The 144179-nt window shown below is 42.6% G+C and overlaps 3 protein-coding genes and 2 non-coding genes across 5 annotated transcripts; 2 read left to right on the top strand and 3 right to left on the bottom strand.

The window, feature by feature from the left end:
* Positions 1–5025: 5025 nt before the first annotated feature.
* CTSL (cathepsin L) lies at positions 5026–9878 on the top strand. The gene is made up of 8 exons (XM_065947065.1): positions 5026–5117; positions 5585–5720; positions 6216–6338; positions 6431–6577; positions 6762–6986; positions 7897–8059; positions 8966–9083; positions 9554–9878. The coding sequence occupies exons 2-8, from the start codon at positions 5595–5597 to the stop codon at positions 9651–9653; spliced, it is 1002 nt and encodes a 333-aa protein (XP_065803137.1). The 5' UTR covers positions 5026–5117; positions 5585–5594; the 3' UTR covers positions 9654–9878.
* Positions 9879–22892: 13014 nt separating this feature from the next.
* On the bottom strand, positions 22893–66784 carry FBP2 (fructose-bisphosphatase 2). Its single transcript, XM_065946687.1, has 7 exons — positions 66510–66784; positions 61363–61525; positions 59323–59415; positions 40622–40762; positions 33583–33720; positions 26611–26730; positions 22893–23305 (listed from the first exon to the last, which is right to left on the bottom strand). The coding sequence occupies exons 1-7, from the start codon at positions 66677–66679 to the stop codon at positions 23111–23113; spliced, it is 1020 nt and encodes a 339-aa protein (XP_065802759.1). The 5' UTR covers positions 66680–66784; the 3' UTR covers positions 22893–23110.
* Positions 58053–58124, bottom strand: TRNAC-ACA (transfer RNA cysteine (anticodon ACA)). Its single transcript has one exon. It is a non-coding gene; the product is annotated as a tRNA-Cys (tRNA).
* Positions 66785–80020: 13236 nt separating the features above from the next.
* FBP1 (fructose-bisphosphatase 1) lies at positions 80021–107447 on the bottom strand. The gene is made up of 7 exons (XM_065947413.1): positions 107113–107447; positions 96126–96288; positions 93093–93185; positions 86322–86462; positions 83197–83334; positions 82053–82172; positions 80021–80459 (listed from the first exon to the last, which is right to left on the bottom strand). Exons 1-7 carry the CDS (start codon positions 107280–107282, stop codon positions 80268–80270), a joined length of 1017 nt encoding a protein of 338 aa, XP_065803485.1. The 5' UTR covers positions 107283–107447; the 3' UTR covers positions 80021–80267.
* A 17789-nt stretch (positions 107448–125236) lies between these two features.
* On the top strand, positions 125237–125424 carry LOC136143946 (U2 spliceosomal RNA). The gene has a single exon (XR_010658443.1). It is a non-coding gene; the product is annotated as a U2 spliceosomal RNA (small nuclear RNA).
* Positions 125425–144179: the final 18755 nt, after the last annotated feature.

The raw sequence follows: 144179 nt of genomic DNA on the forward strand, positions 1-144179 counted from the left end.
CCCGCGCGATGGGGCGCTCTTCTTTTCGCGTCTTTGGATTGACATGCCCTCACGCCTCAAAGATGGATTTTCCTGCTACTATCTAATTAAATAAGAGCTGTAACACTGAGCACTAACACTGGTTTATTTAAGAACTATAACACAGTCTGTTCTCCGAGAGCTGTGACCCACCAAGGGGCTTTAATGTCCGTCACTCCAAATTTTTGTTGTGATGAGACAAAGAACCGAGGAGCATACACTCGCGTGACAATTCTAATAGTCAAACAACACAAGAACCAGGCAATGTTCTGAGCTTCTGACAAATGCTCCTTCATTGACTCTTCCCAACAACGCTGTGACTATGATTCTCCAATCTGAAGGTGCAACGGAACCACCTGGGGTCAGACTACAGACCTCTATCTGCTAGTGTCTGAGTCACTGGATCTAGCATGGGGTTCCAGAATTTGCTCTTCTAGTAAGTTCCCAAGTGATGTAGATGTTTCGGGTAAGGGGACCCATGTGGAGAATGACTGCCCCAAGGGATGGGTGCTACTGCATGCCCCATTTTACAGATGGAGATGGTCTTTGCAGTGGGGTATACAAAATCAAGGATGGTGCCAGATTCCTCTCTAAAGTGAGGAAATAAATGTGCTTCAGGCCGGCAGAGCTTAGAAAAGGAAGCTGAACTTTGGAGACTTTGCTTTTGTCCCACACCCGCAGCCCCCATCAGTCACTCGGCAAATTGGACTCTGGTTGCCAGAGAGCATGAGGAAAATGTGAGATAAGGAACCGTAGCTCCCCAGGGCCAGGCTCTGGAATTTAGCGCCGATGCTGGCTTACCTGGTGTCATGTGAAAGGAGGAAAAGACAGGTAAGCCATGCAGAAGGCATGCTGCCTGAAATGGGTTGAACTTCTTCCCACCCCAGTCAGCTTCCAGGAGGGTGTTTTGCCTTGAACAGGTTACACCTGAGAAAACTGTTATAATTTTATGCTCAAGCTATACCAAGCAAAGGACAGAGAGCACAAGGGCAGAGCTTAACTAATTCTTGTTGACTGATTTAACGAATTGGCTCACTGTTTAATCCTACAGGAAAAGCAATGTTAGAGTAGCTCAGAAAAGTAACTTGTTTCATAAATGGCTTCACATGAATATCAACAGTCTGTGATTATAAACAGTTCTTGTCCGTAAAATTATAAGTGATAATAAATTGTTGTTGTTGCTGTTTTTTAGTTGCTAAGTCATGTCAGACTCTTTTGTGACCCCATGGACTGTAGCCCGCCAGGCTCCTCTGTACGTGGGATTTCCCAGGCAAGAATACTGGGGGGGTTGCCATTTCCTTCTCCAAGGGATCTTTCCAGCTCAGGCACTGAACCTGCGTCTCCTGTATTGGGAGGTGGATTCTTTACCACTGAGCCAACAGGGAAGTCCAAGTGATAATAAACCACTTTACCAATGGACAGTTGCCTGGATAATGTTTCTGAAGAGTAATTCTTGGCTCATTAAATTTAATCAACTTGGAGTGGGTTGTTATATTGGGGATAGTTGTTAAGTGGCCTCAGGGTTTTGAATACTACCATACAAGATTTTTTCATCACCCTAGGATTTAAAATTTTCAGACACAGGGTAAAGAATCATATCCTGTTTCCCCAGCAAGCAAAAGAAATCTAGACAGATGCACACAAAAATATGTTCTCAGAGATACTGCATTTTAAGTAGGAATCTACCAACTGCATTTTATCAAAGGCAGAGCAAAGAATTGATCACTTAGCTAAAATATGACTATTTTAATAATTAGCACTTAACTAAGTCCATCTAGTCAAGGCTATGGTTTTTCCAGTAGTCATGTATGGATGTGAGAATTGGACTATAAAGAGGGTTGAGTGAAAAAGAACTGATGCTTTTAACTGTGGTGTTGGAGAAGACTCTTGAGAGTCCCTTGGACAGCAAGGAGATCCAACCAGTCCATCCTAAAGGAGATCAGTCCCGGGTGTTCATTGGAAGGACAGATGTTGAAGCTGAAACTCCAATACTTTCGGCCACCTGATGCGAAGAACTGACTCCTTTGAAAAGACCCTGATGCTGGGAAAGATTGAAGGCAGGAGGAGATGGGGACGACAGAGGATGAGATGGTCGGATGGCATCACCAACTCAATGGACATGAGTTTGGGTAAACTCCGGGAGTTGGTGTTGGACAAGGAGGCCTGGCGTGCTGCAGCTCATGGAGTCACAGTCGCAAAGAGTTGGACACGACTGAGCGACCGAACTGAACTGAAGTTATTTGGCAAAGAAATGGCAAAGAGTAGGAATAAGAACAAAATGGTTAGCGCCTTTCTGTAAAACATTACTTAACAGATTTTGTATAAATAAATAGATGTTACAGTTTCTTGCTTAAATAACCTTCTCCCATATTTCTCTGGCATTTAGATATTTCTTAGCCTAATTTTAGATTTGGGGCACATTTGGAATTTTAAAAAGTGCAGCTTTCTCCAGGGCATTTATATCACATTCCAAGAAACAAAGGAGCTGCCATTCCTTGGAGCAGCCTCCAGGAAGGCTAGGCAGGCAGTCTTTAGGCTGCCCCAGGTATAGACGTCATGCAGTGGTAGGGTTTTTCCACTCTGTGACCCAAGGGCAAATGTAAAACCCATATATTACACGATGCACTTAGATTTCTTAAATGAATGACTGTAGAACTCCATGGTATATTTTTAAAAAATTTTAACCTCCAGTCATTTCCAATACTTTGTAACCACCTAAGACCTTTGGCCTCTAGCTATGTCTGAGAGAGGAAAGCTTCTATTTCCTCAAAGATCTTAAAACTTTAAAAGAATTGATTTTTCTAAATTGTATGGGGTTGCCAGGACCATTCAATAGGGAGAGGATAGTCTTAAACAGATAATGCTGAGAAAGTCAGGTATCCACATGCAAAAGAATAAATTGGACCCTTAACTATACCATATGCAAAGTTAACACAAAATGGATAAAGACCCAAACATAAGAACTAAAACTACAAAACTTTAGATGAAAACACAAGTAAAGAGCCTCATGATACTGGGCTTAGTAATATTTTTTTTTTATATGATACCAAAAGAATAAGCAACCAAAGAAAAAATAGATAAACTGGATTTCATCAAAATTTAAAACTTTGGTGCACCAAAGGACAGTACTGATTTTATGAAAAGGCAACTCACAGAATTTAAGAAAATATCTGCAAATCACTATCAGATTGGAACCTGTGCAATTCTGGTAAAATGATGCAGACACGGTGGAAAACAGAGAAAACAATTAAACATAGAATTACCATATCCAGCAATTCCACTTCTGGGTAGATCCCCTAAAAAACTGAAAACAGAAACATGAACATTTGTACAACAACACTGACAGTAGCGTCATTTAACATAGTCAAATCTGGAAATAACCCATATAGTCATCAGGGGATGCCTGGAGAGACAAAACATTTGTCCAAGGGTATTCTAGTCACCTTCAGAAAAAAAAGAAATTCTGACACACACTACAACATGAATAAACCTCTAAGACATTATTTTAAGTGAAATAAGCGTCAGATGACAAATATTACATGATTCCATAGTGGTTGCCAAAGGCTTCTGGGGTGGGGGCTGGGCAGCGTGCAGGGAGAAATGCGGTGTTATCAGAGTTTCTGTTTTGGAAGATGAAAATGTTCCAAAGATGGGTGATGGTTATGGTTGCACAACAATGTGAATGTACTTAATGTCACAGAACTGTACACTTAAATAAACATTTATATGTTATGTAGATATCAACATAGTAAAATTACATGTCTGATTGTGCTTCTAAAATGCTTATCAATTTAATCTTAAGTACAAATTAGTTTAGAAGTCCAGTGAATCATGACTACATTTTAATTTAAACGATTCAAAATATGCTCAGAAGAAAAGTAATGTGGGACCGGACGTGAGGCTAATGATCATTTTTTTCTAAAAGGGATTTTCTATAATGAATATGTTTTTATGTAGTAAAGGACAAACATGCACAAAGTTTTGACTTGTATTCCCTAAGTTCTTAGTTATGTAAATTTGTATTTAACATATAAACCTATTTTCCTCCATTTAAAACATTTCGCTGTCATTTAAATCCTGACAGTCAATGTAAATTAAAGTAGAAATCACTGAAGTAAAAGTCACAATTCTTAAATCTCCAGAAAAGGACCTTTTCTTAAATCTTAAATTTCTTTCCTTAAATCTTAAATTTCTTAAATCTCGAGAAAAGGACCTAGATACTAAGGAAGAAGAGCGGGAAAGTAAAACCAGTTACTGTCTGCCATTTTCCCTTTTTTCTTAATTAAACTAAAATTTTCTGTAAACAACTCGTTTCTGTTGGTTTTGAGGAAAACTTGAGAGACAAGAAGAACCCCTAAATGGGGAAGACAGAAGAAGGGTATTACAAAATACCACCTCTTCTCTGGAGACCCTCCCAGCCCTTTGCCTTCCTGGGATTTGGGCAGTGACCAGGGCGCCAGGGTCTGCGAGGAACTGCGATTCCGCTCCTCAAACCCATTTTGTACCCCGCTTAATCCTGGAGGTCGGCATGCGGGCTTTGCATTCCTCCAGCCTGCCCCATCTTCGCTGCGGAATAAGCGGGAGCCCCTGGACGAGACAGTTCTCAGTCCTCCCGAAGACTTTCACCAAGAACTCTAGGATTAGGACTTAAATTTCAAACAAAACAAAACAAAACAAAACCCTAGGGAAGGAGGCACAGGGTTGCGCTATAAAAATCCACTTGGGACCCCCCTGCAAGCCTCTTTTCGTAAACCACCGACCAAGCGCACGAATTAGAGATAATTAGTTGATTTGGGTCCCCAGGGAGGCGCCGGCCGCCCTTCTCAGTTCTGCCCAGTGGCCCCCAGCTCGCTGCCGTGGGGTCCGCTGAGGCTGGCATCTGGACAATTTGGGACCAGCCTTGTCACGCGCCGGGAGTCCCAGCACAGGCCCCGCCTATAAGAAGCTCAGCCAATCGCGGGGCGTGCTAGCGGGGGGGCGGGGCCTGCCGAGCGCAGTCCGGGAACCTTAAATAGGAGGTCTTGGTGCCCACAACTCAACTTAAGAAGCCCCGGGATCTGGAGTCGCCGCCTGCACCTCTGCGGCAGCCCTCGCCACAGGTGAGCGCCACGGGCTGGGACACGGCGCGGTGGGGTCACCCCGGCTAGCAGCGCGACGGCAGCCTTGGGAGTTGAGGGCTTGAGGAGGGGTTCCAGGAGGCGCCGGTCTGACAAGGCAGTATGACCCCCGCTAAATGGACTGCAGAGCGTTTGTCCGCACCGCGTCTACATACTCTGTCAGCGGAGGGATTTCGCTGGGCCCGCCCCGGGTTGGGCCCGCCTGCAGCGCGGGCGGGTGGCTCGTCCTGGCCGCCGTTTGAGTCCCAGAAGAGCCTGACCCTGTCCCGCGCGGAAACTGGGGTCTCAGAGCTCTTTTTCTCCACCCACATCCATAGACTTCCCCTACTGTCCTTGTATAAATACTTGGGAATATAAATGTTTTTACTCCACCATAGTGGCTCAGGAAAAAAAGATGGCCTTTTAGAAAGATTGGTTTAATCAGATACTCATTTCTTCTCTCTTCCTAGGTTTTTGAACATGAATCCTTCACTCCTCCTGACAGCCCTTTGCTTGGGAATAGCTTCAGCTGCTCCAGAATTTGACCACCGTTTAAATACACAATGGGAATTGTGGAAGGCAGTACACAGGAGACTGTATGACTTGGTTGGTAACATCTGAAACTGTCCATCTGAAATTTTGCAGAGAATGGTCCATGCTGTTGGGAGTTTGTAGCAGAAGGTAGTCTCTTGAGGCTGGCTCCTATCAGGGCAGTAACTTCATGGCACCTGTTACTGAGTACACTATGGGCATCTGCCCTGTCATGTGGGCGCTGGAGAACAGCTCCCAAGAGTATAGAGCCATCTCTGGCCATGGTCTCCCTTCCTCTTTATATACAAATTCACTTGGTGACGGTGTGTGCTGTTGCTTCCAACTCTGTGACCAGGCTTCTCTGTCCATGGGATTCTCCAGGCAAGAATACTGGAGTGGGTTGCCATACCCTCTTCCAGGGGATCTTCCTGATGCAGGGATTGAATCTGTGTTTCTTGCATCTTCTACCTTGGCACGGGAGTTCTTTACCACTTAACACCACCTGGTGAAGCCCTTGGTGAGTTGGATTTAAATAGAAAAAGGGAGTATAGGTTACCTGTTTGCCTCTAGAATGAAGAAGGATGGAGGAAAGCGGTGTGGAAGAAAAATATGAAAATGATTGAGCTGCATAATCAGGAATACAGCCAAGGGAAATATAGCTTCAGCATGGCCATGAATGCCTTTGGTGACATGGTGAGTGTGGCATGAATTTTTTGTGCCTTCTCCTTAACAGTTTAGCAAAATAAGCTCTTGCTTTTCAACATTCTATTTCCTTTTCCTTGAAGACCAATGAAGAATTCAGGCAGGTGATGAATGGCTTTCAAAGGCAGAAGAACAAGAAGGGGAAAGTGTCCCAAGAAACTATCTTTGCTTCGATTCCCCCGTCCGTGGATTGGAGAGAGAAAGGCTATGTAACTCCTGTGAAGAATCAGGTATGATGGTATTCAGCAGATCTCTCTCCAAGAGTAAAGCCAAATAGGAGTTGTCATCCTTGCTCTGATACACTGTGCAACAATATGCAATTCACTAGGTTTTAAAAGCATTTCCAAATATATGGGCTACTGTCAAAGTCTTGCTATTTGTTTTGTAAATTATGCTTTTAAATTTTGTTTTCAGGGTAAGTGTGGTTCTTGTTGGGCTTTTAGTACCACGGGTGCCCTCGAAGGACAGATGTTCCGAAAAACTGGCAAACTTGTTTCACTGAGTGAGCAGAACCTGGTGGACTGCTCTCAGCCTGAAGGCAATCACGGTTGTCAAGGTGGCCTCACAGATAATGCCTTCCAGTATGTTTTGGACGCTGGAGGCCTGGACTCAGAGGAATCCTACCCATACGCTGGATTGGTAAGAGGAGCTCCTTGTTATCAAAGTTGAACAAAGGGGAAAACAGATATCATGTTTAGAATCCACATTTTAGATTGTAGAATCTTTATCTGCAGACTGTCAGAACGGTCATTAAAATAGTTAGCTTTGCACAGTTCTCTGTTTAGCTACGTACCATGTGTTCATGCTGTCACTTCAATCATATCCAACTCTGTGCAACCTTCTGGACTGTAGCCCACCAGGCTTCTCTGTCCATGGAATTCTCCAGGCAAGATTACTGAAGTAGGTTGCCATGTCCTCCTCCAGAGGATCTTCCTGACCCAGGAATCGAACCCGCACCTTTTATGTCACCTGTATTGGCAGTCAGATTCTTTACCACTAGTGCCACTTGGGAAGCCCAGAGAGTTATCATAAAGCTGTTAATATTTCTGTGGTACGTGGAAATATACATTTGTTGTTGTTGTTTAGTCACTCAGTCGTATCTGACTCTTTTGCAACCCCATAGACTGTAGCCTGCCAGGCTCGTTTGTCTGTGGGATTTACTGGGCAAGATTACTGGAGTGGGTTGCCATTTCCTCCTCCAGGGGATCTTCCCGACCCAGGGATCAAACCCCCGTCTCCGTGTCTCCTGCCTTGTAGAAGTAAAGGTGGATTATTTACTGCTGAGGCACCAGGGAAATATACATATCATCCTCTATAAGTACAAATTTCTCCTGAGTAAAAGTTTCTTATGGGCAGGTAGATTGAGAGTGTCTGATTGAATAGACACAAGCTAATTTTTCCATTTCAAAACAGCCAATAGCATTTCATTTCCTGGGATGCTTTGTAACAAACTTGACTTGGAAATCATTAAGCTGCAGATTGTCTTGAACTCATGTACCCCAGGAGGAGGATGGTATTAATCAAGTCTTTTCCTCATTACCTTTGAAAGGTTGGCACCTGCCATTACAATCCCAACAATTCTGCTGCTAATGTAACTGGTTTCGTGGACCTCCCTAAGCAGGAGAAGGCTCTCATGAAGGCAGTGGCAACTTTGGGCCCCATCTCTGTTGCTATAGATGCAGGCAATCCATCTTTCCAGTTCTATAAGTCAGGTAAGTATTTGTCTATGTTGAAATTTAGGCAGAAAAAATGGAAAATCACCATGACAAACAGCAAAACTGACTCTTTGGTATGTAGAATTCAATGTAAAATTTGAAGGTGTATAGATTTAATATAGTTGTTAATATTAGTATTTGTGCCTGATGTGTCCATTTGACACGACTTGAACCATATCCCCATGATTTTAAGCATATATTCATATATATATAATATATTCATAAATATATTTAAATGGCTACTTAATTTGATTCATATAGCTTAGTTCACTTTTTTCCAGTTGTGTGTGCTCAGTTGTGTCCATAACTCTTTGCAGCCCCATGGACTGTAGTCCACCAGGCTTCTCTGCCTGTAGAATTTTCCAGGCAAGAATGCTGGAGTGGGTTGCCATTTCCTACTCAAGGGGATCTTCCCAAGCCAGGGATTGAACCCACGTCTCGTGAGTCTCCTGCATTGGCAGGCGGATTCTTTACCACTAGCACCACCTGGAAAGCCCTATTTATGACTGTAGCCACCCAGAGTTTCAACTGTTAGAACTTTGAAATTTTCCAAAGAATTTTGCTACTGTAATTAAAACTAGAAAGAACTTGGCTGAAGTAATTTTGTGTTGTGTGCTATTTCCCTAGACTGAATGCCCTGAAAGTAAAATGATAAGATTTTACAGAGTGTTCTTTTATGTCTCTGAACATGCTGTTTACAAAAGAGAGTATGCTGTTTGTATATCTGCTAAGTGTTAGATGAGGGCCTGGATCCCTGACCTAGAATGAAAAAAAAAGAATCTTGTTTTTAAATCTTATCTAGATTTATATCATTTAGCTGAATTTTGAGATTTCTCCTTGCCCTAATTAATAGAGTAGATCACTTGGAGGTCTTCATCCCAACACTGTATTTTATCTTCCCAGGCATTTATTATGAGCCAAAATGCAGCAATGAATCCGTGGATCATGCTGTTCTGGTAGTTGGCTATGGCTTTGAAGGAGCACACTCAGATGACAATAAATATTGGCTTGTCAAAAACAGGTATAAAATGTCCCAAATACTTATATTTGAGGTTGAAAAGGGGAGTCCTTTTTGGAATCAGCATTTGAATTCAGGTCCTCAAATCCTTAAGTACACTTCTGAAGTCTTATGCCACTTAGGGTGATCACAGACATATTAATGTTTGATTATAACATTAAGATACTGTCTGAAATTGCCTAAGGTATTGATGTAGTTTTGGTATCATCTGATTTCTAAATCCAAACATTTTTTTTTAATTCTAAAACACATCTGGCCCCAAGAGTTTCTTTTTCACATCTCTAATTTTATAGTTCTGTGAAAGTTTTGGGGATAGAAATTATTTGTACATTTAGAACTCAACCATGAACAAGAACAACTGCATTTCTTGCTTCTTTCTGAATCTGTCTTGACCTCTGGTGCACTGTTTAAGTATTAATAAATATAAATGTGTTTGATTCTTTGTATAAAATGAAAACCTTCTCTTCTTTCAGCTGGGGTGAACCTTGGGGCATGAATGGCTACATAAAGATGGCCAAAGACCGGAACAACCACTGTGGAATCGCCACCATGGCCAGCTATCCTACTGTCTAAATCTCAAAGGCTGGATTAAGAACAATATCCAGAGGAAGGATATTCTCTTAAAACTGACCAAACTTTATTGTGTGGGAATGAAAGACTTGAATCATTGAAAATCCAAGTTGTGATCTGAATTTTATCACCTCTTTACTCTGGTGAAATGTTGCCACTTCTTTCACTACTGTTGTAAATATGTTTGTATGATCAACTTGCCTAATGAATTTTGAACTTTCATGTTTTAAAAGGATGTACAAAGTTTTACCTTTTAAAATAAAACTTTATTTCAGAATAGAGGTGGTGCTTCTTTCTGTTTTTAATACATTAAATTTTTGTAGAGTAAAAAACATAATTGGGCTCTTAAGACATAACTGATTATTTGTTGTTGTTGTTTTAGTTGCTAAGCCATGTCTGACTCTTTTGTGACCCCGTGGACTATAGCCCACAAGGCTCCACTGTCCATGGAATTCCCCAGGCAAGAATACCAGAGTGGGTTGCCATTTCCTTTTCCAGGGGATCTTCCCAGTCCAGGGATCAAACCCACGTCTTCTACATTGCAGGTGGGTTCTTTACCTCTGAGCCACTGGGGAAGCCCCTAACTGAATGTGCCAGTGGTCTATTAGGAGAATGGCTGTGTGGCCTTTTGGTTCTTATAGTTACAAATATGCAGATCTTATGTTAGTTGCCCATTGACTGTGTCTGACATCCCTTGGCTAGAGCAAAATTTGACAATCTAAAGGACAAGGGTAAGTCGTCTTGTACAAGAGTTGTTAAAAAATCAAAACAAAGCTAGCTTGGATTCTCTTTTGAGCCTCCTAGATTACTGAATGTGTCTCACACTCCGGCCACCTATTTATCCCCCAGGCACTGTTGTGGCTCTCCTAGGAGCCTCGAGTCTCACTTGCTGTGACCACCACCAGCTGGGACGACGGGCTCACCACTTCCAGGAAGGAAGCCACATGGGGCCTCTTACCTACAAAATCCCGAGGGGATGTTTGTCTATTACCACCTCCAGAATGAAGTCAGGAGGTGTTCCAGGTGGACCGTGGGCCTCAGGACCCCACCAAAAGGGGAGTGGGTAGCACCAGGATCTTCCCCTTCACCTGGCTTGGCTGATTCTGGGACACATGACCACCAGATCCTTGGGGCGGGGAACGCGGTAATGGATGGGGTGGGGATGGGGTGGGGCGGGGGGAGGGGCGAGGGGGCGGAGTCCCAAGTGGCGGAAGAGGATGCAGAGAGGGGCATGGAAGGGGCGGCTCAGAAAGCCACCCACGACGAGTCATCTTTCTGATGACTCAGAAAGCCCAGCAGAACAGGGAGCTGGGGGACAGATGTGGGCAGCCCACTGGGGCCCACGAGAGCTGGGAGTGGTACCGACGGCTTCGCGAAGGTGGCCGGCAGGGTGGAGACAAGTGGTGCTACAGTGGGGTCCTCTGAGACCAGGCGGGAAGGGGATGAAGAATTGAGGAACTAGGGAGAAGGGAGGGAGGGATAAGGAAGGGGGAGGGGCAGGGGGAAGCAGGGCGTGGCCTGCTGCGCAGGCGTGCTAGGGCACTGCCCTGGGGAAAGATGGTAAATTGTTTTCATAAGGAAATAATTCACATTTTAGAAAAGTGAACACACACGCATATGATTTCCAATCGAGAAAAGGGCCTTAGAGATCATGATCGTTTGATCCACGATGTTATAGGATATAACTCTGAAAATCAATGTCCCAGAGTCTTATTTCTGGTGCAACTTGCCGGACTTCTAGTGATGACAACGTGGCTACCTTGCAACAGACCCAAAGCATTGCCAAGAATGTTTGTCTTCACATCCATAAGCAATGAAGGACAAGCACCCACTTTTGAGACTGGGCTTCAAAAGTAGTCTGGTGGCCTCAGAGGTGGACAATAGGCAAATATCAGAAGTGATGTCTGAAGCCTAATTTACACCTAGGTCCCTAATTCCTGAATTTGATTTTAAAAAGAAAAACTCCCTACATTCTGCAGGCTAAGGAAACACATAGTACTTACTGTCTTTGGGTTTAAAATTCTCATATTCCTACTCAGGGAAATAAAAAGCAAGTGGAAGTATTCAGTTACTAGAATGCCATAATTCCTTATGAGGACATGAAGTGGAGCACAATTGGGGTCTCAGCCCAAAAAACTTCCAGCAGCCTCTGGTCAAGTCCATCTGCAATGGACTGTGTGTCATGCTGGAGCCTCAGAGCGGCCACAGCTGCTTATATTTCCAACTTCCTGACCCAAAATGACAGATGTGTTTGGAGTAAAAGTCTGTGTGTTTTGAGATAGCACAACCCAGTGTAGCCACGGGAAAATTTGGGAGGCTTCCAATCTGAGCTCCTTTGACTGGTTGGGACCAGATTGAGACAGAATGATAGCATCTTCTGTGTCCTGGTGATGCTGTGGAAGAGACATTCCCAACCCTGAGGAGGAGATGGTGCTATTCGAGGGAGCTGGTTGAAACACCAGAAGGGAGAGAAACCTGATGTGGACCCAGAGGATCCAGTCAATGTTATTGTTGTTGTGTTGTTTAGAGACTTAAGTCATGTCCGACTCTTGCAACCCCCCGGACTGTAGCCCACCAGGCTCTTCTGTCCATGGGATTCTCCGGACAAGAATACTGGAGTGGGTTGCCATTTCCTTCTCCAGGGGATCTTCTCAACCCAGGTATCAAACCTGGGTCTCCTGCAATTCAGGCAGATTCTTTACCACTGAGCCACCAAGGATGCCTGAGTCAATCAATAATAACACAGGATAAAAGGGTGGGTGTCTGAGCATAGAATTCCCAGGTCAGAACCCTTAGAAAAGAGAAATGACATTTAGAGAAAGTGGAAAGTGATTAGATTAAGCTGCGGGAGATGGGGCTTTTTAGGTTTTTAGGACACACACAGGTTTTTAGGATACAGGGGAACCAGTGGGGCATGCAGTGAAAAGACTATTCTGATTATTTATTACTGTAAAAACAAACTATAAGGAAACATAGCAGTTTGGGGGAAAAAAAAAAAACTACCTTTCCAACTTCCTGACTGAGCTTAACTACACTGTTTTCCATTGGAAATCTTTCATGCATCCAGGAATCACGAGCAGTTCTGACAGGCTGACATCCAAGCAGGTTCACTCACATGGACATCCTAGATGCTGTTGCAGTCTGGGCATTCAGCCCTGGCTGCCAACCAGATACCTACATGGACCTCCCCATGACTTGAACTCCCATGGCATGAAGGCTGGCTCGGAGAGGAACATCCCGAAAGAACAGGCCAGAATGCCTAACGAAGAACTGCAAGGCTTCTTTTGACCTGATCTTAGTCCCAAGTGCAACCTCTGCTGCTTCACTGTATTCAGAACATGTTGCCCAGCTTCCAGGAGAAGGGGTTAACAGTCCACCTCCTGGTGGGGCAAGGCAAGGTCACTTAGTAGAAGAGCATGTGGGATGGAAGATGTGGTTGTGGCCATCTTTGGAAAAGGCAATCTGCCACCTTCAATCTCTGAAAGTCCACTGGAAAGGACTCCTTAGTGTCTGTCACCTCGCTTCACTATGACAAGCTCGTTCATACTGCTTTCATGTAATCTTGGAAGTACAACCCAAGACTCTAAGAAAATGCCTAGCTGCTGATATGAATGAAAATGCGAAGACCTCTCAGATGTCAAATGATTAAACAGATATTAGAATCTTCTGGAACTTTCAAAGACATTTATATTTATGTAAACTGTGAAAAGTTTGAAAAAGTATCTGTCATAAAAGCTTTTGAAAATAAGCCAATTGACATAAATCAAATAAGGCTGAAAACAAATTTTGATTTTAGACAAATGTTGCCATATCAGTAAACCAATGATGTTGCAGCCATCAACCCCTCAGCCACTTAAAGCTGCCACCAACTGTGAACCTGAGGGGATTCGGGATGGAGAAAAACGGGATACCAGACCTAAATAATTAAGGTGCAAATCAAAGAAATGATTGCAGTGAATCCAGATTTTGGCATCTCCCTAAACATAGAAAAGCACTAAGTAATTAACAGACTTCCCTCATGGCTCAGAGGGTAAAGAATCTGCCTGCAATTTGAGAGACCTGGGTTCGATCCCCAGGTTGGGAAGATCCCCTGGAGGAGGGGCATGGCAACCCACTCCAGTAGTCTTGCCTGGAGAATTCCCATGGTCAGAGGAGCCTGGTGGGCTACAGTCCATGGGGTCTCAAAGAATGAGGTGCAACTGATTGACTAAGCACACAAAGTAATTAACAGTTATCTTTTGATGTTCTGACTGTATGTTAGTCACTCAGTCGTGTCCAACTCTTTGCGACCCCATGGACTGTAGCCCGCTAGGCTCCTCTGTCCATGGAATTTTCCAGGCAAGGATACTGGAGTGGGTTGCCATTTCCTTCTCCAGGGGATCTTCCTGACCCAGGGATCAAACCTGGGTCTCCTGCCTTGCAGGCAGTTGCTTTACTGTTTGATCTACTAGGAAAGCTACCTGGGGTATTTTTTAATTTGTTTTGTTTTGTTTTTTGCAAAAACTCCTATATATCCTGGCTCCTCCCTTACCTCCTCAGAACAGTCCTTCAGAGTTATCTGAGAGGCTGTCTCTCCTGCTTAAATCTGTAGATGAAAGTAAAAGTGAAGTCGCCCAGTCATGTCCAACTCTTTGCAACCCCTTGGACCCAGCCTACCAGGCTCCTCAGTCCATGGAATTTTCCAGGCAAGAGTACTGGAGTGGGTTGTCATTTCCTTCTCCAGGGGATCTTCCCAACCCAGGGATCGAACCCTGGTCTCCCGCACTGCAGACAGACGCTTCACCATCTGAGCCACCAGGGAAGCCCCTAAGTAAAGCATAATTCCCAACTTTTAGGTTGTGCTTTTTTTTTTTCTTCTTCTTCAGTTGACACAATAATCTGGTCTGAAACATAAACTTACCATCAGAAGCTGAAAAGTCAACTGAGGATTCCTCCCTAGAGCCCTCATGGGGATATAGCCCTGCAGACACTTTGGTTTGGAATTCTGGCCTCCGGGAGTGAGAGAGTGAATTCCTGTGACTTTAAACCATAGTGTGTGGTGTATGTCAGCCCCGGGAAACGACCGCCCTGGCCGGCACAGCTCGCCTGTTCTCTCCTCCGCAGCCCAGACAGCCCACGAGGACTCATTGGCTCAGGACCACCCAAGATGAGTCAGACCGGCTGAACACAGAGGGGTAACATCAGGAATCCCTCAGCTCATAGTGTTCTCAGCCTTTCCTCACAATTCTTCAAATGGTACCGTCCATAAGGCAATAGTTGGCTAAGAAAGGAGAAGCTGAAGAAACCCTACATGACTTCGCAGTGGATTTAAAGATCAGCAAGTGGAAAAAACGGCACAAGAAGTTTGGGTATCTTTTCCCTTCCTCACAAGTCCTCTCTCATCTAAATCAAGCACTGGTCAGTGTTTCAAACCAGAGATAGTCGATACCTCATAGAAAGACATTCTCACACATTAAAATGCACTGAAAACAAGCTTTGCTTCCTTCTCTTTGTATTTAACTTGAGAATTAAAGTTGTTAACTTGAAATTTAATGTCTTCTTTACTCACTGGCACCACTTTTACTTGATGACATCAAATGTTTCCTGTTTTTCTCTGTGAGGGAGGAAAGATGATAAGATATGAAGGAAACATGGGAGTTGATGCAACAAGACTTAATATTAACAATATACATGCTGCTAAAAAAAGTAGTCGTGACACAAAATGGCCTAACTCATGCTGGAGAATACTTTTATGGTCTTTTTTGACACTGAATTCCTGCCCTCTAGTAATAGGAGTCTTTCTCTGACTCCTGGGTTGACTTTTGCTTTCCTTTGGTAGGAGGTAGTCCAGACTTGCACTTACTGGCCCACCACCCTCACTCTCCCTGGATGTCTTGGGAGCCTTTTGTCACATGACTTTTATCACAGACTGTCATACTGTCCTGAGTGTCATTCTAACTTCCAAGAAGAAAGTTTCCTGGAGATGAGCTGCGTTTCCAAACAAAAAACCCTTGTGTGCCTGAGAAACTCTTTTGTTAAGGAATGGGCCAGAGAACATGGTCTCAGGTGGAGTTAACTATTCACCTGGTGAGAACCAGAATTTACCTTTTACCTACTCACTTTTCTAGCTATTTATTTACCAGTAAATCAAAACTACAGCGAGGTATCACCTCACACCAGTCAGAATGGTCATCATTAAAAGTCTACAAATAACAATTGCTAGAGAGGGTGTGGGAAAAAAGGAACCCTTTTACACTGTTGGAGGGAATGGAATTTGGTACAGCTACTATGGAGAATAGTACGGAAGCGCCTCAAAAAACTAAATACAGAGTTACCATATGATCCAAAAATCCCATTCCTAGGCATACATATGTACAAAAGTATAATTCTGCCCTTACCCAGAACTAAAATTAAAATAACCCCTGATAGTACTGTTCTCCCCGCCCCTGATTTATTTTTCCCATAGCGTTTACCACCATCTATTACACTTACATTTTATTTGTTAGTTTTGTTTACTGTGTCTCTTCCACACATCAGCATTCAGTCTATTCAGAGATCCACACAGAGACAAGGGGTTCTGTTTTGTTCACCTCTCTATCCTCAGCGCTGAAGACAAGACCTGGCACAGAGTAGGCAAACAATACAATCTGCTATCCCGACAAATGAATAACCGATGTACTCACATTATATGAATACATTCTCAGAGTTTCCAAAGTCTAGCAGTGAAGATAATGCAAAGGTCCCTTTTGAAACTATACCCCCTTAAATATTCCCCTTCCTCAGGGGAACAACCACAATTATAATTCAGGGATGTGAATAGTCCTTTTGCTTTGTCTTTACCCAAACACACGTGGAGTTTTGTTTTTCACTGTTTTTGTTTCTTCTTCTTTTTTTTTTAAAGGTGTAAATGTGTCTTGTCCATCATAAAACAAGCAAGCAAACCTCCTCTTAGCCCCAGGTTACTGCTGCAGTTACTACATTATATTCTTTTTCCTGTTTCCAGCTGAATCTCTTGAACAGCTTGTTTAAACTTGCTATACTCCACTTCCTCACCTTTTATTAACTTAAGTCCATCCCTAAAGTCCAGACCCTCCCAAATGACCTCATTTACTCTAGTTACTACAGGTACCACCTGAAATTTTTGATGACTTTCAGTCCCTCTCCTGAGCTCAAAACACCCCATATACCCAACTGCCTATAAGATGTCCTAACTCAGCTAACCCACAGAAACTTCAGACTCCAATGTACAGAGCTGAATTTTCCCTGGGACAGGTCATCTGCAAGTGCTCCCTGGTTTTGTATATGGCACAAACATCCATTTTATTCATTCCCTCCCTCTCCTTTTCTCTGACATACATAATCAACCCCTGATACCTCAACCCTCATGAATATTTCTCAAACACCTATGCTTTCGCCATACTTACGGCTTTTTTGCTTGTCACGGTCACATTACCATCAACTTTCATGGAGATGATGACATTGACTTTCTTAATGGTGGTGACCTAACAAACCTCTCGTTTGACTACTCCGAATCCATTTTCTATAGTATAAGTTGTGGTTCATTTGTCCAGTCACGTCTGATTCTTTGCTACCAAATGGGCTGTAGCATGCCAGACCTCCCTGTGCCTCACCATCTCCCAAAGTTTGCCCAAGTTCATGTCTATTACATCAGTGATGCCATCCAGTCATCCCATCCTCTGATGCCCTTTTCTCCTTCTGCCCTCAATCTTTCCCAACATCAGGGAATTTTCCAATGAGTCAGCTGTTCATATCATATGACCAAAATACTGGAGCTTCAGCTTCAGCATCAGTCCTTCCAGTGACTATTCAGGGTTGATTTTCCTTAAGATTGACTAGTTTGATCTCCTTGCTGTCCAAGAGACTCTCAGGAGTCTTCACTAGCACCACAGTTCAAAGGCATCAAAGTGCTTTGCCTTCTTTATGATCCAGCTCTCACAACCGTATGTGGCCACTGGGAAGACTATAGCCTTGACTATATGGACCTTTGTTAACAGAGTAATGTCTCTGCTTTTCAACACACCATCTAAGTTTGTCATCTCTTTCCTTCCAGGTAACAATCATCCTCTGATTTCATGGCTACAGTCACTGTCCACAGTGATTTTAGAGCCCAAGAAGAGGAAATCTGTTGCTAATTCCACCTTTTCCTCCTCTATTTGCCATGAAATAACAGGACTGGATGCCATGGTCTTAGTTTTTTTAATATTTTAGTTTTAAGCCGGCTCTTTCACTCTCCTCCTTCACCCTCATCAAGAGGCTCTTTAGTTCCTCTTCACTTTCTGCCATTAGAGTGGTATCATCCACATATCTGAGGTTGTTGATGTTTTTCCCACCTATCTTGATAGTGTAAGTAATATTTGCTAAAATGCATATTGATTATGTTCCTCCATTGCTTAAAACTCATCAATGGCTCCCCATTGCCCTCAGGACGAATTCCAAACTCCTTAACCAACTCAGAACACCCCATATGAGTTAGGCCTTGCTTACCTCTGCAGTCTCACCTCTCACTCCCCCTCCTCACATTCTACTCCCAACTGAATTACCAGCTGTGCCCCCAGTAAATCATACTCTGAGTGAGTGAGTGAGTGACATCGCTCAGTCGTTTCCGACTCTTTGTGACCCCATGGACCGTAGCCTACCAGGCTTCTCTGTCCATGGGATTTTACAGGCAAGAATACTGGAGTGGGTTGCCATTTCCTTCTCCAGGAGATCTTCCCGACCCAGGGATTGAACCCGGGTCTCCCACATTGCAGGCAGATGCTTAGCAAATCATACTCTACCCATTCTCAAATCTTTGCCCATAGGTTCTGTCACCTGCTCGTGCATATCCCTCTCACTTGCCTTCTCCACTAACTTTCTCCTGACTAGTTTCTGGCCTCACTTTCAAGTCTCAGTTTAAATGTCATTTCCACTGGAAAGCCTTGCCTGACTCCTCACTTTCAGAACGGCAGCTCCTTTAAATGGCTCCAGAGCAAACACACGGTACTTTATTCCTAGAGCCCTCATCACAGTGAGTGGCAATTAAACACATGTCTCACCCACCAGGCCTGAGCTCTTTGAGGGCAGGGACTTTGTCTACTTCACAACTAAATCACTAGCATGGGTTCATGGTGTGTGTGTGTGTCCATTTCCCCATCAGTTGTGTTTCTCTGGAGAACCCTGACTGAAATACAGACCCACCTTATAGACCCACCTTCCCTCTCCCACCTTTCCTCCATATCTTTCTCATTTGTATTCTCTTCCTTACCAAAGAAAAAAAGTGAATAGGTTTCATTTCACGAATGTGAAGCCAGAGAGTAAAGAACATGTTAATTCGATTCAGGTTAAAAGGAAACAAAAGGTCAAAGCGTGCTAGCAGACATATTTTCTTTCTGCATTTATCTATTTTAACATTAAGAATGCCTTTGTATAAATCTATTTAATATATTTATATCCAGTGGGTTTGTAAGTCCCAACTTATGTAAACTACTACATAGCAAATCTGTTATCTCTCTGCATGTGGACATTTAAATTGTTCTCATCCTGAGTATTTTGTTTGTTTTATTTTATTGCTTGTTCATTTTTGCTGGTCAACTAGGTCTATATGAAGTTCACAAAGGCTAAGTATACTAGCAACTATAGTTTGGAATAAATCTACAAGTATTAAAAGTCAGCACATAGCTCAGATTGCTCAACAGAGGAAGCAATTGTAATTCAGTATTCCATATTAACCTAGAAAAAAATAGAGTATGAATTTCTGTGAATATGGTAAAAAAAAAATTATTATCATCCTTTTGCTATCACAAATAATACTTAAATTTTAAAAGACTAATATAGGCTTTTGTAGATACCAAAATGGGACTATTGGGCGAGGGGGGCTTTCCAATTAGAAAGAACTTTCAGGGCTTACCTGGTGGCTCAGTGCTAAAGAATCTGCTTTGCCATGCAGGAGACATGGGTTTGATTCCCGATTTGGGAAGATTCCACCTGCTGTGGGGCTACTAAGCCTGTGCACTACAACTATTGAGCCTATTGCTCTAGAGCCCAGGAGCTGCAACTATTGAGCCCATGAGCCACAACTACTGAAGCCTGAGTGCCCTAGCCTCTGTGCTCCACAATAAGAAGCTACTGCAGTGAGAAGCCAGTGCACTGCAACAAAGAGTAGCGCCACCCCCCACCCCGACTCCCACTCACAACTAGAGACAGCCCACACAGCAACAAAGACCCAGCACAGTCAAAAATACAGTCAATAAACAAACATTAAAGAAAAAAAAGAACTGTCAAATTGCCCTCCCAGAAGAAGAGACTATCTGTCTCACCAGTGAGGAAAGGGGATCATTTCTCAGCCTTGTTAGCAATGTAATATTTGCAATCTTCATTGTTCCTTGTAAATCAAAATCACTGCAGATGGTGACTGCAGCCATGAAATTAAAAGACACTTACTCCTTGGAAGGAAAGTTATGACCAACCTAGACAGCATATTAAAAAGCAGAGACATTATTTTGCCAACAAAGGTCCGTCTAGTCAAGGCTATGGTTTTTCCAGTGGTCATGTATGGATGTAAGAGTTGGACTGTGAAGAAAGTTGAGCACAGAAGAATTGATGCTTTTGAACTGTGGTGTTGGAGAAGACTCTTGAGAGTCCCTTGGACTGCAAGGAGATCCAACCAGTCCATCCTAAAGGAGATCAGTCCTGGGTGTTCATTGGAAGGTCTGATGTTGAAGCTGAAACTCCAATCACTTTAGCCACCTGATGTGAAGAGCTGACTCATTTGAAAAGACCCTGATGCTGGGAAAGATTGAGGGCAGGAGGCGAAGGGGATGACAGAGGATGAGATGGTTGGATGGCATCACTGACTCAATGGACATGGGTTTGGGTGAACTCCGGGAGTTGGTGATGGACAGGGAGGCCTGGCGTGCTGTGGTTCATGGGGTCACAAAGTATCGGACACGACTGAGCAACTGAACTGAACTGAACTGAATCTGATGTTATTTTACTTATATTTCCCTGATCATCAGGGAGTCTAACCACCTTTTCACATGTGTATTGACTATTTGCGTTTACTCTTCTGCAAATTGCAGTTTTTTATCGTTAGTTTATTTCTCTAGGATAGCTTCTTTTTTCTCTCAATATGTATGATTCTTGGTGTTCATTTTTTGTTATATATTATAAATATTTTCTCCTAAGCTATCAATTGTCTTTTTAAATTCGTGTTGTATTGTTTTTATTTTGATGTAATCACATCAGTCTTTCCTTTATATCTTGGGCTTTGTGTCTTTTGGTCCTGTTTAAGGTCATAAATATATGCTTTATCTTTTTGCAATGCCTTTACAGATGCCTTTTTATGTTTAATTTTTGAATCCATCTGCAACACGTTTGCGGATCCAGGTTGTGGGTTTTTTCCCCCTTCAAATGATGAGCTAATTATTCAAACACCAGTCATTTCTTTACCCACTGATTTGAAACAGCATGTTTTCTTTTTATTTTTAAAGAGCACCTATTAAAATGTCTTTTCTCCTTTTGATGTGTTAATGGGTCTGCTCCCTCGAAGTTCATCTGTACAAATTACAAAGGAAACCAGTGAATGGCCCCACTTTCCTCAAGTGGGGCCACACCTGGAGAGTGTATTTTGGAGGCTGCTGGAAAATGGGAAGAACAACTGGGCTTCTCCTGAATTGGACACAAGCGTCTAAACTGTGAAGGTATTCAGGAGGGAATGAGAAACCAAGAGAAAAGGGATTCTCAGCTCACTTAGGCCAGAAGGCACAACCTCTTTCTGATGGTCTTTTCTGACACTGGCCACCCAGGCACCACTGACTGATACCCTCAAATCTTTGATATGTAGTCACTAAGAATTGAATGAGAGTCCCATGCTCTTTGCTAGATTCCTGTTTTTAGATTTGATGAGCAGGGACCAACAGTCTCAGCTTAAAGAAGGATAGTGAATGAATCTTTCCCTGAGCACCTACCATATTCATCAGAGCAATACAAATCATGATTGAAGGTGCTATCATTCAGCTTTGCTTCCAGAAAAACTTTCCTCCTGGCTGTGAGGTCTTGAAATCATGTGTTATAAATGCACCATATCAATTTATTCCTAAGAAGCGAAGACTTCAGTTTGAATCGTTCAGATATGTTTCAAATGAACTGTATAATAAAGCATTAACAGTCCATTGCTTATCATCAGAATTTTTCCTAGAGAAAGAAAATTTCTGTTTTGTGGGGGGAGATGAAAACTTTTTGATTATGCTTAAATTTTACTGCTTCTCTTACTGCTGCCAAGCAGAGGTGGACTGAGGAACACTGTTGAGTCCTGAATTATATCCAAATATCCAAATTGAAATCCACCTCTGGGCTGTATGAACCACCTTGTCCAAAGCGAAAGTGAAGGAATGTTTCCTCCCATGGTTTCTCCAAGCCCCCACTTCCCCATCACTGCCTTTTGCCTTAATCTGATGCATTCTTTAATGGGTTTTCTAATATTGAATCATTCTTGAATTTTGGAGTTAAGCCTGACTTTGTCCTGATGTATCTTTGATTTATATTTCTGGATTTGTTTGTGAATATTTCACTAGGCATTTTGGGCCTCCAGGTCTATATACATATATAGCAACTCTTGGAAAAGTAAACAGATTTCTGATGCATAGCGACCCATTCCAATCATAACACAGTTTGGACAAATGAAGTCATTAACCAACGTACTCTGGTTAGGATCTAGAATGGATTAAAGTATTTCCCCAAAAAATTAAAAAGGAAAAGTCACAAGGCTGAGAAAACTAGGTATTAATTTTTAAATATTAACTCCAGTTAGTATGTGACTTTGTCAACAGGTGACCACATTTTTCCATTCAAGAAGTTATTGGTCATCCAAATCATTGCTCCTAAAAATAAGTTGGATTTGTCCTGATATATCTTTGTTTGCTTGATCCAAAATTTTATAGTTTAATAGCCATGAGATTTATAACTCAAAGCCTATCCACAATAAGACAAAAACTTTTAAGAAATTAAGTCAGCCATTTAAATATCTATAATGGATATATTTATATACACTAAATATATATAAGTATATATAGTAAATATATGTATCTACTTTATAAGAAAGGAAATTAATCACTATAGGATTAAGACATTAGGTTCAAATTTTCAGCCAAGACAAATTCTTAACTGACCTCTGTACTTTCTGCCCACAAGGGATAGCTGCTGATTACTTGGGCTAATAAATAACAACCCTATTTACCACTGTCCATGACGGAAGACAAATCACAGTTGTTCTTTTCACGTGTGACTTTTATTTTCAGCCCTTTACACTGAGCACAGACTCGCCTCTGGCTTCTAGACCTGTCGTGAGCAGTGGGCTGTTGCTCTTCTGCACATGATTCGGTGGATTTACCTTCTGTTTCTCATCACCAGCATTCACTCACTTATTCATCTAGGGTCCCTAACAAAGCACATACAAAGAGAAGAGGGCTTGTGGGTCAGACTCACTACCTGCCTGCCTGATTTTTCTGTACACAGGTGAGATATTCCTGTACATCTTCCGGGGACCCTAGAATGAGGGGGACTCGTTGGTGAATGGCTTCAGGCTTCACGTCCAGCACGGGTTGGGTGCCTGTGGTCGCCAGGCCCCCCGCCTGCTCGATGATGTAGGCCACGGGATTGCACTCATACAGGAGCCGGAGCTGAGGAGAAACAGAGTCAGGTGGACAAGTGTTCCAAGTTGCCAAGATCCCCAAACCATGCGCCTGAAGCTCCAGGAGGAATTCCAACTGCTGAACCTCTGTCTCAATAGTGCGAGTACATTTGCACATCTCAGGGGAGCCGGCTGCCAGAGACCCACACTCTCCACAAGGCTGGGTGCCCCAGCTGATGCTGACCACATATGCCTCTGGGGACACCTCCGATCGATAGGTACCTGTCTCCTAACCTTTGTGCTTATGAGAGACTTGGGAGTATGAGATCTTAGTATTCACTTCTCACTGGTTCGTCAATGCGGCAAAGTGATTCTGAGTCCTGGTTAGGAGCCTCTATATGCCAGACCTTAAGGCCAACAGAGTCAAGCTTGGATGGGATCGGAGGGTCCCGTAGAGAGTGCTGGGTGGTCTCTCAGGATAACCCCAGTGTCCAGGATCATGGGGAGGAACAGCTCAAGTGTCAACTTGGCTGAAGAGTTTGCTGGTGTTTAGATGACCGTTTCTTTTGACCCCTTAGACTGAGTCGCCTAGTCTCTTATTGCTTGCTCTCCCACAGCATCCTGTATATCCCCTTTCGTGATAATCCTGACTCTGAGGTTTGTTTAACATCTGCCTTACTCCTTACTCCCTTGAGGGCAGGGGAGGCATCTCTTAAGATTGGTCTTTGTGGCATCTTCATTCCTAGTACTGCCTGACATGTAGGCAGTGTCTAAAGAAGGCTGCACAAGGGCTCCCAGGGGAGGGCAGAAATGGGGAGAAATCAGCTATATCATTTTTTGCCAAGCTGGGTACATGAATCCAGTGCCTGTTCTGAGAAAGAAATGTCCTTCTAAAAGGTACTGTGGGGCGACTAGGTGTCAATCCTGTGTCCAGTTAGTATGTGGTGAATTGCATTGAAATGGGCTGATTGAATGTCCTTTCTGGGTCTTTGTCTGTCATTATGTTTTGACTTCTTCCTCATCCCCTGACCCCCAGCAGACACACACACACACACACACACACACACACACACACACACACACACACACACGTCACTCAGATTCAGGTGACGTTCTTGCTGCATGCTCTGACTCTATATCACACTATCCTCTCCTTCCTTCCCTCGTAGGTATGAAATCTGTAACTTAAACTTCCTTTTCTGTAATCAGCTTTCAATGAGATTGATCCAGCTCTGCACGACTTCTTCCCACTCTTTTCTTCATAGTTACATCCTGTGCTGATTTTTAGATTATTGTTATTTCAAAGAGAGGAACAAACCATTTCCAATCTGAATTGGAGAGCTAGGCACTGGCAGAAAGTAAGTTAAAACTGTAGGGGATATTTATTTCCATTTTGGGGATACAGAATAGGATGCTTTTATTTGTACCATGTTAATTCAGATACTATAAACAAAAACATAGATAGATAGATAAGGACATGGATACTTACATAAAACTTACCTTGGAACCAAGTTTTGTTCTGACCTTAAGATATTGTTGTAGTAAACTCATTTTAATAAACTCATCTTAACACACAGTGTCCAGATCTTCATGCTGCCTTTACCTACAGGCCATGTGATCTACTTTCTTCCCCACAATTAAAATCTACATTTCTCTACAGAGACAATAGGAGGAGAAGCAGTCACACCCCACCACCCACCCACTCACAGAAACATGGTCACAGAGACCATGAGAGCTAAAACATGGAGATCAGAAATCAGTGGTACCTAGAGCCTGTTATAGAGACTGAAGTAAGTCAGAAAGAGAGAAACGAATATCACATATTAGCACATATATATGGAACCTAGAAAACTGGTACTGAAGAACCTATTTGCAGGGCAGGAATAGAGACGCAGACACAGAGAACAGACTTGTGGACACGGCAGGGGAAGGAGAGGGTGGGATGAATTGAGAGAGTAGCATTGAAACATATATATCGCCATATGTAAAACAGATAATGGTGTTTCTGCGTAACACAGAAAGCTCAAGCCAGTGCTATGTTGGGATGGAATGGGGTGGGGAGTGGGAGGGAGATCCAAGAGGGAGGGGATATATGTATACTTATGACTGATTCACGTTGTCATATGGCAGAAACCAACACAACACTCTAAAGCAATTATCCTCCAAATAAAATTTAAAAAAAGAAATCAACGGTACTTTGAATATGATACTGTGAATGTAGATCTATATATGCAGTTATATATCTTATGGAAATATTTTTGTAATTATATGTAGATATTTTCTGACTAATTTTAAATCATCTTAATATTAATGCTAAGTCACTTCAGATAGCTAGTAGTAATTAGTCTTAATGTTCTCCTTGTTAGAACTGAGTAGATGGCAAATGTGGTTCTTCTTAAGAATTTCCACATCTTCTACCTGATCGCATGTAATACTCCTTAACACTGTTCTGCTCACTAGATTTATCTGTCCAACAAGCTAATATACAAGAGGTAAACTGTCACAGGAAGAGAAATGCTTGATACACCAACCGGCATGTTAAAAATCTTCTCTCTGGTTTCACTTGCTGTGTTAGACTTTATCATGGCTTTGAATCTGGCATTCCAATAATTCAGATTGGATCACCGACACTGAGAGACACATATACGTGTGGCTAGTTGTTAGCGTGTCAGAGAATATGCAGACATTTATTTGAATTTGTCTTCTTACCTATGATTCTGTGACTGGCTAAAAATCAGACACCTTTCCATAGCAGGGTCTATTCAAGATAGACGCATTGGATCATAGGACTCCCACTTGATAACACAAGTATTTTAGGTTTGGTTTCACAAAGTTGCAGTGAGATCTTCCCAGAGCTACCTTTACAGGTAGTTCAGAAATTCTTAGCCTGAACTTCTGGGAACTCTCTAGGAAATTCTTGGGTCGACCTCAGGTTATTGTGAACCCCTTGACAATATATATAACGTGTATGTTTACGTGTAATAGGTTTCATGTAAGTTTCATGAAAGTTTCATTAAGCTGTTAAAAGGATCTATGATCCAAAATCAGCTGGTAATGAAGCAAAAAGACAGACACAGCATGTGGAAAGTGGGGGATGAACACAGCTGATTCACAGCGAATTGAGAAGCGTGAGAGCTGCAGAAGTGAAGGCCAGTGACAGTCACCAACAACTTCAGCCTCCTCCTTCTCCAGACCTTCTACCACAACCTTAGACCTCTATTAATGGGATATATACTTCGTTTCTCCTCCACCTGCCCACTCACAGACAGATGGTAGCCAAAAGTAGGCATGATGAGAAAGGGAATTGTGACCGGCTCCCTGAGCAGATTCAGCCAGTGGACAGAGGAGAGTTACCTTGCCCTTCGGACTTTTCTGGTTCGCTGGGTACAGGAAGATCCCTCCATAGACAAGGGTGCGGTGCACATCAGCCACCATGGAGCCCACGTACCTGGCCCCATAGGGAGCACTGCCGTCCTGGAGGATGGAGAGGGGAGAGGCAAGATGCAGTGGGTTTAGCAATCAGTCAGCATTTGCTTCAGGAGACACATCCAGTGCGTGTGAGCTCTGCATTCCAGGTCCTCTTTCCTCTACCCACTAGCTTGGGAATTGAAATTATTATGTAGCTGACCATTCCATTCATTAGGAGTCCCCAAACTTCAACTAGTAATTGGACTCATTAAATGTTGGACTGCTTAAACTGAGAGACCATATGTGTCCTAAGACAGAAGCCAATGAGAAAAAAAAAAAAAAAAAAAAAACACTGAAAAAAGAAGTAAAGACAAACACCAACTGTTGGGCTCCTCTTTGAATCTTCTCCTTGGCCCTCACAGTTCAGAACACCTTTTGGCTTCTTGAAAACCAGATTCCCTTGAACCATGACAACTTTTACACTTAGTGCAGGCAGCGTTTACCCACTGGTAAAATTATTTTAAATACCTTTAGAAAGCATTCAAAGAAATAAAACAGCTTCCGTGTAAATGTCAATTTCATTAGTCTTGTAATGAAAAGAAAATCTGCTCTGAAAGAAATAAGTCAAAGTTCACGAGTTCCTTTAAGTAAGGGCATATCAGTAAGGCATCTGATGAAAGGGCTCCTTTGGGCAGGTTTGCTTTTCCCTCACTCAGTGACCCATGTGAGATTTCTGTGTCTAATCTAATAATTCTCTAACAGTACAAGGAAACACCAAAAATTTTCAGAGCAAATATCCAATGCTTTGTGTGGCATCAGCCACTATAATATGCACTGATTTTATAAGCATTTATATGCCAAACCCCTCCATCAGTGTGTGACACCCTTGGGGAAAAGACTGTCTGCTTGATCTTGGCATCATTCCCTGAGTTCAGCCTGGTGTGGGGCAAAAAGTAGCTGCTGGGGAAATACTTTCTGAAGTGCATATACATGAGATGTCTTGAAAGCACTATTCAGGTTGCATGTTAAAAATTACATGGAAGATTTTGCCTTCTCCATTTTATTTACATAATGATATTAAGTATACAAAACATCTTCAGATGCCAATTAAGAGACTTCTCAATAGGTAAAAGAATGCAGGTCTGAATTGGAGATGAAGAAAATGGACTAACTTGAGTAGCTCAGAGGGTAAAGAATCTGCCTGCAATTCAGGAGACCCAGGTTCAATCCCTGGGTTGGAAAGATCCCCTGGAGAAGGAAATGGAAACTCACTCCAGTATTCTTCCCTGGAGAATCCCCATAGACAGCAGAACCTGGCAGGCTACAGTCCATGGGGTCGCAAAGAGTCAGACACAACTGAGTGACTTCTTTCACTTTTTGAGGAATATTAAGGAAATAGTAAATAGGTAACGCCCAGTAAATGATTAGTCATGGGCATGAGGAAGAGGTAATTCTCTGGATTCCCAAAACTTTGTTGGGAATGAATATGATGGTAGAGGCAGTATAGGTCCAGGGAAGAAAACCAGAAAGTAGTAAACTTGGAAGATGGTGTGTGTGTGTGTGTGTGTGTGTGTGTGTAGAGTGGTGGGGGGTAGGGAATAGGAGGGTCAGAGTTGGATGCGTGGAGTTCTCAGTGTCTGGAGGAGCAAGCAGATCTGAATCCTATCAGAAGAGACTGGATAAGATCACCCTGGGGGGACAAGTGTGAGCCGAAAGGTTTGTTGGGAATAGAGTCCTATATGTACCAAGACCAAAGTATAGGCAGAGGTATGGGAACTAATAAAAGAAGAAGATGGTTAGGAAGATGGATGGAAAACCAGACACAAGGCTAAAGAAGATGAGTTTCATGAAGGATGGGGTTGCTGTTGTTGTTTAGCCACCAAATTGTGTCCAACTCTTTTGCAATCCCATGGACTATAGCCTGCCAGGCTCCTCTGTCCATGGGATTTCCCAGGCAAGAATACTGGAGTGGTTGCCATTTCTTTCTCTTGGGGATCTTCCAGACCCAGGGATTGAACCTGTTTCTCCTGCATTAACAGATAGATTCTTTACCACTGAGCCACCAGAGAAGCTGGGAAGGGAAGAGTAAACGACCCTAAATGCCATGGAGAGGTCAAGTAACATAAGGTGGAAACATAACACTGGATTTTGTAAAAGAGGATTACAAAGGGCTGATATTGGAGCAAAGAGGGTTAAAGAGGGAATGAAAGGAAAAATGAAAACTTTCTTTCCACTTCTGGGTATTTATCCAAAAGAATTGGAAACAGAATCTCAAAGAGATATCTGCATATCCATGTTCACTGAAGCATTATTCACAGTAGCCAAGAAGTGGAAGCAGCCTAAGTGGCCACTGATGGATGGATGGATAAGGAAAATGTGGTGTATACACACAGTAGGATATTATTTGGACTTTGAAAAAAAAAATCTTGTCACTTGCTCAACTAATATCAAGCAGGGCCCTTTGGGGTACCTGGGCACAAAGACTTTCTGTGTCCCGCATTTCTTTGATTATAGGAAGCAGCCTTCATTTAGCCTTCATAACTTTCCCTGAGTTACAAGGGGCGGATTCAAGCAACTGTTAATCAGAAAAGGGAGGGGATGGGAGATCAAGGAGAAACAGTCAAGAGCAGCCTTGGGACAAGGTCCTGTTTCCCCCATCAAAGGATACACACAACAATATCTTTGAACTATTTTGCAGATACTGAAACCCCCTCCAGGTGGGAGAAGATAACAGTTAATTACGGTATGCCGCCCACAAGCACGCAGACCCCAGACCAGTTGGACCTGAAGGTTGATGATGCTGATTCCAACTCAGCTCACCACCAACCCATCAGAAGAATGTCCACAAGTTGATCATGTCCTCTTTGGACAATTGCTACAAAATTTCTCACTATCTTCCCCAAGAGGGGACACATGATTTTGAGGGTATGAGCCTTCTGTGTCCCCCTTTGCTGGAAAGGCAATAAAAATATTCTTTTCTACGTCACCCCAAATTCTGTCTCCAAGGTTCAAGTCGGCACCAGTGTACAGAGAAGCTGAGCTTTCAGCATCACAACACGGGTGAAACTTGAGGACATTGTGCTAAGTGAAATAAGCCAGTCAAAAAAAGGCAAATACAACATTATTTCACTTATATGAGGTATCTAAAGTAGTCAAATATATAGAAACACAAAGTAGGATATGGTTACTAGGGATGGGAGTGGGGGGGGAGGAGAAAATGGTGAATTATTGTTCAATGGCTATAGAATTTCAGTTTTGCAAGATGAAAACTATTCTAAAGCTCTGTTGCACAACAGAAGGCCTAGATTTTAATCTTGGCTTTCTCAGTTAAAGGTCACCTTAGACAAGTTACTGAATAGGGAAGAACAACTCTGATTCCATACTGCCTCTGTTTTTTGTTGTTGTTGCTGTTTGTTTTTACTTCAACCTTTGTATTTTATTGCTTTTACCACAAGAATGCTGCCTCTAGGGGATTTTCCTGGTGGTCCAGTGGTTAAAAACTTGCCTTGCAATGCAGGGGACACAGGTTCAATCCCTGGTCAGGAAACTAAGATCCCACATGCAGAGGTACAATCAAGCCTGCACACCACAACTAGAGAGTCCATGCACCACAACTAAAGATCCCATTTAATGCAATGAAGACCCTGAGTGCTGCAACTAATACCCAATGCAGTTAAGTGAATAATTAACAAAGAACATATTTGTGATTGATGGACATTAAAAAAAAAATGTTGCCTCTAACTTGAAATATACAGGATAGCCCATTCTCATGGCTGTGACCTTTAGAAGTAATCCTTGGGTTGGGAAGATTCCCTGGAGAACGGAATGGCAACCTACTCCAGTATTCTTGCCTGGAGAACTCCATGAACAGAGGAGCTTCAGGGGGCTATAGCTCATGGGGTTGCAAAGAGTCAGACACCACTGAGCAGCTAACACACAGAGAGAGAAATAAAAAGTTGCAAAACAGAGAATAACATTTGTCTCCTTGGAGGTTTACAGGAACATCACATCCTGACCTACCTGGGCAACTGCAAGGACAAAGGATCCTGACACCAAAAAGTTTGCGACAACCAACCACATCCTCTCCCTTTTTAATGTAAAAGAGGCCTGAATTCTAACTCAGGCAAGATGGTTCTTTGGGACACTAGTCCGCTATCTTCTTGGTCTGCTGACTTTCCTAATAAAGTTCCTATTCCTTGCCCCAACAACTCGTTTCTTGATTTATTGGCTTGTCATGTGGCAAGCAGTAAGAGCTCGCACTCCTTAACATTACTTGACTGTTTTGGGCCTCAGTTCCCTTATTTGTAAAATGAGGGTTGTGGTATTAATACTTATCTTGTAATCTGTTGGAGAATTGAATGTGTTAGTACATGATAAGCACTTGGAACAGACACAGTACACACTAGCTATGATTATCATGGCTAACAGGAGAAACTGCCACTGGTAAGAGACAGAAATAGCAAAGAAGGACTGCTCTTTCCACAATGGTGGATGGTGTAGAAAAGTGCTGGTCCACTTCCCATCTCCTTGGGATGCAAGAGCAGCCAAAACACAAAGACCCTGCCAGAAAGCAATGGCCTCTGGAAGAATGAGGAGTGGAAGGGACACTGCCTGCGCACCCTGGAGATAGGCTTCCCAGGGCAAAACTACAGGACAGCAAAGGGACTTCAAAACAGAATAGTCTATTTTCTTTCCTTTTTTAAGTGTAAGAGTAAACACTTCTTATTTAAACACTTATTATTTAAAATAAGGAAGAAGAAATCACAACATATTACACATCTTTAAAAGCTGACTCTTACTATACTAAACAACATAAAATCCAGAAAAAGAATATAGTATTTTTATTAATTAACTACTTGATATGCTTTTTCCCCTTCAATTTTCTTGGTTGTATATTCTTTGACTGCCTCTGCAAATGACAATGGTTTTTGTAATAATTTCTAAAAAGAGTTATAATGATCTCTTTTCAGTGACATGTTGCACATATTCATACATCAGAGAAAGTCAAGAGCTCCATAATATTAACTTCTAGAAACCACTATTAACAAGATGGCACATTTTGAAGACATTTTATGCATACACACATCCATATATACATATGTGTGTGCAGAAATACATTCACATGTATTTAATGGTGTAATCCATTTTGTTGACTGCCTATCTTGTGGACATGTCTCACTACCAATATATAAAGCAGGACTTAAATTTCTAATAGATGAATATCTGTGTGGCACAACACTTTACTAGAATATTGTGAATGCCCCAACCAACCCTTCCTATTGGATACTTCAGTTGTTCCTTCGTTGTTGTTATAAAACAATGCTGCAGTGACATATCCTTGTTCATTTATCTCTGTTTTTATTTGATCAATTGGTTTTTTAGGATCAGTTTCTGGGGAAAATTTAGGATTAACTGAGTCCAAAGATATGAATATTTAATATTGGAAATCATACTGTCAGATTGCCCCACCCAGAAAGGTTGGGAGGTGAGGGGGGGCATTTAAGTTTCCTTTAATGTTTGTAAGAGTACTTATTTTCCCACACCACTGAGCACTATACATCTGTTGAATCTGTGCAAATCTCAAATGTGGAAATGATGTTGTGTTTTAATTTGCATTTCTTTTTTATTAGCATCTTCCAATTTGTTAACTGGACATTCCTGCTTCTCTCATGACTTGCATGAGTGTGCCCTTTGACTGGTTTTCTGTTTGGGTGTTCATCCTTGGATTTGGGTCCTCCTGTAGTCAGACTCTTCACCTGTGGTTGGTCAAACACGGATGACTCCTTTGTTTCTCAGTTTGAAACTTCTCCTTCAAAAGGATTTATGGTTTTGTTTTTTGTTTAGTGTGTGTGTGTGTGTGTGTGTGCCTAAGAGTTTGGTTTTCCAGTGGTAAAATAAGTATCTTCCTTTATGGGTTCTAGAAGAGGTATGTTTTACCTTAGAATGGGAACCATCGTGAAATTATCGCCAAGACTGGGAAGTTGTAAATAAATAATTTTGACTTTATCAACTTCACAATCCATATCCTATTACTTCTGCCCTTAAGACACCTAAGGGGCTTCCCTGGTGGCTCAGACGATAAAGCGGATGGGTTTGTGTGTGATGACAAAGGAGAGATGCTGGAAACCGCACTTCTAAGATTTTTGCTTCAAGAACAAACAAGAGAGAAAGAAGAAAACTCTCTAAAGCTTCAGTCTGAGGCAGCAGAGGTATGTCCAGCACCCTGCTGACCGAGTGCTCTGGACTCCATGGAATCCTGAGCACTTTCTGCCTAGAGCTTGTGAAGCGCTTCCAGGGACAGCCAGGCTGGCACCTCACACCACTGTCCTTCCAGTCCCTTCCAGTGTGGGTCAGACTTCACACTCTTGACCTGGAAACACTGTGACTCCCTCCCACATTTGTCTTAATAGGGCTTTTTGTATGGCAGGCATACTTATTGGATTGTTTGGGCTGTATTAATAGCCACATGAAGTCCAGGACTCGGTGTTCACCCTTAGAGCCAAAGACCTTTCTAAAACTTGGAGTAAACACCATGTCCTGATGTTAGATCACGTGAAAGGGACCTTCACTTAAATATAACCGAGTGACCAGAATCTATACACATGGCAACTCGGCAAAAGATGAGAGATGCTCTGGCCTAAAACTCTGGATTTTGAAAAATTGGTCTCTGCCTTCTTCATATACAATTTCTCCTGATAAACTAACCTAGAGAGTAATACCTTTAGTAGGTAAATCTTAGCTATCAAAGAAAGATATTGATTGCTAATGAAGAAAGTCAGAGTCCGCCATGCTCACACTGGCCAAAGCCACAAACAGGGGCAACAGCCTCTTTCAGCCAGCCCCCCACAGCCATTTCCCAAACAGGAACCCACTGAGACAGTCTTCTCCCTGCTTCTGCTTCAGGCTTTCTTCACTCACCTCAGGAAACTTCTTTTTCTGCACATATTCTGTGGTGGCAGCATCAAAATACTTGGCATAGCCCTCATTGAGGCTATAAATCTTTCCTTTCTTTTTAATCTTGACATCTTTTTCCACCAAGACAAATTCACCAAGAGCCTAGAAAGGTGAAGGGAAATACCAGGAAGAAGAGAGAGATCAGGAAACAGAAGTCAATAGCACACACTCCAATAAGCAGAGAACAATAACTGAGGTGGACCTGCTGGAAGGACCCAGGGGGAAGCGAGGTCCTCCTGTAGCCTGTCCAGCGATGTTTTTATGAGACTTACAAAGAACAGGGACAATCTGGAGCCTGCACAGGTAGCACAAGCTGTAATATAACAAAAAATAAAATAATTCAAAGGAATAAGAAGGAAGGTTTCCCTTGTAACTCTCACTGTAGCTAGACTACTCATTTGTAAAGAACCTAGCTGTATTTATCCCCTCAAGTTCTCATCCCCAGTTAATCCTTAAAGTTTTCAGGAAGATTTGGGCCATCAACAATGAGAGGAAGAAGTTACACAGATGGGATTTGTCATGAAAGTGGGGATGTAATTAGACCGATAGTTTGTGGTCCAGTTATTTTATCTTAATGACTCAATCTTGGAAGCCATTCAAATCTCCTTGCATCCCTAGGGACTTCCCTGGTGGTCCAGTGATTAAGACTCATGTTTCCAATGCAGGGGGCGTAGGTTTGATCCCTGGTGGGGATCCTGAAAGCTGCACTTCACAGCAAAAAAAAACACAAAAAAAGCAAAGTTCCTTGTACCCCAAGTATTCTTATACAGGGTAAAGAGGAAATCCCTTCAATCAGAAACTGTATTCACTTGGCATGAAGAATCGTTGATAAAATTTATTTTCATCCTCAGAATTACTAATAAAAGTGCCCCGTCTCCCTATAGCCACCTGGTCCCTTTCTGCAGGGCATCCCTCAGGTATCTCTTTACCTGAGAGCTGGTGCTCTCATCTCTAGGGCGGCAATTAGCTAGCTGCAAATTCACTTTGAAAGGTTAGATGTCTCACTAAGTCACTAGGAAGGAAATCAAGACTTGGAAATCTAATCAGTTCTGATTAAACTTTGAAGACTGAGGAAGGAAAAATCCCCTAAGATGACAGCTCACAGCTAGAAAATTCCTAATGAACATTGACAACACTCTGACAAAGAGATAAGGCTACGCTGACCATGTCTGAAATAAGACAATGACAAGGATACTCAACCGCAAAAATAAGCAAACATGCTTCTCTTCTGTGAAATGTGGGTACTAACTACTCTTTTACCAATGAATCTTCACCCTCACTTTAACCTTCCCACCTCCTAGATAAAAATTGAGATACAAAATCATTAATTATATCCACATCTAGACAATACCCAATCCAGAATTGACCCTCTCTTTTTCAAACCTTCCTTAGAATCATCAAGCAAAAGCCGATGTTCTATATATAATAAGACCATGCCAACCTCCTCTCTCATCTGAATGAGATGGTTGAATGGCATCACCAACTCGATGGACATGAGTTTGAGCAAGCTCTGGGAGTTGGTGATGGACAGGGGGCTTGGCATGCTGCAGTCCATGAGGTCACAAAGAGTTGGACACAACTGAGCAACTGAAATGAACAGAACACCCTGTCAGCACAAGGCCTCACGATTCTTCTAGAATGCCTTCTCCCAAGCTTAGTAAACCCAGCTTCTTAGGGAAGTTCTTGACAGTTCTGAATCTTGAACTTTAATAACCTGCTCTAGACATTTGTTGCTTTGGAGTAGCCCAGCGTGGAGTTTCACTTTTTAAAAGCACCTGAACTTCCTTTGAATAATCAACTCTTCCTATTGGATGCCAGTCTAGAAAGACTCTAACCTGGACCTCCCCTAGCCCAAGGTCAAGTACCTGACTTAGTTTGGCAAAATAATTACTCCTCCCTGGCATTTGAAACCTGAGTGAGAGATACAGCATCATGGGTGGTGTCCAAACCAGGGGCAGTGCTGTGGGACTGGTCCTGGGAATCCTGTCTCTTAGACCTGCCCATCTCTAACCTGGGGCCTCAGCTTTCCCGTTGATGCAATAACACCCTCAACTTAGTTAAGCCAAGATCCTTGACTCTTTTAGTTCAGTCACTCAGTCGTGTCTGACGCTTTGCGACCCCATGGACTGCAGCACGCCAGGTTTCCCTGTCCATCACCATCTCCCGGAGTCTGCTTAAACTCATGTCCATTGAGTCGGTGATGCCATCCAACCATCTCATCCTCTGTTATCCTCTTCTCTTCCTGCCATCAGTCTTTCTCAGCATCAGGGTCTTTTCTAATGAGTTGGCTCTTCATATCAGGTGGCCAAAGTATTGGAGTTTCAGCTTCAGCATCAGCCCTTCCAATGAATATTCAGAGTTGATTTCCTTTAGGATTGACTGGTTTGATCTCTTTGCCGTCCAAGGGACTCTCAAGGGTATTCTCCAGCACCACAAAGATCAAGACAGATACACAACTGTTGTCTAAATAATGTCTTCACATGTTTATCCACCCCAGGGCTGGGAATGTGGACACTCAGGCCCCTGGCGAGTTGTTCTCTATTGTAGGATGAAGATGGTTGTGGAGTCTTACTCCAACCTGGAAAATATATACCTTTGTTCTGACTGTGATCACTAGCACCCACCGTGTATACAAATGGCCTTCCACAACTTGGACAAGAGGGCACCTGATGATCAGGCACCATATCCCGGCCATTCGGAAATTTTATCTGTCATATGTAAACAAATACCTCTCATTGTGGCTTAGACCACAGTTGAGGGTTTGGTTAAGTGAGGTAATCCCTCTGTACCTGAACAAAATTTGTGCTTTGACAAAATCAAATTACCAGCCCTGCAGACTCACAGATTAGGGGGGCTCTGGTTGCCCCATCAAGCAACTCTGTCTTGTGAGGCCCTGCCTGAATAACATGCAGGCCACCCTCCACGGTTTTCTACTTGTAACAAGTGCCATATGCTGTTTCAACCTCTCAGACAGGTCCTAAGCTTCATACAGAGGGTCTTTGTTCAAGTGTCCTTTGTGGGTTTTCAGGTTAATAAAGAGAGTTCAGCAGAGAGCGTGGGACAATTGATACAGGAGGGAAGGGGACAGGGCACAGTCTTTAAAAGAATGACATAATACGAGGACACAAAATAAACTGACTAGAACCAAATAGGTCCAAGATGGCAGACAGAGTCGACATTCACAGACCTTGAGCCTCAGTGCACATTAGCAAACTATATGATACACCCACAGGCACCATGACCAGAGCTGTGTGCTCTCTCATGCATCAGCATGCAAACTCCTGACAGACAGTTCCTGTTTGACCAGTGTGTTATCTCCCTCCACTGCCTAGAGTGGTATCTGAGGACTCACTGGATGCTCAATCAGTTCAGTTGTTCAGTCGTGTCCAACTCTTTGTGACCCCACAGACTGCAGCATATCAGGCCTCCCTGTCCATCATCAACTCCTGGAGTCCACTCAAACTCATGTCCATTGAGTCAGTGATGCCATCCAACCATCTCATCCTCTGTTGTCCCCTTCTCCTCTCGCTTTCAATCTTTCCTAACATCAGGGTCTCTTCCAATGACTTCGGTCTTCACATGAGGTGGTCAAAGTATTGGAGTTTCAGCTTCAGCATCAGTCCTTCCAATGAACACTCAAGACTGATCTCCTTTAGGATGGACTGGTTGGATCTTCTTGCAGTCCAAGAGACTCTCAAGAGTCTTCTCCAACACCACAGTTCAAAAGTATCAATTCTTCAGTGCTCAGCTTTCTTTATAGTCCAACTCTCACATCCATACATGACTACTGGAAGAACCATAGGTTTGACTAGATGGACCTTTGTTGGCAAAGTAATGACTCTGCTTTTTAACATGCTGTCTAGTTTGGTCATAACTTTTCTTCCAAGGAGTAAGCATCTTTTAATTTCATGGCCGCAGTCAGCATCTGCAATGATTTTGGAGCCCCCCAAAATAAAGTCAGCCACTGTTTCCACTGTTTCCCCATCTATTTGCCATGAAGTGATGTGACCAGATGCCATGATCTTTTTCTGAATGTTGAATTTTAAGCCAACTTTTTCACTCTCCTCTTTCACTTTCATCAAGAGGCTCTTTAGTTCCTCTTCACTTTCTGCCATAAGGGTGGTGTCATCTGCATATCTGAGGTTATTGATATTTCTCCCAGCAATCTTGATTCCAGCTTGTGCTTCTTCCAGCCCAGTGTTTCTCATGATGTACTCTGCATATAAGTTAAATAAGCAGGGTGACAATACACAGCCTTGACATTCTCCTTTTCCTATTTGGAACCAGTCTGTTGTTCCATGTCCAGTTCTAACTGTTCCTTCCTGGCCTACATACAGGTTTCTCAAGAGGCAGGTCAGGTGGTCTGGTCTTTCCATCTCTTTCAGAATTCTCCACAGTTTATTGTGATCCACACAGTCAAAGGCTTTGACATAGTCAATAAAGCAAAAATAGATGTTTTTCTAGAACTCTATAGCTTTTTCAATGATCCAGAGGGTGTTGGCAATTGGATCTCTGGTTCCTCTGCCTTTCCTAAAATCCGCTTGAACATCTGGAAGTTCTCAATAAACACCTGTAATTTCAAATTAAATTGAAATACTGTACACCTGCTTTTGATTCATGGAATACTGGAAACTTTGAAATGGGCTTTGACCAAAATTATCTGAGTTTTCACAAGACCTGATTATATTTGTCAAAGGCGTTCACAAGTGATAGGTAAAGTCTCCAGCATTTAAAAGAGAAATTCTTTAAGTTACACATATTGTCAAAAATTTCTCCTGAACATGTTTTTTTTTTAGATTTTACATGTTTATTAAAATTAATCTTTCATTCTTTCATCAAGAGGCTCTTTAGTTCTTCTTCACTTTCTGCCATAAGGATGGTGCCATCTTCATATCTGAGGTTATTGATATTTCTCCCAGAAATCTTAATTCCAACTTGTGCTTCATCCAGCCAAGCATTTCTCATGCTGTACTCTGCATATAAGTTAAATAAGCAGTGTGAACTAGAGAGCCTCTTAATGAAAGTGAAAGAGGAGAGTGAAACAGCTGGTTTAAAACTCAACATTCAGAAAACTAAGATCATGGCATCCGGTCCTATCACTTCATGGCAAATAGATGAGGAAACAATGGAAACAGTGAGATTTTACTTTGGGGGGCTCCAAAATCACTGCAGATGCTGACTGCAGCCATGAAATTAAAAGATGCTTGCTCATTGGAAGAAACGCTATGACCAACCTAGACAGCATATTAAAAAGCAGAGACATTCCTTTGCCAACAAAGGTCCATCTAGTCAAAACTATGGTTTTTCCAGTAGTCACGTATGGATATGAGAGTTGGACTATAAAGAAAGCTGAGCACCTAAGAATTGATACTTTTGAACTGTGATGTTGGAGAAGACTCTTAAGAGTCCCTTGGTCTGCAAGGAGATCCAACCAGTTCATCCTAAAGGAAAATCAGCCCTGAATATTCATTGGAAGGACTGATACTGAAGTTGTACTCCAATACTTTGGCTACCTGATGTGAAGACCTGACTCATTGGAAAAGACCCTGATGCTGGGAAAGATTGAAGGCAGGAAGAGAAGGGGACAACAGAGAATGAGATAGTTGGATAGCATCACCAACTATCACCAACTATATGGACATGAGTTTGAGTAACCTCTAGGAGTTGTTGATGGATAGGGAGGCCTGGCATGCTGCAGTCCATGGGTCAAAAAGAGTCAGACATGACTGAGAGACTGAACTGAACTGAACTGAATCTTTCATTATAGCTGCTGCTGCTAAGTCACTTCAGTCGTGTCCAATTCTATGCGACCCCATAGACGGCAGCCCACCAGGCTCCCCCGTCCCTGGGATTCTCCAGGCAAGAATATTGGAGTGGGTTGCCATTTCATTCTAGAGGCCCCCCAAAATCATTTATTCTCAGAATAGATACCTTGCTTCTGTGAAATGATGAATTAGCTTGATCATAGCATTACAAAAGAGTTTCATAGTTAGCAAGTAAAAGTATGTGTAGTAAATTTATTTATTGTTTTTAGTATTTTCCATTGACATGAAAAATTTTAAGAACAGTTGATCTCCTGAACATTTTTAGTGTATATTTGCCATGAGGGCTCAATCTTTGTTTTTGAACTCTGTGTCTTTATTCAATTACTTCTTCCAATCAGCACTGTGTTATATTTTTCATTTACCCAGAGGTTGTGCTTCTTCCTCTTCTGCTATTGCTATTTTATCATTGTGGAAAGTGTGGAGAATAACACAGTTTATGATAAAACAGCTTTCTACCAGTGACTCCTCCTTTTGGGAAGAACATATATATTAGGGGACATCCTCCAAACTGGTGTCCAATAGGGTACCAGTAGTCCAGTAGTCACGTGTAGTTATTTAAATTAATTAAAATGAAATAAAATGTAAAAACCCAGTTTCTCAGTCACACTAACTCACTGCAAATGTTTAGTGCTCACAAAAGGCTAGTGGCCACCATACCAGACAGCATAGATTACAGAGCATAACCATTATCACAGAAAATTCTATCAGATGGTGCTACTGTAAAGAATCCATGTTTGGGACTTCCTTGGTGGTTCAGAGGTTAAGATTCTACCTTTCCAATGTAGGGTCACCAGTTGGATCCATGGTCAGGGAACTAAGACCCTGCATGTTGCACAAAGTGGCCAAAAACAAACAAACAAATAAAAAGAATCTGTTTCTGTATGGAAATTGGCAGCATTGAGATTCTTAACTCATTATAGTTCCACAAACCACAGAAGCTGAATATATCTTTTTGATAATAAATTCCTTACAAACAGGACCTAAGTGATGCATTTGACCATGTAGAATCCCTCAAGTACCCTCCCATGAACAGAGATCTTAATGTTTTTAGATGATGCTGTTGGTCCCCCAAACCAGACTCTCTGGCCCCCAAAGCAAGTATTAGGAATAACCAGTAAATGATCCCAGGGGACAGGAATGAAAGCACAAAGGCTCATATTTCATCACCAGGTACCTACTGGGTCCAGCATGAAGAGGTCCACTCCTTGCCCCGTGGAAAGAGCCACTAGGGTTGCACTTCCGTAGAGCGCATAGCCAGCAGCCACAATGTTGCGACCTGGCTGCAGGGCATCCTTTTCAGAAGGCTCATCCTCTGAGGTCTGCAAAAAAGAGAAAGAGGAACATTACTATCTCTGGAGAGAGCCCTTTGCCAGAGGCAGCATCACCAACTCGAAGGACATGAGTTTGAGCAAGCTCTGGGAGCTGGTGATGGACAGGGGTGCTTGGTGTGCTGCAGTCCACGGGGCTGCAAAGAGTCAGGCACAACTGAGCGACTGAACTGAACTGAACTGCACATCAGATCTGCTTGAACCATGGAAGGAAGTGCGGTTCCCAGATTTCCAAGCTGCAGTAAAGCTAGCTGGAGAAAACGAGTTGCCATGTTATTGATTGGGTCTAGCTGAGCCATTGCAAAGGCCATTCTTGGACTTCTCCATTTCCTGAACATAGCTGTCTCTATCCTGCCAAGAACAGCATGCCAAGGTGCTAAGATCACAACCTCTCTTAAAAATCATAAGCCATGATCCTTAATGATTACAATGACCAAGGTCATTGAGCTCTGATTTTGTGCAGTATCTCATTTTACATACAGAACAGCACTCCGAGATAGGTATCTTTATGGTCTTCATCATCCAGATGAAAAACTCAGAGCCTGAGTGATTAGATAATTCACCCAACATCAAGCAGAACTGAAATCAACCCAGGCAGCTGCCCCTTCAAGGCCCTGCCCCTGCCTGTTCACACCCCCAGGGCCCAAGTCTACAAATCTGGATATTTTCATGAGGAAGTCTCTCTTGTTAGCTAACAGTGATAACAGTGTGCATGGAAGTGGGAATTCAGCGAGACAAGATGAGGCAGGCATCCAAGGAAGAAGCAGCAGAGGTTCTTGATGGAAGGAGAGAGCTGCAGATGAGACTGGATTTCACAACCTGCTTTTCCAAGGATCCCTTGAAGGACTTGTCCTCCCCTACTTTCTTATGCTCAAAAAATCAAGGAATCAAATCTTATGAATTTGAAAAAAAGGAGAGTGAACTTCCTGCCTTCACTGTAAGGAGCTGACTGGATGGCGGAAGGAGAGGCAGGAACATGGCCACTGGGCTCGCTCAGTTCTTTTTCCACCGTCGTCTAAGATTCTGACTACACTGCATACACTTTGGAAGCAGTGGGGGAGGGGGGAACGTTTGCAGGAACACTAGGGCTCTGGTTCTACACCTTAACACCATTATGGATGGCAAATGTGAGAGGAGCTTTGAAGGAAAAGTGAATGGGCAGATCTGAATGAACTATTTTCAGAGCAACAGATCCAGCTAGCTTCAGCTTCACACACTGAGCAAATAAGTATGACATATGTGACAAGCTGAGGCTCCAAACTTGCTTCCCAAAGATCACCATACCCAGAGACTGCGGCGCTTCCTATGCAAGGATTAAATGAAAAATTGTTGGTCTTACTGCTTCTGTCATTCTATTTTCTCCCATCTGTTTACTAGAGTAGCTGCCACAGATATTCAGCTAGAGGCTGTGTTCTCTCTAGACACCAGTGAGTTTTGGCTAAAATGTTATGGGAAACACTGATTGAAACCACCCATTGGTCAGGCATGATAGTAACCTCTTGCATGAGTTATTTAAGCCAGGAAGTCCTGATAAGGAACACAGAACTAACAAGCCACCACCAACTGGAAGAGTTGGGAAAAGGTCAAAAGGAGATACCACATGTCCTGTCACCCTCTCAAAATCTTCCTTGATGGAATCCACCTTGGCTGAGCAATGTGTGCACCAGTAGGAAGGACCCAAAGTCAGAATGATTGGCCCAAGATGACCAGGAAATTAATCCCATCCCCATAAAACCCAAGACTGAGATTGGGAGCCACGTGGCAGTCCTGGGTTCCCTCACTCTCTTGCTCATAACCGGGGCAGCCCTTCCCAAGAAAGTCTCTTGCTCTGTCAGCACTTGTGTCTCCTCAGACAATTCACTTCTGAGTGTTAGACGAGAACCCACTCTTGGGTCCTGCAAGGGATCTCCCTTCCTGCAACAAAAAGACAGGTCCAGAAATACTACATAGAGATTTCCTCCTGAGCAGAAAATTCCAGAGAACTGGAAACTGATGGAAGTGAAAGATGACACATTTAAAGTTAGGAAGACCGATTTGGTGATTATGTTCATAGGAAAGAGAATGATATTGACCTTGAATATTATACACACATTGGAAGCATGTCCATTATGATGAGTAACTCTTGAAAAAAAATTTTTTTTGGAGGGGGCCAAGTCATATGCCAGCAAATTTGGAAAACTCAGCAGTGGCCACAGGACTGGAAAAGGTCAGTTTTCATTCCAATCCCTAAGAAAGGCAGTCCCAAAGAATGCTCAAACTACCGCACAATTGCACTCATCTCACACGCTAGTAAAGTAATGCTCAAAATTCTCCAAGCCAGGCTTCAGGAATACGTGAACTGAGAACTTCCAGATGTTCAAGGTGGTTTTAGAAAAGGCAGAGGAACCAGAGATCAAATTGCCAATATCCACTGGATTATCGAAAAAGCAAAAGAGTTCCAGAAAAACATCTATTTCTGCTTTATTGACTATGCCAAAGCCTTCGACTGTGTGGATCACAATAAACTGTGGAAAATTCTGAAAGAGATAGGAATACCAGACCACCTGGCCTGCCTCTTGAGAAACCTGTAAGCAGGTCAGGAAGCAACAGTTAGAACTGGACATGGAACAACTGACTGGTTCCAAATAGGAAAAGGAGTACGTCAAGGCTGTATATTGTCACCCTGCTTATTTAACTTATATGCAGAGTACATCATGAGAAACGCTGGGCTGGATGAAGCACTAGCTGGAATCAAGATTGCTGGGAGAAATATCAATAACTTCAGATATGCAGATGACACCACCCTTATGGCAGAGAGTGAAGAGGAACTGAAAAGCCTCTTGATGAAAGTGAAAGAAGAGAGTGAAAAAGTTGGTTTAAAGCTTAACATTCAGAAAACTAAGATCATGGCATCTGGTCACATCACCTCATGGGAAACAGATGGGGAGACAGTGGAAACAGTGTCAGACTTTACTTTTTTGGGCTCCAAAATCACCATCCCTGCAGATGGTGACTGCAGGGATGAAATTAAAAGACGCTTACTTCTTGGAAGGAAAGTTATGATCAACCTAGATAGCTTATTAAAAAGCAGAGACATTACTTTGCCAACAAAGGTCCATCTGTTCAAGGCTATAGTTTTTCCAGTGGTCATGTATGGATGTGAGAGTTGGACTGTGAAGAAAGCTGAGCACCGAAGAATTGATGCTTTTGAACTGTGGTGTTGGAGAAGACTCTTGAGAGTCCCTTGGACTGCAAGGAGGTCCAACCAATCCATCCTAAAGGAGATCAGTCCTGGGTGTACATTGGACGGACTGATGCTGAAGCTCAAACTCCAATACTTTGGCCACCTCATGCGAAGAGTTGACTCATTGGAAAAGACCCTGATGCTGGGAGGGATTGGGGGCAGGAGGAGAAGGGGACGACAGAGGAGGAGATGGCTGGATGGCATCACCGATTCGATGGGCATGAGTTTGAGTAAACTCCAGGAGTTGGTGATGGACAGGGAGGCCTGGCATGCTGCAATTCATGGAGTCGCAAAGAGTCAGACACGACTGAGCGACTGAACTGAACTGAACTGAACTGAAGCCCTGTGACTTGTGGGATCTTAGTTCGCCAACCAGGGATTTTAATCTCGGCCCTCAGGAATGAAATCATGGAGCCCTAACTACTGGACCATCAGGAAGCTCCTGAAAAAAAATTTCAAGGTAAAAAAATAAGTTGTAATTATATGAGATTTTATATCTTTTAAAGTACTGTCAGGGAGAAAGAAATTTTCCTCTACCCTTTTAAGTTCTTCAGGTTCTTCTAAGAATTAGATTGATATGAGGCAAATTAACAGAATTAAAAAAAAAAGGTTTAGTAATATGTTTACATGGGAGAGACCCAGGAAAATTGTAACTCGCCAAAATGTCTAAAGCCCTCATCATCAGCTAAAGACAAAAGAGGATGTTGGAGGTAGTGGCTTGGGACTTCAAAGGTGAGGAAGGCAATTCACATGGATATGGAAAAGCAAATGTTTGGTAAATAAATGTTCCCTGGACCCTGCAGATACAGAGTGCAATTCTAACAAACAGACTCTGCTAAGTTCCTGCCAGTCTACAAGCCTAGTTTCATAATATAATATTGATGGTACTACCTCCCTTCTGGAAACAAGGTCTCACTATCCACATTGTTTTAGGCAACTGGGGGGTAGACTAAAGGTTCTTCCTGAGTCTTTTGGGCCTTAAAAATAATCAGCTTAAATGAATTTTCATGCCATGGAGACAATTTTTGGGGTGGAATTTTGCTTCCCTATGGCACAGCACTTTCACATTATGTTTTATGAAACAATGAAGAGGCTCTATAAAATTTTTTTGAAAGAGGATTTTTCAAAGAGAACTTTTATCTTCTTCTGAAAGAGGAGAGATGGAGGTCAGAAAGGTACACAGCATCTCGAAACCAGCCAGTGATAAAGCTGGGGCTTGACCCAAGTCTCTTGGTGGGAAGCCAGCAATCTTTTCAACATCACATGGAATATGGGGCCAAGTTTGCTGTCTACTAATAAAATCACAATGACTTTTCTTTTTTTGGCCATGCTGTGCAGCTTCTGATTGAACCCCCACGCTTGGCAGTGAAAGCACAGAGTCCTAACCACTGGACTATCAGGGATTCCCCTAAAGCCTTTATCTTTACACCAAATTTTATCCTTCTTTAAAGATGCCATATTCCTTTTAATATTTTTGTTATTTTCATATTTCCTCAGGACTACAAAAACCATTAATTAAAAAATTAAAACAGTATATTCCCTTTAATATTTTTCCTTACTTTCACAATCCTGCATTCTTTCTAATACTCTTTTTTTCTTGCAGCTAGATACATTTCATCCAACTTGCACATGTACTCAATAAATTCACTTTACTTTCAGATTCCTAGGCCACATACAGATTCTGAGAACCAGGCTCTAGAGAAATGATTCTCAATGTGGCCAAGCAGCAGCATTATCACCTGGGATCTTTGAAATGCAAATTCTTGAACCTCACCCCAGGCCTACAGAATCAGAAACCCTGGGCCCCCAGAATCAACCTTCCACACTAAAGTGTGAGGCTACTGCTCTACAGCATGATCTCTTAAGGACTTTCAGCAAAGTAGAAGTCAAATGCAGAATTGGATTTTTTATTAAAAATCTTTAGTCTTCCCCATTGAAGTTTCTGAAATATCTTCATTTAGTCATCAGAAGGATTACATTTTCTGTGTATGAAACCAGAGATCTATTCTCTGATTTCTCCCAAACTAGAGCCTATTCTTTCTCGGAGCTGTGATCCTGCAGCCTCCACTTGGCAGCACACCTTGTCCTTGGTCCTCTAGACTCTGCACTGGGGCTTGAAAAAACCACTCCTCCCCCTTTGGCTCCTCTGGCTTTCAATTACAAATAGACTTCACTGGCCTTCAGTTCAGTTCAGTCTCTCAGTCAGGTCCAACTCCTTGTGACCCCATGGACTGCAGCACACCAAGCCTCCCTGTCTGTCACCAACTCTCAGAGCTTGCTCAAACTCATGTCCATCAAGTCAGTGATGCCATCCAACCATCTCATCCTCTGTTGTCCCCTTCTCCTGGCTTCAACCTTTCCCACCATCAGGGTCTTTTCCAATGAATCAGTTCTTCACATTAGGTGGCCAAAGTATTTGAGTACAGCTTCAGCATCAGTCCTTCCAATGAATATTCAGGACTAATCTCCTCTAGGATCGACTGGTTGGATCTCCTTGCAGTCCAAGGGACACTCAAGGGTGTTCTCCAACACCACAGTTCAAAAGCATCAATTCTTTGGTGCTCAGCTTTCTTTATAGTCCAACTCTCACATCCATACACGACTACTGGAAAAACCATAGCTTTGACTAGATGGACCTTTGTTGGCAAAGTAAAGTCTCTGCTTTTTAATATGCCATCTAGGTTGGTCATAGTTTTTCTTCCAGTGAGAAAGTATCTTTTAATTTCATGACTGCAGTCACCATCCTCAGTGATTTTGGAGCCCCCCAAAGTAAAATCTCATACTGTTTCCATTGTTTCCCCATCTATTTGCCATGAAGGGATGGGACCTGATACCATGATCTTAGTTTTCTGAAAGTTGAGTTTTAAGTCAACTTTTTCCTCTCCTCTTTCATTTTCATCAAGGGCTCTTTAGTTCACTGGCCTTAGAAAAATTTAAATAATACCTTCTATACCCAGGGCTTCCCTCCAGATATTGCCCCATCTCTGTCTTCATCTAGGTTCTGGAATGGAGAACATCTGCCTACACTAGTTAACTCCCTTCTCCTGTCCTCACTGCAGTCTGCAACTAAATTGGGCATACCTCTTCCTCTTACCAGTCTTCCTCTTACTCCGCCTCTTGGTAGCACTGGATCCAGTAGCTGCTGTCTCATTCATAAGATGTCTCTCTCCTGAGCTTCTGTCCACTTCCCTCTTTTCTGAATTTCTTTCTAAGACTCTCCATATGCCTTCTCTTTGCTTTTGCCAACTCCCCTTCTTCTGACCTTTTAAACATCAGTGCTGCTCCTGGTTCTTCCTAGCACTCAGAATATCCAGCCAAAACATCTAAAGAACTTTCTTCATTGCCACCTTGTGGAATGTGGTGACTCCAACTGGCCCACTCTATGCTCCAGAAATCTGTTTGGGGCTACAGCATTCTGATGAATATCCACATAGAAGTTATGGGGTGACCATCTTTCCTCTGCCACTGGCTAAAGAACAAAAGAAAACTGGGAAGGTGAGATGAGAGACATCAAGGGAAAAAGTTCTCCTGGCCTGACCTTCTCTGGTCCAGTCCCTCTCTGAAGCTTTGGGGTTTCTTGACTCATCCCTGACATTTATAACAGAGTCCTAACTAATAAAGCTCTCTTCTCTTTATATTCTACACAATTCTTGGCCATCTCACCTGCAGCCAAAATTCTAAGCCCCACAAAGATGCTGCCTCCCAGACCTACAGCTCCATCTCCCCTGAGAGCCCAGCCTTGGCGCCACCTGCCCACCAGACATTCCTGCTCAGGCATTCCACAGATGTCTCAACCTTAACACGTCTGAGATGAACTTATCTGCCCCTTCTCACTCACCCTTCCCCAAATCCCTGATCTTCTCCCACTGCTCCCCATCTTGACAAACGGTTCCTGGAGCAACTTGAGTGTCACCCTCCCCACCATCTCCTGACCCTCCTCCTCACCCTCATCCATAGCCTTTCAATCATTCAGTCCAGTCAGTCCTGCTAGCTCTCTCCCCAGGACCATGCCTTCCTCTCTATCCACCCCCACCACTACTTGGTCTGAACAAACCACCACCTTCTGCCTGGTCCCGTGACTTCATCCTCACCCTGCCCTCACCTATGGCCTTTTTCTTCTCGAAACACTTCACTGACTTCCCACTACCTTGGGGTCCAATATTCCTTTTACCAGGTCTTCTAAGACCTGGCCCCTGCTGGCTGACCAGCCTTGTCCAACACCATCCTCTCCCCCTCTAAACCCAGGCCCTGGCTCACCAAGCTTACTTTCTCTTCTAGAACATTCCATCCTGCCTGTGAGCTCCAGAACTCTGCCTGTGCATTTGTTCCTAGTCAGAATGGCTCTCTCCTTTCTCCCATACCCTTTGCCTGAGGAACTCATAGTCAGCCTTCAAGTCTCAGGTAAAACATCAGCTTCCCCACAGAAGCCTTCCCAGAGTTCAAGGTTTGGTCTTCTGGGTACTCAGTGCTTTTCCTCTGACGCTCCCAATATAACTCAGCGTGATTGATGTCCGGCTTCCTAAATAGACTGTAAGCTCCATGCTGGCAGTGCTGACTGTCTTGTTTACATCTGCTTTCCCACCTCAGTGCAATCCGGCCCGTGGTTGTTGCATTCAGTTCATACACACAAAAACATATGCAAATTTATTCACACTCGTATATACTTTTTCACCAGTATGCTGAATAGTCTATTGTATGGACACCCCAAATTTAATCAATCACTGTCACTTAAAGTTTAGGTTTTTCCTAAATTTAAAAAACATTTTTGGACTCCCTGGTGATCCAGTGGTTAAGAGTCTGCCTGCCAATCCTGGGGACACAGGTTGCATGGGAAGATTCCACCAGGCGACTTAAACCCATGTATCACAATTACTGAGCCCACATTTTAGAGCCGGCAAGCCGCAACTACTGAAGCCTGCCTACCCTAGACCCCATGCGCTGCAACATGAGAAGCCACAACAACAAGAAGCCTGCACACTGCAACTGGAGAGTAGCTCCCTCTTGCAGCAACTAGACAAAGCCTTCACACAACAATGAAGACCCAGCACAACCAAAAATAAAATATATTTTTTAAAAATTTCTTTTAAGTTTTTACTTAAAAATAATCATAGATCCACAGGAGGTTGCACAGGTAATACAGAGAGATCTTGTGTACATTTCACCCAATCTCCTCAAATAGTTACATTTTATATATTTTATGATAGTACAATATTAAAACCAGGAACTGACGTTGGTATTAAGTGCACGTATAGCTCTATGGCATTTTAACATGAGTAGATTATGTGCACACCACAACATAAAGATACAGCACTTAATTTGCATTTTCTAATTTGCATTTTCCTAACAACCAGTCCATCCTGAAGGAGATAAGTCCTGAGTGTTCATTGGAAGGACTGATGCTGAAGCTGAAACTCCAATACTTTGGCCACCTCATGCGAAGAGTTGAGTCATTGGAAAAGACCCTGATGCTGGGAGGGATTGGGGGTAGGAGGAGAAGGGGACGACAGAGGATGAGATGGCTGGATGGCATCACCGACTCTATGGGCAGGAGTCTGAGTAAACTCCAGGAGTTTGTGATGGACAGGGAGGCCTGGCGTGCTGCGATTCATGGGGTCGCAAAGAGTCAGACACGACTGAGCGACTGAACTGGACTGAGCTGAATGACATGATGTTGGACATTTTTCACGTGCTTATTTGCCAAAAAACTTACCTTACCTGTTCTTTGACATGTCTCTTCACATTCCACGTTCTAAGTGAATTGTCTGGCATTTTTACAGTCGAGTTTTGAAAGTTCTTTTATATTCTAGGTATGAGTCCTTTGTTAGGCATGTGGTTTACAAATAATCTCTACAGGTTTTATACTCATCCCCTTAAAAGAGCTCTTTGCAAAGCAAAAGTTTTTAATTTTAATGAAATCCAACTATCATTTTTAAAAATTTTATGGATGATTTTGGAATTAGGTCTAAGAACTTAAGCCCTAATTCCTAGAGATTTTTATCTTATGTTTTACTATAATTTTTTTAAAGTTTTATGTTTAGCGAGTTCCCTAGTGGCTTAGTGGTTAGGATTCCAGGCTTTCACTGTAACGGCCCAGGTTCAATCTCTGGTCAGGGAACTGAGATTCCACAAGTTGTGTGGTGGGGCCAAAAAAAACATTAAAAGATTAAGTTTTAGGACTTTCCTGGTGGTGTAAATGCAAAGCTGCCTGTCAGTGCAGAGGACACCAGTTCGATCCCTGTTCCAAAAAGATCCCACATGCCTTGGAAGAACTAAGCCCATGTGCCATAAGCACTGGACCCGTGTTCTACAGCTCAGGGCTGCAACTACTGAGCCCACTCGTCTAGACACCATGCTGCACAACAGGAGAAGCCACTACTTTGTAAATAAATTTATTTGTACTCTTTTTTTTAATGTGTGTGTTAGTCACTCAGTCATGTCCGAATCTCTGCGACCCCATGGATGGTAGCCTGTCAGGCTCCTCTGTCCACAGGATTTTCCAGGCAAGAATACTGGAGTGGGTGGCCATTTCCTTCTCCAAGGCAAATTCCTGACCCAGGATTGAACCCAGGTCTCCTGAATTGCAGGCAGATTCTTTACCATCTGAGCCACCAGGGAAGCCCACTCTTTTTTTTTTTTTTTTTTTTTTTTTTTGGTAGATTTCACATATAAGCAGAAATAGAGTTACAGACATGAAAAATAAACTTATGGTTTGTTGTTGGTGGTGGTCAGTCACTAAGTCATATCCCACTCTTTGAGACTCCATGGCCTGCAGCATGCCAGGCCCCTCCATCCTCCACTATTACCCCGAGTTTGCTTATATTCATGTCCATTGAGTCAGTGATGCTTTCTAACCATCTCATCCTTTGCCACCCTCTTCTCCTTTTGCCCTCAATTTTTCTCAATCATCAGGGTCTTTGCCAATGAGTCTGCTCTTACCATCAGGTGGCCAAAGTATTAGAGTTTCAGCTTCAGCATTAGTCCTCCCAACGAATATTCAGGGTTGATTTCCTTTAGAATTGACTGATTTTATCTCCTTGTAGTCCAAGGAACTCTCAAGAGTCTCTTTCAGGACAATGCAAAAGCATCAATTACTCAACACTCAACATCCTTTAGGGTCCAACTCTCATATCCATACATGACTACTGGAAAAACCACAGCTTTGACTATACGGACCTTTGTTGGCAAAGTGATGTCTGTGCTTTGTAATATGCTGTGTAAGTTTGTCATAACTTTCCTTCCAAGGAGAAAGTGTCTTTTAATTTCATGGCTGTAGTCACCATCCTCAGTGATTTTGGAGCCCAAGAAAATAAAATCTGCCACTGCTTCCACTTTTTCCCCTTCTACTTGCATGAAGTGATGGTATTGAATACCAAAATCTTAGTTTTTTGAATGTTGATTTTCAAGCCAGCTTTGCACTCTCTTCTTTCACATTCATCAAGAAGCTCTTCAGTTCCTCTTCACTTTCTGCAATGAATGATATCATCTGAATATCTGAGGTTGTTATTGTTTCTCCTGGCAATCTTGATTCCAGCTTGTGATTCATCCAGCCTGGCATTTTGCATGATGTACTCTGCATATAAGTTAAACAACCAGGGTGACAATATACAGCCTTGTCATACTCCTTTTCCAATTTGGAAACAGTCAGTTGTTCCACTTCCAGTTCTAACTGTTACTTCTTTATCCACATACAGGTTTCTCAGGAGACAGATAAGGTGGTCTAGTACTCCTATCTCTTAAATAATTTCCCACAGTTTATTGTGATTCACACAGTCAAAGTTTTCAGCATAGTCAATGAAGCAGAAGTAAGATTTTTCTGGTACTCCATTGCTTTCTCCATGATCCAACAAGTGTTGGCAATTTTATCTCTAATTACTCTGCCTTTTCTAAATTCAACTTGTACATGTGGAAGTTCTTGGTTCACATACTGTTGAAGCTGAACTTGAAGGATTTTGAGCATTACCTTGCTAGCATGCGAAATGAGTGCAATTGTATGGTAGTTTGAACATTTTTTGCCATTATCCTTCTTTGGGATTGGAATGAAAACTGACCAGCAGTCCTGTGGCCACTGCTGAGTCTTCCAAATTTGCTGATATATTGAGTGCAGCAGTTTAATAGCATCATCATTTAGGGTTTTAAATAGCTCAGCTGGAATTCCATCACCTCCACTAGGTTTGTTCATAGTAATACTTCCTTAGGCCCACTTGAATTCACACTCCAGGATGTCTGGCTCTAGGTGAGTGACCACACTATTGTGGTTATCTGCATTATTAAGGCCTTTTTTTAATATAGTTCTATGTATTCTGGCCAACTCTTCTTAATCTCTTCTGCTTCTGCTAGGTCCTTATCTTTTCTGTGCTTTATCATGCCTATCCTTGCATGAAATGTTTCCTTGATATCTCCAATTTTCTTGAAGAAATCTCTAGTTTTTCCTGTTCTATCATTTTTCTCCTGCTCTTTCTTTGCATTGTTCATTTAAGAAGGCCTTCTTATCTCTCTTGTTTTTTATGAACTCTGAATTCAGTTGGATATATCTTTCTCTTTCTCCCTTGCCTTTTGCTTCTCTCCTTTCCTCAGTTAAAGCTGCCCCAGACAACCACTGTGCCTTGTTGCATTTCTTTTTCTTTGGGATAGTTTTGGTCATAGCCTCCTATACAGTGTTACGAACTTCCATCCATAGTTCTTCAGGCACTCTGTCTACCAGATTTAATACCTTTAATCTGTTGGTCACATCCACTGTATAATCATAAGGGATCTGATTTAGGTCATACCGGAATGGCAGACTGGTTCCAAATCAGGAAAGGAGTATATCAAGGTTGTATATTGTCACCCTGCTTATTTAACTTATATGCAGAGTACATCATGAGAAATGCTTGCCTGGATGAAGCACAAGCTGGAATCTAGATTGCCAGGAGAAATATCAACAACCTCAGATATGCAGATGACACCACCCTTATGGCAGAAAGTGAAGAAGAACTAAAGAGCCTCTTGATGAAAGTGAAAGAAGAGAGCGAAAAAGTTGGCTTAAAGCTCAACATTCAGAAAACTAAGATCATGGCATCCGGTCCTATCACTTCATGGCAGATAGATAGGGAAACAGTGGAAACAGTGGCAGACTTTATTTCTTTGGGGCTCCCAAATCACTGCAGATGCTGACTGCAGCCATGAAATAAAAAGATGCTTGCTCCAGGTGAGAGTTTTATAGACAGAGTTGGGCAGGGGCCGGGGCGGGGGGGGGCGGGGGGCGGGGGGGGGGGGGGGTGGGGAGGGCAGTGTCCAAGCAGAAGCAGCATAGTCATCTCTAACAGTCATCTTCAAATTGATCATCAGTGGTCTGATCAGCATCATCTTGAATGTTTTAGGTACAGTTAATCTTCAGTTCCAGAGACCATTTGTTCATGTTTCTTTGCGGGCAATTCTGGAAATTGTGGCAGCTCATGTCCTGGGTACAGTCTAGTCATGTGTAGTTAAACTTTTCCACCTGATGTTTGGTATCTGTAAGACAGCTCACAGGATATGGCTCAGAATATTATCTATAGGCTTTGAGAAAGAATTAAATGTCCTTGACTATGCTTAATGACTACATTAAAAAAAAAAAAAATGCTTGCTCCTTGCAAGAAAAACTATGACCAACCTAGACAGCATATTAAAAAACAGAGACATTACTTTGCCAACAAATGTCTGTCTAGTTAAAGATATGGTTTTTCCAGTAGTCATGTATGGATGTGCGAGTTGGAATATAAAGAGAGCTGAGCACAGAAGAATTGATGCTTTTGGACTGTGGTGTTGGAGAAGACTCTTGAGAGTCCCTTGAACTGCAAGGAGATCCAACCAGTCCATCCTAAAGAAAATCATTTCAGTTCAGTTCAGTCACTCAGTCGTGTCCGACTCCCTGCGATACCATGAACCACAGCAGGCCAGGCCTCCGTGTCCATAACCAACTCCCGGGGTTTACTCAAACTCATGTCCATTGAGTTGGTGATGCCACCTAACCATCTCATCCTCTGTCATCCCCTTCTCCTCCTGCTTTCAATCTTTCCCAACATCAGGGTATTTTCCAATAAATCAGTTCTTCCCATCAGGTGACCAAAATATTGGAGTTTCAGCTTCAACATCAGTCCTTCCAATGAACACCCAGAACTGATTTCCTTTAGGATGGACTGCTTGGATCTGCTTGCAGTTCAAGGGACTCTCAAGAGTCTTCTCCAACACCACAGTTCAAAAGCATCAATTCTTCAGCACTCAGGTTTCTTTATAGTCCAACTCTCACATACATACATGACTACTGGAAAAACCATAGCCTAAACTAGATGGACCTTTGTTGACAAAGGAATGTCTCTGTTTTTTAATATGCTGTCTAGGTTGGTCATAGTTTTTCTTGCAAGGAGCAAGCATCTTATTTCATGGCTGCAGTCAGTATCTGCAGTGATTTTGGAGCCCCAAAGAAATAAAGTCTGCCACCGTTTCCACTGTTTCCCCATATATCTGCCATGAAGTGATAGGACCGGATGCCATGATCTTAGTTTTCTGAATGTTAAGCTTTAAACCAGCTTTTTCACTCTCCTCTTTCACTTTCACCAAGAGGCTCTTTAGTTCTTCTTCACTTTCTGCCATAAGGGTGGTGTCATCTGCATATCTGAGGTTATTGATATTTCTCCTGGCAATCTTGATTCCAGCTTGTGCTTCATCCAACCCAGCATTTCTCATGATGTACTCTGCATATAAGTTAAATAAGCAGGGTGACAATATACAGCCTTGACGTACTCCTTTTCCTATTTGGAACCAGTTTGTTGTTCCATGTCCAGTTCTAACTGCTGCTTCCTGACCTGCTTGCAGGTTCTCAAGAAGCAGGTCAGGTGGTCTGGTATTCCCATCTCTTTCAGAATTTTTCACAGTTTATTTTGATCCACACAATCAAAGGCTTTGGCATAGTCAATAAAGCAAAAACAGATGTTTTTCTGGAATTCTCTTGCTTTTTCGATGATGTAGCAGATGTTGGCAATTGGATCTCTGGTTTCTCTACCTTTTCTAAAACCAGCTTGAACATCTGGAATTTCACGGTTCACGTATTGCTGAAGCCTGGCTTGGAGAATTTTTGCATTACTTTACTAGCATGAGAGATGAGTGCAATTGTGTGGTAGTTTGAGTATTCTTTGACATTGCCTTTCTTTGGGATTGGAATGAAAACTGACCTTTTCCAGTCCTGTGGCCACTGCTGAGTTTTCAAAATTTGCTGACATATTGAGTGCAGCACTTTCACAGCATCGTCTTTTAGGATTTGAAACAGCTCAACTGGAATTTCATCACCTCCACTAGTTTTGTTCGTAGTGATACTTCCTAAGGCCCACTTGACTTCACATTCCAGGATGTCTGGCTCTAGGTGAGTGATCACACCATCATGCTTATCTGGGTCATGGAGATCTTTTTTGTATAGTTCTTCTGTGTATTCTTGCCACCTCTTCTTAATCTCTTCTACTTCTGTTAGGTCCATACCATTTCTGTCCTTTATTGAGCCCATCTTTGCATGAAATGTTCCCTTGGTATCTCTAATTTTCTTGAAGAGATCTCTAGTCTTTCCTTTTCTATTTTTTTCCTCCATTTCTTTGCATTGATTGCTGAGGAAGACTTTTTTTTATCTCTCCTTGCTATTCTTTGGAAATCAGTCAGTCCTAATGTTGAAATTCCAATATTTTGGCCACCTGATGTGACGAACTGACTCGTTTGAAAAGACTCTGATGCTGGGAAAGATTGGAGGCAGGAGGAGAAGGAGACGACAGAGGATAAGATGGACATGTGTTTGAGGAAGCTCTGGGAGTTGGTGATGGACAGGGAGGCCTGGAGTGCTGCAGTCCCTGGGGCTGCAAAGAGTTGGACATGAGTGGTTGGGGCATAGACTTAGATTACTGTCATGCTGAATGGTTTGCCTTGGAAATGAACTAAGATCATTCTGCCAGTTTTGAGGTTTCTCCAAAGTATTGCCTTTCAGACACTTTTGTTGACTATGAGGGCTACTCCATTTCTTCTAATGGATTCTTACTCACAGTAGTAGATACAATGATTACCTGAATTAAATTCACCCATTCCCATCCATTTTAGTTCACTAATTCCTAACATGTAATGTTCATTAACATCTACTAAAAAGCAGATGTTCAGTCTTGCCATCTCCTCCTTGATCAGGGCTTCATTCTTTCTGAACCTGTTAGTAATTGCCCTTCATTCTTCCCCAGTATCATATTAGACACCTTCCAAGCTGGGGGGCTCATCTTTTAGTGTCATATGCTTTTATCTTTTTGTACTGTTCATGGAGTTCTCCTGGCAAAAATACTGGAGTGTGTTGCCATTGCCTCCCCCAGTGGACCACATTTTGCCACAACTCTTCACTAGGACTCACATAGTGAAGTCCTGAGTGGCCCTGCACAGTATGGCTCATAACTTCACAGAGTTATGCAAGCCCATTCACCATGAGAAGGCTGGTACCAGTGACAAGAGCATTCATTTTAATTTAATCTGATAAACATAAGATAGTGTTGTTTTTTCAACTTGGTCAACTTGATGGGTGAAAAAAAAAGAAACTTGCTTTAGTTTCCATTTTGTATAATTAATAAAGTAAATTTTTATATATTAATTGACCATTTTATTTATTTTGTAAGTTGCCTGTTTCATGTCATTGGTTACTTTTCTATCTGGATATTCATCTTCTTATTATTGATTTTGGGCTTCCCAGGTGATGCTAGTGGTAAAGAACCTGCCTGCCAATTCAGGATACATAAGAGACTTGGGTTCAATCCCTGGGTCAGGAAGATCCCCTGAAGGAGGGCTCGGCAACCTCCAATATTCTTGCCTGGAGAATCCCACAGACAGAGGAGCCTGGTGGGCTACAGTCCATAGGGTAGCAGAGTCGGACATGACTGAGGCAACTTGACATGCAGGCAATGTTGATTTGCTTTTTATATATGAAAAATATAAATTCCTTATATGTTGCAAACATTTTCCTTAGTGGTCATCTGCCTGTTCATTTTATTTACAGTGTCTTTTCTTTTGCAGTTTTTTGGTAATTAGAGCTCTGGAGCGACCTGCTCTCTCACTAGACCATTAAGCAACATTGTCCCCCTTCTTTAGCAACACAATCAGGGAGAATCTATGGTTATTTGGACTAGCCTTCAAAACCTGTGCTTTGCTTAAATTTTAAGACAAAATCTCTGTGTTTGAAAATCACCAAAATCCATATGTGAATAGTCCATATTATATATAATAATATTCCTCTGTTTTTTGTTTCGGACTTCATTTTTTTAGAACAGTTTTAGAATCATAGAAAAATTGTGGGAAAGAAATAGAGATTTCCAACATATGCCCTATCTGCACACATGCACAGCCTCCTTCATTATTCCTTTTCATTTTTAAATCAGTTGGTTTTAAGACGCTATTAAGACCATCATAAAAAAGGAAAAGGCAAAAACGTTTGCAGATTATACATAGAATAAGGGATGAATATCCAGAAAATATAAAGAACTCACACAGCTTAATGGAAAAAACACAAACAATCTGACCAAATAGACATTTTTCCAAAGAAGACATACAAAGGGTCAACAGGTACATGAAAAGGTGTCCAACATCACTAACCATCAGGGAAAGGCAGATCAAAACCACAATGAGATATCACCTCACACCTGCCAGGACCAAATAAAAAGATGAGAGAGGACACATGTTGGTGAGGATGTGGAGAAAACGGAACCCTTGTGCACTGCCCGTAGAAATGTAAACTGATACAACCACTACGGAAAACAGTGTGGTGGTTCTTCAGAAAACTAAAAATAGAGCTATATAATTTCCAGGAATTATACTTTTGGGTATACACATGAAGGAAATGAAATCACTATTTCAAATATGCATATATATATGTATACATATATATACACATATATATATGAAAGTGAAAGTGAAGTCGCTCAGTCGTGTCTGACTTTGCAACCCCATGGACTGTAGCCTACCAGGTTCCACTGTCCATGGGATTTTCCAGGCAAGAATGCTGGAGTGGGTTGCCATTTCCTTCTCTAGGAGATCTTCCCAACCCAGGGATTGAACCTGGGTCTCCTGCATTGTAGGCAGATGCTTTACCATCTGAGCCACCAGGGAAGTCATATATATATGTATATATACAAACACACACATATACACATAAAATTCAGCCATGAAAAAGAGGGAAACCCTGCAATTTGTGATGATATGAATGAACTTTGACAGTGTTATGCTAAATGAAATAAGTCAGAGAAAGATAAGTACTATATGATCTCATTTATATGTGGACTCAAAGAAAAAAAAAAAAAAACAGCTCATAGAACAGATTGGTGGTTGCCAGAATCAGGGGATGGAAGTAGGTGAAGTGAGTGAAGGTGGTCAAAGGTACAAATGTCCAGTTATAAAATAAATAAGTCCCTGGGATGTAATGGATGGCATGGTGACCACAGTTAACAATACCACACTGTATATTTGAAACCTGCTATGAAATTTCCCTGGTGACTCAGATGATAAAGAATCTGCCTGCAATGTGGGAGACCCAGATTCGATTCCTGGGTCGGGAAGATCTGGAGAAGAAGATAGCAACCCTCTCCAGTATTCTTGCCTGGAGAACTCCACGGACAGAGGAGTCTGGTGGCCTACAATCTATGGGGTGGCAAAGAGTCAAACATGACTGAGCAACTAATGTGAGAGTAGATCTTGAAAGTTCTCATCACAAGAACAAAAAACTGTAACTACTGAGGGGATGGATATTGACTATTTCATTGAATTTTGCCAACAACCTCAATGAGCCTGGAAGCGAGCTCTTCTCAATAAGAGACCAGGCCAGCTGACATTCAGATTTGGACCTTACCAGATAGAGCTCAGCCATGCCGTCAGACTCCTGACCCAAGAACTGGGACACAATAAATGGGTGTTGTTTTAAACCTCTAAATGTGTGTGAATTGTCACAGCAGCAACAGAAAATGAATGCAATAAGATTTGAGATACATAAGGAAGGAACACAGGGGCCTTCAGATGTCGCTTGGAACCTAACTCCATGTCTGGCATTTGTATTATATCCAGATTTTCAAAACAAGGTCCCATGTATCCTCTCACCCTACCTCCCCATGAACACTGAGAAGAGGGCTGAGAAGACCAACTCAGGTCTTCAATGAGGATCCTGAGGCAGAGGGAGGTTCGTAGCTTGACTGCCGTGGTGTGTCTGCTGAGTGGGAGGACAAAGATTAGAACTCCAGGCTCGTGGCTCTGAGCCCAGGACCCTTCCTGAAACCATCAGAGGAAGGAGGTGTTGAAGAGCAGACTGTTTGCTCACCTTTCTGTAGATGGCAAATATGGTTCCAATGGAAGCCAGGCAGTCAATGTTGGAAGATCCGTCCAGTGGGTCAAAGCAGACCACGTATTTCCCCTATATGCACAGAGGGCAGAACACCTGATCAACACAGGTCAACACACTCTGTGGAAGTCAACACCCTGTTCCAGTCAACACACTCTGTAAGTGGATGAGTCTGGCAGGTAACACCCCATCAAAAGCGATTTACAGCAAAGGGATAACCTTATCAAAAACTACAATTACTTAAGGAATGCAGAGCACATCCACATGTATTAATTGTGCAGCTCAGAGCTCATTTGCCCATAAATAGATTAGCTGACTCTAATGGAGGTCCCACCTACCCCCAAATATCTGTGCTCCCACCTACCCTAGCTTCATCCTCCCCTCCTACCTGGAACCACTGGGAACTTGGAATTGCTGAAGGTGCGAGAGGAAACCAGGTCTGAACTGGGCACCATGCTGAAAGGAGTTGGAGAAGCTGAAGATAAACTTGGGCAAGTTCTACCTAAGTCCTTAGTAAGGTCGTTATTGAATTATTGACACATCGAGCTTCTCCGGAGACAGGCTTTCTTCATTTTGGCACATTGTTACCAAAAGAAAACTTCAGAACAAGGTCCCTGGGCCTCTGGGCCTCTCTTATTAAGATAGTAGCTGTATGTAAGTACATCAGCAGAATAAAAGTATTCTTTTGGGTTTTGCTGCATCCACCTTTCCTTTCTGATGTGAAGACCAGAAGACAGAAAGGTGGGGTCCTGAGATATCAGGTCCCTCATGTCTACCCACACTGCTGTCACAGACAACCAAATCACCAGATACTTTTTATGGACCTCCTAGGTTCAAGGTTCTGTGAGAGCCTTAATGATGGGGACTGGGGTCTCCTGGCTGATTAATACTGCCAGTACAACATCAAGTAAAATGGGAATCATTTCTCCCACTGCTTAGCTACTTTACCCCTGACTTTCCAATGAGTACTGCCTAGCTTAGTTTGGCTCTCCTTTCTTTCCTTCCTTCTTTCTTTCTCAATAAGAGGTAGGGGATGGGGAGTGGAATCCATAAACTTGGAAATCTTTCATTCTCCCTGTAGATAATCCAAATCAGTCCATTCATTCATGCATGCATTCAGCAGTTGTTTGTTCAACATCAAGCACACACTGGAGAATGTTCAGGAGCTGCTGTGACAGTTGAGTTGAAAATAACAGGTGTGACTTAGCCTGAATTACGTGACACAACAAATACAAAGGGTTTTTGCACAGTCCCCAGTATACAGTAAGTGTTTAATAAATTTGACTTTACTTTTTCCATCCTTTCAGCTAATCATAAAGAAATGGCATCTTGTCCCCAAGACCCAGTGCATAAAACAAGAGCCAACAGTGCTGACATTTATTTGGTATTACTGTATTGCAACTGAACATGGGTTGAATTTTGGGCCACGAATTTTTTAAAAAGTTAACTATGGAACCATACTGAATATAGACCCTCCCCAGGCATGCCATGAACTAAACAAGTTTACCATTGTATTAAGGCAAGAGCAACAATCTTTACAATTTCTTTTCTGTTTTAGTCTAACAGATTGTCAGGCCTGAAGAAATCTCTGCTAGAACCAAACCCCCTTGGGGAACGGGTGAGGATTGTGGGGATGAGAAGAGTAAAAGACCAAAAATATCGCTCTTCCCAGGAACTCTACTTTTTACTGGACCTGATTATCAAGCTCCAAAACGTGGGGATTTGTTTCTAGTACATTAGGTGAAAACCCAAGATGAACCCTGTCCACTGATAAGTTTCAGTAAAGCACTGATTTATTTCCTTAATGAATCATTTGCTTATTATGGAGTCTTTTTGACCAGAAAACATAAAACTTCAAAGTGAAGAAATATGCAAGCCATCGTTTCTGGAAAACAAAAATTAAGCAATAGAGGAAAATCCCAGAAACTAAAATAAAGCAAGGCAATCCGAGATTCTTCCCAGTTCGGTTGCGCCCTCTAATGGTGAGTAGAAGAACCTCAGCCCGGCGGCCACACGTACCCTCTTCTCCTTGGAGGTGATAATGGCCTCTTTATTCTCTTCCGACACCAGGACGCAGGTGCTATAGGAGGACTGGAGCATGTTGATCACCAAGGCGTTGGATAACACGTCCAGTTTCTTCACCTCATCCCCCGTCACGTTCACGCTTCCCGCGATTCCGTACCTAAGACGTCAAAAAGCTGGAGGAAGTCAGAAAGGGAGCCCAGACTCCAGCGAAGATGCCAGGACGCCAAGACACCTCCCCTGTGTCCCTCTTTTCCCTTCATGGCTCCAGGGTCTCCAGATTATAAATACGACCGAGTGCGTCCTGTCTCACAGCGCTGGTTCTTACCCTGACTTGGAGCCACTGTTGCAAGTCCCTGGTCACCCCAGTAACACTACAGAATTCAATCTTACTAATCTACAGCTCTGCCCCACCCCCGCCTCCCTCGGGGCCCTGAAAGATGGAGGGGGAATTCATAAAGTCAGACACATCGTCATAATTAAAAACTTTAAACAGTAAAGGACTGTGGGTTTCCAGCCTTGGAATTTCTAGTATTTGTTGATTATCCTCAAATAGTGACCTGTTGGGTTGAATTAAAAACTGTTCTGCTGGTAGCCTGGCATTACTTGAATAAAGAAGGAAATTAGGGATAAAATTTAATTTGGTTCTTTATTACCATTACCAAGCAATATAAGAAAGAGTACCAGTGTAAAAATTCTATTTGGGTGATTTGGGTTATAGAGGATTGCTATCTAAAGTCTCCAGCTCCCGTCCTCGTGGGTAGGAACCTTCTAAAAAGCCAGTCAGATCACCACCATCTCTCCCAGAGTCCCCAAGTCCCCCATACTTGGCTTCAGACCCCATCAAGGAAGCCCTGGCCCCACACTTGGCCTTGCCTCTTAGCCTTTCACCCTCAGCCTCTGGAAGCCTGCGTGGGCACACGCCTGCCTTCCATGGACTCCTGGTTCACTGTCCCCGGGCTCCATGCTCTTCTCTCACTCCCCTCCAGCCTTCCACATTCCAACAGCCGCAAAGGTCCTGAGGCCACCAGCACCCCGCAAGCTGCTTCTCTCCTTCCCACCTTCAGTCATGGGGTGTCCCCCACCCCATGGGAGTGCTTTCTGCCCACCGACAGCTTAGCCCTCCTAACCCCTTCTAGAAGCTTCCCTGGTCCCATCACATACCAGGCCTTCCACAGCAGCTCACAGTCTGTTCATGGGAATGCCCTCCCTGCTGGACCATCTGCTCACTGCAGGCAAGGGCTATGACTCACTGTGCCTGTTTCCACAGTGCTCAGAGGCTCCGTATACCTCCTCTGAATTACAAAGAATGGATGGCAGGAAAGTAATTCCTACCTCTCCTTTTTGTTAACACCGTTTATTTACTGAAAGATTCTTCAAGTGTTTCTAACAAGTAGCCAGGGTTGAGAGCCACTGATTTACCCGAAACCGGGAGACAACTCATTTCCCACCCCTTTCCCCGACTGACAACATCTCCCCGCTCCCCAACAGGTGTCCCCCATCACTTGATGTCTGATGTGATGAGCTCTGCCTTGGAAAATGATACTGGTAGACTGACCTCAAAGACTGTACCTCCTGCTTCAAAATAAAAGCAAACAAGCGCATAACAGTGACAAAACTAGACTGTTCTGCGTCAGCGTTTTCAGAGTTCACAAACCCTGGGAACTCAGTTTTCCTGTTTAATGCAGCTTCTACTGGAGAATGAAAAGCTGGGGTGCCTGGGGCCTGTGGGTGGTGGGGAAGAGAAACAGGCTCTCTGTTCTGTGCTTTGCAAACACCTCTCCCCAACACCACACTAACCCTGCCCTTACTCTACCCCTCAGGCCACCCTGTGCACCCTCCTTGCAGGAACTGGGCATATTGATCCATCTCCCTCCCTCCCCACAATCCCTCCATCAACACCTCTCCTTTCAGAAAGAATGGAAGCTCATTCACAAGAGATCTAATTGCCTGACAACTACTCCAAGTTAGATCATGGACAGGAAAATGCTTTATAACCCATAGACAGTATCTTCTTACTGCTTTTCCTATCATTAAAACTTTACTGACAAATTTTAAATGAATTTTTCTGAATTTTGACATTAGGAAGCTGTGGAGATAGCAGAGAAAAAAGAAAAATATGAGACTTTCTGATTAGTTTTGCATTTATGGAGCATGTGCCTAGAAATATCTTCCAAAAAAGAGGAAGCAGAGGAATGAGGGGCTTGAAGCCCCCTAAATGGGAAACGACAGAAATATCTAAAATGGCAGAACACATGGTCTCTGCCTAACTGAAGAATCCTGCCTCTACCCTCGGATCAATTGTGAAAGGCTGACATTTTGTTTCCATGGGCTGCGCCCGCCACCTAGTGGTCAGTTGGCAACATCAACCTGTTAACCCGCAAATTTCCCCAGGGTTGGACCTGAGTTTGAGCAATCTCCAGGAGATGGTGATGGACAGGAAAGTCTGGTATGCTGCAGTCCATGGGGTCGCAAAGAGCCGGATACGACTGAGCGACTGAACTGAACTGGACTTGGAACCCAACAACCTCAGATATGCAGGTGATACCATTCTAATGGCAGAAAGGGAAACAGAACTAAAGAGCCTCTTGGCTCTTGGTGAGAATGAAAGAGGAGAGTGAAAAAGCTGACTTGAAACTCAACATCCAAAAAACTAAGATTATGGTATTCTGTCCCATCACTTCATGGCAAATAGTTGAGGAAAAAAGTGGAAACAGTAGCAGATTTTATTTTCCTGGGCTCCAGAATCACTGCAGCCACAAAATCAAAAGACACTTGCTCTTTGAAATAAAAGTTATGACAAATCTAAACAGCATATTCAAAAGCAGAGACATCACTTTGCCAACCAAGGTCTGTATATTCAAAGCTATGGTTTTTCCAGTAGTCATGTATTGATGTGAGAGTTGGACTATAAAGAAAGCTGAGTGCTGAAAAACTGATGCTTTTGAACTGTGGTGTTGGAGAAGACTCTTGAGAGTCTCTTGGACAGAAAGGAGATCAAACCAGTCAATTCTTAAGGAAATCAACACTGAATATTCATTGAAAGGGCTGATGCTGAAGCTGAAGCTCCAGTACTTTGGCCATCTGATGTGAAAAGCTGACTTATTGGAGAAGACCCTGATGCTGGGAAAGATTTGAGGGCAGGGGGAGAAAGGGATGACAAAGGGTAAGATGGTCAGATGGCATCATCAGCTCAAGGGACAAGACTTTGAGCAAACTCCAGGAGATGGTGAAGGACAGGGAAACCTCGCATACTGCAATCCATGGAGTCTAAGAGTCGGATACGACTGAGCGACTGAACAACAAATAATAAGCACTTACTGAGCATTTATTATGGGGCTGGCAATGTCAAAATCATCATCACATGGGCTTACTAAGCCTTACAAGAGCCCCACAAGTTAGTTAGAGGCTATTAGTATCCAAGCCATTTTACATTTTTACAGGCCCTAGAGAGAGTGGGCCATTGATTTTAATCAGATGGCATGAAAAACCAAGTCAGAGGAACACGTGAATTATCCAATCCCTAAGTCCACTTCCTCTGGACACTACATGACCACGAAGTCAGAGTTCTGCAGCAATTAGCCACAACCCCTGCCCTGCCCAGCCCGCTGCACAGGGGAGCCCATTCAGGTGAGTAACCCTCAGCAGGCAGCCCAGGGAACTGCTTTACACACAGCCCGGCTCACCATCAGGCAGGCGCAGATCAGAGGCAAGTGGCTGTGGCTCACACTCATGAAGGTCCTTAAAGGTGGAGTCGGTCATTACTGCCAAGTGAGATACTAAGACAGTTAAAGCAATACACAGAGAGAGGGGAAGCCAGTCACAATCTCCTCTAACTTGGAGCTCATTACTGGGTTACTGGGTCACGAAACCTCACATTAATATAAATAAATTCTGTAATTATCACATTGTTTTTGGTGTTAAAAGTGCTAAGTTGTTAAGAATAAATATTTTTTACTTTTTTTTTTGGTCCCTTGGCTGCCAGGATCTTAGTTCCCTGACCAGGGATCGAACCCATGCACCCTGCAATGGAAGCACAGATTCTTAATCACTGAACCATCAGGGAATGCCCAAGAATAAATATTTTAAATTATTGGACTTGGCTATTTCTTCATTTTTGAATAATAATAATAATCAATAATGGGTCTCTTCATCTTCTGAGAGGACCTCCATTGGAATTGCTACGAGGAAAGTGGAAACCCAAAGACTGCTCCTTTTCACCACAGACTGGAACCGGACCCTTGGCTGTGAGGATCAGCGGCACAGCCTGAACTTGGCCTCCTGGGCTTGGGTGACGCTCCAAGAGAGCAAAGTGGAAGAAGGCCCTTCATTTCCCACTCCCAGCGTCCTGCATACCAAGCGGACAGAAGTTTGAGTCACAGAGAAGAAATAACAACTGGTTTTAAAAGCAAAACGCTTCTTTCAATGATGAACAGGAGATGGACGACGGGCCTTAAGATTTGGTAAATGAGAGAAAGAAAGATTCAGTAAATGATTTCTAGCTCCTGACAACTATGGGCAAAGGCCGTGACAATAAAACCGCTCCTATCTGCCCAGGGCGTCAGGAGTCGTCTCAAGTCTCCCGGCGGTCGCTTTGTGCCAGTGAGAATGCAAATACGAGTCACCTTGTCAGAGGTGGGCTTCCCTGTTGGCTCAGAGGGTGAAGAATCTGCCTGCCGCGCAGGACACCCAGGTTCAATCCCTGGGTCGGGAAGATCCCCTGGTGAAGGAAAGGGCAACCCACTCCAGTATTCTTGCCTAGAAAATTCTGTGGACAGTGGAGACTGGTGGGCTATAGTCCATGGGGTTGCAAAGAGTCGGACATGACCAAACAACTAACAGATTTCAGATTTAATATGTTTTCATGGAACAAGCCCCCGAGCTTGTTGTCATTAGAATACACAGAGACTGGAAAAATGATGCTTTTTTTCCTCCATAGAATGTCTCCAAGAATTTTGTGGCTTTCCTGAAACAAGTCAAAGGCCCTCTTATCAAAGCACACCTGGCAGAAACTTGAAAGGCTATTTCCCTGCAGGGGAATAATTGACCCAGGTTAATTGACCCAGTTTCCGGCCCAGACTTCTGCAGCTCTACCCACCCCCACCGGGCCGGGGTCGCAACGTGTCGTCGGGGATCTCACTCACAGGTTGGCCAGGCCCGCCTTGCGCACGGCCGAGGAAATGGCCTTGATGGCCGTCAGCATGGAGTTGAGCAGCTGCGTGAGCTCCCCGGTGCCTTTGGCCTGACGCCCCTTTTCCATAACGTAGCGGGTCAGGGTAAGCATGTCCGTTTCGAAGGGGCTTCTGTCCCCCATGGCGGCGGGTAAATTTTCAGATTCTTTTCTCACTGCAGAAGAAAGCCTTATCTTTAAGGCCTGATCAGTGCCTCTGCAGTTTCAGAGCTGATTAGAAATCTGTACCGTGGTGCCAGGACCTTTAAGGGAAAGTGCCTCAGACCACGTGGTTGAGATCACTGGGCGAGCCCTCAAGGAAATCTCTCTGGCTGGCTGACCTGAAGGCTGCCAAAGTGCCATAAGTCAGCTGTAAATAGAACCTGGAGCACAGACCTGCTTTTTCTTGATGAACTTTTTTTCTTTAAATACCCTAAGAAGCAATCATTTGGTAACAGGTAGGAGATGAGAAATCCAGCCACTAGAAAAATGATTCATAAAACTCTTATTCAAAGACTCAAAAGCATTCTTCACATGTACTTCCTGCAGGGTTTCATTCCTTCATGGGGCAGGAGTCAGACTGGCAGATAACTTATCTGGGGTACAGGTCACATAACAAAATATTGGCAATCCGCTTAGCCAGGTTCCTTTCATATGTTTGAAAAGGATACTTTTTAATTCCAAAAGGCCTATATGACTGAATGGATATTTATAGTTGATATTCAAATCTGGAAGAAAAAAATATTCCCAGCACAGTGCCTAACACCAAAGTTACTTTATTAATTCTTTATTTTTTAAATTTCTCTACATTTGTATTTTCAAAACAAAAATAATACTTGCTTATTGGAAAGGAAACACTATGGAAACGTACCATCCCCTAAACCACCCCCTAGAAATAGCTGCTTTAGAGCTGGTGGGGTCTGTATTGGTAATGGACTTCCTGTGGCTCAGACAGTAAAAAATCCGCCTGCAATGAGGGAGACCTGGGTTCAATCCCTGGGCTGGGAAGATCCCCTGGAGGAGGGCATGGTAACCCACTCCAGTATTCTGGCCTGGAGAATCCCCATGGACAGAGGAGCCTGGGAGGCTATAGTCCATGGGGTCGCAAAGAGTCAGACACGGCTGAGCGGCTAAGCATACACAGTATAAGTAATAGGCACCTCAGGCAGGGGTGTGGGTGGGGTCTGCATAGGGTGGTCCAAGCACTGTCTCTAGGAGCAGAGAGAACCTGGTGCCAGGTTCCAGGCTAACCATCTGCTAGTTGTACAATTTGGAAAAGCTCCTGAAGCCTCAGTTTCCTCACTTATAAGTGGTGAAAACAATAAAACATCTACCTTTACAGATTGTGAGGCTTAACGTGATAAGGTATGCTTGTCACACAGTAGGTGCCCAATATTGGTTAATTACTATTTTTTATTTATTACCCTTCTAATTTTTTGATGTCTGTATCACTATTATGTATACATATACAATTTCATTTTACAAAATAGGACACTATGCACAGTGCTGGGCAATTTGATTTTTTCCTTTGACGGTTACTTCAATAGGAATGTGTTTAGCTGCAAGTAATAGAAAATGTAGAGTGATTTAAATACGTGGGAAGTCTCACATATTTTTCTCGTATTTTCTCCGAGGCAGCAGCTGGCACTCATATAGCTGGTCAAAAGTTCCATTAGGAACCCCTCTGTCTCCTCTCTGTAATCCTTGGCCAGTGGGCTTTTGCCTCCATGCTTACCATCTCGTGGGCACAAAATGGGCACTGCAGCTCCAAACATCTAGCACACATTGAAGTTTCAGAGAGGAGAAGGCAGCTTCAACCACATTAGTTCTTTTTTATTAGGAAATAAGTAATTCCCCGGAAACATCCATCACCACCCCTCACTGCTGTCCCGAATAACCTTACACTTATGTAGCATTGGCCAGATGGGTGATGCTTTGCTGCAAGAGTTGGACACTGGTATTGAATCAACCAGTCTTAAGTGTCTACCACAGCAAAACATCTTTGTGTCAATACACAGAGACATACCACACTCCCATGTGTGGACAGTTGGATTTTTTTTAAATGTTTGTTCTTCCAACAGTGCTGCACCAAGCTTCCTTACCTATGTGCCAGTGCTTCAGTAAGATACAGCTGGAGAAGACGAACTGCTGTGTCAGAGCATTTTAATTTTGACATCACCAGGATCTAAATTTCTTTAAGAACATAAGAAAACTTTCTTTTACTTCCCCAACAGTTTCTGGGAATTGTGAGAACTGTAGAATGGAACTTTCTTTGGTCTTCATGTATCATGTTGCCATCCATAAGTAATTCAGTTTTGTCCTTCAACATGGGAGATCAACCATAATTCTCCAGACTTAATTATAGAAAGGGCAGTGGCTGGATATTAGGCTATCTGGGTCAGCAGTTGGCTGTAACTGAAGAGACTGGCCTGGTTGCTTGGTTTCCAGGTTTCCTTTGAAGTTGAATGTTGTCATCTGTTTAAGAGGGTTTCCCCCACAGTGGTACAAAACAATGCCACTCAGAGTGGACTGTCACATCTCTTCTAGAGAAATGAATGCGTATCTTCATACCAAAACCCATTCATAAATATTTATGACAGCTCTATTTATAATTGTCAGAAACTGCTAACACCCAAATGCTCCTCAATGGTGGTAAAGAAACTGTGGTTTTAATAGATGCACAAAATAGAACAATATTCAGCAATGAAAAGGAACAAACTATTGGTACAAACTGCATGTGGCACTGGGATGAATCTCAGAGACATTATGCGGGTGAAGGAAGCCAAGCTTAAATGACTATATGCTGTATGATTCCATTTATATGATATTCTCAAAAAAACAAAACTATAGTCAGAGACCAACTTCATTGTTGCCAGGTTAGTTGGTGTGGGCAGGGAGGATGGAACAGGGAATTCTTTGCTGATGAAACTGATTATATCCTGATTATGGTGATGGAAACTTGAACCTATACATGTGTCAAAATTCATAAAACTATTCATTTAAAAAATATTATTTTATTGTCAAGTGAAACTCTATGCCTGTTAAACAATAACTCTCTCTTCCCCGCAATCCGTAGTCCCTGGCAACCAGCACTCTACTTTTGGTCTCTATAGATTTGATTATTCTAGGTACTTTATATAAGTGGAGTCATATAATATTTCTCATTTTGTGGCTGGTTTATTTCACTCAGTATCATATTTTCAAGGTTCATCCATGTTGTATCATGTGTCTGAATCTTCCTTTTTAAGGCTGAATGATATTCCACTGGTGGATATATCACATTTTGTTTACCCATTAATCCATTGAGGGACAGTGTGATTGTTTCCACCTTTTCCTATGTATAATGCTATCATGTCCATTGTAGGACAAATACATGTTCAAGTCCCTGCTTTCAGTTTTTTTTTTTTTTTTTTTTTTTACAGTGTGCATTTTATTAAATATTGTTAACCAGCATCTTTAGAAAAACATAAGGATAGAGTTGCCATTTGGCATTAGAGAAAGAGACTCTAATACTGCTTTCTTGCATTAAGCTCTAAAAAATGGTGTCATCACCTGATAAATTCTACTAATTATAAAACTGAATTTTAGAAAAAAAAGAAAAACACAAAGTAGTGATTTAACAAAATTAATCTATCATTTTTACAATGAATATATATAGTTTCAGTAATAAGAACAATTAAATGTTATTAATAAATAAATTAACCTATCAAAAGACATGTACAAGCTATTTAGAAGTCGGAAAAAAGTCATTTTTTGAGGTAGTATGAAGTAAAATTTCACTGGGGATGAATACTGGAATGTTTTTCTTTTTTTTTTTTTTTTTTTTTTTTTTTTAATATTATTTTATTAGTTGGAGGCCAATCACTTTACAACATTTCAGTGGGTTTTGTCATACATTGACATGAATCAGCCATATAGTTACATGTATTCCCCATCCCGATCCCCCCTCCCACCTCCCTCCCCACCCGACTCCTCAGGGTCCTCCCAGTGCACCAGGCCCGAGCACCTGACTCATGTATCCCACCTGGGCTGGTGGTCCGTTTCACCATAGATAATATACATGCTGTTCTTTCAAAACATCCCACCCTCACGTTCTCCCCCAGAGTTCAAAAGTCTGTTCTGTATTTCTGTGTCTCTTTTTCTGTTTTGCATATAGGGTTATCGCCACCATCTATCTAAATTCCGTATATATGTGTTAGTATACTGTAATGTTCTTTATCTTTCTGACTTACTTCACTCTGTATAATGGGCTCCAGTTTCATCCATCTCATTAGAACTGATTCAAATGAATTCTTTTTAACGGCTTTCAGTTTTTTGAGAGTACATACTCAGAAGTAGAATTGCTGGGTCATATGATAACTCTATGTTTAACTTCTTGACGAATCATTGTACCATTTTCCACAGAAGCTGCACCATTTTACTTTCCCACCAGCAGTGCACAAGAGTTCAGGTGTATAGACATATTTGCCAAGAATTTTTTTTTTAAAAATTTATTTCTTTGTTTTTATTTTTGGCTGTGCTGGGTCTTTGTTGCTGCAAGCAGGCTTTCTCTGGTTGTGGTGAGTGGGGACTACTCTCTAGTTGCAATGTGCAGCCTTCTTATTGCAGAGGCTTCTCTTTTTGCAGAGCATGGGCTCTACAGCACGTGGGCTTTAGTAGTCTTGGTGCATGAGCTTTGCTGCCCTATGGCATGTGAAATCTTCCCAGACCATGGGTTGAATCTGTGTCTCCTGCATTAGCAGATGGATTCCTAACCACTGGACCACCAGGGATGTCCATGTGTGTGTGTTTGTTTGTTTTTAAGTAACAGCCATCGTCATGGGTATGAAATGGTATCTTATTGTGTCTTTGGCATTTCCCTAATGATTTGTGATGCTCAGCATCTTTTCATGTACTTATTAGCCTTTCCAGCTTCCTTTTATTATGTTTTCTGAAAGTATTTGTTCACAAGAGATTGGAAATGAAAGTAACAGACTAGTGCTTTATCACCGGCACCCAGGGTAGATAATTTGAGGACAGGAGAGAGAGTATTGGCTGGTGTCACCTCTGAGCAGTCAACCGCTCGCTTATAAAGGGATCCAAGGCAGGGGCTGCCAACCTCCAAAGCGGCAATCCCACCCCTTTGCAACTGCATTTAAATGTCAGAAGTTTGAGTTACCCAGTGGTCTAAGATTGCAGCTGATGACCTTTCAGCAAATGCCAAAGTTCTTTCAGGGCACATGACAGGGTGGAAACACATTAGGAGCTATGGTGAAAGCCTGGAGGAAGGGAGAAGAGCATCCAGATCACATTTATCTCAGTGCTAAGGATACACTGGTGACCACAAAGCTATCTCTGGCCTTGCTCTGTTTAGTGAAAAATGCTCACAGACCTAAGTCTAATAAAGACAAGCAGACCCTTCTCATAGCTGGGATGATCTCATTTCTGCCTCAGGGCCCTTCACCCAAAGGCAGGGATCCAGAATGTGACTCTAGACTGTCAACTGAGGGACTATTCTTTGTCAGCAAAACTCTTCTAAGATGCTTTATGTATACTGTCTCATGTAATCCCAATATAGTTTCTTATTTTACTTTGTTTTTGAAATTTTCAATCAGAGAAGATTTTATTATAACAAAACATGTGTTTAATTGCTCAGTTGTCTCTGACTCTTTGCAACCCCATGGACTATATACCAGGCTCCTTTGTCCATGGAGTTTTTCAGGCAAGAATATGAGAGTGGATTGCCATTTCCTGCTGGAGGGAATCTTCCTGACCCAGGGGTTGAACCCACGTCCCATGCATCTCCTGCATTGGCAGGTGGATTCTTTACCACTGTGCTGCCTGGGAAGCCCTATCACAATGCCATCAGGTAAAAATGGGGAAAAAAATTGTAATGCAAAAATTATGCAATTATGGCAAAATGTGTCAGAATATCTACACACTTGTCGCCATAGGACTATAGTACTTACTATATACCTGAGCACTGACCACTGAATGCTGTGCTAAACTGCTTCACATAGGGACTGTTTCTTTGTGAGACCACATCTTCCTTTTCTCATGCCTCAGTGAAATCGGCTTGATGCCTAAACATCATCTTTGTAGGTTAACAGAAAACAAAGATAAAAAGTAAAGAAGACAATTTCAACTTTACTATAACATAGTAATACCAAGTCTAGCTTTCAATGTATAAAAATATGAAGAAAGTGCTGTATACATTCTTCAAATGCAAAAATGAAGTTAAAGTGGGACTGGTATATGTTGGACCTATATTTTCTTTTCTTTTCTTTTTTAAAATATTTACTTATATATCTGCATCAGGTCTTAGTTGCAGTTTGCAGATTTTTCTAGTTGCAGCACACCGGCTTTACAGCATGTGTGAACTCCCTAGCCAGGGATCAAACCAGAGGCCCCTGCATTGGAAGGCAGATTCTTAACCACTGATATGCATGTATGCTAAGTCGCTTCAGTCATTTCCAACTCTTTGTGACCCTGTGGACTGTCGCCCTCCAGGCTCCTCTATCCATGGAATTCTTCAGGCCAGAATACAGAGTGGGTTGCCATGCCCTCCTCCAGGGGATCCTCCCAACACAGGGATGGAATCCGCATCTCTTACGTCTCCTGCATTGGCAAGTGGATTCTTTACCTCGGGTGCCACCTGGGAAGCCCCCTTAACCACTGGAACACCAGAGAAATCCCTGGACTTATATTTTAATTCTTTGGTATCCACTGCACCATTTCGCTATATTCTCATGATACTATGCTTTTTAAAAAAATTTTTTTAAGGCTTTAATTTTTAAGGTAGTTTAGGTTGACAGCAAAATTGAGAGTAGGTACTGAGATTCCTCATTTCCCATTGTAACCACACATGCATAGTCTCCCATGTTATCAACATCACTCCCCAGAATAGTATGGTATTTTGTTCACTTTTTTTTTATATATACAAAGAATGAACCTACATTAGCACAGCGTTATCACTCAAACACCATAATCTACCTTAAGGTTCACTCTTGGTGTAGATTCTGTGAGTCTGAACAAATGTATAATGATGTATGCCTATTATTATAATATATGTGATATATTATAGTATGTGATGTATGTCACACAGAATAGTTTCACTGCCCTAAAAACCCTATGTGCTCTGCCTTTCATCTCTCCTTTCCACCTTACCCCTGGCAGCCACTGATATTCTTATTGCCTCCATAGTTTTGCTTTCTCCAGAATGGCAAATAATTAGAAGCATACAGAAGGTAGCCTTTTCAGATTGGCTGTTTTCATTTGGAAATAGGTGTTTAAGATTCCTTCATGTCTTTTCATTGCTTGAGAGCTCGTTTCTTTTAGCAATGAATAATATCTTATTGTCTAGATGTACCACAGTTTAGTTATTCACTCACCTATGGAAGGACATCCTGGCTGCTATTTCCTGTTCACCTTTATCAAAGATCAGTTGACTGTGTTTATGGGGGTCTTTTTCTGGTCTCTCTGTTCTGTTTCATTGTCTATTCTTTTGCCAATACCACATTGTCTTAGTTACTATAGTTTTATCTTAAGTCTTCAAGTCAGGTAGCATCAGTCCTCCAGCTTTTTCTTCTCATTTAATATTGTGTCTCTCCATATAAATTTTAGAATCAATTTGACAATATTTATAAAATAACTTGTTTGGATTTTGACTGGAATTGCATTGAATGTATAGAACAAGTTGGAAAGATGTGACATCTTGATAATATTGAGGCTTTCTATCCATTGATTTAGACCACAATGCAATAAGATTAGATGTCAATTACAGGAAAAAAAATTAAAAATTCCAACATATGAAGGGTAAACAATATGCTTCTGAATAACAAGCAAATCACAGAAGAAAAAAAAAAATCCATAGAAACGAATGAAAATCAAAACACAACAACCCAAAACCTATGGGACACTGTAAAAGCAGTGCTAAGGGGAAGGTTCATAGTGGTACAGGCTTACCTCAAGAAACAAGAAAAAGGTCAAATAAATAACCTAACTCTACACCTAAAGCAACTAGAAAAGGAAGAAATGAAGAACCCCAGGGTTAGTAGAAGGAAAGAAATCTTAAAAATTAGGGCAGAAATAAATGGAAAAGAAACAAAAGAGACCATAGCAAAAGTCAACAAAGCTAAAAGCTGGTTCTTTAAGAAGGTAAATAAAATAGACAAACCATTAGCCAGACTCATCAAGAAACAAAGGGAGAAGAATCAAATCAGCAAAATTAGAAATGAAATGGAGAAATCACAACAGACAACACAGAAATACGAAGGATCGTAAGAGACTATCAGCAACTATATGCCAATAAAATGGACAACTTGGAAGAAATGGACAAATTCTTAGAAAAGTATAACTTGCCAAAACTGAACCAGGAAGAAATAGAAGATCTTAACAGACCCATCACATGCACAGAAATCAAAACTGTAATCAGAAATTTTCCAGCAAACAAAAGCCCAGGACCAGACGGCTTCACAGCTGAATTCTACCAAAAATTTAGAGAAGAGCTAACACCTATCCTACTCAAATTCTTCCAGAAAATTGCAGAAGAAGGCAAACTTCCAAACATTCTATGAGGCCACCATCACCCTAACACCAAAACCAGACAAAGATGCCACACACAAAAAAAGAAAACTACAGGCCAATATCACTGGTGAACATAGATGCAAAAATCCTTAACAAAATTCTAACAAACAGAATCCAACAACATATTAAAAAGATCATACATCATGACCAAGTGGGCTTTATCCCAGGGATGCAAGGATTCTTTAATATCCACAAATCAATCAATGTAATACACCACATTAACAAAGTGAAAGATAAAAACCATATGATTATCTCAATAGATGCAGAGAAAGCCTTTGACAAAATTCAACATCCATTTATGAGTAAAAAAACCCTCCAGAAAACAGGCATAGAAGGAACATACCTCAACATAATAAAAGCTATATATGACAAACCCACAGTAAACATTATCCTCAATGATGAAGAATTGAAAGCATTTCCCCTAAAGTCAGGAACAAGACAAGGGTGCCCACTCTCACCACTACTATTCAACATAGTTTTGGAAGTTTTAGCCACAGCAATCAGAGAAGAAAAATAAATAAAAGGAACCCAGATTGGAAACGAAGAAGTATAACTCTCACTGTTTGCAGATGACATGATCCTCTACATAGAAAACCCTAAAGACTCCACCAGAAAATTACTACAGCTAATCAATGAATATAGTAAAGTTGGAGGATATAAAATTAACACAGAGAAATCACTTGCATTCCTATACACTAACAATGAGAAAACAGAAAGAGAAATTAAGGAAACAATGCCATTCACCATTGCAATGAAAAGAATAAGATACTTAGGAATATATCTACCTAAAGAAACAAAAGACTTATATATAGGAAACTATAAAACACTGATGAAAGAAATCAAAGAGGACACAAATAGATGGAGAAATATACCATGTTCATGAATTGGAAGAATCAATATAGTGAAAATGAGTATACTATCCAAAGCAATCTATAGATTCAATGCAATCCCTATCAAGCTACCAATGGTATTTTTCACAGAACTAGAACAAATAATTTCACAATTTGTATAGAAATACAAAAAACCTCGAATAACCAAAGTAATCTTGAGAAAGAAGAATGGAACTGGAGGAATCAACCTGCCTGACTTCAGACTATACTACAAAGCTACAGTCATCAAGACAGTATGGTACTGGTACAAAGACAGAAATATAGATCAATGGAACAAAATAGAAAGCCCAGAGATAAATCCACGCACCTATGGACACCTTATCTTTGACAAAGGAGGCAAGAATATACAATGGAAAAAAGACAACCTCTTTAACAAGTGGTGCTGGGAAAGCTTGTCAACCACTTGTAAAAGAATGAAACTAGAACACTTTCTAACACCATACACAAAAATAAACTCAAAATGGATTAAAGATCTAAATGTAAGACCAGAAACTATAAAACTCCTAGAGGAAAACATAGGCAAAACACTCTCCAACATAAATCACAGCAGGATCCTCTATGACCCATCTCCCAGAGTAATGGAAATAAAAGCAAAAATAAACAAATGGAACCTAATTAAACTTAAAAGCTTTTGCGCAATGAAGGAAACTATAAACAAGGTGAAAAGACAAACTTCAGAATGGGAGAAAATAATAGCAAACGAAGCAACTGCAAAGAATTTATCTCAAAAGTATACAAGCAACACTTGCAGCTCAATTCCAGAAAAATAAGTGACCCAATCAAAAAATGGGCCAAAGAACTAAATAGATATTTCTCGAAAGAAGACATACAGATAGCTAACAAACACATGAAAGGATGCTCAACATCACTCATTATCAGAGAAATGCAAATCAAAACCACAATGAGGTACCATTACACACCAGTCAGGAGGGCTGCTATCCAAAAGTCTACAAACAATAAATGCTGGAGAGAGTGTGGAGAAAAGTGAACCCTCTTACACTGTTTGTGGGAACGCAAAATAGTACTGCCACTATGGAGAACAATGTGGAGATTCCTTAAAAAACTGGAAATAGAACTGCCATATGACCCAGCAATCCCACTGCTGAGCATACACACCAAGGAAACCAGAATTGAAAGAGACACGTGTACCCCAATGTTCATCGCAGCACTGTTTATAATAGCCTGAACATGGAAGCAGCCTATATGTCTATTGGCAGACAGATGGATAAGAAAGCTGTGGTACATATACACATTGGAATAATACTCAGCCATTAAAAAGAATACATTTGAATCAGTTCTAATGAGGTGGATGAAACTGGAGTCTACTATACAGAGTGAAGTCAGCAAGAAAAACCCCAATACAGTATACTAACACATATATATGGAACCTAGAAAGATGGTAACAAAAAATAAATAAATAAAATAAAATAAAAATTTAAAAAAAATAAAAAAAGAAAGATGGTAAACATAACCCTATATGCAAGACAGCAAAAGAGACACAGATGTATAGAATAGTCTTTTGGACTCTGTGGGAGAAAGCGAGGGTGGGATGATTTGAGAGAATAGCATTGAAACATGTATATTATATGTGAAACAGATCGCCAGTCCAGGTTTAATGCACGAGACAGGGTGCTCAGGGCTGGCGCACTGGGATGACTCAGAGGGATGGGATGTGTGAGGGAGGGAGGTGTGAGGGGGGTTCAGATTGAGGAACACATGTACAGCCATGGCTGATTCATGTCAATGTATGGCAAAAACCACTACAATATTGTAAAGTAATTTGCTTCCAATTAAAATAAATAAATTTTTTAAAAAAATAAAAAATGAGACTTGTGCAAATATAAAACTAAAAAGAATTTTTGCATCTTTGTTCACAGGAGGTGTGGGTATATAGTTTTCTTTTCTTGTAATGTCTTTGCCTGATTTTAGTACTAGAGGAATGCTGTCCTCATTGAATGAGTTAGGAAGTGTTTCCTCATCTTCTATTCTCTGAAAGAGATTGCAAAGACTTGCTATTATTTCTTCCTTAAATGTTTGGTAGAATTAACCAGTAAATTTTACATGACTCCTGAGAAATCTGTATGCAGGTTAAGAAGCAACAGCTAGAACTTGTTCCAAATTGGGAAAGGGGTACATCAAAACTGTATACTGTCACCTTGCTTATTTAACTTCTGTGCAGAGTACATCATGCGAAATGCTGGACTAGATGAAGCACCAGCTGGAATCAAGATTGCCGGGAGAAATATCAATAACCTCTGGTACGCAGATGACACCATCCTTATGACAGAAAGCAAAGAAGAACTAAAGAGCCTCTTGATGAAAGTGAAAGAGGAGAGTGAAAAAGTTGGTTTAAAACTCAACATTCAAAAAACTAAGATGATGGCATCTGGTCCCATCACTTCATGGCAAATGGATATGGAAAGTGGCAAACTTTATTTTCTTGGGCTCCAAAATCACTGCAGATGGTGATTGCAGCCATGAAATTAAAAGACGTTTGCTCCTTGGAAGAAAAGTTATGACCAACCTAGACAGCATATTAAAAAGCAGAGACATTACTTTGCCAACAAACGTCCATCTAGTCAAAGCTATGGTTTTTCCAGGAGTCATGTATGGATGTGAGAGTTGGACTATAAAGAAAGCTGAGCACCGAAGAATTGATGCTTTTGAACTGTGGAGTTGGAGAAGACTCTTGAGAGTCCCTTGGACTTCAAGGAGATCCAACCAGTCAATTCTAAATGAACTCAGTCCTGAATATCCATTGGAAGGACTGATGCTGAAGCTGAAACTCCAATACTTTGGCCACCTGATGCGAAAAACTGACTCATTTGAAAAGACCCTGTTCTGACAGTGGCTTAGGCACTGAGGCTTTTGTCCTGTTGTTGTCATACTGTCATTGAAACACACGACATTTAATGTATGGAAGGTAAAGAGTGGATGAAGAATTATTCATTGGATTTTCAAACTAGAATTAATATACATATTTCCACCTACATTCCATGGCAAAATCTTAATAAATATGGAGCTTAAGAAAGTCCAGATATTTCTTAACATGTGGTATAATGTGCTATAATCTTGGAATTCTAGTCTAGAAAGAACCAGGGTCTGCTAAGGGAGGAACTATTTTCATGGAAAGCCTAGCAGAAACATACTTGTTTGCAACAAATTGTATTTCTTTAAATCTTTTTATGAGGAATCCTTTTGTTTACAGAATTAAACCTTAGGGATTATTACATATGTTAATTCAATGAAGTGTTATGTTTTTATAGAAAACTTATCACTAAGTAATAACATAAACCTTCATTTGTGACTTGGATGGTTACACCCAGATTCAGGAGGCCAAGAGGCCCTAGATCTCATTAGGTACCACCACTAACGTATCAATTCTCCAGTTCCAAGAAGGGCTTAAACAACCTTACTCAGATTTGTTCTGCACACCCAGAAAAGAACACATAAGAGAACTGATGTGGTAACTCCGAGTTCAGTGTCCAGATTCCTTGTTCGTAACCCAGCTCAGTTGCTTGTTGGCTAGAGCCCTTGGGCAGATGACCTCATCTCTCGGCCCTCTGGGCTTCCCTGATAGCTCAGTTGGTAAATAATCCACCTGCAATGCAGGAGACACCAGTTTGATTCCTGGGTCGGGAAGATCCACTGGAGAAGGGATAGGCTACCCACTCCAGTCTTCTTGGGCTTTCCTTGTGTCTCAGCTGGTAAAGAATCTACCTGCAATCCAGGAGACCTGGGTCGATTCCTTGATTGGGAAGATCCCCTGGAGATGGGAAAGGCTACCCACTCCAGTATTCTGGCCTGGAGATTTCCATGGACTGTATAGTCCACGGGATCACAAAGAGTCGGACATGACTGAGCAAATTTCACTTCACTTTACTCGGTCCTCTATCTCATAATCTGTGAAATGGGTTATTCATAGTACCTAATTCATAAAGTCATTGTGAAGATTAAATGAGTTATCTAATGTTATAGGCATTAGCTATTATTATTACTATTGTTTAGCACAAAACAATTAAGACTTTTTTAAGAAAAAGGAAGAATATGTTTATTTCTTCTCTATCCCCTCAGAATATATCTTGACCATCTGTAGCATTATTGATTTAGCATTTTGGTTAGGTAGTGCATTACAGATCATTTGATGGTGAAAACAGTCATACTTTTTACTTCTATGACTAGGAATGTATGGTGAACAGTCGGAATGTGGTAACACTATGTGAGATAAAAGGTCCAGATAAAAGGCAATTCCATTTGGTGCGGGCAAGGCCCACTCTTCATTTGACAGCGTGCTTCTTATTTATCTCCAGGAACTCAGTCACATCTTCAGGAGACCCCAAGATGATGGGCGCCCTCTGATGGATGTCAGTGGGAACGATGTCCAGCACAGCTTCCTTCCCGGTGGTAGCCATTCCTCCTGCCTTCTCTATGACATAGGCCATGGGGTTACACTCATACAGTAGTCTCAGCTGGAAAACAAGAGCAGCATCCTCACACCAGAACATATTACACAGAAAAGAAATTTCTTCCATAGCAAAGTAGTGCAGAGCCGATCCAAGGTAACTGATACTTTCCCTTACCTTCCGTGAGGTTATAAAAGCTCCCCCACGAGGTTGTGTCTAAGACTGAATGGTTAATTTAATAATTTGGTTAAGTTAAGCCATCCATCAAGAGCCAGCAATAGATTGCCTGATGCATGTGAGGCAGACCACCTGGACTCAGGACTGAATGATATTTTGGCAGAAACGATGGTTCCCTTCTCTTTATAGCCCAGAGACTGGGCCTAATGAGTGATTCTGTGTGTGTTTTGGATGGACCTTTGCCTATTCTAAAAGCATTTAAAGTCCATGGAAGTGTCTGGCTGCAGACATCTGGAAAGCAGACAGGCTCCTCCAAACAGTATAATATTGTTTGCAACTATGTACACATTCCTTTTACAATTCTCCTAAGGCTCGAGGGTTGGGATTTAGTACGCTATACATCTTGGCATTTACTTTTAAATATTAACTTTTTTATTGTATGCATTTTCATGCAGTCTGCCTACTGAGTAGACAGCTTTTTGCAGGTGTTTCCTGACTCTATTTCCATACAGGTGTCAGGGTCAGATCTGCAAAACTGAAAATAAAAAGGGGTGGGGGAGGGACCTCAATATTTACATTAAAGAACAATTTTTTGAGGCATTAGAGAAAAGTGCTATAAAGCAGGCTAATCACACAGGTTGGGATTTCAGAAGGTGCTATGACAAGAGTGGTGTTTTAAGTAAATAAGAACATTCTTAGTGAACTGGATGCCACATGCCATAAACAGAGATCTGATCATATCTGAAGTACATCAATTTATAACTATCTTATGGGGATTGTTGTTCCTTCTCATATTAACAAAAGTGCGGGGGGCGGGGGCGGCGGTGGAAACAAAAGGACACTACTTGAGAAGCAAACACACTGACCCTCTGTGTAGGAGAAAAGTGGGACACCCTTTCACTAGCATGAGCAAGCACAGCCCATCCCATGGCTTCCAGGAAGCCTGTGGGCATGAGACCAATGCATCAGTAACAGCTCACCTGAAAGCTCTAGGTGTCCCCAGAGATTCTTTCCTTCTATAGAAAGGTATCATTTTCCAAGCAGCAAATGTCAGCTCACTAAGTTATTTCAATTTTCTGCCTTTTGAAAAAGCAATCAAAGAAAACCTCTGTGTGGGATACATATGTGATTTGCTGCCTTGGTAATGAGGTTGGACTGTTTCATTTCACTTTATGAATGGAATTCATTTTGTCCAAGCCAAACCACACACCCACTGGAAGCACTAACAGCTTCAGTCCCCTCTGGCCATAACCTCTTTACTTATCTTTAGCAACAGAAGGGCTCTCGAGAGATCGTTTTTGCCTGATACCACCTGACATTATCCAGGACAGCCTTTAATCTAGAAAAGAATATGCCATAGACATCCTTTGCACCCTACTGCAGAGCAAAACAGCTTCCATGACCCTTCTTTCTTCCTCAGTCAAATCCCCTAGGCTGCAAATGAAATCTACCGCTGCTCCACCACTCAGGGGATTTATTTACCTTTCCATTGGGGCTTTTCTTGTTAGCTGGATACATAAAGATCCCTCCGTAGACTAGGGTGCGGTGTACATCGGCTACCATGGAGCCCACGTACCTGGCTCCATAGGGGGCTGAGTTGTCCTATAAGGTGAAGACCAGCAATAATTAGGGTTATAGAAAACAGAGTTTTCTTTCTGTCTTCTATGCTTATTCAATTCAGCAATCAAACAGAGCACCTTTTTTGAGGTGTGTATTTAGTGATGAAAATCTGTTCCCAAGAAGCAGAAAATGGGAATAATGGAGACAGCCTCTTACATCTCATAGTAGCTCAGCTTACCCAAGGAGGCCCCAAGGAGAATGGGGCTGATTCGGGCTCTGGGGTGGGGCAGGCATTTAGCAGGATCTGGCAGGAAGAAGGATTCTGTGCAGCTGAGCAGCAGGGACAAGGGTGAGGTTTGCATCTCATGGGAGCAGGAACTGCTCAGGCAAAGGAGAAGCTGTCTGCCTTGGGCCTGGGGAGGAGCCTGGTGCCACTGGGGCAGAGGGCATCTCTAGGGAGAGGTGGAAGGAGAGATGATAAAGCAGGAGAGAGAGCCCGGGAGTCAGCTCTGAGGGCCCCAGGTGCCATACTAATAGTATTTGAGCTTCCTCCTCAGAACACAGCAGCCTCTAGTGGTGTCAAGCTAGAATAGGACAAAATTGGATTTTCCCACATAGGACCAGCCATTTCTTCTCTTCATTTTCAGTGATTTGTAACCTCTTTAGAGAGCTACCACAATGGATACTTAATCTAGAGACGACTGACAGAAATCCATCCAGTGCCATGGGGATGGGGTCTGGGGTGCAAGAATCATGTTTGTACCAACTGACATCACGGACCCCAGAAGTGAACATGTTTTATTGCCATGACTTCATTCACCTGGCTGACATGATTGTCCTGATTTTCTTCGGTCAAGAGGAAGTGACAAAGGGGTGATGTCCCAGGATGGGGTTTCCAGTCCCCAGTACCTGAGAAGGAACTTAACCATAGGGGTCAGTGCACAGTGGAGTTCACGTTCTTCCGCCCCATCCCCCACCTTTCCTCTCTAGGGCAAATCATAAATCAACACATTTCTGCAAAGTTCAGGGGCCATCCCTACCACCACCACCCCCAGCCCCCACTTACTGGGGGGAACTTCTTCCTCTGGACATACTCGGTGAGGGCAGGATCAAAGTCCTTCGCATAGCCCTCATTGAGGCTGTAGATGCTCCCTTTCTTTTTGATCTTCACATCCCTGTCCACCAAGATGAACTCTCCAATGGCCTGTGAAACAGAAAGGAAAGTGGAGAGGTGAGGACGTCTCCTGCAGGCCTACAGGAAAGAGTCTCAGGTCGGGTTGGGGGGATGGGGGCTCGAGGCCTGAGGTCACACCTGTGCTTCAGCACAAAGAGCTTGGATTTTGTTTTTTCAACTGAGGTGTAACTGACATAACATTATGTTAGTCTCAGGTATACGACATAACACTTCCATATTTGTGTATGTTGTGCAATGATTACCAGCAAGGGAAATCTTTGGCCTAGGACAGGTGTGCCTTTGGGAGGAAAAAAAGATGGTGCGGGCTAGAGCTAGGATATCAGGAGAGGAGATGGGCACCCAGTGTTCATGGCTGCTCTTATCTTAGCTTTCCGGTTTTTGTTTCTGTCTTGATGTCATTTTCCCCGAGTACCCTGAGCTCACCGCATGTATAACTTCCCATGCCTTTGCTCACTGATCTGAAGACCGTTTCTCAGAACTCAAGCTTCTGCAAAGTCCCAGCACTAAGCTGATGCCTTTAGGGCTTAGATTTCTCAATGTTAATGTTAAGTCACTTCAGTCATGTCTGACTCTTTGAGACTCTATGGACTGTAGCCTGCCAGGCTCCTCTGTCCATAGGATTCTCCAAGCAAGAATACTGGAGTGGGTTGCCATTTTGGAGATTTGAATTTGGGAAGACAGTGTCACATCACTACTGGAGCTCTGGACTGTTTGGGGCTTCTACCTTCCCTGATAAGAGAGTGATTGACGCTCTACCCATCTGAGAAGGAAGTTGCTCCAGAGAGAGGAGAGTTAAGAAGGGAGGCCCTGCCATGGACACATCTCTCCCCAGCCACTTATTCCCACAGCAAAGGTTGGTTCCTGCCAATATGAAGCACATTGGAACTAGAGAGGAAAGGAGGGAGGGAGAGAGGAGTGTAGGGAGAGAAAAGAGATGAGAATTAACAGTGGTCACTGAAAGGTACCGTTGTGAGTGATTCTTTTTTTTTTTCTCTTTATAATTTTTTGGTGAAAGTCTAGAAAATGAAGCCATTGCACAAATGCTCATGAAGCCATGCTTTGCAGACACCTCACCCTGGTACCTGGCCAGAGCATCCTACCCATGGAGGCGGTGAGTCTCTTGTACATGAAAAGAGACTGAAAAGCCTTTCATACTTTAAAGCTTGCTAGAAAGGCACATAAAGCTGTTGCAGTCTTCAGCAGAAACTGTCAGCCAAAATGAGATGAAAGCGCTATGCTGATCAGAGGCTCGCCCCCACCCCGACCCCCACTCCTCAGGCATGGGGAGCAGAGGCTTTGTCAGCGATGGGGAGGGCAGCCAACAGGAAGGAGGGTAGCCAGCCTGCATGGTTCTTCCAAACACTGAGTGGCCATTAGGCGTGAGGACAGCAAGAGACTAAGAAACACACAGAAACTTACTCCCGGACATAACGTCTGCAATCTTGAAATAAGAAGAGATTTAATGTTTCCATCAGTTCAAAGGTAATAGAGAAGTCATCAGAAGAATGTCTGGGGAAGAGGTAAACGCCCAACAGGAGGACAAATTCACAAACATCGGTAATTTCGGAAACCGATCCCTGGGGTCAGTGTGAACTTTGCTCTGGGTCTGCCACTGTTTTCCCCTGAAATAACAGCCTTTGGAGGCTTGAACTAGTGCTGTTTCCCTACCCTTGTTTATTTGTTAAGTACCAGTATGCCAAGGAGCCAAAGTCTAGTTGTGCAACAGCGCAAGGGACAAAGGCAGCCTGCATTCCAATTTCTGCGATCTGCCACGCACAAACCCTGAGCCCCACCAGCAGCAGCAGCCTGCTCCTCACAGGATTCCAGCAGGCAAAGGTACCTAGTGTTCACTTTGTCAGCAAAATGCACCAAATAAATAAAGCGCATTAAATGTTATCTGAGGACATTTCTAAAACTGAAAGGTATTTATAAACTCAACTCTTTTTCTCTTGGGACACTGGGCCAAAGGCATACTTACTGAAGATGATTCTATAGAGTCCATATCAAAGGTGAGTTTAATTGGGCAAAGTATTTAAAGAGAGTTGTTTGCCTGGTTTATCTGCTCTGTTAAAACTGTCATCTAACAGAGTAAATAAACAACCCCAATTAATAGACATATGGAAGAAATTATCCTCAAATTAAAATTGCTAATGAATATTTTTCATGGCACCTTGGGCTCCTCTTCATGAGGGAGTTTCCTCTATAAGGTAGACTAAGAAATTATCTTCATTTCCTTATTTTCACTTCCTCGAACTCCTCAGTCTTTCAAAACCACAAGGGTTCACTGAAGGTTTGCATGTACTGAAGCTTGCATTTCATTTGATGTTGCAATGTACATCAAATGAATTTGGGAGCTAATTTTGAAGAAATGAGGTGGTCTACTGCTTCAGCTGGGATACCCATTCACCTCAGGAAAATAAACTGGTAATGGAGAGAGTGGGTGGCAAACAGACCATCTATGGGCCCCATCTGGTCTATAAACATGCTTTAGTTGGCTAGCACAGTGTTTTACACATCCAGAAACCTAACATTTTCTAAAAATCCAGTGTTTCTTGAAACACTGGAAGCCATGGAAGAGTGAGCCGCTATTCCCAAGGAGTAACGACCACTGGACCTCCCCAGTTCCCTGCTGCCCCCCACTGCCCATCACAGCACCCGCCATCCTGTCCCAGCACACTCCACTCATTCGTGTGGCCTGCCCAGCCCAGCAGGCATCTGAGTCAGCTCAGTAATGTCCGCCCTAAAGAATTCATTGTGAAACAAAGACTCCCTCTTGTGCTCTGGACAGACACCATTTGTCACCTCAGTAATCTTCTTATGACGTACACATATGGTCCGTCCATCTCTCTACCCCGCTTCCCCACTCCATCATCTCTGTTCCTCCATGGGCCTCATCTTCCACCTTTAGGAATTTACTCCCACCGCCACACACATAACAGACACTCACAGCCACCAGCCAAGCACCCAACTCCGCCCCCCACTCCGGGATCTCTCACCGGGTCCAGCATGAAGCAGTTGACTCCATTCGCCATGGCCAGGACCAACATGGTGGCACTGCCATAGAGCGCATAGCCAGCAGCCACCAGGTTCCGGCCTGGCTGCAGAGCGTCCGCCTCAGAAGGGTCATCTTTCGAAATCTAGGACAAGAAAGAAAACAAAACACATTTTTGTTTTGTTCTGTTTTGTGGTTCTTTTTGCAGTTCCTCCCTTAGCAAGATGCATTATCAAGGTGCTCTCCTAATGAAACAGGGCATCTTCCTGGATTGGGGGGGGTGGGTACAGGGCCAGGGAGGAGGGCTTCCTCCACACACCAGTCATATCCTGATTATATTACCACAGCGACCTTCCCACCAAAACCCAAATTTCCTGCGTCTGGATCCATCTTTCCAATCTGAGTCCTCCTTCAATCTTACTAATTTGATATTCCTTCATTTCTCCATTATCACTCTCAAAAAAAACAGCATGCCTCCATGCCAGTGTCCGCTAATTTAATCTTATTACAGGCATCAATGTCTTTCCCTTGCCTACTCTATCTTTATTTAAGCAAATTAAAACTGGGCTGCACGGCTACCAGTCTGGCGAGGAAATCAATTTCCTGAGCTCCTGCCAGTTGTGGCACATACTCCAGTGAGCAACATGCTCCATAGTCACACAAAGAAATTCTCAGAAATACAGACACTAAGACTATCTCTCCAGGGTCATTACCATGCCGGACAATGCTCTCCATGTTTTTAACCATGACCCACAGTAAAAAATACATTTTATATCACAAACCAGCACCAATACAACTACAAAAATTTAGCAAAACAATACTTACACTTAGAACATGACATCTACACTAATCTCCTTTGTTTTTCATTAAAAACACAGCCCACTGGGACAGTGCCTCAGTTTGTTCCCTAATACTAAGGAAAGTGACAACTTAAGGGCATGGCTCCTAAGCAGTGGTCACTAATAATTATCTTCTTAACTACTGGCTTCTATGGTCCTCAAAACAGCCTCAAACAAATCTTTCTGCTTGAAAATTCTCTACTTGAATTTAAACAGAAATGAAAATGAGCAATTTCTGCAAATTTCATTTATCCCTTCCCCAACCACAGGTTCTAGGGCCTGAGAATAAATAAGGGAATTCACATCATGATACTGGAGATGGAGGTCACCTCAGCAAACACATTCCTGGTAATTTTTCCTATAACTTTTGAAAGTGTGGCCCAGAGACCATGTCCCTCAGAATCACTTGAGATGTTTATTTAAAAGGCAATTCTGGTCCTGCAACCTAAATTTACTAAGTCAGATTTTCTAAGGTGGGCCCTGGGAATCCTCATTTTACCATGCACCTTGGGTGACTCAACCACTGAAGCTTAAGAACTACTCATGTAAAAGGAAGAGTCACAAAAAAATCACCTCTTTCATTTTTTTCTCGTATCTCCAAGCTTTGTGTTTAATAGGTCTAGATCGCTGGTTGGTTGCTTGGCTGGCTGGGTTGGGCCAAGTTATTTGATTTAGTTTGGTTTGTATTCACAGGGTAGTACAGTACAGCTAAACACAGACTAAACACAGTATCAAATATTTGAGTTGTTTTCTCAAACTCCAAATTTTGCCAGTGTACAACCTTGAAAGAGGAATCGACTTCCTTCAAAACCGGTGATATAGTGGGAAGAAAACAGGCAGGCTCTAAACATCTCCTCTATCATAACTACTTAGCCCTGCAAGTGTAGCACAAAGTAGAACAAAGTCAGTATGTAAACAGATAAGCTGACTGGAAGCCCCTAGAGGCTTGGAGTAGTTAGTTCTCTACCAAGAAAACTCCCTCAGAGAGACACCTCATCCAGAATCATCTATGTCTCCCTGTGGCACAAGGAAGAACAAACTTGGATTTCCCAGATGGTCCATTGGTTAAGAATCTGTCTGCCAATGAAGGGGCTATGGGTTCAATTCCTGGTTTGCGAAGAGTCCATATGCCTCAGAGCAACTAAGCCCATGTGCCACAACAAGAGAAATCACTGCAATGAGAAGCAAAAGGACCACAACTAGAGAGTAACCTCTACTTGTTGCAACTAGAGAAAGCCCTCTTGCAACAATGAAGACCCAGCACAGCCAAAAATTTTAAAAAATATTTTTTAAAGATTGAACCACTTTTCCCTGAAATATTGTCACCAAATAATCTCAACCCTTCAACTTTCTTGTGTGGAATAAGAAATGGTAACATTATCTATGATCCATATACTCAAAAGAGAGACAAAGTAATTCCATCTAGTCATGGAGTTGGAGGAATTCTTTTCTAGCCCAAACCCCTTTCTAATGCCCAACCTCCTCCAAACCCCCAACAATAAATGCCTTTGTTCAAAAAGAACCTATTACAGTCTCATGTGGATGTTCACAGACCAATGTGCATGAAGCTTGGCAAAAATTAGAAAGCCTCTGGACCCTACCTTTTTTTACTTATCACAGGCCACCACCTGCTGCAGGTACTGCTTTGTTTTAACCCATGCCACTCCATGTAAAGCATGACAGACACCATGGATTCTGGAGACTTGAAGTGGTGGAGGAGAAAGTCAGGCAGAAGTGGTGTGGGGCTGTCATGTCATCAGACAGTCTTCCCACAGAGGGACAACCCAACCCTCCCTAGAAGTTCTCACAGGGCATTTGGCAGCATCTCCAGTAACTCAGCTAATATTACTCAGCACTGTACCAACCTAGTGCACAAAAAATATATATAAAACGAGGTCGCTGCTCTTAAGAAGGGATATAATCAGGAGTGAACATCAGATGATTTTGCCTGGCCAGAATGCTTCACTCTTCTGCTGACAACTGAACTTTAATCTTCCGTAAGATACTGTCGCCCTCACTCTTAGCTCCAATGGCGGGCACATGACCCTGACTTGACCAGTCAGATCACTGCACGCCTTAGGCCACAGTGACTGGTTGAGAGATGGACTCATGACTTAAGTCAAGCCAAGCAGGACTGATGAGGTGATATCCCTGTTGAAATTGTTGGAAAAGAGGTTTCCATCTTCTTCTACTTATTTATCTATTTATTTTTGACTGTGATGGGTCTTCATTGCTATATGCGGGCTTTCTCTAGTTGCAACAAGTGGAGGCTACTCTTCTTTTGTGGTGCATGGGCATCTCATTGCAGTGGCTTCTCTCATTGATGAGCACAGGCTATAGGTGCATAGGCTTCAGTAGTTGCAGCATGTGGGCTCTGTGCAGTGGGCTCTAGAGTACAGGCTAAGTAGTTGTGGTACATGGTCTTAGTTGCCCTGTACATGTGGAATCTTCTGGGACCAGGGATAGAACCCATGTCCTCTGTACTGGCAGGTGAATTCTTAACCACTGGACCATCAGGGAAGTCTAAGCTTTGCATCTTCTGTTTGAGACACTGAAAGGATTGAATGTGAGCCCAGACCTACTGGGAGCCATTCTTCTACCAGAAAGGAGGGAGCTACAGAGATAGAGAGAAATTGTCCTGTTATGTGAGTGTCTGAGTCCTTGAAAACAGCTGTACTACCCAGTGGACTTTCTAGTTTACATACACCAATCATTTTCCTTTCCCTTCCCTCCTTCCTTTCCTTCCTTAAGTTGGTTTGAGTTGTGAAACTGTGTGTTGAATATTAATAGAAAAAACAAGCAATATTAATGGCTACCATTTATTGAGCACTTTTTATGTGTCAGGCACTATTTTTATTGCTATTATGCTTAATTTTCAGTATCTTCCCCTTATGGATAAGGAAACAAGAGATTATATTGCCCAAGGTCCCACAAACTTAGTAAGTGTCAATGTCAGGAAGCCATATTCCATATGGCTATGAAGTCTCTCTGTGTCCAGTTAAGGGAAGTGAATTGGATTCTGAAGCTGCTAGAGCACTTTTGAAACTCTGCTTTTAGTTGTGGGGACTGGATATTTTTAACAGACATTTAAAATTAGAATGTATCCAACAGAGGGTAAGCATATTAGAGAGAGGTCAAAAAATCATCTCACATGAAAGGTAATTAACTTAAGATTTAAAGGAAAGGGCTTTCCAGGTGATGCTAGTGGTAAAGAACCCTCCTGCCAATACAGGAGACTTAAAGAGACCTGGGTTTGATTCCTGGGTCAGGAAGATCCCCTGGAAAAGGAAATGACAACCCACTCCAGTATTCTTGCCTGGAGAATTCCATGGGCAGAAGACCCTGATGGGCTACAGTCCATAGGGTCGCAAAGAGTTGAACACGACTGAAGTGACTTCACAAGCTTCAAAAGAAAGAGAGAGGAGGGCAAAAAAGCCATTTCCAAGCATGTAAAAGAATCTTATTTTCTAATGATACAAAAGGCCATTATGAGCAACAGGGAGACAGATTTTGATTCAATATTTGGACAAACACTCATTCAACACCTCAGGAAAACTCTACCCCTTCTGGATGTCTCCAGCCAGAGGCAGGGTGACACTTCTGGAGGTGCCATGGCAGGAACTTCACAGAAACACTGAACCACAGGCCCTAAGAGATCCCTTTGGAGCCTGTTTCCAGGCATCTTGTGGGCAAGACCAGCTTACTGTTGCCGGATTCCAGTTACCAACTGATGTTATGCCACTGAGTGGGTGCACCAGGGAGCTGAATTCCAGGCCAGAACCAGCTCTGCAGAAAGCAGGAGAGGTCTCCTTTAAAACATCAGACACTTAAGTATTTATGCCCCGTAAGCTTTCAAATGGCTTCAAACAATCAATAAGGCTTTTGAAAACTGAAATGACTTAAAGGCAATGTGACACTCATCACCTCTCTCAGTCTTTAAGAGAGTCACTTCGGGTTTATTGAGAAGAGTGTGGAGATGCATTGTTGAGTTGTTCTCGCATTTGTAATTCAAGCTGCTGTTGCAGGCTGTTTTTATTTTTTTTAGTTGATAGTGTCAGTTTCCCAATTTCTTTTCCCTTAAAAGGGTCTTTATTAGGGGCTGGGAGTTGAGGCAGAAACTGGGGCTGGCAAATGTTAATGCTGCTTTAGGTTTAATTGAGTCATTAACCAAAAGTCTACCTCTATATGAAGAATTTTGCTACAAAGGTCTCTTGCTATACTATAATATTTAGATCTGAAACCTTTCAGGTAAAATTACATGCCTGCATATCTATACCAAGAATGGAATATTTCATGGTATGACTTGAAAGATAGATTAATTCCTGCCTTTGTCTCTCTGGTATGAGTATTAGAACCTTCAATTACTTACACTGCCTCCCAGCTAAGACAAATGCAAAATTTATTTCAGTAACAAAAGAAAACTGTCCCATGGTGGTCCTACTTTCCATGTTTGAAAGGAGATTATGTGCAATACTAGACAACAAGTCACTTTGAAAAGGAAAGTACAAATTGTGGTCTCAGTTCTTAAGTTATGGCCTCTATATCCCAGAATGGGGGAGTTGGAGGAACCTCGGAGGTCAGCTGAATTAGCCGCCTCATCCATTAAGATGAAGAAAAGGGCTCAGCCTCAAAGGCATCTGTGAGGTTTTATTTCTAAAATAAACAAGAGGGCTGAAGACAAGATGACACATTTTAGATTTCATTGTGTTTTATGATGAACCCATGGGTATTCATCTATTTATCACTTGTCTGTATATTTGAACTCTCTTCCACCAACATCAAATCCCCAGCCCTCCACACACAGACTTAAAATAAAAGAAGGAAAGAGAGGCTTTAGAGGTAGAGTTCCTGCACAGGTCATGTGGGTAGAAGAGACACAGGGCAGAAATCTGGATCCCCATGTTGTACCAGTGTGCTTTCTGTAATTTACAGCAAATGAGTTTAGGGTCAGCAAAGTCCTCCCATAAACCAACAAATAGTAAATATTCTAGGCTTTACTGTCACAGTCCTTATCACAACCACTTAACCCTGCCTGTGTAGTGCAAAATCAGCCAAAGGCAACATGTAAACAAGGGAGCTGACCATATGCCATTAAAGCTTTATTTATGGAGACTGAAAATTAAGTTTCATATAAATGTCATGGGTCATGAAATATTATTCTTTAGATTTTCTTTTTAGCCATTCAAAAATGCCAAAGAGTTATTTTTTGTTCACAGGCCATATCAATCAGGCAATGGGCTGGATTTGGCCAGGGAGACCATAGTTTGCAGACTTGATTTAGAAAATTTAAAGGACAGTTTTGATATAATCCCTATTGTTGTCACATTCTCACAATTCTCAATTCACACAGTTATCAGTACTATAGCTATGCACCATCTCTCCCTACCTACCTCTTACTACATTTTCTTTTAAAACTTAATAGGTTTTCACTATGCAGTTAATGCTGGGAAAAGTCATAACTTGAGAAATAAGGGTTTGTTTTTTTTTTTCCCCCTGGTGGCTCAGGTGCTAAAGAATCTGTCTGTGATGTGGGAGACCTGTGTTTGATCCCTGGATTGGGAAGATCCCCTGGAGAAAGAAATGGCTACTTACGCCAGTATTCTTGCCTAGAGAATTCCATGAACAGAGGTGTCTGGCAGGCTGCAGTCCATGGGGTGACAAAGAGTTGGACACAACTGAGTGACTAACACTTTCACTTTGGGGCTTCCCTGGCTACTCAGCTGGTAAAGAATCTGCCTGCAATGCAGGAGACCTCAGTTCGATTCCTGGATCGGAGAGATCCACTGAAAAAGGGATAGACTACCCCCCAACTTCAATCCTCATGGGGTTTCATGATGTACAGTCTGGTTGTGCCACCAACAATAAAACTGGACTGGATGTTCAACCTTAACTCTACTTTTGATCCCAAACCAAGTGCTCGATCCATTACATTTTACCTTTCTGTAGATGCCAAAGATGGTTCCAATGGACACAAGGCAGTCAATGTTGGAAGATCCATCAAGGGGATCAAAACAGACCACATATTTGCCCTGAACAAAAAAGAAAGAAAATATTAATACAACTTTGCTTTAAAAATGAATACATTGCAACAAAACAGAGAATATACACTAAGAGGTTAAAAGAAGGAATCTAAGGGAAAATTCAAGAAATGTGTCTATTTATACTCTGTCAGAGAAAGTATGAGATAGTACACAGAGTGAAAACAATAACAAATGTATATCAAAAGATCATTAGGCAGAGAAACACAGAATAGGAGGCCTAGATTAAGGTGATAAATACAAATATTAAATAATAATTTATTATATCATTGATTTGAATGAATCATCATTTTTGGTTAGAGTTTCCTCTAACCAGTCAAGGAAGAAGAGAAACAAGATTAGTCACTTCATTCTCTTTATTCATAAGGGAAATGTTAGTTGCTCAGTCGTGTCTGACTCTTTGTGACCCAATGGACTGTAGCTTGCCAGGTTCCTCTATTTATCCATGGAATTCTCCAAGCAAGAATACTGGAGTGGGTACCCATTCCTTTCTCCAAGGGATCTTCCCGACCCACGGATCGAAACCATGTCTCCTGCTCTGCAGGCAGATTCTTTACTGTCTGAGCCACAAATGTAATAACTTATGTGAAATAAAATCAACATTAAGGTCTATAAGAAAATTTTCATGTAGTTCCTACAGATGACACTTGGGGTTACAGTGCACAGAGTTCTCACCCATATTCCTATTATAATTTCCAAAGGAAATAACCCTCAACTGTAGTGGAACCAGCAAAGATTTATTCTATGGACAGGATTTTCAATGGTACTCTGGAGCTGATTGGTATTGGTTCTCAAGAGCCAATTATGCACATCTCTTCCCAACTCTATTTTCAGTGATGTCATGTTGATAACTTAATTATGGGACACTATTTCAATTTCAATTGACAAGTGCTACAAATAAAAGATGTTTGTTTTTTTTCTAATAGAGAGCCAGTTTACTAGCATACCACTGGAAATTTTCCCTCTCCAAGTTAGCCACTTTAATATGTGGTTTTTAAATTTTTGCATCAAATTAAGGCAATTCTCTGATTCCCTGGCTTCTTGCTCTTAAATTCTCCTGGCCAATGCAGGAGAAACTGTCATCAGGAAACCAGGAATACGCTTATCACTGCAGTACATTGTAATCAGAGAAGTTGGGCTGACAGAGAATATTAAACAGCAAATTCAATCCTAAAATGAACATGCTGAAAACTGACAAGTACCTTTAGAAACGCAGCAGAGAACAATATGAAATTTAGTGGTATTTAGGAATGACATAAGGCAATCAAATCGGATGTGACTCTCCACTCCTCTTATAAAGGTCAGATTGGATATCAGGCAGTATCTTTAAATTGACTTCCTGTTGCTTTTTTCTCATCATACTTTTTCGTGTCCTCAATTAATCTCAAACAGGGAAATATAGTAAGCCATATTAACTGCATTTTTCCACTCAAAGGTATTATTAGTATTATATGATTGTTGTTCAATAAAACCTGAATATACCCTTTCATTCACTTTTTCAACAATAATCTATTGTTGATCCCCCACAATGCACCAGGTGTTGTGCCAGATGCTGGGATACAGAGAAGAATAGAAACTGCTCTCTGCCCTCAAGAAGCAATCACACTGGAATGGAGCATGGCCCTGTAGGGCTTTCTTAGGAGAGATCCTCTCCCCCACCCCATGTCCTCTGCCTGCCTTTTGTCTGTAGAAAAACACTTTGACCAAAGAATAAATTTAATCATAGAAGTGAGAAAATGCTAAAACAAAGGAAAGCAATCAAGGAAGACCAACTAAACAAAGTCAAGAACCTTCAGTTCTCTCTTCTGAGCCATATCCTTTGAGCTGTTTTGCAGCTACTGAATCCCCCACCAGGTGGAAGAAGTTAACTACATGAAAACCAGATTCACCATTAAGCTTACACAATTATTTTTAAGAACTAGCTTCAAGGAGACGGGAACAAACTGACCCTGGAGTTGAAGATTAGCTGTACTTAAAACAATCAAGATGACACTGATCAGACCACTACATGACCAATTTCAAGATGACTGTCAGAGCCGACTGTGCTGTTCTGCATACAGCTCCTTCCCTCTGCCTATAACCCCCTGAAACTCCCCTCTAAAAACTCTTGCCCCTAGATCAGCGGCAGGGAGTTTGTTCTTTGGGACATGAATCCACCTTCTCCCCAAGATTAATGGTTTCCTCAATAAAGCTATCTTTCCTTCTAGCCAACACTTTTCTCTCAGTGGGCTTCCCTTGTGGCTCAGCTGGGAAAGAATCTGCCTGCAAGGCAGGAGACCTGGGTTCTATCCCTGGGTTGGGAAGATCTCCTGGAGAAGGGAAAGACTACCCACTCCAGTATTCTGGCCTAGAGAATTCAGGCCTAGTTCTCTGGCCCAGAAAACTACACAGTCCATGGGGTTGCAAAGAGTCGGACACGACTGAGCAACTTTCACTTTTTGTCTCTCAGTATTTGATTCTTGAGCAACCTAAGTTCAGTAACAAGATTAATAAGATTCCAATGGATTCCAATGCATGAATCACTGATAGGAACTGCTAACAGCTTAGATTGGCAGGAAGATTGGTTGTGAGGATTGGAAACTAGGTGAATGGAGATGAAGCAAAGGATGTAGTTAACGAAAGAGAGACTTTGTAAAGCTTTGAACATGACAATTAAAAGAAGTGGAGATAAATATGAGTATATTTGAGTCTCTCCTATGTATGAGCATATAGGAGAGATGATAACAGAATAGACTGATGAAAGTGTGGACAGGAGAGGACAGTTTGAGATAACGGCAGGGAGGAGGAATCTGTGAAATGATGACTGGTGGTTCAGGGGGGATCTAGGGTGAGTCTTAAGAATCCAGCTTGGTTGAACAAGTGGAATTATTTATGAAGCCAGAAAGAAAAATGATTACATTAAAACCTTCAGTAGCATAGGAGCAGACCCACCCTTTTCTCAGGTTCTACTATTATGGCATGTTTATCTTCTTCTGAAACAAGAACACAGGTAGCAAAAGATGACTTTAACACATTAACAACCAGGTCATTGGAGAGGACATCCAGCTTCTTCACTTGATCTCCCGTCACATTGGTAGAGCCAGCAATTCCATAGCTAGAGGGGAAAAAAGCCACAAAAATATAAGCTGTGAACACCAGAATGTTAGTGCATCTATAAAGTCACTAAAAGAGAGCATTTGGTAAGATTTAGAAGAAATGAAAGGAGACACATGGTTTGGGAGAAACAGAATGAGAAGGATGACCGTCTATCTGGAGTGGCTTCTGGAAGGAAGGCAATATTGTCATTCACCTGTCCGATGCCTAGCATAATAACCAGCACAGCTTTGGAGTTAAATTCATGTTTCTCAGCCTTTTTCTCATTATGGCCCTAAGAAGGCTTTTTTTTCCTCTAACACACTCCACCATGAAAATTTAATATTACAGATAGAGTGTATCTGTTTATGCACTATATGTCCATATGTTTCATACCTAAAATGGCTGTTTTTTTCACCACCACCAATAACCAGTTTTTACCCCTGAATGCATGAGTTAATGTACAATGAGTTAGGTGAGAGAGAAAGCAAGCAAAGAAACCTTCTGTGTGGGAGGGAGACTGAGATGGGAACTAAGCCAAGGGATCTATGGTTTCATAGCTGACAAGATCCTAAAAGAAAATAAATATTGACAGATCCCACCTCCTCATTTTATAGAGGAAGCTCACTCTAAGACACCTTCTGTAAACTGGAGCAGCAGAGGTGAGAAGCTCACTTTGACTTCCAGCCCAGGCCCCTCCTGGTGGTACCTCACAACCTCCAGCAGGAGTCCTAGGGGCTGGAGGGAGCAGGAAGTCTGGAGTCCTTACTTTATATTCAAGGTACCTGCAAATCAGTAATTGTGGAATTCCCAGAAACCAAATAGTTGGTCCAAAGTAGAGCTCAGTTTGTTAGAATGAGGGGAGAAAAGGGTTGTCATAGCCTGGGGTTGAATAGGAACACTGAAAGGACGGGAAATGTTTTTGAGGAAGGATGCACAGAACATGAGAAGAGGCTGGAGGTGGAGAGGGAAAGAGTAAGAGCCTTGAAGATAATGCCAAACAGCTGGGAGTGGGTGTTAAGGGGCACCTTGGCTGAGATTGCTGGGAGCACTTGTCTGGGGACTGACTGTCATGTTATTCACTGCTTCAACTCCTGAAGATGCATTTTCTCTACACATAACTTGGAAGTCTCTGGCTGGCCAAAACTGAGCCAGCACCCAAATGGCTCATCTGGCCTGACTCTCTACAGGAAGTAACTCCAGTTATCACCGAGCCCATTCTCCAGTGTCGTCTCTTTCAGCCTCATTCTCCCGCCCACCTGGAAACATCATCTCATCCCTCCAGCCCTCCTCCGAGCCCTTTTCTTTTCATTATGTCACTCCTATTTCATGAATGAAAGACCAAGGGATCTATCAGACTTGCAGCTGAGGTTTTGCTTCTCCTTCCACACAATCTCTTTCTCACCTCAACTGTGAGGCTGATGTTGATGAAGAAGGAAGGCAGTCAAATTCTGGGTTGAACTAGGGCCTGGCTGGACCCAACCCCTCAGTGGCCTCCATCTCCCTCAACGGCCCTACCGGCACCAAGTGGCTCTCCTTCCTAGCCTGACATTTCCCCCATTAAAATCATCACTAATTCAAAAGGGCAAACAGCATTGATGGAAAAGAATATGGGCTTCCTGACAGAGACCTGGCTCAGCCCTCAGCTCTACAAGCCCCTTGCTTTCTCTGAGCTCTCCTTTTCATTCATGAACATGGACGGCAATGATGCCTCATGGGGCTGTTGGAGAATTACACACATCGCATATACACAAAGGGTTTAGCACAGCCCTTGACTCTCAGTGTTAAATCCCTTGTTTGCCCACTAAAGGCAGCACTCATTAAGAATCTGCAGTACTAAGGGAGAGTTCTCAAGATCCCCCTTGCTTCATCCATCATCATGTTGCCATGATTGTTTAACTTTTAATTTCATGAGGATGAGGACGAGGGGTATGTTTTCCCCCACTGTGTCCCAGCTTCCATCACATAGTAGGCCCTCAAGCAATACTTGCTAAAAAATATCCACTGAAGAGAACAGAAACTCCAGCCTGAAAAATGAGTATAGGAATCAGTAGACTTCAAGGTCACACCACATCCTGGAGTGTGGAGGAAGCCTCTGGCACAGTCCCCAGAAGGACTAGCCTATGGGGACAGCTCCAGGGAGGCCTAGGGGGCTGGGACAGGTCGATGAGCCACCGAGGCAAGCGTGGGCAATCCCTACTTTCCACGTTCCACCTGCTCAGGCACCTGGCTCAGTGTGATGGGTGAAGAGCAGTCAGGCCTCAGCCCTCTCACCCAAAATCTTCCCAGAGGCCTGTGTGAGTGATTATTTATTCTGCAAATATTTTTTGTCCCCACTGTACTGAGTGCTGGGGTTACAGTGCTAAACAAGGTGCCATTCAGCATCTAACCCTCATGGAGCTTAGTGAGTGAGGAAAACAAGAAATCAATACAGACTTCTGAATGAATAAGATAATGTCAGAAAATGACAGGTGCTTTCATTTTAATAAAAGGAAACAATGTGCTGGGGGACGGCTGGGCAAGGGTCAAGATGGTCAAGGAAGATCTCACTGCAAGGGAGCAATTCCAGCTGAAGGATACTTCGGGTGTTTTACAAACAAAAATGAAGCTATGACAAAGCCCTAAGAGAGTCCAAATAAGCCAGCCAGTAACGATTCCAAAGAACAGCTCTGGGTTAGTAATTTATCCAAAGGAACAAAGACTTTGTTTTTCACATATTTCCAAATGGGAGGGGTTGCTCTGTGCACATTTATACAAGTAATTTTTTAAACCTCAAAGTCTTTCCCATGCTGTGGGTTACAAGAGGCTGTAGTCAGCCTCAGGGCAGCTGACTCATCCAGCCGGGACCACCAGCCAGGTTCCAGATTGCTGTTCTAGGGTCATAAGGTGGCTCCTGCCCTGGGGTCACAGCTCCTCTCATGGGGAGTCAGGTGGGGCCATATAACAGCTGCAGGATGAACACTGTGGGGGACACTCAGCACCCCAGAACCAGAACCCAAATGGCCATCTTCATGGCCAAACCATGCAGACCTCTGTGATGGCCCTGCCTCCCTGCCTGGACAGGTGGTCACCTGTCCGTCTTCCTCTTTACCCCTGTGGAGGCTCCCTCCTCTGTTCTAACCAGAAAGATCCTTCCCCATCTTTCCTCCAGTTGCCTGTGAAACATAAAAAAAAAAATGAAAAGAGATTATTCTGGGCCCCTTAAAGTCAAGATTCAGGCATTTTCTAGGACATCGTGTAGGAGGGTTTCCCTTAGTGAGACCTTGTGTTAGAAAGGTCTTCAAGAAGGATCAGGAAAGTGACTCTAAGGTAGAAACAGGCTTCAGAATGACGAATTCCAATGAATGAAGAATTTCTGCCATCTCGGTAGTGACAATATCTGAGTCAATACCCCTATCACCTTGGTTTCTGTATGGTGCACCTTAGCGCGGGAAGTTAGGAGAAGGCAATGGCACCCCACTCCAGTACTCTTGCCTGGAAAATCCCATGGGCAGAGGAGCCTGGTAGGCTGCAGTACATGGGGTCTCGAAGAGTTGGACATGACTGAGCGACTTCACTTTCACTTTTCACTTTCATGCATTGGAAAAGGAAATGGCAGCCCACTCCAGTGTTTTTGCCTGGAGAATCCCAGGGACAGCAGAGCCTGGTGAGCTGTCGTCTATGGGGTCGCACAGAGTCGGACACGACTGAAGTGACTTAGCAGCAGCAGCAGCAGCAGCGCGTGAAGTTAGCTTTATCTCACATGGCCCTGCATCATCCTGCCCAGGAATGACGAGCCAGGACTAAGCAAATGCTCAGTCAGGCTTCCCCCAAGACGCCTCACAAGGGTTCCCCAGAAGGGACGCAAGACCTGGACAGTACATATTCTATGGATCAATGAAAAGTTGAAAGCAGGAAAGGCTTCTGCAACTTTTTTTTTTCTTTTTTTACTTTTTGGCCACACCCCCCTGGCATATGGGATCTTAGTTCCCCGACAGGGATGGAACCCAAATCCCTTGCATTAGAAGTGCAGAGTCTTCCCTGGACCACCAGGGAAGTCCCAAGGCTTCTGTAACTTTGACAGAAGAAAAAGGCCCTAAGAAAATCCTCAAGGAACTAATAAGCTGAAGAACAGAGTTTATTTTCTTCATAAGTTTTCAGAAAATTCTTTAGAAACATGCTCCTGCTGTTTAGTTTCTAAGTCATGTCTTTGCAACCCCATGGACTATAGCCCACCAGGCTCCTCTGTCCATGGGGATTCTCTAGTCAAGAATACTAGAGTGGGTTGCCATTTCCTTCTCCAGGGGGATCTTCCCTATCTAGGGATCAAACCCGGGTCTCCTGCTTGGTAGGTGGATTCTTTACCACTGAGCCACCTGGGAAGCTCCTTAAAAGCAATACTCTTCTGCATTTTGATCAGTCATCATTCCATCAAAGGTCCCAAAGGATAGAGCCTTCACTATATAACCTGATGGCCACAGGCAGCAGCAGCAGGGAAAAGCAGCAGCATCATGGACTTTCCTCCACGAGCTGGGACTCTAGACCGTGAGGGTTCAAATCCCAGCTCTGCCACATGCTGAACAATTCTGTGTCAATCGCTTAGCATCTCTGATCTTTGGTAAAATCGGAATTTAGTGTATCTATGGCACAGTATGTGGAGAAGGAGTGTAAATGGGTTGACCTTGGTAAAGGACTTAGAACAGAGACTGGCCCGAGGAAGTTAGCAGGAAACAGAATCCTACCCTTAACACCCCTCAGCAGGAATACAACCCTGCTGAGAAGCACCAGAGGGACCTGGGCTCAAATTCTGCCTTTTCCTCTTGCTGATCACATGATCTCCATCAGGTTGTCTCAGCTCCCTGATTGTTCATTTCTAGGCTTTTTAAGGATGAGGACTAACCCACGTGATGCACCTGGTTCATAGAGGCCAATGGCAGCCATCACCATTCTTAATGGAGCCCCATGTGTGGTGCTGTGTCTGCCTGTTCCACAGGAATCCATAAAGTACCGGTTGGCTGATGAGGGGGAGGGGAAACTACTTCTGAACCAGTTTTGCAGGCAGCTTCTGGGAAGACAGCCAATGCAGAACAGTGTCACAGATAACTAAGCAAAAGAAAGTGCTCAAAGTTCACATTTGACTAACCGGGAATATTATTTCATTTGAGACGCTTATGACATGTCACCTCAATTTTATTCATCTTAGTTAGCCCTGCAGCCCAAGTTGTTCAGGGTGGCACAGCATTCTGTCAAGGTTTATGTCCCTGTGACTGTTCATTTTTAAATCCCTGGAGACACAAAAGTTCTCTGAGTTTGAGAAGAAAAAACTCTCTGGAGTTTGGGAAGAAAAATCTAACTTGAGAAGCTGCTGTCTGTAATATCTCTCTCTTTTTTTTGGCTACACCATGCAGCAGGTAATATCTCTTCCTTTACGCTTACTATATAAACCTCACTGAAAATGTGAAACAGCTATAAGTCACTTTAATTCACATGGTGGGAAACTCTTTAGAAGGATAGGTTCATTTGACCAGTGTTTTTAAATCCTTAGAAATTTGGACTAAATATTAGTATGTTTTTCTTTTTTCAAATTTGCATACAGTTTCTAGAGCTGTTTTACAGCCATAAAGTCTATGATTACTGATGGTCTGGGAAAGTCTCCTTTAACATTCCTGAAGCACCTCCCTAGATACAAGGACTGGAGTCAGGGCCACACTTACAGAACTTTCAATGACTTCCTTATTTGCTAACTAACTAGACCTTTTCCTTCTGAGGTCAGCATGACCATGTAAAGTTCTTGAGTTAGCAAGCACCAGAGCCAAGAAGGAAGAGCTCATCTTCACAAGAAAAAGGGAGGCAGATTATTATTTAATCCTTATCACTAAAGCTGAAGGTAACCAGACTTGTTGACTGATTCTGAAGTAAATGACCAACCATTCATCCAAGCCAGAACGTCCAAAGGTCAGATCAGAAATACAGTCCACCCTGGGTATCCTGGGGTTTGCATCCACGAATTTCCACCTGTGGTTAATTGAACCCAAGATTACCTAGAGCAGACTGTACTCAGACATTTTATCTAAGGGACTTGAGCATCCGTGGATTTTGGTAGCTGTGGGGTGTCATGGAACCAATGCCCTGTGGACAGCTAGGGACAACTGTACTTTGAAGAAGAGGTGCCAACCAGAGCAGCTTCAAAGGCTGCAAACCCCAGTGTTGGCTTAAGTTCATGCCAGCCCAAAATGTGCTCATAGGATGGTATCAAATCCTCACAGAAATTAAACAGCAGAGCCACCAATCTGAGCTATCTCCAAAATATGCTCTTAAAGCCCCCCATGTTTCTGTCCTGCTAAATCAGGTCCTGGTTTTCTTCTCTGCCTATCTCAGGGTGAATGTGTCAAAACCCAGAGGCCTAATCTTAAGTCACTTCTTCATACCCAAATTCCAGACTGTCGCCACTAACTGCAGGCTGGACAACCTTTCCAACAGGATGCCGCTCTCACACCTCAAGTTCAGCATCTCCATAGTGTTGGAATCATCTTCCTAGCCTCTCTAGCCTCTAAAACTCAGCCCCTCCCTTGGAATTCTGGTTTTATTTTCGTTGTTTTGTTTTTTAACATCACAGCCCTGGTCTCAGTTGCTAGGATCTGCTCTTTGAGAACCTCCCTCACTGTCCTTCTCCCCTAGTCCCCACCCAGACTTCTCCCAGGTACCCCCATCTCCTCTAATCCTCTAGTTCTGAATCCTGCTGGTTTTCCATGTCTTCACTTTCCCTCTTCTAACTCTGTACTTCCACTCATAGCTGCCCCAGATGAATCTCCAATCATGCCACTGCCCCACTCAAAAACCTGTAACTCTCCCCTTTGGTCACCCCCTCAAAAATAAAGTATTCACCCTTGCCACATAATGTTCCCCCAAGGCACCCACAATTTAACATCCACAAATGCTCCATCACTACATTACATGAAGGGCTCCAGGCTTCAGTCAAACCAAATAAGCACCTTTTCCAGAAATATCTTCCTAGCTTGTCCCTCTCCTCACACGGCAGCCCAGCCATCAGGCCCTATGACCAGCTTTGCCTGCCCACTACAAATGCCCATCTTGATGGGCCACCATTTTTCACATCCACATATTTTTGCCAACTATACAAAAGTTATCTTTCAGAATCTCTATTGCTGGGACTTTCTTGGTGGTTCAGGGGTTAAGACTCCGTGCTCCCAATGCAAAGGGCCCAGGTTGGATCCCTTGTCAGGGAACTAGATCCCTCATTCTGAAAAGAAGACCCCTGCAAGTAGGAACCAAGACCCCAAGTGCTGTAGCTAAGCCTAGAATCATCTTCCTACCTTTCTCCAGCTTCTAAAACTCAGCTTATGTGGCCAAATAAATCTCTTTTGAAAAGATTCCCTATTGTATTCTAACTGTATACATATAATATTTTCCCTAAAGCATAAGCTCTGTATCTTTCTCATCTCTCAGTAACTTCTAGAACTTAAGAGAGAGAGCGAGAGAGAGCTCCAGGCTCTATGTTTAAACTCCTGATCTGTCCCTGATGAGGGGACATTAACTGGTCCCACAAGGTTCTTGCAAGTCTGCAATCATCTTGTCCCTCTGGCTAGATGCCCTACTAGGGCAAGTAGGCAGCACTAATAAGTTATTTGCCCGTACGCTAGCCTTTTCATCCAGGATATCAAAGCCTATAATAAGCATAATTTGGAGCCCAAGTTGAGGTCTTATCTTATTGCCCTCTCCCCAACTACATATGATACAGAGACAGTCAAACTTACTTTCCCACGGGAGTACTGAATGTTCAGGTTCTACTGTTTCTCTGTCAGCCATCCACATGACCATGTGAAATGCCCATTTCATGGGTACAATGCTCTCTGAAATAGTGAAAGACCAGTGACATGCCCAAATTTATGGGAAATGTCAAATAGCTCATGATATGGCTGTTCAGAGGAACACTGTATGTTCTAAGTCACTTCAGTTGTGTCCAGCTCTTTTCAAACCTATGAACTATAGCCTCCTGGGCTCCTCTGTCCATGGGATCCTTCAGGCAAAAATGCTGAAGTGGGTTGCCATGCCCTCCTTCAGGGGGTCTTCCTGACCCAGGGATCGAACCTGGTTTTCTAAAATCTCCTGCATTGACAGGCAAGTTCTTTACCACTAGTGCCACCTGGGAAGCCCTAGTGAACACTAGACATGTATTAAGAAGGTCCATAGGTGAAATAGTAATAGAGACACTACCTTCCTAACATAGAGGTGAATTTACATGTCCTGACATTGGAGGATGCTCATTGTATAGAGCTGAATAAAGAAAGCAAACTGCAGAAAGGCATGTCAAGTGTGATCCCATTTTGTTTGCTGTTTACAAATAGTCACATGGCAATGCTTATCCATGTATAAATTTATATGAATATAGAGAAGTATCTAGTAAAAAAAAAAAAAAGGAACCCCATAAATTATGAATAGTGGATACCCCAGGGAATGGATAAAGGTGGGTCTCACTTTTCCCTGGTTTGAATTTTTGTTGAGTAACATATAGAGGGTTTCCCTGGTGACTCAGATGGAAAGGATCTGCCTGCAATGCAAGAGACCCAAGTTCAATATCTGGGTCAGGAAGATCCCCTGGAGGAAGGCACAGCAACTCACTCCAGTATTCTTGCCTTGGAAATTTCATGGACAGTACAGTCCATGGGGTTGCAAAGAGCTGGACACAACTGAATAACACACACACACAGACACACCACACACACACACAACATATAAAGGAATTTATAACTATAGCAAAAGCTATTTTTTAACCTAGTGCTTACAGGTGTCTAGTTTAAAAAACATACACAATTCATACAGCCAAAATTGGCACCCTTTGTCCAGGTTCTACTAATATCCACTACCTATGGCCCCACTATCTGAGGTTACTTATAAGGTGGGAAAAAAAGAAGTGAAGTCACTCAGTCATGTCCGACTCTTTGCGACCCCATGGACTGTAGCCTGCCAGGCTCCTCTATCCATGGAATTTTCCAGGCAAGAATACTGGAGTGGGTTGCCATTTCCTTCTCCAGAGGATCTTCCTGACCCAGGGATTGAACCCATGTCTCCCTCATTGCAGGCAGATGCTTTACCATCTGAGCCACCAGGGAAGCCCTAAGGGGGGAAAGATGCACCCCAAAGCAGATCTTGTGTTTCTGAGTCTCTTTGGGGTTGTGAAAGAATGCTGACACATTTGAAAATAATACAAAAATGACAAGCACTCTTTTTTAAAAGAGTAGGAAATCCTATGGATAGAGGAGCCTGGTGGGCTACAGTGCATGGGGTCGCAAAGAATCGGACATGACTGAGTTACTTTCATTTCCCTTCACTTTTTAAATAAGCCCCCCTGGTTTTCAAAGTCAGATAAAGCTGTGAGGACACTTTTACTTACTGTACGTTATGTTTAAAGTAAGAATTTAATTGAATGTGTTTCCTAAAGAAAGTCTCCTTAGACATGTATTAAGAAGGTCCATAGGTGAAATAGTAATGGAGACACCACCTTCCTAACATACTTCCCAATCCCTTTCCCATCAGGGCCCAACTTTGCTTGACATCTGCAAATAAATGATGATAATCTCTTTCCTTAAGAGTCAGCTTGGATAGATTGGGAGTTTGGGATTGACATGTACACACTGTTATATTTAAAATAAATAACCAATAAGGACCTACTGTCTAGCACACGGGACTCTGCCAATACTCTGTAATAACCTAAATGGGAAAATTTTTTGAAAAAGATACATGTATATGTACAACTGAATCACTTTACTGTACAACTGAAACTAGCAGAACATTGTTAACCAACTATACTCCAATATACGATTAAAAAAAAAAAACTTTTTTAAGCTAGCTCTACCAAGCCATACTGTAAAACCAAAGGTGAAGAACTGACAAGAGAAGGAATCCAGGTTTCAGGGGTTGAGCTTTTTCAGATCAGCTATGAGCACTGTGTACAATGCTTATGAAGTGCTCCTAAGTATGAGAAATACTAGGAAGGAGTATGAGCAATCTGAAAACCCAAGTATCCTTCAGCTAAAGTGAGGACCAGTCTAAACATAAAATACTTGTGCACACCAGAATAAACCAAAGGGTATTTGTCTTAGTAACATAAAAGCCTCACAAGAAGGTACCCTCTGAATCCCTGCATCCTGTCATTCCTTTGCTACGCACAATGTGATCTGCAGACCAGCAGCCCTGCCACCACAGAACTTAGAAATCCAGCATCTCAAGCCCCACCCCAGACCTTCTGCAACCCCGTGTACACCAGCACTGAAGCCCTGAAGACACTAAATCCTGCAGGCTTCCTCCCAGCCTCCTCCCAACCCGGCTTCCCCGCTGCTGCTTAACAAGACTCGTTGAGCGTCAAGGAGATACTCAATTAGAAACCTGACTTGGGACCCCAATTTCAAAGGGAGTGAAAGCAAAAGGTTAGAAAAATGGAAAGGGAGGCATGGGGACCAGGACTTTCCCATTTGAGGCTAGGGTTGGGTGTGGTGGGCAGGCCAGGTGCCCATGGGGCCAGTCAGTTTCACCAAGAGGAGGCCGAGAGAGGTGCCAAGGCTGCTCAGCCCGGGGGCGCCAGTTGCAGGGTGGAGGCAAGTATGGACTGTGCGACAGGGCCCCAGGTGGGCGCCCACAATCTTAAGGGGGGGGGGGGGGGAACCAGGGCTTGAGTGTGGTTTGAGCGTCTGCAGAGGAGCTACCAGAGAGTGTGGGTATCCCAGCTATCAGAGAGAAGACTGACAGCAGGGACAGAGGACCCGACACCATACTGCCTGGTAGATCCCCAGCCAGAGAGAAAGGGGACTCGGCCAGGGTGGTGGCTGGGGGATACAGAGGCCTGACTCACAGGTGCGCGATGCCCGCCTTGCGCACGGCCGTGGAGATGGCTTTGACCGCGGTGCACAGCGAGTTGAGCAGTTGGGTCATCTCGCCCGTGCCGCGGGCCTTCCTGCCCTCTTCCATGACGAAGCGGGTCAGGGTGACGATATTGGTATCGAAGGCCGCCTGGTCCGTCATGCTGGGGCCCGGTTGCGGCTCGCTGGGCGACAGGTGCGGGCGGCGGGACGCGGTGGGACGCGGGCGCTGCAGAGTCTCAGCGCGGCGGCTCCGGCGCGGGCCGGGTTCCAGTCCCGGGGCCGGGGGCCGGGTAGGCTATAGGCGCGGGTCACCGCCCTCCGCCCCCGGGAACACCTCCGCGCCCCGGGCCCCGCCCCTCCGGCTGCGGCCCCGCCCTCTCCGACCCTCTGTGGCGTCCGGGGTCCTCGTCCCGGCTCCGCTCCCCCACCCGCGGGGTGTTCCCCCCGCCCGTGCCCCGCCCCCGCCGCACCTCCGCTCCCTCGCCGTCGCCGCGCCACGCCTCCGCCCAGCTGCCTCCAGCGTGGTCGAGCGCTGCTCTGGGCCATGGCCCTTTTCAGTCCGCACAACGCCCTTGCCACGGAGGTGCAATCCTGATTCCCGCCCTCCCTCGCTAAGATAGAAGGTTGGGGAGGTTAAGCGCGGATCTCAGTGCAGCGTGGCTAGTGAGTGAGAAGCCCGCGCTGCAGCCCGGCTGCTCCGGGGTTCAGGCTCTAACCGCTGTGCTCCACCCCCCCACCCCCATCCCCCCCACCCCCCGTCGTCATCTGCCATCTGCTCCCTGACCGCTGTCCACTCCTGCTTGTCCCGTCGTCTGATTCTTCTGACCAACTTCAAGAGACTGGTTTCCTCTGTTCCTCGCTGTCCGATGGCTTGGTTTCGGATCCTTAATTCAGATCTGTTCTCAAGATTCCTGTAGTCTGAGAGCTATTAAAGGGACCTGTTAATGCGAGTTTCTGTGCCAAACCCACAATAAGGCCAAACAGTGAAACAGTCTGAATTTGGAGCAGAGAAAGGTTTGTTGCAAGGCCATGCAAGGAAACAAGTTGGCTCATACCCTGAAAAGTCTCCAGCTCCTCAAAGGATTTTGGCAAAGCATTTTTAAAGGGCAGATTTGGGGGTGAGGGGCGGGCGCAGGGGGCAGAAGGCAGTTTCTTCTATGGTGGAGGGGTGGAGGGAGCCGGGTTCATGTTTACAAAACAACTCAGGAAACTTGCATCAAATACTGTTATCTATATTATCTAGGTACTTCAAAGAGGAGCTGATATGGGGGAGGGCCTCAGAGAGTCCTGCTGGTGCTGGAGACCTTCCTTTCCAATAACTGCACTTTGCGGAGAAAATGTGCACAGACCCAGGAAAGGGTGTCCTAGATACCACACTGAGATCAGAGGTTCCGAGGCCACATCCTGAGGGTTTTGTAGGCACATTGCTTCTGTCCTAGGGCACTTATTCATGGAACTACATTTATTGAGCATCTGCTATTAGCGAGACCTTGCTTTGAGAGCTAGCCCTTGTCTCCTTACAAGCATCCCAAACGATGGACCCGTTGAGTTCTGTACAATTTCTGGCAATTCTGGTAGGACATGTGCCCTGGCCAGGGACAAGGAGAGCTGGCTATACTGGAATGAAGTGGACTAATTTGCTTCTGGTCTTGGTCAAATTGTCCAGGTCCTCTTGGTCAGACATTGTTCTGTTGGGTGTCTACTGGTTCAGACTGTTCGCTGGCTCATTCTCTGTGAGCCAAGTGGCCACCTGCCCAATTCTGTTCAATGCCAGTAGACTTCAGAGGGTGAGTAGAATTCAGAATCGGTGCTACAATGGGTGGGGATGTCAGGATAGCCTCACTTTTTAGAGCAGAATTTGAGAAGAACTCAGTTGGCTTTGGGTGTCTGATTTCACCCTGGGTTCCAGACCGGGTTCTGATTTCTATCACTGGGAGGTTGCATTCCTGCCACTAAGGAACCGGAGGTCTCTGTGAATGAGAACTCCCTTCCTACTACTGTGGGAGGTTGCATTCCTTCCAGGGGGAAACTGCAGACCTCTGGTTTAAAAGCCACTTTTTCTGCGATGGGGGTGGGGGGCAATTTGAGTCCCTTTTTAATAAGAAACAAGAGACTTTTGGGTGCAGGGAACACATAGGTGGATAGGGTTCTTTAGCTCACCCTTCCAGGTGGCAGAAGCTGACTACTAAACTGGGGTTTGAGTTCTGAGGCTTTGGCTGTTGGTCTGGGTTCACCCTGGGTTTGAGTCATAGGGTTCTAGTTTATGTTTTTGCCTTGTTTGTCTCATCTTCAATGTCTGACTGTCTTATCTGTTAATAAATTAATTGAAATTGAGTTCCTTAGCAACCATAGGAAAAGCTACCTTCAGGCTCAGGACAAGCAAACTCTGGTATCTATAACTCACATTAGTCAGCCTTTGAGAATGGCTGTCTCCCTGTGGTTCATCAGAATGGAAAACAACTTTTCTGTTCCCAACTGTTGTTCGTTGGAATGTATTGTAAATTGGAAATCTTTTGGGTATTGACCCATGCAAAATACCAGATGGCGTTTCTCAGGAATGTTGCCTGGCCCCAATACTCAATAGAAAATCAAGAAAAGTGGCCAGAAGATAGGTCTCTAAATTGTAACACCATCCTGCAGTTGGATCTTTATTGCAAAAGGTTAGAAAAGTGGATACAAGAGCCCATTAGTACAGTGCCTTATGGGGCTACAGCAACACCAAACTCAGCCCAATCACCAGATCTGGAGACCAGCTACAGGAGTGGTGCCCACCACTGACCCACATGGGATCCCATAGAATCTGGGCAGGGTCGGACTTAAGCATTATCGAAGTCTCCTACTCAACAGGACGAAGGCTGCTGGCTGGAGACCTATAAATGGGAGAAGTCAGAAACACTCAACAGGAGGCAATGAAAATCCGTCAACATTCTTAGAGAAGGTAGAGAATGCCTCTGACAGTATACAACTCTTAATAGAGATGCCCCTGAGAGTGACCCAGCGGTTATACTTTACACCTCAGAGTGGCCCCCAACACCTAAGGGAAGTTGCAGAAAGTAGCAGTGGGTCCAAATGCCCCCAAACTCTCACTTGGTGAGTATTTCTGTTGGGAGTGTTCAATAACCCAGATATTGGCTGAGGAAGTAAAGGAGGACAAGTCGCTAAAGACACAAGCCACTCTCCTGGCTGTTGCCCCTAGGCCACAATGAGTAACCCATGGCACTGATGGATGAGTGCAGATGAAGATGCTGAGGGACCAAGGTGCAGGCCCAGTCAAGGTGCTTCAGCAAGAATAAAGACAGTAAGTAGAAGGGAATGCCCCGATTGTCCTCTGTGAAGGAGGGCCATGGAGAGTGCAAGGGGCCACAAGCAGAGGAGCACTGACAGGCTCCCTAGTTGGCTCCTTGGGATATGATCCCGATCTCCCCAGAGGAGCCCCGGGTTGTCTAAGAAGTGGAAGAAGAAAAAGTAGAAATTTTAATAGTTCTTGAAGCCATTTCTGCTCAGTCTTGACCACCCTGAAAGGAAGAATGTTCCAACAGGAGTGTGCTGTTAAAGGGGCATTGGGCAGATCTAACAAAAGAACCAGTGGCATGTGAAATGGGACCCTTCAAGTAAAAGTCTCTGTAAGTTCTGACCTAACTGAAACCATGCAACATTGATTGGGACTTGAACCTGTGTGCCAGGACTCAAACCCAGTTGGAAGCCAGATTGGGACTTCCACCTACAGGCTGAGACTCGAACCTGGCTTCTTTTAAATTGAGATCACACACTTGATCTCAGGACTTAATGGAGCTCAAGTTCTTGATGTCTACTGCAGAAAGAATTTAATAAGAGACAAAGTAAGAGGTAAGAAGTGGATTTATTTAGTGTGTATTAAAAACACACTCCACAGACAGAGTGTGGGCCATCTCAGAAGGCAAAACATGCCAAAATGTGGCATGGTTACTTTTGTGGGCTGAGTAATTTCAAAGGCTAATGAGTGGGAGAATTATGCTAACTAATCCTGGGGAAGGAGTTGGGGTTTTCCAGGAATTGTGCTAATGTACACTTTTTGGTCTTTTGTGCTTAGCCTCTGAACAGTCATGGCACTGGTTACTGTGTCATTTAGCATGCTAATGTATTACAATAAGCATATAACGAGTCTCAAGCTCTACTGGAAGTCAAATCTTCCACCATCTTGGACCTAGTTGGTTCTAACCAGTTTTGTTTTGTTTTGTTTTTCATGTCCTGTGGCTATGTCAGGCTTTCAAAAGTCATGCCTTGACTCCTTCCCCTCTTGTTTCATTATGAATGGGCATATATCTCAGGAGGGAGGAAAACAGCTTTCACTAGCCCTGGAAGAGGATATAACAGAACCTGAAAACTTAGTGGCCCATATCTTGAGAGTCCTTTGGACAGCAAGGAGATCAAACCAGTCATTCCTAAAGGAAATCAACCCTGAATATTCACGGGAAGTACTGATGCTGAAGTTGAAGCTCCAATACTTTGGCCACCTGATGTGAAGAGTCGACTCATTGGAAAAGATCCTGATACTGGGAAAGGTTGAGGGCAAGAGGAGAAGGAGGCAACAGAGGATGAGATGGTTGGATGGCATAACTGACTAATGGACATGAATCTGAACAAACTCCAGGAGATAGTGAAGGATGGGGAAGCTAGTGTGGTGTGCTGCAGTTCATGGGGTCACAAAGCATCTGGCATGACTTAGTGATGGAACAACAAAAATCTTAGAGAAAGTAAACCCAGCTCTGTGGGCTGTAGGTCCAGTAGAAAGAACTAAAAAAAAAATGGCTTTAGGAGTCCTACTTAAGACTGTGGGGCCCCTTAAGAGACTATTCAACTATTTCCAAACAATTGGATTCTGAGGCGGGGGGAAATGGCCTCCATGTCTTAGAGCTGAGGTTAAGGAATTTCTTAAACCTAAGGAGGATGCTTAAAAGTTTTTGTAAATAGATTATCAAGATGGGAGGCCACCTCCCTGTTGCACTAGCTGCCTTGTGGTTTGGGGGAACAAGCAGAAGTACCTTCATTTCAGGGGATGGGTGGCAGGGGTGGTAAGTGATCACCCAGATTGTTACTTCTCAACGTCCTGCCTCTGACACAAAATTGAGTGAGGAGATCAGTGATCACTACTTGTTCACAGGATGAAGAACTGTAACAAAATTGGTAATGCCACACACATGCCATTTACATCCAGTGTTGTGTAAGGTCAGTGTGTTTTGTGATGATCAAGGAGGAGAAATTGTTGCAGCAAGCAAGGAGCAGCTCTGCCGGGCATAGGTGGAGGCAGGAGGGAGGGATCCTGTTTGTGGAAGTGCCCACTGTCCTCCTCGTGCACCTTCCTGACTCTGGCTAACACCCAGGTGATGAGCTTATGTGCTCTGACTCAGAAAAGAGCTAGTCAAGGTCAGTAACATGATGGATGGGACATAACTGTGCAACAGGCAAATACAGTCTGAATCTCCATTTCCATGTCCTTTTAGCCCCTTACTGATAACAAGGGAACTTTCTTCTGCTTTTGTATAAAAGCAACAGCTGTTGAAACAGAACAGGACCCTGTAGGGCCCTCCTGGGTACACATCCTTTCCATGTCCTCCATTTCTTGTTGGTAGGAAGAAAGCTTCAGTCAGTCTCCTTGACCTTCCCTGAATTCCAAAGGGCAGATTCAAATAGTTGTTAATCAAATAAGGGAGGGAATGCAGAAACAAAGGAGGAGCAGGCAAGAAACTATAGCTTTGACAAACCTAGACAGTGTATTAAAAAGCAGAGGCACTATTTTGCTGACAAAAGTCTGTACAGTCAAAGTTATGTTTTTTCCAGAAGTCATGGATGTGAGAGTTGGACCGTAAAGAAGGCTGAGTGCTGAAGAATTGATGCTTTCAAACTGTGGGGCTAGAGAAGACTCTTGAGAGTCCCTTGGACGGCAAGGAGATCAAACCAATCAATCCAAAAGGAAATTAACCCTGGATAGTAATTGGGAGGACTGATGCTGAAGTTAAAGCTCCAGTACTTTGGCCACCTGATGTAAAGAGCCAACTCACTGGAAAAGATCCTGGTGCTAGGAAAGATTGAGGGCAAGAGGAGAAGGGGGTGACAGAGGATGAAATGGTTGAACAGCATCACTGATTCAATAGCCATGAATCTGGGCAAACTCCAGGAGATAGTGTAGGATAGGGAAGGCTGGCGTGCTGCAGTTCATGGGGTCGCAAAGAGTTGGACACAACTGAGTGACTGAACAACAACAGAGGGAGGGAACACAGAAAGAAGGGGGAGCAGTCAAGAAACAGTAGTGCAGCCGTGGGGCAAGGTTCTGGATCCTCCTCAAGTAAAATACACAAGAATATCTTGGCTTTCTTCTGTAGGAATTAAGGTCCCTACCCAAGTAGAGGATGGTAACATCAGGCTAAGCCCAAGATTCTGGAAATACCACCCTGTTAGCTCACCACCAACCAACCAGAAGGGAGCCTGCACACAGTGGAGGATAATGAAGGCTCTGGTCACCTCCCTAAATGATTCTTCCTTTAAAAACTTTCATGGTAGAGCAGAATCTTTGGAGTTGTTCTTGGATACGAGTTTGCCTTTTCCCCAGGTTGCTGGCCTCCTGAATAAACCAAACTCTCCTTTCCAACCAACACTGTCTTGAGTATTGTCTTCCTCAGATCAGCAGTGCTATCACTATTCACATAACAAAGCTTACATAGCACATATTGATACTTACTGTAGGATGAACATGGTGGCTCTTAAACTCTGTATCCGCATCACTGTGTAATCTTATAAGGTGGCTACAATCACTAGCCCCAATTAACAGGTGAACAAAATATTACTCAGTGAGGTAAGTAACCTATATAGGCCTCTAGACCCAGGCCATCTAGCTCCAGAGTCTGTGTACCTGACCACCATGCAAAGTGGCCTATATCTAAGGGGATGGTTACCTTTGTCAGCGGTGGGCTTCCCTTCATCGTGGGTGACAGGAAGCAACAGATTGAGCTTTCATGTACTTGGTGTGTCCTCTCTGTCCAGCTGGGAGTTGAGCACTCTGCCATCATGACACCCCTCTGAACTGAAACAACCATCCTACTTTACAGGCAAATAACTTGTGTTTAGTGAGATAGGGTAACTGGTTAAGGTCTCCAGGCTGGGGAGAGCTGGCATTCAGAATCCAGCAGGCCTGCCCCATCCCAGTCCTGAGCATTTCACCTCTTATTCGAGATAGTTTCCAAGGGAATAAACTTCAGGAGGGCTGGGCTGGGCTGGACTAGATGCCTTTTACCTCCCAGCAAATCTGAGATCCCAAGGGACTAAATGTCTGGAACATAAGGGGACAAACACTTAAATAGAGCTACTATTACCCATTGCTAGGCCCAAAATATTAGTCTTTATACTTCAAGTTTTATATTTAATGAAATATTTCTTTTCCAAGGCCCTTCCCCCTGCTTTTAGCATTCTGCGGTGTTTCTCCTGAAAAGTTGCCCAAGGAGCAAAGAGTTAACTAGTGTTTGTCTTTTTATATGAAATGCTCTTCTCCAGACTTGCTGACTATTCTTCTCCCATCAAAACCTTCCACCTTGGGGACTTTCCTGGGGGTCTAGTGGTTAAGAATCTGCCTTGTGATACAGTGGACACACTTTCAACCCCCGGTGGAGGAGCTAAGATCCCACATGCTGCAGAGCAACTAAGCCCACATACCACAGCTAGAAAAGCCTGTATGCCACAACTAAGACCTGATGCAGCCAAATGAACAGATATTATTTTTTTTAAAATCATCCACCTTGTGAACGTGATTGACTCACTGCCCCTCAAATTCAACTCAGCTTTCTTATGCTATTTCTTGTTCCTTTGGGCTCCAGAATGTTCAATCCTGGATACCAACCCTCGATAACTATCTAAATCCTAACCACAGCAGTAGATTGACCATTTATTAATGTTCATGTGCTTTGCTTTTATTGATGTATTTCATTCGACCTGTAAACAGGCAAAGTGCTAATGTTCATAATTATTTGCATTTTCAAAATAAATTAGAGGGATTCCTAGATGACCCAGTGGTTCAGAATCTGCCTGCCAATGAAAGGGACATGGATTTGATCCCTGGTCTGGGAAGAGTCCACAGGCCACAGAGCAACTAAGCCAGTGTACCACAACTAATGACCCTGTGCTCTAGGTCTCAGAAGCTGTAACTACTGAGCCTGTGCACCCTAGAACCTGTGCTCTGCAACAAGAGAAGCCACGACAATGAGAAGCCTGTGTACCACAATGAAGAGTAGCCCCCGCTCACAGCTAGAGAACGCCCACACGCAGCAATGAAGACCCAGCACAATCAAAGATAAAAAATAAATAAAAGTATTAAAGTAAATAAATAAATTAGAGCAGATCCAGTGTTATCCCTGTAATGACAATCATTGCCTGAGGAGTGATCACTTATCTGGACCAGTAAGATTTCAACATTGGATTTTTGTTGGAACCAGTGGGTAAATCTAAGCTGATAGAACATAAGTCTGGAAATACCGTTGGTCATACACTTTCCTCCAAGGGAAGAGAGGGTCTGAGTGATGACACAGAGAGGAAAGGGAAGCTGAGAGATACAGAGAGACCCTTGCCTCACCTCAGTTCCTAGTCTTCTTGGTTAAGATAGTGGATGCTATAGTATGTCATCCAGTTCCTCACCGAGGATAAAGAACTTGTTCTCCAGCTCCTGGAACTACTTCCTGGACACAAGAGAGCCACTTCTCCTGTGCCATGACCTTTCCCATAGCAGCCTAGAGCCAATGATAGGTTGACAGGGGGATAGAAGTTCTGGCCCCCCTGCCCCACCTTCAGACTACTCTGATGGGTCAACCCAGCTTCAGAGGTCCCCACAGGGCTGGCTGAGCCCTCTCCTCCACTTTGGGCTCCATCCTGCTGTTGCAATCATTAGCCTATTTACTATCAGCGGGGGTAAGAAAAGTAGGCTAATTTCTAGGTAGGAGAATGGATCCCTAGGTCATGGGATGAACAGGAGAGAAGAAGCAATTGTACAATGGAGCATGGTGTAGGAGGAGTTTCATGGAGCCAGAAGGTCAGAGAAGAACATGAAGAGCTACAGGGCCTTGCCATATAGGAGCCATTGGAGGAACTGAAAATATAATATGAGGAACAATAGAAGGAGCTAAAACTATGTGGTGGAAAAGTAAAGATTTATGAGGAATATGACAGAATCTTCACACGTTTGACAGGCAATCAAGCAGAGGTTGAATCAACCTCTTTCAGCTTTTGACTTGACCCCCTACAGTTTATTCTCAGGCCTTTCATCATCTGGCTGTTGCTTCTCTTTCTAGCCTTATCTCCTATGGCTCTTCCTCATCCCTCCCCCCTCCCCCCCTTCTAGCCACCCTGGCCTTCTTACTGTTCGCTGAATGTGTGAGTGTATGTGCTCTGTCACTTCAGTTGTGTCTGACTCCTTGAGATCCTATGGACTGTAGCCTGCCAGGCTCCTCTGTCTTTGGAATTCTCCAAGCAAGAATACTGGAGTGGGTTGCCATGCTTTCCTCCAGGGGACCTTCTCTACCCAGGGATTGAACTCATTTCTCCTATGTCTCCTGCATTGGCAGGTGGGTTCTTAATGACTATTGCCATCTAGGAAGTCCTGTTCCTTGAATACTCCAGCCCATTTCTACCTTGACCTTTACACCTGCTACCCTCTTTGCTTATTCTTCTATAAGCTCTTCATTTGCCCCATTCCTTTTGTTGTTCAGTATTGAATCAAAGGGTCTTCCCTGGTGGCTCAATGGCAAAAAGTCCACCTGCCAAAGCAGAAGACATACATTCAATCCCTGGATCAGAAAGATCCCCTGGAAAAGGAAATGGCAACGCACTCCAGTATTCTTGCTTGGAAAAACCCATTGACAGAGGAGCTTGGCAGGCTACAGTCCATGGGATCACAAAAAGTCAGACACAGCTGAGTGCATGCAGCCCAGCAGTTGAATCAAAGGTCATTTCCTAAGAAATCTTCCTATGATCAGTTTGTACCTCCTTGCCCTGTTTAATGCACTTCCTGGCATTCTTTGCTCCCTGAGATGGTTTTGTATCATTTATTCTGTAATTTTGTTTCCTGAGAATGCAAGCCCTTCTACTCCCAGGGTCTTGACTGCATAAAGGCTTCCAAGGGGACATGTAATGAATTAGGCATGTAGGTAACTGAGCTACGCAGAGGCCCCCACACTTCAGACACCATGTGGAATAAATCCAGGACCCTGAGCACTATTTAAGCAAGATGGCACCGCCAGCTCTCTGACCATGCAAGCCTGTAATCTCAGGGTGACTGTGGCCCAGGAATCCAAACTCCTGGGGCTAATCTTGGCACTGCTGGGTCCTCACACTCAATCATTCTGCTTCTGAAACAGCTCTCCCATCTCCCCACTTCTTGCCAGTTCCCATCCTCTCATCCTCTACCCTTAATGCTTTAATACTCTTGAAGTTACTCAGATCTTGTCATTCCTTCACTCTAGAATCTCTCAATGCTCCCTATTGGCAGGGGAAAAACGTCAGCTCTTGAGTAGGACATTTAAGACCACCACTGCACATTATTAAACCCCACGCCTCAACTCCCCCCTTCACCCTCTCCCGCACTCCAGCTGCCTCACTCCCCAAAACAGTCTCCTACACTTCTGTGTGCATTTGGTCCTGGAGCTCCCTCTGTGACAATGAATTTGCACCTACTAAACCTGACAAGCTCTTCAAGGCCACTGTCCTGGACCAAAGACTGCACAGGGAGGTCTTGACCATTTCACCATCCAGCTGGGCACTCATCTATGCCCCAGGTAGTGATACTGCCATCATTTTAGCAAAATAGCAGAAAGGTCAGAAAAGCGGCATAATGAAACATCCATGGACTGGGTTTCTTGAATGTGTCCCTACCACCTGTCTCTGATTAATCCCTAAGACAATCTCCTGAGATTCTTAACTCATTTACATAAAGCTTAGACTGATTTACTCTTCTGTCTAATGCCGTACAGAAAGAAGTACCAGAGTTGGAATTTGAACCCTAGCACTAAACATGATTCCATCTCATGGGATGAGACCATGAAGGAGAACACTCAGATTCCAGGACCAACTCTGCTAAAAACCAGCTCATCTTAATTATGAGTGTCACTTAGTCTCTTTGGACGGAGCTTCCTTATTTCTAAAATAAGGAGGTGAAACTAAAAGTGTTTGCAAAATTTCTTCCTTCTCTTACATTCTTTGACTCAGAGTACTAATAACAGCTAATGCTTGTTGAGTGCTCATTCTATGCCTAGCATTGTGCAAAGTATGGTTTTAAACAGATTGTCTCACTTGATCCCACACACCCTTATGAGTAAACACAGCTATGATTTCACTCATTCCACTTAATGAGGAAACTGTGGTTTGGAGACGTTAAGTAGTTCCCCCAGGTCACACAGCTAAGCAGCGGGGGGAGTGCCTTAGGGTCTACTGTATACTGTCTGGCTTCCAGGATCTGTGGAGGTCAGGTCTTGCCTGAGGCCTGTCTCTTTCCAGTCTCAATGCTGGGCCATCTGCTGTTTTCCTGCCTGAAACAGTCCACCCCTCTCTCACTTGCCCTGGTAATCCTTGGCCACCAGAGAGGTCTCTGAGTCCCAGTTCACTAGGGGCTGGGTCAGCTACCCTCCTGTGGGCCCGTACTGCCCTTTGGACCTCCTCCATCATCCACTTATTACTATGTTCTGTTCTTTTTCTGCCCTCCACACTGGGCTCCAAGCTCCAAGCTCCAAGGAGGCCAGGAGCTGCCCTTGCTGACCCAGGACACAGAACAACACATCGTGCTGTAAAAGGATAATGTTTTCACTTAGAGCAGCACTTGCGGAGGAGAGATGACAATGGAATGCTGCTTCACCTCAACTGGTTCTAACTGACTCAGGAGGCTAGACCTGTAGTAGAACTCATTGCAGACTCTTTTGGGACCAATACACAGGGGATTGTATTGTATTTTTTTGTATTGCATTGTATTATATTGTATTTTTGTATTATTGTATTGATTATATTTTATATTATTATATTGTATTGATTGTATTTTGTATTATTGTATTGTATTGTGTTGGTTGTATTGTATTGTATTTTTCTAAGATGTCCTTTCCAGGGTACATGCATCCATCCTTATTTAGCATAACCACCACAAAACCTATTTTTCCTAATTCCTCAGGTGAAAAATCTGAATTTTCTCCTCCCAGAAAATATGCCAGTGAATTTCTTCACCTCCCTTGCAAGAAAAAAAAAACCTCAGCATTATTTTCTTGTTGTTGTTGTTATTTGTGTATGGTTCTGATGGTCTTTGCATTATTCTTTGACAGCAGATAGTAGGTGCAATAAAAGTTTGTTGAATGTCATAAATACAAATAACTGTTATATCAGGTGAGGGATGATACACCCATGGATGCCTCAGGAACCAGAAGGAAGCCAGACTCATTTCTCCATGAGGTAACTGGGGAAGTGTTCACAGAGGAAGGGAGGGGTGAACTTGGGTTTGGTCATCATCCTCTACTTTTCCCTACTCCACCAGCAATTTTGTTCCAGCCTTCCTTTTCCAGTGCTGATCATGCAAGGCATCATTTCAATGGCATTCTTGGCAATACTCATATCTCCTTGCCTTCCAGCCTTTTCACCACCTCTGCCAGGATAAACCCAGCTACTTGCTCTCTCTCCCCTCTGGGCACTCCGCTGGAGAGAGTCATGCCAACTGTCACACCATAGGTTCATAAATCCACACACAGTTGGACATTTCTCCAATCAATTCACTCACCTTTTCTCAAATGTTCAGCCCCTCACCTCGAACTTCAATGATTAAATAAAAGCTTCAGTTAGGAGCTCTTCAACTTCTCCTGCCCAAATGAGAAATCTAACTACATCTGCCTCTAATCTGACCCTCTTTCCTTCCTCCTAAAGCCCAATCCTGCCTCTGAGCCTTGAAGCCTAGCTGCCTCCCTTCTCAGCAAGCCCTGCCCCACTGTGGAGTGTCTCCTTCTTGCTATTCAGCTACCTCCTCACAAAAGGATATGTCTCATTGTCCATGAACATATACAAACCCTACATCTTAAAAGAAAAACAAGCAAAATCCTTCCCTTAACCCCCTTACTTCTCTCCAACTACCATTTCACAGTCAAGTCTCAAGAAAATGTAAAAAAAGATCAATGAGTATAAAAACTTGCTTCATTTTCACACCCTACTGTGGGTTAACTTTGACACCTACTTGTTCACACTTGCTCATCTAATGAACCCTTGCCAGGGTTACTGATAACTTTCCATGTTGCTGAACTCAGAGTACATTTTCAGTTCTCCTCTTGACTTCTCAGGAATATTAGACATTGTCGACTGCACCCTTTTTCTTGCAACACTCCCTTGGCTCCTTGGTCACACACCCTTCTGCTTAATCTTCTGCCCCTCTGGAGCTCTTCATGGACCTTCTCAGGTATTTTCCATGGCCAGTCCATGGCTTTAATTACCATCTATTTTCTAACAGCTTCTAAACTCCAATCTCCATCCCAGATCACCCCTTGAAGCTCCAGATTCCTATGCCAAATCACTTCATATATTCAAGAAGACTCTATTTGGGGGGACTTCCCTGATGGTCCAGGGTCTAAAACTCTGTGCTCCCAATCCCTGGTCAGGAAACTACACCCCACATGGCACAACTAAAGGTCCCACATAGCACAACAAAGATCAAAGATCTCGTGCTGCAACTAAGACCCAGTGTAGCCAAATAAAAAATGTTAAAAAAATTTTTTTTTAGACGGAAGTTTTAAGTTTACAACAAAATTGAGAGGAAAGTATAGAGATTTTTCCAAATACCTTCTGTCCCATATATACATAGCCTCACTTACTAGAATGGTGCTTTTGTTTCCCAAAATGAAGCGACAATGACACATCATCATTCAAAATCCATAGTTCACATTAGGGTTCACACTTAGTGTTGTACATTCAATGGGTTTGGACAAATGTATAATGACATATGCTCATCATTATAATGTCATGCAGAACATTTTCATTGCCCTAAAAATCCTCTCTGTTCTTCTGATTTATTTCTCCTCACAACCTTGCCACTGGCAACCACTGATCTCTTGTCTACATAGTCTTCCCCTTTCCCAAATGTCATAATTGGAATCATACACAGTGTGGCTTTCTCAGATTAGCTTTTTTCACTTAATAATATTCATTCAAGTTTTTTCCATATCTGTTGTGGCTTGATAGCTCTTTTCTTTTTAGTGCTGAATAATATCCCATTATCTGGAAGAACCACAGTTTATTTAAACATTCTTGGTTGCTTCCAAGTTTTGGCAATAATGACTGAAGTGGCTCTAAACATCATTCTGCAGGTTTTTGTGTGGACATAACTTTTCAGCCCCTTTAAGTAAATACCAAAGACCATGATTGCTGGTTTGTATGACAAGAGTATGTTAGTTTTGTAAGAAACCTGCAGACTGCATTCCAGAGAGGCTGTACCATTTTGCATTCCTGCCAGCAATATATGAGAGTTCCTGTCACTTCCCATTCTGAAGACAGAGGTAGAGGCTAGAGAGATTTAGCCAGAAGCCAAGGAGCACTTGGGACCTCCCACAAGTGCTAAGTGTCAAAGAGGGTTTCTCCCGTAGAGCCATCAAAGGAAATATAGCCCTGCCAACACCCTGATTTCAGATTTAACCTCCAGAAATGTGTGGGAATACATTTCTGTATTTTTAAGTCACCCAATTTATGGTACTTTGTTATGGCGGACACAGGGAATTAATACTGGGACTGTTCAAATCCTCTGATTAAATTCCTTCATTTTGCAGAGGACAAAAAGACCATTTTTAGCAAGTACGAAATGTTTTCACATAGCTGATCATGTTCAGTAATGATAGCAACTCTCTGAAGTAGCAGTTACTGCTCAAGAGGAGGGAATGAAAGCAGTACAAAGATTTGCCTGCTAATGAGCCACTGAGCACTGGAGCAGCAGGTGAATAGTTTTTCCACCAGTTCTCTCTGCCTGTGTCTCAGAGGGGTCCAATCACATGTCCACATACACAGCTGATGAGAAATGGTCTAAAATAGAAATCTTCTTTTCCACTCATTTCTGCTCCAGCAGCCTCCCCAGGTATAACTGGCTACACCTCAAAACTATTGGACAATTGAGATACTGATTCCATGGGACAACCTCAGAGCTCATAACCTAGATCCCCGGGCTAAGTAAAGATTGATGTTTCCAAACATAAGGATAGTAGGTTGGAAGTTATTTGAGTGAGTGGCACAGGCTGTTCATTTCTTCAGCAAATGGGCTTTGTTGTTGTTATTATTTAGTCGCTAAGTCATGTCTGATTCCTTTTGTAACCCCGTGGACTGTAGCCCATCAGGCTCCTCTTTCCTTGAGGTTTCTCAGGCATGAATATGGAGTGGGTTGCAATTTCCTCCTCCAGAGGATCTTCCCAACCCAGGGACTGAACCCCTGTCACCTGCACTGCAGGTGGATTCTTTACCACTGAGCTACCAGGGAAGCCTGAAATAGGTTTTAAGATTTTCCAAATATTCAGAAAATCAAGGTAAATCAAGATAACTCAGAAAATCAACTGCTTCGGGCCAATCTGCTGTGGCGAACTCTCCCTTCCAGTCGGTCCTGTAAAATATTTCATGTGCTGTAAGGGCCGCTACATCAGAGTCCCAGGGGGTCTAATGGTAATGAGCAAACAATCCAATTGTGCAAGTAATCAAGGAACAATAACAGTTGTTCTTGTGATGAAGCCCCCTAGTTTGCAATTACTTAGCAGTTTAAAGTCACTTCATTTGGAAAATTTTGCCTCTGAGAAAGGCTGAAGCTCTCATCCAGAGACCAATTAGATTAAATTAGAAGTGACACATTAGCTGGGAAGTCTTTATTCATTTTGGGTTATTTGCAACTTTAATTATAACTCAGATACAGTCAGAGCCATCCTTTGGAACATTTTCTTGCCTTAGCAGGCACTGAAGGGTACTGGGTCCCTGGGAGGTGCTCCCGGGTGTGTGTGCCACCAGCCAAATGACCAAGGGCTGCTTTGTCACCAGATTCTGCTCTAGATCCCTTCTTCCTGCTGCTATTGGAGAACCTCACGAAGTAAGGACCCTAACAAGATCTTCCTTTCATAAAAAGTTTGTTGAGGTATATTTAATAAACAATAAATTGCATACATTTAAAACACACAATTTGATAAACTTTGACATGTGTAGAAATAAGTTCACAATCAAAATAATAAACATATCATTGCCCCCCCAATTTCCTCATGACCTTTACAATCTATGCAAGAGAAGACACACATATTCAGGCAACCACTTTGCTTTTCATTGTTCTAGATTAATTAGTTTGTATTTTCTAGGATTTCATGTGAATGGGATCATACAGTATGCACCCTTCTTCTATTCTGTTACATGTAATAATTATTTTGAGATTCATCTACATTGTTGCTAGTATCAATAATCTCTTTTTATTGCTAAGTAGCATTCCATTGTACTGATATACCATAAACAAACTATTTACCTGTTGAGAAATATGGGCTGTTCCCAGTTTGAGTCTGTTACAGATAAAACTGCTATGAACATTTGTGAGCACAAATGTTTTCATTTCTCTTGGGAAAATATCTAGGGTTGGGATGGTTGGACCATATGGTATGTGTATATTTAATTTTTCAGAAATTGCCAAACTGTTTCCCAAAGCTATTGTACCATTTTGTCCCCACTAGAAATGTATGAAAGTTGCATTCATCTACTTCCTCACCAACATTTGGTTAATAATTTTAACTTCAGCCATTCTAACTGGTTACATTAAATATATTGTAATTTAAACTAGCATTTCTGTAATGACAATGACATTGAGCATCTTTTTATGTGTTTACCTACCAACTGTATGCCTTTCTCAGTTAAGTGTCTATTCACATTTTTGCCCATTTTTTAAAATTGGGTTGACTGTCATTCTCTGATGAACATTCTTTGAGTATTCCACATACAAGCCTTTTATCAAATATATGATTTGCAAACACTTTATCCCAGGTTGTGGTTTCTCTTTTCATTCTCTTGACAGTGTCTTTTTATTGCAGGAAGGGGTACGTACCCCTTACAAGACCTGAGAGTGGGCTCTTGTCTAACGCTCAGCAATGAATTGCCTGAAGAGACACAGGTTGCTGAGAGAGCAAGAGACTTTTTTGGGAAGGGGTGCCTGGGTTGTGTTTTGTCGCCTGCTGGCGCAGTTGCATTGTTGAGCCCATCACCTACTGGCCACGTTGTGGGTGGGGAGGTCTCTCCTGAAGACGAGTCCGTATCTACTGAATATGGGTAGAGAGGCACTCCTGAGACAGGAAGCAGAAAGGCAAATGGCAGACTCCAGGAGACTGGAGAGGGAATCCAATCTTCCATTGGTCTTGTAGCCTCTGGTTTTATGGTGATGGTGATGGAATTAGTTTCCAAGTTGTCTCTGGCCAATCACTGTGACTCAGGGTTCTTCCTGGTGGTACTCACATCACTCGGCCAAGGTGGATTCCAGCAAGGATTCCAGGAGGTTGGTAGGATGTGTGGCTTCTTCTTTTGACCTTTCCCAAATTCTTCCAGTTGCTGTTGGCTTCTTAGTTCCATGCTCCTTACCAGGACCTCTGGTCATAAAATAACTCATACAAATGGTTATTATGGTACCTGGCCAGGGTGGGCGGTTTCAGTCAGTGTTTCCCCTGGCATTTTGAAGAGCTGAAGTTTTTAGTTTTGATTAAGTCCTATTATCAATTTTATGTGTTAGGGACTATATTTTACTGCTATATCTAAATCAAATCTTTTACTAGCCCAATACCACAAGATTATCTTCTATGTTTTCTTCCAGATATTTTATACTTTTTGGTTTATCTTTAGGTCTAAGATACATTTTGAATTAATTCTTATATGTGGTGCAAAGCATGGATCCAAGTTCAATTGGTTGCCTATGGATGCCCAATTGTTCAGCATCATCTTTTCTCCACTAAATTGCCTTTGAACCTTTGAAAAATCTGTTGTCTATGTATGTGTACATCTAATTTCTAGACTCCCTATTCTGCCCCATTGATCGATTTGTCTATCTTACATCAATACCCTATATTTTTATTTTTATAGCTTTAAAATAAGTCCTCAATCGCTTCTCGGCCTTTTGGCTAAGATCAAGTGTAGTATCTGTTCTTATCAGTTTAAAATAAGTCCTCAAATCAATTAGTGTTAGTAGATCAACTTTGTTCTTTTTAAAGTTGTTTTGGAGGGGAGGAGCCAAGATGGCACAGGAATAGGACGGGGAGACCACTTTCTCCCCTACAAATTCATCAAAAAAAATATTTGAACGCTGAGCAAACTTCACAAAACAACTTCTGACCACTAGCAGAAGACATCAGGCGCCCAGAAAAGCAGCCCATCATCTTTGAAAGGAGGTAGGACAAAATATAAAAGATAAAAAGAGAGACAAAAGAGCTAGGGACGGAGACCCGTCCCAGGAAGGGAGTCGTAACAGAGGAAGTTTCCAAATACCAGGAAACCCTCTCGCTGGCGGGTCTGGGGAAAGTTTTCGAATCTTGGAGGGCAATCTAACTGGGAGGAAAAATAAATAAAACCCACAGATTACATGCCTAAAAGTAACTCCCAGCAGAAAAGTACCCCAGACGCTCGCATCTGCCACCAGCAAGTGGGGGCGGAACGGAGAGGAGCGGGCGGCATTGCTTAGGGTAAGGACCAGGCCCGAATGCCCTGACGGCAATCGGAGGGCGCTAACATGAGATAGCAAATTAAACTGTAGGATAGCAAGAGAGAGAGAGAAAATTAACCAACCGGAACATGGCCGTTCTCAGAATAAAGGGACTGAGCAATTCCAGAGAAGAGCTAGCCGGCTGCCGACCGGCCCATCCCCCGCCAGAGGCAGGAGGCAGGGGGGAGGGGAAAGGGCAAACTCAGACCCAGAGACGGCACCCCCTACCAAACTGCAAACAGGCCTTTAGTTTCTAACCAAAGACTTCCTGAGATTCAGGATGGTCGACATTGGCTGGGAGGGTCGCAGCTAGAGGCCAGCTCCTGAGAACAGACACAAGGCAAATGCACTGTACCGGCGCGCGCGGAAACTGAGGCTGGGACCGCGGAGGGGTGAAGGCGCACCGCACCCGGGAGAGTGCGCCCGTCAAGCTCCTGGCTGCCTGAGCTGCTCGGGTGGGGAAGGCACAAAACGCAGGCCCAACCGAGTCCGCGCTTTTGTGTAGTACCCGAGAACTGGAACCGCACGCAGCGCAGGGCCCACTCCCTATACAGCACCCAGGAGCCTGAGCAGTGTAGACGGGGAAAGCATACACCCGTGAGCGGGGGCAAACCCAGTGTGGCCGGAACACTACAAGTGTTCCCCACGCACGCCAGTGACGTTTGTCTGCAGCGCCCCTCCCTCCCCGCAGCGCGACTGAACAAGCGAACCTGAACAAGAGACCACCTCTGCCCGCCTGTGTCAGGGCGGAAATTAGACACTGAAGAGACTGGCAAACAGAAGACAAATAAACAAAGGGAACCGCTTCAGAAGTGATCAGTGCAACAGATTAAAATTCCTGTAGGTAACACCGACTACACCATAAGGGGGCTATAGATATCGAGAAGTGTAAGCTGGAATGAGGAGCTATCTGAAACTGAACCGAACCCACATTGACCGCAACAGCTCCAGAGAAATTCCTAGATATATTTTTACTTTTTTTCTCTTTTTTATTTTTTCTCTTTTATTTTCTTTTAAAATTCCGTATTACTCCTCCATTACTCCTTAACTTTCATTTTCATTTTCATATATTTTTACTATTTTTTTTTAATTAGGAAAAAAATTTTTTTCTTGCTTTATTTTTTCTCTTATTTTCTTTTAAAATCCTCTATTACTCCTCTATTATTCCTTAATTTTCATTTTCATTTCACTATAACCTTGCAAAACAAAAAAAAAGGAGAAGCCCTATTTTTAAACCGAACTTCATATATATTTTTAATTTTTTTGTGTTTTTGTTTTTGTTTTTAATATTGTATTTTTAAGAGTCTAATCTCTACTCTAGATTTTTAATCTTTGCTTTTCAATATTTGATATCCATTTTGGATATTTAAGAATCCAATATTCAGTACCCATTTTTACTCAGGAGTGTGTTGATTACTCTCTCCCACTTTTGATTCTCCGTTTTCTACCACAGAACACCTCTATTTCCTCCCTCACCCTTCTCTCCCCAATCCAATTCTGTGAATCCCTGTGGGCGTCTGGGCTATGGAGAACACTTTGGGAACAGAGAACTGCATAGATCTGTCTCTCTCCTCTTGAGTCCCCCCTTTTCTCCTCCTGCTCATCTCTATCTCCATCCTCCTTCTCCTTTTCTTCATGTAACTCTGTGAACCTCTCTGCGTGTCCCTTGAGGTGGAGAATCTTTTCACCATTAACCTAGAAGTTTTATTATCAGTGCTGTATAGTTGGAGAAGTCTTGAGGCTACTGGAAGAATAAAACTGAAATCCAGAGGCAGGAGACTTAAGCCCCAAACCTGAGAACACCAGAAAACTCCTGACTACAGGGAACACTAAGTAATAAGAGACCATCCAAAAGCCTCCATACTTACACTGAAACCAACCACCACCCAAGAGCCAGTAAGTTCCAGAGCAAGACATATCATGCAAATTCTCCAGCAATGCAGGAACATAGCCCTGAGCATCAACATACAGGCAGACCAAACTCACACCTAACACATAGACCCATCTCAAAACTAATTACTGGACACTCCATTGCACTCCAGAGAAAAGAAATCCAGTTCCATGCACCAGAACACTGACTCAAGCTCCCCTAACCAGGAAACCTTGACAAGCCAATCGTCCAGCCCCACTCACTGGGTGAAAACTCTACAATAAAAAGGAACCACAGACCACCAGAATACAGAAAGCCCACTCCAGACACAGCAATCTAAACAAGATGAAAAGGCAGAGAAATACCCAACAGGTAAAGGAACATGAAAATTGTCCACCAAATCAAACAAAAGAGGAGGAGATAGGGAATCTACATGAAAAAGAATTTAGAATAATGATAATAAAAATGATCCAAAATCTTGAAAACAAAATGGAGTTACAGATAAATAGTCTGGAGACAAAGATTGAGAAGATGCAAGAAATGTTTAATAAGGACCTAGAAGAAATAAAAAAGAGTCAATTAAAAATGAATAATGCAATAAATGAGATCGAAAACACTCTGGAGGGAACCAAGAGTAGAATAACGGAGACAGAAGATAGGATAAGTGAGGTAGAAGATAAAATGGTGGAAATAAATGAAGCAGAGAGGAAAAAAGAAAAAAGAATTTTAAAAAATGAGGACAATTTCAGGGACCTCTGGGACAATGTGAAATGCCCCAACATTCGAATCATAGGAGTCCCAGAAGAAGAAGACAAAAAGAAAGGCCACGAGAAAACACTCCAGGAGATAATAGCTGAAAACTTCCCTAAAATGGGGAAGGAAATAGTTACACAGGTCCAAGAAACCCAGAGAGTCACAAACAGGATAGACCCAAAGAGAAACACACCAAGACACATATTAATCAAATTAACAAAGATCAAGCACAAAGAACAAATATTAAAAGCAGCAAAGGAAAAACAACAAATAACATACAAGTGGATTCCCATAAGGATAACAGCTGATCTTTCAATAGAAACTCTTCAGGCCAGAAGGGAATGGCAGGACATACTTAAAGTGGTGAAAGAGAAAAACCTACAACTCAGATTACTGCACCCAGCAAGGATCTCAATCAGATATGAAGGAGAAATCAAAAGCTTTAGAGACAAGCAAAAGCTGAGAGAATTCAGCACCACCAAACCAGCTCTTCAACAAATGCTAAAGGATCTTCTCTAGACAGGAAACACAGAAAGGTTGTATAAACGTGAACCCAAAACAACAAAGTAAACGGCAACGAGACCATACCTATCAATAATTACCTTAAATGTAAATGGGTTGAATGCCCCAACCAAAAGACAAAGACTGGCTGAATGGATACAAACACAAGACCCCTATATATGCTGTTTACAAGAGACCCACCTCAAAACAAGGAACACACACAGACTAAAAGTGAAGGACTGGAAAAAATATTTCACGCAAACGGAGACCAAAAGAAAGCAGGAGTCACAATACTCATATCAGATAAAATAGACTTTAAAATAAAGGCTGTGAAAAGAGACAAAGAAGGACACTACATAATGATCAAAGGATCAATCCAAGAAGAAGATATAACAATTATAAATATATATGCATCCAACATAGCAGAACCACAATATGTAAGGCAAACGCTAATGGGTATGAAAGAGGAAATTAATAGTAACACAATAATAGTGGGAGACTTTAATACCCCACTCACAACTATGGATAGATCAACTAAACAGAAAATTAACAAGGAAACACAAACTTTAAATGACACAATGGACCAGGTAGACCTAATTGATATCTATAGGACATTTCCCCCCAAAGCAATCAACTTCACCTTTTTCTCAAGTGCACATGGAACCTTCTCCAGAATAGATCACATCCTGGGCCATGAATCTAGCCTTGGTAAATTCAAAAATATTGAAATCATTCCAGTCATCTTTTCTGACCACAGTGCAGTAAGATTAGATCTCAATTACAGGGAAAAAAATTATTGAAAATTCAAACATATGGAGGCTAAATAACATGCTTCTGAATAACCAACACATCATAGAAGAAATCAGAAAAGAAATCAAAATATGCATAAAAATGAATGAAAATGAAAACAAAACAACCCAAAACCTATGGGACACTGTGAAAGCAGTGCTAAGGGGAAGGTTCATAGCATTATAGGCTTACCTCAAGAAACAAGAAAAAAGTCAAATAAATAACCTAACTCTACACCTAAAGCAACTAGAGAAGGAAGAAATGAAGAACCCCAGGGTTAGTAGAAGGAAAGAAATCTTAAAAATTAGGGCAGAAATAAATGGAAGAGAAACAAAAGAGACCATAGCAAAAATCAACAAAGCTAAAAGCTGGTTTTTTGAAAAAATAAACAAAATTGACAAACCGTTAGCAAGACTCATTAAGAAACAAAGGGAGAAGAGCCAAATTAACAAAATTAGAAATGAAAATGGCGAGATCACAACAGACAACACTGAAATACAAAGGATCATAAGAGACTACTACCAGCAGCTCTATGCCAATAAAATGGACAACTTGGAAGAAATGGACAAATTCTTAGAAAAGTATAACTTTCCAAAACTGAATCAGAAAGAAATAGAAGATCTTAAGAGACCCATCATAGGCAAGGAAATTGAAACTGTAATCAGAAATCTTCCAGCAAACAAAAGCTCAGGACCAGACGGCTTCACAGCTGAATTCTACCAAAAATTTAGAGAAGAGCCAACACCTATCTTACTCAAACTCTTCCAGAAAATTGCAGAAGAAGGTAAACTTCCAAACATTCTATGAGGCCACCATCACCCTAATTCCAAAACCAGAAAAAGATGCCACAAAAAAAGAAAACTATAAGTCAATATCACGGATGAACATAGATGCAAAAATTCTTAACAAAATTCTAGCAAACAGAATCCAACAACATATTAAAAAAATCATACATCATGACCAAGTGGGCTTTATCCCAGGAATGCAAGGATTCTTTAATATCTGCAAATCAATCAATGTAATACACCACATTAGGAAATTGAAAGATAAAAACCATATGATTATCTCAATAGATGCAGAAAAAGCCTTTAACAAAATTCAACATTCATTTATGATTAAAACTCTCCAGAAAGCAGGCATAGAAGGAACATACCACAACATAATAAAAGCTATATATGACACACCCACAGCAAGCATTATCCTCAATGGTGAAAAATTGAAAGCATTTCTCCTAAAATCAGGAACAAGACAAGAGTGCCCACTCTCACCACTACTATTCAACATAGTTTTGGAAGTTTTGGCCACAGCAATCAGAGCAGAAAAAGAAGTAAAAGGAATCCAGATAGGGAAAGAAGAAGTGAAACTCGCTGTTTGCAGATGACATGATCCTCTACATAGAAAACCCTAAAGACTCTTCCAGAAAATTACTAGAGCTAATCAACAAATATAGTAAAGTTGCAGGATATAAAATTAACACACAGAAATCCCTTGCATTCCTATACACTAACAATGAGAAAACAGAAAGAGAAATTAAGGAAACAATACCATTCACCATTGCGACAAAAAGAATAAAATACTTAGGAGTATATTTACCTAAAGAAATGAAAGACCTATACATAGAAAACTATAAAACACTGATGAAAGAAATCAAAGAGGACACAAACAGATGGAGAAACATACCGTGTTCATGGATTGGAAGAATCAATTTTGTCAAAATGACTATACTATCCAAAGCAATTTGTGGATTCAATGCAATCCCTATCAAGCTACCAATGATATTCTTCACAGAACTAGAAAAAATAATTTCACAATTTGTATGGAAATACAAAAAACCTCGAATAGCCAAAGTAATCTTGAGAAAGAAGAATGGAACTGGAGGAATCAACCTGCCTGACTTCAGGCTCTACTACAAAGCTACAGTCATCAAGACATTATGGTACTGGCACAAAGACAGAAATATAGATCAATGGAACAGAATAGAAAGCCCAGAGATAAATCCACGCACCTATGGACACCTTATCTTTGACAAAGAAGGCAAGAATATACAATGGAAAAGAGATAACCTCTTTGACAAGTGGTGCTGGGAAAGCTGGTCAACCACTTGTAAAAGAAAGAAAGTAGAACACTTTCTAACACCATACACAAAAATAAACTCAAAATGGATTAAAGATCTAAATGTAAGACCAGAAACTATAAAGCTCCTAGAGGAGAACATAGGCAAAACACTGTCTGACATAAATCACAGCAGGATCCTCTATGAATATTGGAAATAAAATCAAAAATAAACAAATGTGACCTAATGAAACTTAAAAGCTTTTGCACAACAAAGGAAACTATAAGCAAGGTGAAAAGACAGCCCTCAGATTGGGAGAAAACAATAGCAAATGAAGCAACAGACAAAGGATTAATCTCAAAAATATACAAGCAACTCCTGCAGCTCAATTTCAGAAAAATAAGTGACCCAATCAAAAAATGGGCTAAAGAACTAAACAGACATTTCTCCAAAGAAAACATACAGAGGCTAACAAACACATAAAAAGATGCTCAACATCACTCAGTATCAGAGAAATGCAAATCAAAACCACAATGAGGTACCATTACACGCCAGTCAGGATGGCTGCTATCCAAAAGTCTACAAGCAATAAATGCTGGAGAGGGTGTGGAGAAAAGGGAACCCTCTTCCACTGTCGGTGGGAATGCTAACTAGTACAGCCGCTATGGAAAACAGTGTGGAGATTTCTTAAAAAACTGGAAATAGAACTGCCATATGACCCAGCAATCCTACTTCTGGACATACACACCGAGGAAACCAGATCTGAAAGAGACACATGTACCCCAATGTTCATCACAGCACTGTTTATAATAGCCAGGACATGGAAGCAACCTAAATGCCCATCAGCAGACGAATGGATAAGGAAGCTGTGGTCCATATACACCATGGAATATTACTCAGCTGTTAAAAAGAATTCATTTGAATCAGTTCTAATGAGATGGATCAAACTGGAGCCCATTATACAGAGTGAAATAAGCCAGAAAGATAAAGACCAATACAGTATACTAACACATATATATGGAATTTAGAAAGATGGTAACGATAACCCTATATGCAAAACAGAAAAAGAGACACAGATGTACAGAACAGACTTTTGAACTCTGGGGGAGAAGGCGAGGGTGGGATGTTTTGAGAGAACAGCATCGAAACATGTGTATTATCTAGGGTGAACAGATCACCAGCCCAGGTTGGATGCATGAGACAAATGCTCGGGCCTGGTGCACTGGGAAGACCCAGAGGGATCGGGTGGAGAGGGAGGTGGGAGGGGGGATCGGGATGGGGAATGCATGTAAATCCATGGCTGATTCATGTCAATGTATGACAAAAACCACTACAATATTGTAAAGTAATTAGCCTCCAACTAATAAAAATAAATGGGAAAAAAAGAAAAAAATAAATAAGAACAAGACCTATCTATAAAAATTAATAAATAAATAAAGTTGTTTTGGAAACCAACACAATATGGTAAGCAATTTTCCTCCAAGTAAAAAATAAATTTAAAAAAGAAAGTTGTTTTGGCTAGGCTAAGTTCTTGTAATTCTGCATGAATTTTCAACTCAGTTTGCCAGTTCCTACAAATCCTGCAAGAATTGTGATAGGTGTTTTGACCTACAATTACAATATAACTCTCAATTTAGTAGAGATTGTTTAATTTCTCTCAGGAATGTTTTATATTTTTTGAATGTACCTGTTTTGCTTATCCTCTGTCAGATTTTATCCTCATTACTTCATAATTTTTGACCCTATAGTAAATAGCATTGTTTTGTTTTGTTTTAATGTCAACCTCTGACTGTTCGTAGTTAGTAAAAACAAAAGACTGGGGGTTTATATTAACCTTGTTATTGATCAATGTATGTGATTGATCTCACCACCTGTTATTTTGTCCAGATTTTTCCCACGTGTTTCAGGTGCAAGGATACACCTAGTCCCTGTGACTTCCTGTTGGCTTGGAAGTCCCAACATTCTGTGAAAATTCCTGATTAAAATTCAGATTCCTTTCTTCTCCTACATAATTGTATCCTTTTCTGTCATAGCACCTGACTGCCTCTTTAGTATATTATTATTATTATTACAATTATCATTATTAAACTTTAAAATGCATTCTAATTTCTCATTTGCTGTAATTACCCCCTAGAGCCATGGCAGATGGCAGGCTGCTTAGAAGGAATTTTCAGACCAAGAATAAGGCTTGATTTTCTATTGTTTTAATTCTCCTCTTACTAAAAGTTCCCATAGGGTAGTTTTTTCTCAAATTCTGGGTACATCAGGATCATCAGAGGAGTATATTTTTTAAATACAGATTCTCAACACCCTCTTCCTCCCACTCAATGAATCAGAACCCAGGAAATCTGCAGAGTGTTTCAAGCCTCTATACAGGAGATTCTGATGTGTACCAAAATTTAGAAGTCTCCACTGTAGAGAATTCTTGTGGACCACCCAGCTCAGCACTTGAAAAATTATGAAGTTGTAAAACTTCTCCCTTCAGTATTCCTGTTCTTTGTGTTTTCTCTACTCAGGCTTCTACTCAGGTTTCTCAGTTCTTCCCGCAGCAAAGCAGACTTTTGCAAATTATGTTCAAGTGTTGTTTTAGGGATATCACCTTGGCATGCTTTCTTACCCTTACTTCCAAAAGAAACACAGTCAACAGCCCCTCCTGCCTAGGTGGCCCGGTGACCCTGCCTCCCACCCACCCAGCCACAGTTTATTGGTTCAGGGTGCACATAACTAAAAGTCAGCCTCAGACTGATTCAAGTAAACTTAGCAAGTTATGGTCTCCTCCAAAAGCAGTGTCGAAGCTGGGCCAGTGCAATTCCTGTGCTCCTGTGAAAAGTCCAGAGGAGGGTAATCCATAGAGACAGAAATCAGAGTGGTGGTTGCCAGGGGCTGTGGGGAGCGGGGAGCGGGAGTGACTGCTTAGGGTTACAGGATCTCCTATGAGTGATAAAAATGCTTTGGAACTAGATAGAAGAGATTGCACAACATCATGAATGAGCTAAATTCTACTGAATTGTTTACTTTAAAATTTCCACTAAAAGGCAGGGGAGGCGGGTGTAGAGTGATTGTGAGGCCCTGAGAGCAGCAGGTCCTGGGGGGCACACCCTTCAGAGCAGGAAGGGGGTGGGGAGGGGACTCCAGCATCACTAAGTCGTTAGATGTAGTCACCTTTGCAAGGCAGGGTGGAGAGTAGGAGAGGAAGTCACAGAATCAGGCTGGATGAGCACAGTGGGGATGACAGGGTCTTGAAATAAAAGAGACCAGGTGTTGGCACTTAACTGCCAGACTTGAGTGAGGGGAGAGTTTCCATAATTACTGTGAAAACCGGCCACGCCCAAGGGGCACCTGAAGGGCTTGGTTTGAAGGGAGCTGTGCAGATGGGATACTTAATATGTATAGCAAAAGAGGCAGTAAAACACCAAAAACCAACAGGTTCTGTAGAAATTTGGAATAAGCCTCAGGTATTCAGACCTTGTTGGGGGGAGCTGAGTGCACTGGGTTGTGTTTATCACCTAGTGGCCACGTTTGTGGGTGGGGAGGAGATCTCTCCTGATGATGAGTCTGTATCTACTGAATGTTGGGTAGAGAGGCAGTCCTGAGACAGGAAGCAGACAGTCAAATGGCAGACTCCAGGGAGACTGGAGAGGGAATCCAATCTCCCATCAGTCTGGATTTTCCTTGGTCTGAACTTTAAGGAGTCAGCCCAGTTGTCAGCATTCCTGGATGATAGGGGGATGGCAGGATGGTGAGGGGATAATGAGGGGATGCCATGTGGTAGCAGGCCAGCAGCTAGAACTTCCCTATGAGGCAGAAGTCCTAAATATGGGTGTGTATCAGAATCCCAGGGAAGTTTCAAAATATTATACCTGCTCTGGGATCCTACCCCCACAACAGTTCTTTTTCAGAAGGTGGAGGAGTGGAAGGGCAGGGAGGAATCAGATTTTCAAACATGAGTCCAGGTGATTTTAAGGCACGATTCTAAAGAGCAGCTGCTTAAGGAGATCCTATGATGCTGCTGAAGGTGAGTGAGATGTAGACCAGGGTGAACAGAATCCTGGGTGGTGAAGAAGTGCAAATGTAGAGCCACAATAAGGGTTTGGATGGAAAAGGAGATTTGCAAGCAGAAGGCTCTGGAGCATTATAAATGGGGAGTAACAGGATCTGATTCACACTTCAAAAAGTATGACCTCAGAGCTATTAAAATAGCATGATACTCAAGGGGTAGTCTTATCCACTTGTGAAAGAAAGTCTGATTGTAAGTACTTGGGGTCACAGGGTAACTTCCTTTCATATCTCCATCGTTCGCTGACTTTATTTTAAAGTAAGTGTGAATTAGTCATTCTAACATTTTACCATGAATTATAAAACCATATGGTTGGCAAAAGCCTCAAGAGAGCATCTAGTCCAACCTGCAGCTTCCTGTCAAGTCTATACCTAAATCATTTCAGAGAGAAAAAAATCTAAATTATATGTCAGTGCTGACCCAAAGGATCGGTTTCCCTCCCATCTACCCTGATGTGATGAGAACACTCACCACCACTCTGATGGGAGGTTTGAAAATAATTCTGGTTACCAGGAAGAATGAGACTCTGAAAAAACCTTGCGAACCTTTGAATGCTTAGAATCTAGTCTTTTTAAACCCTGCCTCTGACTACTCAAATCTATTATTTACCTTTCTGCATAAAATGCATCAGCTCAAGTCCAGTCCATAGATAGTTATGGAGCACCTAGCCACTACAGAAGGGAGTTACTGATACTCAAGGTAGGATCCTAAAATGGGAAATTAGGAACATCAGGTTAAAGGAGACATTTTTAAGCAAGAAAACAGGATTGCTGTACATTGCTAAGGGAAAATGGTAATGCACTATCTGATATTATTTTTTTGCAAAACAAAAGGACAGGGGAAGGATTGGAATAATCTTCAAGTTAAAGGTATAAGTGAAAAAAGAAAGACATACAACAGTATGTATAGCATTTTTCAACTTGTGTTTAAAAACCAGTGTGTATGAGTGATTGGAAAATCCTATTACAGAGCCTCTAGTTTAAATCACTTGCTATTATAAGAAAAGACAATATAATAAAGACAGAGCAGAAAGTAAATAAAAAGTAAAATAAGGAAATCTGTTTGGGGGTATGGCAGGAGGGCAAAGAAACACTGAGAAAAAATCTGCCAAGATTCATATCAACCTGGTCTCTTCTCCCATTTTCAAATATCCTCCCCATAGCTTTGCTGTCTCAGTCCCATATTGATAAATGCCAGTAATGGAAATGTATTAGAGCAATAGAACTCTGAGGAAGTTGTCCGGCTTTTAAGTGTGGTTCCATTATGGGATTACCCGGCGCCTCCAAGTCCAATACCTGCATCCCAAGGATGGGGGATGTAGCCCAGGGAGCACAGGCAAAAAGACAAAGGAGCTGGCAGTTAGGCTCTATGGCAGCAGATGACATTCTCTTCCTCCAAAGAACCACAAAGCCTTTTAAAAAGAAAATGGAATAAAGATGTGAGTGAGAAGTCCTCCCCCTCCCCAAGATAAATAGATCTGAGAGAAAGAAAGTAGAAAGCAGGTGAATTGCCAAGGAGAAGGCAGTGAGTAATGTGAAAACCATCAAAATTTCAGAGTTAATTACATACCACTCTTCAAGACATGAGAGATAAGAAGCCTGAAAAATACTAATTTAGTGAAGGCTGAACAAACAATTCTTTTCCCAGTGGCAAAGAAAGGGAGAAGCGAGCTTCTTTAAACAGTGGTAATTATGCAGATGGCAGAGAGAATAAAGACTAAATTTCATAGGCGCCACAAGCCCACATAATAAGGGAGAGCATTAGGGAGACAAAAAGCATTCTGAAGTGTTTACAGTTTTCAGTGCACCAACAGCTCAGCGAGCATTTAGAACACATTATCTCAGTTGTGAAAAGCTGCCCTTAGAAATCAAGGAAATTAATCAAGAAGTTAAACATTGATTAAAAACAAGCTTAGTGATTAGAGGAGAAAGGTCGAGACTGAAGAGTCACCAAAAGCTGAATCAGCTCTTTCTTGCTGTGGTGTGGGCAGTATTTGATTTGGAGCACAAGGTCCAGATGTAAGGGGAGCTTCTGGAGGCACTGTGGGCTTTGGGGGCCTTGAGCCTTCGCTTGGGGAGATAGGTGTTAGTGTCAGCTATTCTTGAGAAAAGCCGATGATGCAATCATTGAACCACTGGGACCTGACCCCGCTTGACGTCTGTGCTCAGGGAAGGGCAGCCAGCATTTGTTTGCAGCCACGTAACTGCTGGATCTTCCAGTACCCAGTGGCCAAAATCTGCACTCCAACGTCCAGGTGAATAAAGTGCTTTGTTGTGGGTGGCAGTTTTGTTTCCCCACGGTCCTGTTGTCATAAATGTTGAGCAAACAGGAATGGTCATTTCTCTACAGATAAGGGCTTGCTTCTTAGCACAGCACCGAGAACAAGGGATGTTGCAGACATATGCTCAGAGCTACTTTGGGGAGTAGCGGTGAGGAGGAGGGCTTTTCCTGATGACTAATGAATTTGCACCATATACCTCTGTGTGTGTCCTTTGCACACCAGGAGGGAAATCCAGCCAGCATCAGAACCTTACAAACCTTTGCCAAAATGTAGATGGCACAGAACCTTCAAGTAGTAAAAGGGGAGAAACAAAAAGGAGAATTTCCTGCCCTCCCACCTGATCTAGTTTACCTCTCGTGACTACACACCACTAATCCCTTTCCCTAGAACTCCATGAATTAACACATATATAAATTTTTTCATGACCAAAATTTTCACCAGGAAAGAGAATAAGTTTTTTTTAAGTCATTCCTTTAGCATCCTTTAGTTACATTAGAACTTACAGCAGACATCCTGAACTTCTTAAAGCTATATGAAACGTTACATGTCCTATTCTCTCAGGCAGGTACTATTTGGGGAGATGATGGCAGAATGGTTATGAGCTTTTGAGTCAAAAAAGGACTAGGTTCAAATGCCAGCTTTTGTTCAAATGTCAATTACAAGTTGTGTATCCTTGAGCAAGATGCTTCATCTCACTGAATTTCAGTTTCATCATCTGTAAAGTAGAAATAATAACATCTACTTTGTGGTAGGACTTCTCTGGTGGCTCAGAGGTAAAAAAGCCACTTGCCAATGCAGGAGACCAAAGCTTGATCCCTAGGTTGGGAAGATTCCCTGGAGAAGGAAATGACAACGCACTCTAATATTCTCGCCTGGGAAATCTTATGGACAGAGGATCCTGGCGGGTTAGAGTCCACAGGATGGCAAAAGAGTCAGACGTAACTTAGTGACTAAATTACAAACAACAACTTTATGGGACCGTTCAACGCAATAATGCCCACAAGATAGAAGGCCCATAGCACAGTGACTAGAGCATAGAAAGATCTCAGAAATTAGCAGTTATTATTATTATTATTAAAATAAGCTAGAATTTTGAGATGAATGTTTTCTCTGAATAATTCACTTCAAACTTTGTATGGTCTTTACTGTGGACCACCTTCTGGGTGGTCTATGCTCTATGAATGAATGCAAGCTGCACAGTGAGAAAATAAGAACGTCTCAGCATTAGAAATGTTGCATACGAATGTTCAGAAGAAAAATTAAAATTTTCCTATCCTCCAGTAACTGTTTTTTTAATTCTGTTTTTGTTTGTGCTGTGTCTTCATTGTTGTGCCAGGAGTTGCTCTAGTTGCTGTGAGCAGGGGCTACTCTCTAATCGTGGTGCGCAGGTTCTCACATCGGTGGCTTGCCTTGTTGCCGAGCACAGGCTCTGGGTGCACGGGCTTCAGTACTTGCAGCTCGTGGACTCAGTAGTTGTGACTCATGGGCTTAGTTGCTCTGTGGCATGTGGAATCTTCCCCGATCAGGGATCAAACCTGTGTCCTCTGCATCGGCAGGCAGATTCTTATCCTCTGTACCGTCAGGGAAGTTCTCCAGTAACTCTTGTTGAGTTTGTTTGTTCTATCAGCAAGCACTACCATTGCAAATTAAATGATACCTCTGACATTTTTCCTGACACCTAGAGTTTTGATGTATGACAAAGTTTATATTTCAATATCATAACAGTCTAGGAAGTTTGGGTGATGACATAATATAAATTCCAAAAAGAGTGCATTGTTAAAGACATTTGTGTTTCAAATACTGTGCGTTAGTAATCAGAGAGAGAAGGAAAAAATGGGAGCTTTGCAGAGCTCCTTCCTAATATAATTTACTGTGAATTTATGCCTCACACTTAAGAGAGTACATACTTCAGTCAGGATTCAGCAGCAGAAAATAGAAAAGCCCTAGGCACTTAAAGCAAAAGGGGATTTAATACTGTGCTTATGAAACCATTGGAGGGGTTGGAGGAACACCCCTCCAGGAGCCGATGCCTGACCATTGTCAGAAAGGTGGGGAATCAAGAAGCTACCTGGGACTATTGCCTTGGGAGTACTTTTGATGCAAGTCAGGGATCAGAAAGGCTTGTGGTCTCAGTTGCTTCCTCAGAGTCACATCTCTTGTCCTAGATCTACACTGGCTAAAGCAAGTATCCTTCCATGTCTCCTGACCCCCAGGCAGCTGTGCTGCAAATAAGCTACCTCCATTGCTGAGTGTGCTGGCAGAAAGAACAGAAAGATGTGTTGTGCTAATTCACCTTCAGATGTCTTGGGAGTGCATGTAATCCAAGGAACCCAAATCATATCCACAATGCAACCATAGGAGAGTCTAGAAAGGAGGTTTCTTACTTCTGAAAGGAGGTATGCTAGAAGGTGCGGGAAATGGAGGCTAAGTACCAACCCATTCTAGCACCACCCATGCTGCGGGGCAGGACTGGGCTTGGAAGCCAAGGAACCAAAGGGGAACACCAACTCTGCCCCTTGCTAGCAGCTATGTGATCACAGTTAAAGTTCTTGGTTCTTTCACGTGTAAAACAAGGAGGTTGGAAGATGCCATCTCTAAGCACCTTGTCAGTTTTTTTCACTTCTGTAAAAAGCATAAGGAGAGATCATTCCACCGCCCCTTACCTCCCAGTTGTAACACTGTTTTGTCTTTGTGGTGACTGTCCTTCTTGGGAAGCTTATCCTAGTAGCAGCTGGGTCTTAGCTGTTTTCTGTATGTAGGGCTCTCCAGATGCCCTCCAGCCCATTCCACCTTGGAGCTTTAGTGCACAATGCGATTAGTTGCAGTTAGAAGTAGGAAGAGGGCAGGAGACAGTTGGCAGAGCTGAAGTTCTGTGACCCCACATCTGCATTTCCAAGAGTCCCTAGACAGCCTCTGATGTCAGTCAGCATTCCTTGAGTCACTTGGTGAACATACCGAGAAAACGCGTTTCATGGCTTGTAGGTGCTACATCGGGCTCAAAGACACCTGAAGGAAATCCTTCCTAATAAACTCTTAAAGCAGTGCTTCTCAGACTTAGATGTACACACAGACCTTGTTAAAATGCAGATCCTGAGTCAGTGGGTCTGCAGTGGGTTCTGAGATTCCATGTGTCTGACAAACTCAGGTGCTAGGTTTCCACGTACCACACTCCCACCCCATGACTAATTAGATTGAATTAAGGCAAATATTTGTGTTAGAGTGTCCTAAATTGAAGATTCCAAACCTGATGGGATTTGTGTGTGTGTGTGTGTTTTCCTGTAAATATTCAATATTAATCTGGCATAAATGCTCAGAGACACGTATCCCAAGGGGGTCTGGTCTGCAGTTTCTCCTCCTCCCATATCGTCTCTATTTCCATGCCCACTCCTTCTGAAACTAGCTCTCTGGGTTTGGGCTTGAGTTTCCCCATCTGTAAAGTGGGGATAGCAATGTCTCACTATGGTACTGGTTAGGGGAGTAAGAGACACGGCATACCACAAGAGCACTTGATACATCACCAGAAGCTCTGAGCTGTTACATGTATCCTCATCCTTAGTTACCGCCATCCTTGCCTCCATCTCATTTCACTTTGGAACCTTCCTTCTACCAGGTGTGAAGAGAGACATTACTCACCTCATTTCTGAGTATGGAAAATCTGCCATTCAAGAGTGAATGGCAAGAGGGAATACTGAATGGTATAAGATAGAGAATTTTTAAAACTTGTAAATATTTATACTACTACTAAAATGGTATACTGTGCATTTATAGAACTGCTTGTATAGTAAGTTATGGTCAGAAAAGCAGAGAAAAAAAGTTAAGTGACAAAAAGGTAGAAATTAAACAAATGCTCAGAAAGGAAACATGAATTAAGAATGAGGATATTCATGGCAGGTTTATATATAATAGCAAAGAAATTGGAAACATCTAAACACACAGCATTCTAGATACAGGTATGCAAAGCGTAGCAACTCCATACACAAAATATCATATAGCCTTTAATGCTTTGTTTAGATTTTTAGTGGCATGAAAAATACGTATGACATGATGTTTAGAGTCAAAAGGAAATCTGGCTACAAATTCATATCTACCAAATTGAAACACACAGAGGAAAAATGGCTGGAAGGGAACATGCTGCAATAAAAAATAGTAGTTGCATCTGACTCGCTTTTTGTTTCTGTTCCTTCATACTTTCCTGTACTTCCCAAACTCCTAGTAATGACATTATATTATGAGCACAGACCATGGAGCCAGACTGTTGCCACTCCCCGCCACTTGCCAGCTAGGCTAGTCATCACACCCAGCTCTCTGTGTCTCTATTTCACCAGCAGTAAAATGGGGATAGTAATCACCTCTAACTCTTGGAATTCTGTTAGGATGCAATGAGTGCCTATTTATTAAGCACTTAGAGCACTGCGTTGCACAAAATAAGTGCTTTGCAAGTATTATCTGTGGTTATTTCCGTAGATGTTGCCCTTATTACCAAAAAAGAGAAAAACAAGTAAAAATTTAGAAAAAGATGAAAGATTGGAGAAAACATTTATAAATGTTAGGATGATATTTGTCTTAAGTAAATATTTTGTTTTGAACTCATTTCACACTTACAGAAAAATTACAAAGTTCAGAGAGACCCCATGTATCCCTCACCCAGTTTCCTTGGTTGTCAACAGCTTCTATATCTTAGAACATGCATCAAAACTGTGAGATTAACCCTGGTACATTATCAACCACACCTCAGATCTTATTTGAAATTCACTTATTTTTTCTATTTATGTACTTTATTTGTTTCAAGAGGGTAAGATTTTTTAATTTTGACTAATATGTTTTTTTGACTTTTTTATTATGAAGCATATAAAGACATTTATAAAACATAAATGTACTGGTTAAAGGAAACAAGAAGTAGAACACCACCAGGACCTTGGAATGTAATCTTGTGTCCTTTTTTCATCATGATTTCCTTCCACCTGCCTACTCCAGAGGTAATGGAGTAAAAGAAAATGACTTTTATGGCAATTACATCTTTGCTTTTCTTTATAGTGTTACCATCCAGTCGAGCTGTGGATATCTCAATATAGTAGCTTTGCCTGTTTTTGGACTTTATATACATGGAATCATACTGTATATATGTATCCATATATATATACATACTGTATATATGTATATATTTGACCATGCCGAGGCTTGTGGGATCTTAGTTCCCCAACCAGAGATTGAACGAGTACCCCTGTAGTGGAAGTATGGAGTCTGAACCACTGGACTGCCAGGGAGGTCCCTGTTTATAATCTTTTATTCAGCATTATTTTGTTGTGTTTCCTGAGTCTATGGGTCATTCATTTTCATTGCTCTATGATATCCAGCTAACATTTCGTTATTGTTGTTACTTCCTCCTGCTCCCTATCTTTCCTGATCAAATAGACCTTCTGTCTCCAATGCCCCAGGGATGGCAATGCAGCAGCAGAAAATCAGATTTAAATGCTTTACTATTATTATTTCAAAGCCCAGATGCTCAAGGGTGAGGATGAACAATAGATTCATCATAAGATGTTTCTGCCTTGACCCTGTTGACCTTTTGGTCCAGATAATTCTTTGATGTGAGAACTATCCTGTGCATTGTAAGATGTTTCACAGCATCAGTGGCCTCTATCTGCTGGATGCCAGTATCACCCACTCCATTCCTTGTTGTAACAATCCAGAATGTTATTGAAACTCTATCACAGGCTCCATAGAAGACACCTAGTCCATGACCAAACCCTGGGATTCAGAGTCAAATGAGCAAAGCTCCATGTTGGTTGAGTATTCCAAGCAGAAGAAACACATGTTCCTTGTGCATGGGGAGAGCCCAGAGTACATAAATTCCTGCCCATCAGGCCAGGAGAATGATGCTATATTCAGGCAGACAGATCCAAGACAGCCCCAACAGAGTTTCCTGCAACCCAGAGAAACCTGGGAGTTACTAAATGTTTTTGAGCAACCGAGGGCTGTGACAACACAGCACAGAGAACTAGAGATCTGAGGGGTCCATCAGCTTGGGGCTAAAAGGACAT

The sequence above is a fragment of the Muntiacus reevesi genome, chromosome 10 (genome assembly GCF_963930625.1).
Source record: "Muntiacus reevesi chromosome 10, mMunRee1.1, whole genome shotgun sequence".
NCBI lineage: Eukaryota > Metazoa > Chordata > Mammalia > Artiodactyla > Cervidae > Muntiacus > Muntiacus reevesi.

Excerpts from the sequence above, each read along its gene's own strand:
- FBP2 (XM_065946687.1), bottom strand. The coding sequence starts at position 66,679 with ATGGGGGACAGAAGCCCCTTCGAAACGGACATGCTTACCCTGACCCGC. Across the intron at positions 61,526-66,509 it reads AAGGCGGGCCTGGCCAACCT|GTACGGAATCGCGGGAAGCG; the intron begins GTGAGTGAGATC and ends TTGACGTCTTAG. Across the intron at positions 59,416-61,362 it reads TCACCTCCAAGGAGAAGAGG|GGGAAATACGTGGTCTGCTT; the intron begins GTACGTGTGGCC and ends CTGTGCATATAG.
- CTSL (XM_065947065.1), top strand. The coding sequence starts at position 5,595 with ATGAATCCTTCACTCCTCCTGACAGCCCTTTGCTTGGGAATAGCTTCA. Across the intron at positions 5,721-6,215 it reads ACAGGAGACTGTATGACTTG|AATGAAGAAGGATGGAGGAA; the intron begins GTTGGTAACATC and ends GTTTGCCTCTAG. Across the intron at positions 6,339-6,430 it reads TGAATGCCTTTGGTGACATG|ACCAATGAAGAATTCAGGCA; the intron begins GTGAGTGTGGCA and ends TTTTCCTTGAAG.
- FBP1 (XM_065947413.1), bottom strand. The coding sequence starts at position 107,282 with ATGACGGACCAGGCGGCCTTCGATACCAATATCGTCACCCTGACCCGC. Across the intron at positions 96,289-107,112 it reads AAGGCGGGCATCGCGCACCT|CTATGGAATTGCTGGCTCTA; the intron begins GTGAGTCAGGCC and ends TTTCCCCTCTAG. Across the intron at positions 82,173-83,196 it reads AGAGGAAGAAGTTCCCCCCA|GACAACTCAGCCCCCTATGG; the intron begins GTAAGTGGGGGC and ends TTCACCTTATAG.